Here is a 144,179-nt window from a genome sequence, read left to right on the forward strand (position 1 = left end):
ATGACAGACTTCGGAGATCCCCCATGAAGGGCCTCACCCTCCTTGGAGAGTGGAGTGGGGGTTGGTGGGGAGGTGGGGTGGGAGAGGGAGCTGGGATTGACATGTGAAGCAAGTTTGTTTCTAATTTAAATAAAAAATAATAAAAAGAATGTTAATATGAATTTCATTTTACACCAATCACTCAGCTAGTCCAATATATTTGCAATCTCATCCTAATGATCACATAATCTTTTGAGGCCCAAATAGTAGCTCAGTAAGGCATCTCCTAGCTGCTCATTTAAAATTGTACATCCTATATTTATTATATATCTTTTCCCACCTAACATTTAGCTTATTGTCTTTTTTAAATGCATTTATTTTATGTTACTTTTTATATGCATTGGTGTTTTGCCTGCATGTAGGTCATTGTGAGGATCCCCTGGAACTGGAGTTACAACTGGAGTTGCCGCTTGGGTGCTGGGGACTGAACCCTGGTCGTTTGGCAGAGCAGCTGGTGCTCTTAACCACTGAGCCACCTCTCCAGCCCTATCTCAGTTGTATCTCCAGGTCCCAGAATAATATACAGGGGGTACTAAATGTTCCTTGAAGCAATGTTATATGTGATTATCTTTAATTTAACTGTGATATAATAAACTTCAAAAGTCTGATTTATTCAAGGTGTTTTGGGGAGGGGCAGAGCCAGGATAAGAAGTAAATCTTATCTCTCTGCATACTTACCTACATTTAGCCTTAGATCTTTCAGTTTTAAGATATCTCCTTTAGAAGAAGTTAGAAAATTATCTAGTTGGTATGGCTTCACTTTCTCTTGGGTTGGTCTGTCTATACTGCTCATTCACAGAAAATTGTAGTAAATGCAAAGGAAATAAAATGTGGAGAGTTTTGAGCTGAACTGAGCTCTCTAAAGCTCCTTCAAACATCATTGAAGGACTAGAAATGGTTTAAAACACAACTCAACTGCAACACATTGTCTCCAACACTATGACTGAGATAGCAAAAGGTAATTTAGGAATTATCCAGGTGTGGCAGCGCTTGACTTTAATCCCAGCAAGCCTTTAATCCCTTTGGGAGACAGAGGCAGGCAGATCTCTGAGTTTGAAACCAGTTCAGTTTACGAATGAAATTCCAGTCCAGCCTGCTGAGTGAGTCTGTCTCTGTTTCCCTTGTCTCTCCCAAAATCAAATAATTAGGAATCGATACCAAGTGAAAGTAAAGAACAGTGAGTGTAGGTGCAGCATCATTTGTGGACTGCCTGAAATATTTGACAATGTTGATATGAACTGATAGGCAAGGAACATGTTGCCTATATGAAATGGTATGTCATTTTATGCAAAGATATTTGGATATTAATTCTGAAACCAAAGAAGTTTGCATCGCTCAGGCGTCTCTTGGAGAGGAACCATTTTGGGGCCCATGAGATGGCTTCATAGGTAAAGCTCTTGCCTTACAAATTGATGATCCAAGTTTGATCCCTGGAATCTATATGAAGGTGAAAGGAAACAAATAAAGTTGTCCGCTGAGCTCCATATCTGCCATGGAAATCATATATACACATTATACACAGGTTTAATTATTATTTTAAAAAACAATGAACATTTTCTTAATTGTATAGTGAGGAAAAGTTGGGGGTAAAAAATGCCCTATCTTGCAGCACACATGTAATATTAGAGAAGGAATGCCAGGGATGGGAAGGCTTAAAGTGCAGGGGTGGAGATGTGTGTGGAGGAGAAATAATTAAGGCAAAAAAGTCTAAGTGGAAAAGGGATGGTGATGGAGATATTAGGAAGGGGTAAGGAGACACCTAACCAAAACTAAGATTTATGGGAAGCCTTTTTTATTTATAAGCTAATTTATTTGTAAGCTAATTAAAAATATATTGGTTTTCTACAGTGGAGTTTGAACAGAGGTACTTACATGGGTTCTTCAGCAAATCCCAGTGCTAGGTATGGGATATCTCCCTATGAGTTACTGGTCAAGGAGGGCTCAGAAACCACACAATGCAGCCACTGCGATTGCTCTTGGCTGTCCACCTGAACTAGATGGTAGGCCAGTATCATAGAACACACACACTATCATTACAGGACAGAGAAATCAAACTGGGACTCACCTGGAGGCTGGGTAGCTTTTGTAGTGCTAGAAAGTATGATTTGGGCTGTTGAGAGACAAAAATTATCATTGGTCTTAGTCTACACTGGACCCTGAATTTTGCAATACTGGCCTGACACATAGATGTGCCCACTAGTACAACAATGGCATGAATGTTCCCAACCCATTCCTGGTTGAATATCAGGCATGCTCTACAAAAGGGAATTCATGTCTGGTACTGTAAGTCTGGTCAAAAATCTTATCTGGGAAGGTATAAACACTAGGAACTTCTAATGTTTTGCTGAAATGGACCTGTTTCCACATTGCCTTGTAAATATGTGTATACACCCCCCATTAGTTTTTTTTTTTGCCACAAGCAAAGGTGAATGCAGAAATTCATAGTTAAAGGACTGAGAATAAGGGGCCACCAAGTACTCAGCCTTGAAAAGGACATCAGTATCACTTCCCACCACCACAACTTAGAGAACATCACAGAAGAGGAGGCAGGAAGAATTTAGAAACTGGAGAATGGGGAGAAATTCCTTGAAAAACTGCCTTCTGGGCATGACATGATTGTTGCACTCATGAACTAACTAGCAGCTATGGGAACTGCATATCACTCAAGACAAAGGTTGTCAATATTCCAGCATGAATGGAGGAGCACATGAGGCACAACTCCTGCTAAATAGCTACTTGCAGTTGATGCCTGTTGGGGTAGGAAGTGAATCTTTTTCAATGTCACCGTTAGTAAATCACCCGTGGTTCAGTAAACAACCCCTCATCCATGCATGTGCAGGCAACCCTAATTAAACTCAGTGATTTTGTGTTTTTTAAAGACCTGAAAGCAGGAAGGGATTGCTGAAGAGTTTTCTAGAGGGACTGGGAGGAAGATAAGAGAAGGTAAGAATGTTCCTGATCAAAATGCATTGAATATATGTAGGAATTGTGAAAGAATGAAAAAATGTAAATGGCCTCACTTCTGATTTGCTGTTACCCAATTCTTTCTCCCCTTGATAGGTATTTTCTCAAGGCCCCCTTCATCTTCTCCTATGTCAAATATAGACATCCCCAAGCTTTTCTATAGCCTTGTGTGTCTTCCAGATGTATTTTATCTTCAACTTAACATTTACCCAAATACATAAGTTGCATGTATAGTATATTATATACATATATAATTATACCATATGCATTACAAGTATAATCTGTATCGATGAATCTTATCATCTTATAGGTTAGAAAAAGTGGCCAATTAAAGACTATTTCATTGAAAAACAGTGTGTGTGTGTGTGGAGGGGGCGGATTGGAGAGATACCTGAGTAGTTAAGAGCTCTGGCTCTTGCAGAGGACCCAAGTCAGGTTCTCACAGTCCCCTGTAACTTGAGCTCTGGAGGAATTTGACACCATCTTCTGGATGTTTTGCATACAGACTTCCACATGTTCATACAGGCACACTCTCATACCCAAATAAAAATAAAAGTTAAAGCAAAAACAATAATTGAACATATTTTCCATTTTATCATTTCTAAAAGGAAATACACAAATCCAACAGCTAAGGTGGCACATGCCTCTAATCCCAGCATTGGAAACAGAAGCAGGTAGATTTCCGAGTTTGGGGCAAGTTTGGTCTGGTGCATTCCAGGCTAGCTAGAGCAACACAGTGAGACCTGTAGGAGGAAGTCTGTATGCCGCCATTAAACATGTGACTTACTAGAGGCGCATACAGATGAGGTAATAAAAGGGCGGTTTACCATACCACTAACCACACCCACTTTAGGCAGGACTAAAGACATATACGGCTGGACGTAAAGATGTATACGTGCGTAGGCGGAACTACGTCACTAGCCAGGCCCACTTTTGGGCATGGCTAGGGGGCGTTACGGGGGAAGGCATAAAAGACAGCACACCACAGGAAGTCTCGCTCTCTTTTCCTGGAGTTCAGCTTCCGGTTCGGCAGCTGGGGGGGGAGGGGACTGCTTGTCTCATCTGGGTTACTTGTTTGGTATCTTGTGAGTAATTTCTACAATAAATACTTAGTTTTACTTTCAGTAATTGTGTGTCACTTATTGTTACAGCGCCCCTTGGAGCTTACAGTTTGGTGTCAGAAGTGGGATTGAATTTCCACGCAAAATAACAAAAGATTTAAAGGAATTTTAGAAACAGAAGAGCGGAGAGAAGCACAGAATTTTGATAGCAGCATTTTTCTCAGGTGTTGTGCTAGCGACAAGCTGAGATTCACACGGCTCGTTTACTGGAGTCTTCCTGACTCGGCATAAAAAGAAAAAAGAAAAAACAAAACAAAAAAAAAATTGAAATAATCCTGACAAGTTTTTCAGAAACACAGATTTTTTTATTTAAAAAAAACAACCTTTACTTAGAAACAAATGAAACTTCATATTTCATGTCAACAATAGAACTCCACACTGAGTTCTGTCCCACAATAAAAGCTCACAAATCTGTGAAAAGAGACAGGGTACGGAGAAAGGGGAAAGAATTGGGAGCGAGGTAGGCAATGCTCTGCTTGTTGTGTCCAAGTGTTGCATGAAAAAGATCCTCTGAAAAGCCACTGGTGGCCCAGAGGCAAAACCAACAATCTCCTAAAATACAAGATTGCTGGTTTCACAGTTACCCTCTAGGGGGGTTTGGTTCCACCAATAAATAAAGTTCCTAATTCTATACTAAGCTCATCCTTTGGAACGTCAATCTCATCGCCTGATTCTTCAAGCTTCTTCCACCAAGGTGCTTGTATGTGCTTCAGGGTGGTGAGATGGGCCTGTTTGGCCTTGGCTGCCACAGGCCTAGATCGACTTAGGAAGTGCTCAGGTTCCTTTCCTTCTGCCTCCTTCAGACTTGGTGCCTCTGCAGCAAACAGAAAATAAATGTTAGTAGAAGTGTGCCAGGCAAGCTACAACCTGGAAACAGCAGAGCTAAGGCCCAGCTGCAGGCAGACACAGGACAGGGTTCTAACTCTGAATGTGTAGTCTCTGCTAACTGTGAAGGTAAATGTCTAGTCACAGGTTGCAGTTGTGGGTAACAGCAACAACCCCAACTCCTTGACAACTTCCAGAATTAAAACTGAAGAATAAAAGAATAAGTTTTGCTATCTTAAAGATGAAAACCTTGGTGAAAGTATGTCATTAAAAGTTGTAAATGTTCTATAAATGCATTGCACTGTAACTACTGTCATCATCTACTTCTAAAATATGAAAAATGAAAAGAACGTGTTGGGGACTGCAGAACAGAATGTAGTTAGTAGAGCACAACATCTTTGAAATCAGTAATTTTGTTGGAACTGAAATATTTTCATTAATAATAAGCATAAACAGAAACTACAGAGTCCACATAACTGAAAACTAGGATGATGTAAGATTTTCTGATGGGGGATGTAAGATTTTCTGAGGGCTAGAATAAAGGCTATTTGTGGCATTTTTAATATTTTAGATGCTATATCTCTTGCATGGGGCATTCCTTTCATGAAACAAAGATGGAAGCAGAGCATACTCATCAACTGTTCAATATTGGTGCTGATCTGAGCCATCAAAGCTTCTCTGTGTTGCTGGGCTCTTTCTTCTATGGCCCTTCCCATAAAATAGTGTTGAAGTCGTTCTTGTGTTTGGGCATGGAGCTCTCTGCTGGCCACATCTGACATCTCAGAACCCTGAAAATATATGACAGAAAACTTGTCATAAGAACAAAATATGCTTTATCTAACCACACAGAAGAGCTTCTAGAATTCTTAGCAATCTTTCCTTTTATTTATAGAATTTCCCAGCTCTTATATACCTTGTGCTCTATTGCAAGTATTAAACTGTCTTTAAATTAATAGTTTTAGTTTGGTATAGTCATGCCTGTAATCTCCATGCAGAAGCAGAGGCAAGTTAATCATAAATTCAGGGCCAGCCTGGGCTATATAACGACAGTCTTAAAAAAACCTGAAAAATAAACAAGCAAATAAACCAACTCATAATAGAAACAAAAAACATCAAACCGACCAGTCAGAATTTAAACAATAACAACTTCTCATACTGTAACTTTATATATCAATGTAGGTGGGCAAGTTTCTTTTAATTAACTTATTTTCTCTTAGATTTCATTTTATATGTATGAGTGTTGCATCTGCACTTATGAATGTGCACCGTGTGTGTCTTGTGCCCTCAGAGGCTAGAAGAGGGTATAAGATCCCCTGGAACTGGAGTTACAGATGATTGTGAGCCTCCATGTTGATGCTAAGAACTGAACCTGGAGCTTCTGCAAGAGCAACAAGTGTTCTAAACCACTGAGATAGGTCTTCAAGTTTCTTTTTGGTATGCTTCCACATATCATTTCTTCAAAGACATTGACATTAGGAGACAGTGAAAAGTACAAACAGTTTAGTAAAGTCTAGTAGAGGAACAAAGTCAATTCCTTTTGTTTTAGACCCCATTTGAAATACTACTTTATTTCTTATCCATCTCTACCCCAAATAAATCTATACCACAATGTTATAATAACTGTTTCTGGTTTCACAGAATGAAGGACAGAAACCAGCTAAAATATCCTATTTTTACACTACTCAGATAATTTAAGAGGGAAGTTAGTGACTAATTTGGATAAGAATGAAATAATCTTGGGCTTATAGCTGATAAAATGTCTGATACTACAGCTTTACCAAATATTGATGTAGTCCTATTTCAGTTGGTAACTTAGTTTTCAGCCACATATCTCATCAGAGTGTACCAGAATCTTGCCAAAGTAATACTTAAAATATTACAAACTGGGGGGCTAGAGACATGGCTCAGTGGTTAAGAGCACTGGCTGCTTTTCTGGAGGTCCTGAGTTCAATTCCCAGCAACCACATGGTGGCTCACAACCATCTATATTGAGATCTGGGGTCCTCTTCTAGTATGCAGGCAGAACACTATATATGGAATAAATCTTTATAAACAATAACAAACTGGGGTATTCATCAGAATTATACTCATCCTTCCATATCTATAAGATCTACACTCACTCAACTAAAGAATCAAATTATTAGAAAATACTGCATCTATGCTGAATTTATACACACACAAACTTTTCTTGTCATTATTTCCTAAAAAGTACAGTCAAAGAACAATTTACACAGTCTTTACGTTGTATTAGGGAATGTAAGTAACTAGAGGTGGTTTAAAGTATGCACAAGGATATGCAGAGATTATATGGAAGAACTAACCCTTTGATAAAAGGAACGTGAGCATCTGTGAATTTTGGTATCCTCAGAGGTTCAACAACACTTCCTAGAGGAACTACTAACTGCTTGCAGGTTATTTTTTAAAGGAAAGGTAAAAAAACATAAAAATAAGAGCTCAAACTGTGTAACAAAAGGTAAAATGAAATTCATAAAATAAAGATTTTTAGTGTATCAAAAACACTGTTGAAGGGCATCTCACAGAATAGAAAAAACATTTCCAAATCATTTATCAGATTATCAGATAGGGAAAAGTATACCGAGAACTCAAACAACTCATCAACAAAAAAGCAACCTGATTTAAAAATGGGCAAAAGTCTTGAATGTATGTTTCAGCAAATAGTAAATAAATATATGACAATATACTAAAAATCACTAAAGATAACAGAAATGCAAATCTAAAACATAATGAGACAACAAGTCGTATTTATTAATTGTATTTAAAACAACAACAAAAACCATGCCTGAGGACATAGCTCAGTCAGTAGAGTGCTTGCCTTACATGCAGAATTCCTGCATGTTTAATTTCTAACAACACATAAAACTGTACAGGAGCAGCACATGCCTGTCATTCCAACACTTAGGAGGTGAAGGCAAGAGATCTCCTCAAAGCTACAGAATGAGATCTACACTAGTTTGGGCTTCATGAGACCCTGTCTCATGTGAAAAAGTCAAACCAAGAAACATATTCCCCTCCAATACAAAAACAAAACACAAACACACACACCAAAACAAACAAATAAAAAACCAAGCAGAAAATAAAACCCTTGAATACTGTTATTGAAGTAATAAATATGCACCACACCTACAATGGAATACTACCTGAAAAATTATTTTTGTTTGAGACAGTGTCGCATTATATAGCTCAGCCAGACCTCAACCTCACAGAGATCCACCTGCTTCTTCTACCAGAATATGCCCAGTGGAATTTTATTCAAATTTTAGGAAAAAAATTCAGATAAAATGTACACCCTGAATAAAATTTAAAGACATTTTACTAAGTGAAATAATTGTGTACAAAGGATACTACTGTATGACTTCATATCAAGTACTTCATCAAATTCAGACATATACTAATAGTTTCTAGGAGCTGAGAGGGAAACAAGTATGCTATTTAATTAAAATTGTAAAATAAACTTAGAAAAAAAGTCTAAAGATGAGTGGGGATATAAGTGACACAACAAGATAAATGTATTTCATGCATAACATGTAACTATTGTTAAGATGATAATTTTTAGGTTTTGTAGTTTTATTTTTGCAGTGCTGGTATATGCAGGGCTTTGCATATGCTAGTATTCTATATGTTTTTAAAGTTTTTTATTTATCTGTGTGTGTGTGTATACAAAAGTGTGTGGGTGCCCATGAAGACTAGATAAGGATGTCAGTTCCACTGGAGCTGGAGTTCCTGGTGGTTCTAAGTTGTTCAGTGTGGGTGTTGGGACCCTAACTCAGGTCCACTGTAGGAGCAGTAAATACCTTTAAACTTCTGAACTATCTCTCCAGCCTGATACATATGTTTAAGAAACTATCAAATTATTTTTACATTCTTATGAGAATCCGAGCAATCACAAGTCTTCTATTAGCTTGCCAACAATTAGTGATTTAATTTTTAGATACTAGCTATTCTAATAGGTGTGGATATCCTTACTGTGATTTTAATTTTTATTTCCTCTAAGGAGTGCTGATGCACCTTCTCCTGTTTGTTAACTGTATATTTTCTTCGGAAGAATTGTCTTTTCAAGACTTCAGACCACTTAAATATATATCACATTATCTTACTGTTGAATTTGAAATATATGAACAGCAATGGCATTTTCCAAATCTCTGCTTCTCTTTTCATTAACCTAACAGTTCGTCTCAAGAACTTTTATATTTTAATAAAGTCAATTCATTACTTTGTTAGTAATTTTGTTCATTAATTAATTTTCGTTTATTAATGAATTAGTTTATTCATTAATTTTCTTCTTTTGGCTTCTGGGTATTTGAAAAATCTCAATGTCACAATTTCTTACCATATTTTCTTCTAGAATTTTTTAGTTTTAGGTTATGTATTTAATTAGATTTATGATACATTTTCAGTTAAATTTTGTACATGGTATGGACTTTGGGTTGAAGTCCACTTTTTTTTTTCGAGACAGGGTTTCTCTGTATTGTTTTGGAGCTGTCCTGGAACTTGCTCTGTAGACCAGGCTAGCCTCAAACTCACAGAGATCCACCTGCCTCTACCTCTTGAGTGTTGGGATTAAAGGTATGTGACACCAACGCACAGCTTGATGTCCACTTTTCTATATACAGATATGCAACTGCTTTAGTTTATTATATTAATTACATGAACCTTTGGAAATTATATATATTTAGCTCCTGGAAGTCATGATTCTGTCTTCTGTTTCTATCACTTGACTTCCCTATCCAACTTGGATAAGTAGAACTGCACAGTATTTATCCTTTGTATCTGGCTTATTTCACTTAAAATTTCTTCAAGGCTCATCTACATTGGCTTTGTGTATTTTAAAGGTATGTTATTAAGTACATAAAAATTTAGAAATTTTATGTTCTCTTGCTTAAATGACACTTTGATAATACTTTGTTCCATGTTATTTTTCCAATTAAAATATTTTTTCTAATCAACATATAACCAAGCCTTAGTTAAAATTATGTGTATGTATGTGTATCCTGCTTGACTCCATATGCTCCATGTATGTACAGTGCCCACAGAGGCCAAAAGAGGATGTTAGATTCCCAGTACTAAACTTACAGGTGATTATAAGCTTCTGATGTGGATGCTAGGAACTGAATATGGGTCCTCTACAATAGCAGCAAGTGCTCTTAACGGCTGAGGCATCTCTCCAGCCCAGATTTTAATTTTAAATAGATTCTTAAAACTCTTTGTTTTCCAACTAGAGTCATAGCACTTACATTTATTGTAACATAGTTATATTCCAGTCTCTAAACTTGGTATTTCTTATTTGACCCCTTACTTTATTGTACATTTTTTCTGTCTTCACAATTAGTCAAGTAGAATATTTTTCTTATTCACTTTCATTTCCTTCATAACTTTTTGTTCTTCATTCATTGTTGGAGGATGTATCATTAACTTACCTACTTACATCTGAGGGATACTATATTAATTCTCACATAAGAATATTTAAGTCATAATGTATTTCTTCTCTCCTGGCTTTTATGTTATTGCTGCCATATATTTCAATATGCTACAAAGACTATATCATAAATTATTACTATTGCTCAAAACAAGGACCAGCAAACTAAAATCAAATGCTTATTTTAGAAAATGAAAAGTTTTCAGTGTGAGATGTCTCAGTGAGTAAAGGCCCCTATCTACTGCCAAGCCTGATCACTTGAGTTTGATGCTCAAGACCTACAAGGTAGAAAGAGAGAACTCATTACAAATTGTCTTATGACCCCTCAGATGAATGATCAATGGACAGACAAATATATTTAGTTAAAACACTAACATACCGATTTATTTAGCTATAATTTATAGCTACTTTAGTCCTACAATAGTAGAAATGAATAGTTGCTATGAAGGTTGAACATCCCACAACACCGAGGGTATTAACTATGTAGTGCATATGAGAAGAGTCAGTGATATTTCATAAAGATTTAAACAATGAGGAAAATCTCTTATATAGGTAGGACTAAACCTTGCTATTCAATTTACTTTTTATCATTGTTCTGCTCCAATGGTTATTAGGTTCACATGTGGTCATAGATAAATATGTATTCTGCTTTTCATTTTGTGGAGGTCAGGCTCTGGAGGAATAAAATGTTAAATGGTAGGATTACCTAAAACTATTATATCAAACCTGTAACATAAGTCATCTACAGTTTTCATATTGTAGAAATTTGTGTTTGTATGAGGAGGGGAGAAGAAAGGAGAAAGGAAAGAAAACAGAAAGAGCATGCCCTCAGATGCAAACAGCATTAGCATAGTTCTAATAAAACATGAGCAGTACTTTGATATACTAAGAATGGTTAGTTCAAATGAGGGAAGTAAGAATTCAGACTGAAATGTATAGCTATCACTTTCTCCATAAAATTTGACAAGTGTGGAAACACGGGAGACAAAAAGAAAAAAGTAGAGGTGACTTGTAGACATAAGGTAATTAAAAATGATGATAGGAATGGTGAGTCTCCTAAACAAATAGGAGAAATGACCTTCAAAGTTATGCAGGAGTATAAGGTCAGGAACTCATAGGGAAGATGTAAGTAGCACCTGCTCTGTTATACTATGCTCACATAAATCAGAGATATGGGCTTTTGGGTGAAAGGTGTTAGCAGCATTACAGTAATAAAATCAAAGAGGCAGGCCATCAAATTTGTATCTTACTAGGTCTTGGAGGTTTATTAACAGACTAGTAAATGTAAGTTCTTATACATGTGTTTGAGCATATGGAGGAAAGGATGAATTGGTCGACAATATAAATTCTTATTAGAAGATTCAAAACAGACAAGAATTTATTGTATAATTATAAAAGAAGCAACATACAAATTTTGTCAGGAAATAACCGACTTTTAAGTTGAGTCCCCATTTACTACCAATTATACCTTTGGATCCCAATTTCACTAACTCTATGGAAATGTGAAAATACATATGAAACACTGCTTTGATGGTGAGTATCACGCAATGGATTAATGATATGTGTTTTTCAGCACAGAAACCTACATACCGGGTGTCTTCTGACATAGTCATCCACTTGTTGCTTCAGTTCAACTCTGCGTGCATCACTGAGTTCTTGGAGTCCATGCCAAGAGGTAACTAGATTATTTTTCTTACGGCACTTTGCTAGGAATTTAAGAACCTGGAGTGAGGCATCAAGAAAAAGAAGAGTCTGTGATTCTGGTCCCTTAATAGCTATCTACAACCTAAGTCAATGGTACCACCAGTAGTTAACTCAGTCTGTATGAGGAAAGGAATGAGACTGTGATGAAGTGAAGAAATATAGTGACTTTTTAACCATACAGATCAACCCCCTACTTTTGATAGGGCTATGTTCCAATAAATCCTTGTAAGTTGAAAATACTGATAAGCTGCAACTACACCAAATACCTCTACCATCCATAGTCTGGTTTCTACTAAGTGTACATCACTTTCCTACCATAGTAGGCTATCTATATATTTTTCCACTTTAATTTTTTAAAAGGACATACCCAAATATTATTATTACTGTTGTTTTGGTTTACCAGGCCTCACATAGCTTAGGTAACCCTTGAACTAACAATGTAGCCAAAGATGATTCTTTCTGATCCTCTTGTCTCTATCTGCTGAGCATATAAAAGTAAGCATATATACCATCACTCCTAGCTTATGTGATGCTAGGCATCAAACCTAGGGCTTTATACACTTAGAAAAGCAATCATATTATTTTATTAAAATTGTTTTATATATTTTATTTTCCCCTCCCTGAACTCATACCAGATTCTCTCCACCTTCCTACCAAACTTATGTTTTCATTCTCTCTCTCTCAAACAAGCAAACAAAAAATGAAAATCAAACAAAAAACCAGTAAGACAAAAAATGCCCAAACAAAACAAAGAGCCCCCCCAAAAAACAAAAACATGGAGTTTTATATTAGCCAGCTACTCCTGGGCATGGGATCTGCTCTGCAGAATGGCTGGTATGCATGCATGTATGTATGTTTGCATATACATGTGTGTGTGAATATATGTGTGTGTGTGTATTATAATATATTTGTATATATCAAAACCTAGCGGTTATATATACCAAGTACATTTCAATTTGGACTAGGCACATGGTAAATGTTCTACAGCCACATGTGCTTACCTGGCTGCTGTACTGAACAACCAAGACCTACCTACAGTATATCTTAAAAATATGGTCAAATGTGCCCTTTAATAGCCACCGCTCTGTTCTAATTTTCTCTAGTACTTTACTTTTTCTTCCCTCTTTTTCTTTCTTTTCCTTCTTTGAAAGTAATCCTCTTATTTCTGCTTCCATTTTGCTAGTTTTGGTTCTTTTTTTTCCTTTTTGTTCTGATTTTGACAATTTCTATTCCCTTTTTAGACTGAGTAGGCATGAGGCAAATGTAATTAATCTTTTTCCTTGGGTGTTAGTGGAAAGTATGAAAGCTACAACAACTTTGCCATAGGATCACTGCTTCTCTAGAAAATGCACATGAACAAAGTATCTCAGAGAGCCTTTCAGAAAGTACTAGAGTCATTTAAATCAAGCAAGTTAGTACATCAATTTTGCAAGGGCCCACCTAATTGTCTGGCTTGGAAGACTTTAAAAAGGAGGCAGCTATGAAGTAGAAGTATCACAAAGAAGGCAAATTTCTCTCAAAAGAAGCATTTCCAAACTGGATATAAGTGAGCTATCCTTAGGTTACTGTTTAGTTCACTGTAAATATCAAGAGTATGCATAAAATTCAGAATGGTACAGGACTGTTTGTCACATACATAGCACAAGGGAGGAGAAAGAGATAGATCACTATCACATTTCCCTAGTATTTATTCTATTTGTTGAGAAATATCTTCACAGGAGAGACAGCTCAGCAGTTATGAGTGCAAACTGCTCTTGCAGAAAACCCTAGGTTTAGTTCCCAGCACTCTTGTCTGTAAGCTTACACTAGCGCCAGGCACTGTGATGCTTCTGGCCTCAGTGGGCACCAGCATTCAAATGTATACACCATATAAGTTAAAACATCTTTATAAATGTTAATCCATGAACTGGATATGGCTTAGTCGTTAAAGGTTATACTCACAACCAAAAATATAAATGTTAATCCATATTGAGTGTTCAAAATTTATCATGGTAAGAAATGAGATTAACAGCAAAATCTATAAGAAAGATGATTAAGCTATATACTTTAAGAACTGAAATCTTAATAGAAGCCTAATGATGTATAAGAGAAGTAAGTATTAAGAGGGAGAAGGTTACTAAATTAAAAAGAAGCCTTGTGTTATTTATATAGTAAGATGCTATTTACTATACATAATCCTCAAGAAAATTACCATTTCAGAATACCATTCTACAATTCAAGAGTCATAATATTCTAATTATAGCTCGTATTTCCATGTAACTCGATTATTTAAAAAATTAAATATGATACATTTGTATAGGACTTTGTAATTTACAGACATTAAAATCCTCATGTATGTCATCTGAAGTATACAACAGAAAAAATAAGACAGAATAAATATCCATTTACATCAAGCTTGTTGAGAGCTGGCACCAATATGAAGGCTTATTTCCCTGTTCTTGAGGAATTTGCAGTCCAAATAAGAGAGAAAAATAAATAATAACAAGGTTACAATCTGGCAAATGGTATACAAGATGCTAAGGCAATGCCAAGGACTTAGTGTCTAAATCAGCTTGAGCAGAGTTAAACAGGTTGTTATTACTGTATACTTTTAAAAATTTATGCTGCTAGGATTGAGCCTAGGGTCTTGCACATGGTAAGAAAGTACTCAACCACTGATCTATTCTTGTAGCCCTAGGTTCTTATAAAGAAAGAAACTAAGCTCCCAAAATCTAAGTGGCTTGATCGTGGATTTATATTTGATAAATAGCAAGGTCAATTTTGAGCACGTTTGCCTCTTTTTGTAGAACTGTGTATACTACAACAGACTTACTGCTCTTTGAAGTGTAACAGCTGCTTTATACTCTGTGAGAGATGGCCTCTGTTGGCGGAAATTCTTCCTTTCCCTGTACCCTCTCCAATGCTTCTGGATAATCAATGCTGATTTCTCTTCCATTTCCCTATTGTACTTCTCCACTTGACCTAAAGAGATGACAGACATTATTATAACATATTCAACTACATTTTCTCAAATTCTGAAATTAGGACAACTGTAGTAATAACAACTTTACAGGGTTTTTTGTTTGTTTGTTTTTTGTTTGAGACAGGGTTTCCTTGTGTAACAGCCATGGCTGTCCAGGAACTAACTCTGTAGACCAGCCTGGCCTTAAACTCACAGAGATCCTTCTGCCTCTGCCTCATGAGTGTTGGGATTAAAGGCACATGCCACCACTGCCCAACAATTTTACGATTTTTAATTTTTTTCAATTCTGTTCACTAATTTGCCCAATTCTTATATTTTATTGTAGAAACTAAAGCTTTCCTGCAATAAGCAGTTTATTTCCAAAAAGGACTCATAATATTTTTGCCTCAGAGTAATTAGAAAAGGGATGAAAGGCTAATATGAAGAACAGTCTGACCAAAGAATCATGTGTCCATGAAGGAAAACATTTGGTATGACCAGGGGAGAATGAAAAAAATGTGTTTATGTGCTCTTTAATCTACTCTGTGTGTTTACAGACTTCTCTCTGGTTGGTTACACAACTGATCTTCCTTTGACTTTTAGAGTTGGTTAGCTCACAGCTCAGGGTTCATAGCAGTTAAATGACAGAAAAAAGCTGTAGAACACAGTACCAGTAGTTAATACAAAGAAGTTATCTCAGAGAGTATTAAAAAACTGATAGAATTTAATGGCTGACCTGATGTAGAGGGGTAACAACAAAAAATAAGAATGGCAAACTGAACAGAATTTTGGTGCCATTACCTGAAATGGGGAATCAATGGAGAAGAAATCTGGGAGATCTGACTTTAGTTTTGGAAAAACTTGTGAATAACAAAGAAAACTATCCAACAGGCAGCCTGTCACAGAAGCAGCTAGCAGATACATGTAAATACAGTAAAACTAAACATTCAAGTCAGTCCTCAAGTGAAGTAGCACATTTTAAATATTCAATAGCTATTTGTAGCTAATGCTACTGTATTGATTGGTGCAGACAGAACTTTTCACTGGTAACATAAAACGTTTTATTTGGCAGTGCTGCCTAGGATCTTAGAGAAAGTAGGGTGGAGAGAAAGTCAAGGATGAGAGGGCTTAGCTGACATTGTAGTTATGGATAGGACATACTTGGCAGAGTAACATGAAAATAACTGGAAAAGGACAAATTCTGGAAAATATTTAAAGTAAAAGAGAGAGGACTAGTGAATGTTCTTGGGAATTAATAATAAAAAAGGATGTAAATGAATGATGACAAAACTGTGAGGGGATAGGCATGTAGCTGAGTTGATAAGCATACTTGCCTAGCATGTATGAAGTTCTGGGTTTAATCCTCAGCATGACATAAAACAAGGAGAGGTGGCCCACACTTAAAATCCAAGCACTTAGGAGGCAAGGCAGGAGGAGGACAGATTCAAGATGCTCTTTAGTTACACACTGAAGCCAGCCCAGACTATACGAGATCTGATCAAAAAACAAAACCAAAACCAAAAATTCTAGCAAAATGGCTCAGTTGACAAAATGCTTACTATGCAATCATGAGAATCTAAACTGGGATTCCTAGTACTTATGCAAAAATCTGGCCATGATGGCACATGGTTGTAACTGGGGGAAGACAAGCAAAGACAAGAAGATATTGATAGTCTGCTAGCCAGTTAGCCTAGCTAATTGCTAAGTTACAGGGTTAGTGAGAGACCCTGTCTCAAAAACTAAGGTGGAGGGGGACAGAAGAAGATACTGATCTCCGGCCATGTACACATGTGTGTATCCACTACACATGCACACACACAAACATGCATACACAAATACACCAAACGCACACCACAGCATGCTCTTATTAATCCAGCTTAGTCTATCACAAGTGGTAAGAAGATGTTACAAATTTTTTACCAGGGGATGACTAAAGTTCAGATGACAGATGATACAAATATTTAAAGTTCTTTCAAGAAATTTTTAAGTCATTGGCAACTATCTTTAATTATAAACTTATGTTTAACTCATGTATCTGAAAGTAAAAAAGATTAAAATCGATAGGTTTGTATCAAAAAAGCTGTAACTTTTTTTTAAAGATTTATTTATTTATTATGTATACATTGTTCTGTCTGCATGTATGCTTACATACCAGAAGAGGGCACCAGTTCTCATTATGGATAGTTGTGAGCCACCATGTGGTTGCAGGAATTTAACTCAGGACCTCTAGAAAAGCAGTTCTCTTAACCTCTGAGCCATCTCTCCAGCTCAGAATAGCTGTAACTTTTAAAATTCAAAGCTTTAATATGATTTCTCTAGGGGTAGGGGAAGGAATGGCAAAAAGTTCCAAATAAAAAAAGAAATTATCAGGTTGCCAGAAAACTTGGTTTAAGATATTCTAACACTGCCAGGTGGTGGTGGTGCACGCCTTTAATCCCAGCACTTGGGAGGCAGAGGCAGGCGGATCTCTGTGAGTTCGAGGCCAGGCTGGACCGATAGCCTCCAAAACAATACAGAGAAACCCTGTCTCATAAAACCAAAAAAAAAAAAAAAAGATATTCTAACATTCTTATATTTATGAAGATGACGCTAGAACTCACCTGGATGAACTATTTCAAGCATACTTAAGCGTGACTCTCGGGAAAGCCTCATGGCTCTCTGTCTTTGAAGCTGCAAATTTAATCTGAGGTCTTCTTCTTCCTTCTGCCTGTTTAGCTCCAACAATGTCTTTGTTCGTTTAGATCTGTGGAAGAAAAAGGGTATGTTCTATAAACCATGTCCAGGAAATGCATGAAATTCTTGATTTCATGAGTGATCAAATAAATAGACAAAAATGTTTTGGAGGGTGACTCCTAGTATTGATAGGGTATTATGAAATACATTGTTCCTATGTATAGATATCTCTAGATCTCAAAACTCTGGAGAAATAATTAAATGCTTTATATAAAAGGCTAAAAAATGCAGATCAACCAATTTTACTTCTAATAATGTTCTTACTGACATAATCAAATATGTAAAGATGTATATTCAAGGATGTTGTAACATAGTATTACAGTGCTAACAACTTAAAAGGCATCCCACAATAGTAGGCTGAATAAATAAATATTGAGTCACTTAACTAACAGGATTTCACTAATTTTGAAAACAGAAAATTTACAACAATTATTTAATGACATGTATTCTCAGGTAAAAATAAAATCAAGAGATACAATACAAATTGTGCTAAAATTGTATTTATTTACATAGAAACACACATTATTTAGAAACATTAAATTTTCAATAGTGATTTTCACTGCATGGTATAATTTTGTCTTTTAACTTCCTAAGTTTAATTTTTTTTCTTTCTCTTTTGGTTTTATTTAAGGTTTATGGGGGCTGGAGATATGGCTCCACAGTTAAAAGCACTAGCTGTTTTTCCAGAAGTCCCAGGTTAGATTTCTAGCACCCACATGGTGGCTTACAACTGTAACTTTGGTCCAAGAGATCCAATGTCCTCTTCTGGTCTCTGCAGGCACCAGGAATGCATGTGGTACATAGACATATATGCAGGTGAAACACTCATACATAGAAAAAACTAAAAATATTTATTTTTTATATGTGTCTGTCTGCATGCATGCATGTGCAACACATGCATACCTGATGCATGAAGGTGTCAGATCCCCTGGAACTAGATTTAGGGATGATTATGAGCAGCCACATGGATAAGGAGAATGGAACCCAGGTCTTTTGCAAGAGTAGCAAATGCTCTTAACCCCTGATTCATTGAACTAGACTGCTATTTTTTCCTTTTGCTAAATTTAATTTTTTATTACATTTATTTAATTTCTGTGTGTACATGCATGCATTATATTTGTGGGCATATACCAGCCATGGGGCATGTATGATCAGAAGACAAACTGTAGAAGTCAGTTTTCTCCTTCCACCATGCTGGTCTTGGGAATTGAAAAGACATCATGCTGGATGGAAGACATTCTTACTCTGTTGACCATCTAGTTTACCCCCAGGTTTAGGTATTTTTCAACTGTTGACTAAATATATGCTATTTTATAACTGGCTATAAAATTTCTGTGTTCAAAAATGTTTTATTTATAATTTCCACATTTTCTGCTGTTAATTTTCAAATTGCTTATTTTTTTATTTTTTAAAATTGCTTCTTAATCACTGTAACCCAGTCTTGGTTACTTCTTATATGTCACTATGTAAAGCATCACAAATATTAGTATGCAGTATATATACCCACAATACTTTTAGGCACGCATAGAGGAAAACCAGAAAGATATGGAAAGAGAAACAGGATATACTGCTTGCTTAAATTAATTTGCATATCTTCCTCAAGAGTATGTCTTCTCTCCAAGCAGCAACAAGATAAATACTTCAAAAACCAACAAAAGAGGTTTGAAGCCAGTGGGGTTTATATAATGAGACCCTGTCTCAATAAAACAACACTACCCTCAAGCAAAATAGCCTCCAAAAAAATGAGTAAGTTAATATACTATAGAGATACTTACATACTCATGTTAATTGTCGCATTATTTACAATGGCTAATTATCAATAGATGGAAGAATAAAGAAAATGTGGTACCTATATACAATCATTTTATTCAGCCATAAAGAAAAAATGAATACATGTCATTTGCATAAAATGAAGGGAACTGAAAATCATTAAGTAAGCCAGACTGACAAAATACAGACCCTGTATTTAATTTTGTGAGTATTGTTTATTTTTAATGAAACTAGAAAGAAGATCATGAGAGGGGATGGGTGAAGAGAGGGTCTATTCAGGGTAGGGGAGAGAACCAGTCAGAGGTGGAGCCAAGTGGAGTATGGTGAAGGCAATGAAGGAGAGGGGAGTTAAAACAAAGTGTAACAGCACGTATATGTGAAAATGCTATAAAGAAACTATTTTATGCTAACTTAATATATTTAAATGACAGAATATTAGTTAAATCCCACACATGCACTTCTACATGGACAAACTCGAAATTCTGGGGTACCTTTTTTTTTCAACATAGTTATGTAGATTGTATTCTAACAATGCATTCTAGCACTGAGCTAAAACCCAGTCCTCAGAGATATTTTTAAATAAAGATTTTAATCTTGAAAGAAAAAGTAAACAGGCAACTTTAGCAACTATTATGGAGCCAAACTTAAATATGTGAATCTACTGTCTTGGGGTATCTTTAAAGATAAAAGGACAGATAGCTGAAGATGATGGCAGGTAGGATCCCTAAGAAAAACTATCTGAATTCACTTATAGAAGGCATTATCAAGAACATTCAAACATTTTAGAAAAATAGACATGGTCATCCTCAAAATATTCGGCATTTCTCCAATTCTGGCCACAGAAATGTTCTCTTAAAATATTTGGTTTTATTTTTATTTATTTCCTAAGAAACAACTTGTAGGGGGAAAAAAAGCAATGCTATCTGGATAATGATAGCATTGCTTCTCATGGGTGTTATTATTTAATATACTTCTGTCTAGAATTTAAATTTTAAAAGCAGAAACAAATTGTTTTTTCATCTGTCATTTCAAGTGCCATATACTAGAACCTTTTATAGCACCTCAAATGTATTGTTTCTACCTTGTGAGGTACAGAAACCTTTAGCCATACATTCATTTAGTTGTTGCAGTGCTGGGGATTCAACCTAAGTGCATGCTAGGCAAATGCTCTACCACTGAACTATATCCAGTTCTCCTTCACTCTTTACTTCGAGGCAGGGTCTCTGCTAAGTTGTCTAATAGTAGTAGTAGCCTTGAACTTACTCTGTAGCCCAGGCTAGATTTAAATTCATATTCTTCCTGCCTTAGTTTCCCGAGTAGCTGAGATTACTGGCCTGTGTCAAAATCCACAGCTATTATCTCTATTGTCTAGATTTGAGTTAACTTGTCCAAGATCACTCAGCCAGTAAATTACTGAAGCCAAATACAAACTGAAGTCTGTTACTTTCTCTCTACATGCACGTGCATACACACACACACACACACACACACACACACACACACACACACACACAAAAAGAATTCTGGTATACTTTCATATAAGTACAATTCTGTAATACTTTCTTGTGTGTGTGCATGCATGTGTGTGTTTTATGTATGTGTATATTGTTTCACACATGTACTTTATATTGTTTACATAAATATTTTGGATATACTTATCAAGTGGATACACACACACACACACACTTGATGCAAGTTTGAAAGCCTAATACTTTCTTTGCTAACAATACTCATGCCCAATAGTATTTACAACTTGTCTTTAAATTTCTCTGAAAGAAAATTTTCATGGGCTACCCACTAAGTAATACAGACAGAGTGATCATGTGACAACATAGTGTTTTGAGCATAGAGCTATTTTTAAATGTTTTTGTAACAAAAATGCAGCTGCAGTTATTAAAAGACTGGTTTCAGTTTTTAAAGTTTACTTCTGAAATAATGTCAGTTTCATTTTACTGAGTTAAATTTGGCTTTAAGTAATGATGGATGAAAATAAAATCACCTCTGAGATGGCTTTACTTTTTAATCAATGTTAAATAATTTTTTCCCTTTATTTTTGCTGTAGTTCTTTCTGTAACCTTAAAAAATGTGGCTAGGTTAGTCATATCAGAAAGTGACCCATATCTTCAGTATTTCATTTTTCATAGTACAACTGAAGTAGGGATCAAGAGTTTTGTCATATCTAAAGTATCAGTCTACCAAGCCATATTTACTCAGGAAAAATTGGTTAACATCTTTAATCTTTATAAATTCATATATTATCATAATGACATATGAGCACTTATGAGAACTGTTGGTTTTGAGAACTTCATAATGCAAATATCCCTGGCTCCCTCTTCAGGATTGGCCCACAAACCTGGACAGGAAGTGGACAGGACTGAGTATTGGATTCCATCAGATTTGTCATATTATGCCCTTTGTTCTGAAAGGGTACCTGGTTACTTGAGCGTTGGTACTCAGTAACACTATGGAACAGAATAAAGACAAGAATAAAACAAAACACATTAGGAAAGTAAGAAGAAGAAAAAAACCCAAATTAATAAAACCCAGCTATTTCAATTCAACTGGTAACACCCTCATACCATTGCTTCTTTTCTTTCTTTCTTTTTTTTGGGGGTGGTGGTGGAGATGGGAGAGCGTGGGTAATTACAGATTTATATGCAAAGCTAGGTCATCATTTCAATCAAAATTGTTTGGTTTTTCTACCTGAAATTCCTCTGCAAAGCAATCACAGCAGACGGAAGCTTCTTTAATCTCTTTCTGGTCTGGAAACCTTTCCAATAGGCTTGAATCAAGCAAGCTGCTTTATGTAGTTTCTGAAATTATATACCAGAAATAATTTTGATGCATCACTAGAAAAATCTTTTTTAGAAGTTTATCTCTTAAAATACCAGGCCAGGGTAAATGCTAATTTTCACCTCTAAACAGATGGGTAGCAGGAAACACTGAGTTTATCAGGCTCGAATACCTCACTTTCCAGATATAGTACATTAATTTGGGGTAATTATATCTGAAATAGTCCAGTTAGCTTCAAATTCTCTCTCTGATCTTGCTTCCTTTTCAAAGATTTCAAGTCTTCCCTAGTCTTTCATAATCTATTTTGAGCTAATGTCTTGTTTGGTTGCTTGTGGTTTTTTAAAACTCAATCTTGTTGGATAGTCCACAGTGAACAAAGTTATGATCCTTCTGCCATGGCCTCTGAAGCACTAGGATTAAAAGTGTGTGCCACCATGCCCAGAGATCTAATTTGTTAAAGTTTTTATTTAATATTTTTAAAGTATTTATTTTTATTATTTTTAATTATGTGTATGAGTGTGTTTGTGGGTATGTGCATACGTGCTGAGGCCAGAGGCTTCAGATCTCTCTGAAACTGGAGGTGTAGGCATTTGTGAACATCCTACATGGATGCTGGCAACAGAACTCAGGTCCTTTGCAAGAGCAGTACACACTCTTAACTGTTGACCCATTGCTCCTGTCCTTTTAGTATTAATCTACTTTATTAGACTTAGGCAATAAAAGCTCTGTTGACTATTTGTGAGTAGGTATGCAAATCTGTTTTAATTCTGTAAGTTTTCAGGATGCTGTTTTGAGTCTGTCTGCCACATTTATAGTTTTGAAAGTAGTCAATGGAAATAAAGAATTCTTTCCCTTTATTCTCTTCCTTCCAAATGTTTCCTTCCATCGTCCTACCTAAAATGGACTTCTTTTCAATTACCTTTTGGTTGGAGCCTTTATGTATATAATAATCTCATTTCCTTTTACTTTAAAAATATTTTTATTATTTTAGACTCTATTTTCCATATATATTTTAAGGCCTTACCTGAAGATAAGAAAAAATGTGTGTCTCTTTCTATGGAAGTTACCTGAAGCCTCCATTTTGAGTATATGTTGAGGAAGTCTGATAAAATAAAACGTGTCATACCTCAAACATAATTTTTATTAATATAATTTTATGTAAAGAGGAAAAGTGTATTATTTTGTATCATGAATAAGAAGACTCGCCATAGGCGGCCATATATATATACATTTTGCTATAATGAGAGATATTTTTCAAGCAAATGAAGTATAAATAGCTTACAGATAAAAGAATAAATAGGGTATTTCCTAAGATATTCTGAAAAAAATTACCCTGCTCAAATCTATAAGAAGATATAAAAGGGAGACTGAAATTGTGTTTATAGGTAGACCAAATGAAACAATACAATGAAAATTGCAAAAGATTTTTTATCACCTAGGGATACTATTTTGCTTAAAGTGTTAAGAGAAGGAAAGTGAGGCATATTTAAGGAGAACTGAGGTTCAATACAATTATCAACTATCACACAAATTAATTGGTATATACCTGTTCTTCTACTTCCTGATGGATCTTAGGGGTTAAAAGATCAACGAGCTGTCTAAGTTCGCGACTAAATTCTGTCATAGTTTCCTGCTTATTTAGCAGACTTGTAAGTCCTGAAATATAATAACAAGACATAACAATTACCAATTAAATAAGATTTTGTTATCTAAGTATTAATGAAGTTTAAGTCTGTTCAGAAAATAAATAAACAACATGATTACGTATATGATTTTCTTTTTCTCAAAGACTTCTATGTTGAGGTCTTTACAATCTTTACTGTTCTTAGAATTTTTATGTCCCTGATTTATGAGACCTGAATGTAAAAATATGTCTAAACAATTTCTTTATTAAAAAGGGGGTGCAGTAGGTTCACTGTAGTAAGTCATAGTAGAGAGAATTTGTTTTACTTTCAACACAAACACCTTAAACTGAAACATTTTCAAGAAGACAACTATTGTAAGCACATATTCCACAAGGTATGCTTACCTTGTGGAAGCACTTAAGTATGTTATTATTAGTTACTATTAATTAAAGAAAATTTTTATTAACCAATTTTTATTATACTAACATCTATAATCTGTAGGTAAGCCAAGAGGTTTCTGAGCAAAAGCAGAAACGCTATAACATTAGGACATTGCATTTTAATTCCAAAATAATATAGTAGTTATGAAAGGGAGATTGTAACCTTTGTACCCAAAACATGCTGGAATTAATGTGCGATATAATAAATATAAATAAGCACATAAAATTGTCTTGCAGTGAGCATTAGGGGCTGTCATCATATTAATCTTTGAACAATTGTAAAATATCTTGGTAAACCTGAGTAAATTCTGCTGTTACAATTTTATCAAAGAAATGAAGAGGCATTAAGGTAAAATTCACATTTTCTTGCTTTTTGTTTTTTTGGCAGGGTGCATGGGGATGGTATTGGGGCAGGATCTCACAATGTAGCTCTGGCTGTCCTGGGAATTCACTATGTACACCAGGCTAGTCTTGAACAGATCTGCCTGCTTCTGACTCCCAAGGGCTGGAACTAAAGGCATGTACCCCCACACCTGGCATGAACACTCATATTTCTGGAGAATTCTAGCTACAGTATTGAAAAAAAGGTATGCCTTGAATAACAACAATTAATGGTACTTATTCTACCTCTTTTTTATAATATATGAAATAATTAAAATAGCTATAGTAAAACAGATATAAGGAAAGTTACTAAAGTGCCTTTCAAATCATCAAAAATGATTAAGGTCTATTCTAACTGATTAATACTTAAAAAGACACTACACATTTTAAAAGTCCCAATGCAGCATCCTATATTAAGCATATTTAATGAACTAGAAAACAATATTTTCCTATATTGAATACAAATATATTGGTTAACAAAGAAAAAAACATAAAGCTAATATAACTTTGGCTGGTAATTGGAAAACGACAATCTAAGCAATCTTGAGCAAATTACCTAATTTTTCTATGCCACTTATTCCATACCTATAAGGATAAGAACATCCAATATACCAAAGAAAAGTTATAAAAATTAAAGTATGCATAATAGTGCCTTACAATCAGTTAGTGGTCAATTAAATGAATGCCCTCACACAAGAATGTAGTTAACAATGAATTCATTTACTCTCAAGATTTTTGACTTTTTAATTGTATGTGTTTGAGTTTGGAATGTAAAGTATATTTTGTTGTTGCTCTTTTTGAGTAACAGCAGTGAAAAAGCAAGAGATTAATTATTAATTGACAATAATGCACAGTTTACTTTCCTCTAGAGTAAGTTCTGATAAGGTCACAGACATCTTTGATCATTATTTTACTATACTATTTGGTATATTCAAAATAAACATTTTTGTCAGAGAGTGAGTAAACATTATAACCCCATCAACAAAATAAGCATGCTATCTCTTGATTGTATAGTGACATCTGTTCTAAAATGGCATATATTATAATAGGTTTGTCTGTACAGTTCAGCTACTAACATTTCAAAAGATAAAAATTTTGTCATTCATAAACTGTCAAGACATTTTTGTCTTTGAGAATACCAAGAAAAAAAATACATATGACCTACCTTTATAGCAGGCACTTAGTCTCAGTAAAATCAAAATTTCCTGATGGGATTCAGCTAGCACTAGCAGGAGCTTTGTAGCAATACTTCTTATGACTGGACTAGGAGTTGATAAAAGCTTGAAAAGAATTTCATCTAAAATAGAATGCAGGGTTTTCCCTTCTATTTTGAGTAAATCACCACTAATAGGATAGAATAAAAAGGTGTAATTACTAATTCATACATGGTTATCACAACAAATTTAAAATAAAAGGTTTAGTAACTTAAATGCCTGTGTGTGTCCTGATCCATGAAGACAGCCACTTTTTAAAGCATGTAACTTGTTCTAATAATAGTTCTTAATATGACTATAGCATATTAAGTCAGCTAACATTTCTGATTTCCTACTGTGGGTATAGGACCATATTAGATCCAATGGAGAATACAAAGCAGATGAAGGTCCCTCTTTCTTTCAGAGAAACTTACCAAATTGAATATAAAAAAACTAAGATTAATTAAGTACTTCAAAAGTTTCAAGGTAACAAATCACAACACTGCAGTTAGATTAAAAAATTAAATTATATGCAAAACCATGTGCTTAATTTATAAAGAGTATTTATTTTCTTTGGCATTTATTATTATTTTACATTACTGTTTTGGACTTTTTACTTTGTTTGGGGTTTGTTTGTATATTTTGAAGTTTGTTCTTGGGTTTGTGAAAGAAAAGCAATAAAAAGTTTGGTGGGTAGGAAGAAGTGGGGAGGATCTGAGAAGAACTGGGAGAAGAGGGGAAAAATGCTTAAACTCAGCACTGGGGGCTGGGGGAGCACAGAGGCAAGCAGATCTCAGAGTTCCATGGCAGCCAGGGATACATAGAGAAACCCTGTCTTGGGGGGGGGGGGAGGTCAAAATGTACTATCTGAAAAAAAAATTGAAAAATGTATTGTTAAAAATATAACTTGGTTACTTCATCTAACTTGTTGCATTAATGAGCATAAAGTTGCCCAAATCATTCCTGTGTGATTTTTTTAATGACAGTAAAAAAATGTTACCCTTCTAAACTTTTACATTCTTGTATATCTTTCCTGATCACTCTTGCTGTAAGTTTATTTCATTCATCTCAGATTCAACTTATGGCTCACTCACTTTCTCTATTGTCTTCATTGACTTTATTGACAATGATTACTGATTTCATGTTTATTGTTTTTCCTCTTTTTTTTTTTTTTTTTGGTTTTTTGAGACAGGGTTTCTCTGTGGTTTTGGAGGCTGTCCTGGAACTAGCTTTTGTAGCCCAAGATGGTCTGGAACTCACAGAGATCCACCTGCCTCTGCCTCCTGAGTTTTGGGATTAAAGGTGTGCGCCAACACCACCCGGCTGTTTTTCCTTCTTTGGCTTAGAGTTTATTATTCCTTTATTTTCCTAGTTTACTTAAAGCAGAATTGATATCATGATTTGAGATTTTTCTTTCCTAATATTGATATTAACATACAAATTTTAAGTATAGTTTGAATTACATTATACCTCAGAAATTCTTTCCTTCTGTTTCTTTTATGTTTATTCATTTAAAAATAATTTCTAATTTTACTTTAGATTTCTTCTTTGTTTTGTTGGTTATTTAGGTATGTACTATTTCTTTCATTATTTTGGGGCTTTTCAGAGATCTGCTTGTCACTCATTTCCAACCTGATTCCATTTATAGCACAACCTTTTGTTATTTAAATCCTTTTAAGTTTATTGTGAGTTGTTTACAGGCACAGGATATGACTTTTATAAAATGTTCCCTTTGACTTTGAAAGAGATAGGTAGACTTTTACATATGTGAGCTTATTGGTACTCTACTGAATTTTTGAAGAGAACCCTCTGTAGATCTCTGATAAAGCTTTTTTCTAGTATTCTGCCTTGTGAATTTTAGTCATCTTGCTTTCCCTAGATTGCCTGCTTTATTTCTTTAAATCAAGCTTTCCTGCTACATCACATGAGGAACTATATTAAAGGCTTGCAGCATTGGGAAAGTTGAGAACCACTGGATTAGAGTTTTGTTCTCATTTTCTCTTCATTAGTAACTAGAGTAATAAAACTTATGTAATCAGACCATACCCATCTACTAAAAAAAAAAAACTTCAACGGTCCCCATTTCCTACAGCATATCAATTTTTATAATGTAAGTCTCTTCAAAATTTGCTGGCCATACCTAATACTGAACTTTAAATCCAAGCAAGATGAATCTTCCCTACTTTTTACCCACAGCATAATATTTCTTTCTTATGTTTGACTTTTACCTATGTTGCTACTTTGTTCTTTCTCCTGCTTTCTCCTCATCTTCCCCGTACTACTTTACTACTTTAAAGTTTCATCTCAGGTTTTAATTTCTTTAGGATGCATTTTCACTTAGTTTGGGTAAGAAGTATTTTTAATACTTGTAGATAACTTTAACAGTGCAAATTAATATACAAAATATAACTATGTCTGTCTCAATATTCACTCATTGAAGACAAGATTTATATTTGAATAAGCATTGTAAATATAATTTCTAATCTCTTGCAGTATTTATAACAACTTTTTCCAAAAGTTCATCATAAGAGAACTTAAAATTCATGTACATGTCATGTAAAAGATTGACAAATTATAATAAAACTAGTAATGTTTCTGATTAAAAATTGTGTATATTAAGTTACCTGTTGATCTGCAGTATATTCTGTAGCAGAGTCATGACAGTAGCTCCTATTTGAACATTGTCAGTTTGTAGTAAGTGTAAGAAATGATCACTCTGCAGCACTAAAAGAACAGAGAGAAAAAGGAATGTTAAAGACTGTATAATAACCTAAGTAAGATTGTCTTTTTTAAATCAAATCAAAGCATGATCATTTGCACTAAACTTTTGGCATTATAAGCCCTATAATACAGATTCTTACAGATGCAGGCAGTTTTAAATGACCATTTAAAAGTTAAGAGTCACTCCATTTTTATTAAATTAGTTAGAGTCAATGGGGCATCTATAAATACCAAGCTAAAAATTCATTATTTTAAGTTGAATATAAAATCTCCTAAATCTGAATCTTTTTTTCTAGCAATGAGTTTCATTAACTAAAAAATAAAACACTGAATCATTTTCTCTAGGGTTCTAATTGTTATGCTCTGATTAGCCAGTTACAAAAATTTGGTGCTCAGTACATACACAAGTTGCTTAACCTCTACACTGGCTACAGCTGTCCTGGCTATTTTATGTCAACTTGATACAAGCTAGAGTCAGAGAGGGAGCATTATTGATAAAATGCCTCCATAAGATGTCAGCAAGTGTTAGCAAGACTGTAGTAGGGCATTTTCTTAATTAGTGATTGATATGGGAAGACTTAGCCCATTGTGGGTGGGGCTACCTACACCTGGATGGATGGTTCTGGCTTCTATTGGAAAGCAGATTTAGCAAGTCATATGGAGCAAACCAGTAAGCAGCACTCCTCCATGGTCTCTGCACTCACTCCTGCCTCCAGGTTCCTGCCCTGGGTGAGTTCCTGTCTTGACTTCCTTCAATGAAGAACAGTGATGTGGAATTGGAAGCCTAATAAATCCTTTCCTTTCCAAGTTGCTTTTGCTCATTGTATAAGCACAGCAATAGTAACCCTAACTAAGGCAATCTCCCACAATCTCCATTTCATCATCTGTGAAACTAGAAATACATAGTTCTCACACCATACAAAGGCATAATGTACCTGAAAAGACTATGATCCTAATAAATGTCAGTTTCTGTTGCTTACATCAGCTGAGCACAAGAATAATTAAAAGTGAGATCAGATGTGTTGCAAGCTTGCCCAGATAAGACTACCATGGCTTTAATAAAAATAACTTTATTCTTTCCTTTTCTATATCAGATTTGCTTTTTCACACCAACTCCTATTCTTCACTTATAATTATAGTCCAATTATTCATTATATATAATTTTTAACAATTTAGAAAAATATACTTCTATATTTTACATTGTTATTTTAGTAGTAAAAAATCTATAACTAAAACAATTGTACTTTCTATTTGTGTGTCATATTTCACCAATAACTCTAGAAGTACTAAAATCATACATCATCTAGTTCATAAACTTTCTTTTTCCTCTGTTGAAAAATATAAAGGAGTTACTGCATTTTATTTTTATACTGTTTGCCTTGTAATTCCTTAGTTTCAAAGTAAATGAGTGGGTGGTACAGTAGCTCCTACTCCAAAAACACATTCACAAAAGGGCCTATAACTTATTTAAACATTTTTAAAATAAATGTTTCAAGCATACTTAAAAGCAGACAGGATAATGTAATAAATCCTCACAAGTAAGTCAATTAATTTTAACCATCAATTCTTGGCTAAACTTGTTTTACCTATCATCTACTTCCAATTTAGTTTGAAACAAATCTAGGACACCAGATCATTTTATCCATAAATATTTCAAATACATATACATACATATATATACCCTAAAAATAAGAACCAATGAGCAAAAATGCATAATTATTATATCACTTAATGAAACAATTTCATCAAGAAGCCAGACAAACTTTCCAACCTCTGAGCGTTTTGTGAAATTTTAAATCTCTTTCAGTCAAGTCAAGTAAGATCAGGGAACATGGTTATGTTTCAAATTTAAAAAACACTAATTGTTCTTCCATTTTATTTTCTTTATAACTTATTGGGGGGGCAAGTAAATTGTCCTCTGACAAGTTTGATTCTATTAATTGCATTCCTGGAGTATAATTTGTTGATTTTCTCTCAATTGATAGTTGGCATTAGAGAATTGAAATGATGCAGGTTTTAACTTTTGGCACATATATTTTATCTGTGATGTTATGATAATGCAGCTTTTCTCTTTTTATGATGTTGACAGGCATAGGTAGGTAATTACTAAATTGCTCATTCGTGAGGGGTTGCAAAATAGGTGGCATTCTTTCATGCCTTCATTTATGAGCTGAAATAACTTTCACATAGAGAATATTTTCATTGATGTACATGGTAGAATAAAAACTATATTATGCATTTTACAGTTTAAAAACAATGCATTAGTTCTCTAGCTGACTCCAATGGTAACATCTGGTGTGTTTAAGTTCGCTGCAGTTATTGTTACATAGCTCAACTTTTCCTTATTTGGCTAGTAGAAGCCTCTTACACTAAAGTAAAAATTTCTTTTTATCTATTGAGCCATTTCATCAATCCTAATAGAGGCCTCTTTATGTTGGCTTTTCAGTCCTTTTAATCCTTATAAATTTTGCTTCCTTTACATTTGGCATTTAAGACACTTCAAGTTCATTTATTTACTTTTTATCCCAGGCCTAGAAGTCAGTAATTTCTTCATAGGTGTGAAACATTTTATAGGGGAAATTATTAAAAACTCCATTTCAATGTATATATTTGGTTTTTTTGCACATTAATTTTATAAACATTTAACAAACATTTGATACCTACATAATTGTTTCATATTAACCCTAGACATACTATCATTTTTGTTATAGTTCTTTTCAAAATGGAATATGGTATTTAAAAAATTATTCATGTATTTTCTCTCTCCTTTATATATAGTCCAATGTACTTTATATTTTTTGGTTAAACAGTCTTTAAATTGGGAATTTTAAGATTTATTTATTTATTTATTATGTATAGTGTTCTGCACCAGATCTCACCATAGATGGTTGAGAGCCACCCTGTGGTTGCTGGGTATTGAGCTCAGGACCTCTGGAAGAGCAACAATGGCTCTCAACCTCTGTGCCATTTCTCCAACCCCTTAAATTGGGAATTTTTAACAATTGTAGAGACATTATAGGAAACAGATAATATTTTAAATAAAAAGGGTTTAGGCAGTCACTTAGCCATATGGCTATGACTACAGAAAGCATCATTAAACTAATTGGAAGTAGTTGCCTTTAGAAAATTGGAAATAGTATGGATTACACATCCAAGGAATGTGCTTTTAATACTTAAAGAACAATGTGGATTTTTACATGCATGAATAATTGTGAAAGGAAAATAGTAGAATTAAAGGTTCCAGTGTTACTACCTGGGGAAAAAAAATCGTGGGGTTGCATTTATGTAAAATGAAATTTTTCAAAGAGTAAGAATTGTGCCATGACTATTAAGAAAATATAAAATTAATACATATTTATACTTTTCAATGAAAACAAAAATTCAATAAATTGTTTTGAAGTTTAGTAAAATTTTGTAAGAGCCAAATAGCCAGATCATGAATGTAACTGATTTACTCTGTACATGGGGGTTTCTTGAAAAAGCTAAAGCTAAATTTATAGCACTAACTGTAACTTTAAAAAAACCACTTTCCCAAACTGTCAAAATTTTAACATCTCAGATTTACTAAATAGAAAAGAAAAAAGTTATATTTTAGCAATAGTTCCTTTAATTGGCATTTATATAGCCAATGCTGTATGACTATTGTTTAGTTTTTTTTTTTCTCTTACCATTCTGTATGAGTTGAATATGACCTCCCAATAGCCAGAAGAGAGAATCAGTCACAATTTGGAAAAAATGTAGTAATTTATCTTTCTCTTCACCCTTAATACAAAAGGCAAAAACAATTTATTTTGTATAATCTAACTTACATAATAAAAAGAAAGAACAAGAAAAGACATCTCTCAGGATAGTCAGCGGACTTTATTTCCAGATTCAATAGCTATTTATAAAAACCCCAAACTTGAGTGCTTTGTTTCTTCATTTGCAAGGGCAATAGTTGCAGTGTATGAATGCTCTACTACTCACAGATAAAACAAAAGTACCCGGATAAAACAAAACAAAGTAGGTAACCTTAAAATTACAGATTGATACATATGCATCCGAATGTCTTATGTTTAAATGTATTTATTTTCACAAGTCCAAATATATATATATATATATATATATATATATATATATATATATATATAATCTGAACTTCCAAAGCTAAAGTCTAGACTATTTTCACCAAGTTAGATGAATGATTTCATTATTCAGCCAGGGTTGAAAACCATGGCAATATGAAAATGTAAGCATGTAAGGCATTATTAATAGAACTTTTCAGTTCCAGTTTCTACTCTTAAGACTTTATGAGAGCAGAGAGCATACCACTTACTCCCCATTATAACTCACTGTCTACAATTTTGATGTACAGTAAATACTCCATTAATATATACTAAGTAAATAAACATCTTTTTTCTGAATCTATTTTCGTGAAAAGGTAGTAAGAGTGCTACAAAAGAAGACAAAACAGATTCCATTGACAATGTCATTTACTGGCTTTATTAACTTTAATGTAAAATTGTATAATGGCCACTAAACCCAACCAGGTCCTGAACATTTATACTGCAGCAGAAAACTGATAACAGTTAACAAACCAACCAACCATCTGTTAACTTAATAGAAACAACATCCTCCCTATATTAACTATTAAACATAAAAAAGTCACATTAGATTGATTTCTCTTAGTCTATTAAACTCCCTTTTCCAATTTCATTCAAAGACAATGAGAAAGAGCATCACAGTTTTTGTTGTCAATCTAAAGGTTTCTATATGTCAAAACTTTAAAAGTCTGTTTGACAATGCCAACCATTAATTTACAACTCCTGACACAGATTAACAAAATTTGCCCTTAAATCATTTCAAAGTTCTTGAATAGGTATTTTTCTTTTCTGTTACAGTAGGAGATATTTAAAACTAGTGTGTAGGTTGGGCCAGAACATCTAATATATGTCCTACTATCTTACAAAGTACCCACTTACTATCATATTCTTAAAGTTTTGCTTGGAAGCACCTAAGTAGACTAATGTTTACTCAAGATTCTATGACCAATGAGTTAAATCCTCTACCAACAATATTTCTTATATTTGGGCTAGCATATTGTCCACATTGTTGAATTTCTTATTTAATTCTTTTTGTATATAAGATTTATTTAATATGTATATTGTTGTCTGCATGTATGCATCCAAGTAATGGCTGAGGAAGACAAAGAGGGAGACAAATCTCCTGGATCTGAAGTTATAGATGGTTGTGAACTACCATGAGGGTGCTGGAAATTGAACCCAGGTCCTCTTGGAAGAGCAGTCAGTACTCTTAACCACTAAGTCATCTCTTCAGCCCCTTAATTCCAAATCTTGTAATTTTTTTATTTAATGTTTTGAAATAAAAATCCATTAGTCTTTGATTTTCATAAGAAATAGTTAAGATCTTATTTGCCTGACAAATATTTACAAGGCAGAATCTTCACTTCATAAAAATCAATGCTCTAAAATGGAACTTAATGTAACTGTGGTTATTATGAACTGTGTCTCCAAAAATACATAGGTTGATGTCTTAAACCCCAATGTGGTATGTGTAGAAGCATGAAATCATGAGGATAGTGCCCTCTTGACAAACTTAGTGCCCGTACAAGATTACTCCACCCTGACAAAGGCCACATGAACACATAGCCAGATGGCAGCTATCTCTATCGGCCAGCTACAAATTAGGTTCTACCAGTAACTAAATCTGTCTGTCTTATTTTTGTCCCAGTATGCAGAATTGCAAAGCCAAAAATTTTCACTTTTCTTAAAATAATCGACTTTGTTATGGTAGTCTAAACTATGACACTGATCAGTTCTCTCCATAATTTACAGAAGTTGTGAATGGACTCAAATCTAATACAAAAGTGGGCCCAAAGATATATTCTGCCAAGAACTCTTCTAAGGAAAAAGGGATTTATCCTCATAGACTGAAGGTAGAAGTTAACAAGAATCTTTCTTTTTTTTATTATTAATTTTTTTTATTTTGAAGTTTAAATTTAGATTAGAAACATGGTTGGTTCACAAGTCAGTTCCAGGTCCCTCTCGCTTTCTCTCCCCTCCTCCCGTGCCCTCCCCCCAACTCCCGCATTATCCCCTCATTTCCCCAGGGAGGGTGAGGTCCTCCATGGGGGTGTCCATAGACTGTCATTTCATCCAGGGCAGGGCCTAGACCCTCCCCACAAGAGTTCAGGGTGAGAGTTCATCTCACATTGTTGGATGGGAGTCCAAAGTCTGTTGTATCGTCCAGGGCAGGGCCTAGGCCCTCCCCCATGTGTCCAGACTGAGAAAACATCCTTCCATGTGGAATGGCCTGCCAAAGTCCATTCGGATGCCAAGGATAAATACTGATCTAGTACCCAAGGCCCTAGAGCTTGCCAAGGCCTCCTCACCTACACCCACGTTCAGGGGGTCTGGATCAGTCCCATGCTGGCCTCTCTCAGCCATCAGTCTGGGGTCCATGAGCTGCCCCTTGTTCAGGTCAGCTGTTTCTGTGGGTTTCATGTGCCTGGTCATGACCCCTTTGCTCATCACTCCGCCCTCTGTGCAACTGGTTTCCAGGAATTCAGTTCAGTGTTTAACTATACATATCTAACTCCATCTTGTTTGATTTTTGAGACAAGGTTTCACTCTAATCCTGGCTGGCCTGGGTGGAATTTTGTGTGGATCAGGCTGGCCTCAAACTAGAAATCTGCCTGTTTCTGCATCCTGAGTGCTAGGATCAGAGGCGTGGGCTATTCCCAAGAATCATTTTATTCCTGATTCATGGCCAGGAAATAATTCACTCACAAAAGTCTTCTTTTTAGCAAGGTATAATAATGCATTATATATAATATATAATTATATCATAATAATATAATATAGATATATCTCAACAGTCAGTAGAATGAGGCAGGAGGATTGTGAGTTCAAAGCTGCTTGGGCTACATAGTGAGTCTCTATCCCAAGAAAAAAACAAATTGTGGTGGGTGAAACAAATGGAAGAAAAAGCCACCTTTTTCCGAATGGACTTTGGCAGGCCATTCCACATGGAAGGATGTTTTCTCAGTCTGGACACATGGGGGAGGGCCTAGGCCCTGCCCTGGACGATACAACAGACTTTGGAGATCCCCCATGAAGGGCCTCACCCTACCTGGAGTTGAGTGGGTATTGGATGAGGGGTAAGGGGAGTTTGTGTGTGGGGGGGGAGCTGGGATTGACATGTGAAGCAAGCTTGTTTTTAATTTAAATAAATAAAAAGAAAAAATAAAAAGAAACAAAAAGCAAAAACAACAAATGAAGATGAGAAGTCTTTGGTATTCAAACTGGAATCTAAGTTCTCTGCTCTGCCATTTTGGGCTAGTTTAATCCAACTGGTTGAAAAAGGATTGAGGAAGATGAAAAAATTCTCAAGGTCTGGTCTTATTCCTACCCTCAGGGTTAGGACTGAGGACTGAGCACAAATACACTTAAGGCCTAACTGTGAGCACAGTGGGACAACTTGGAGGACAATTATTTAGGGTCAAGTCAAGCTGTTATGAGTTACCAGATCAGCTCTAACCTGGGGCCCTCGTACTGGAGTCCTGAGAAAAAATGGGAACTGTGGATGAGAGAGGAAGAATGGAAGCAGAAGCTGCCAAGACAATTTAACAGATAAAAAAATATGACACCACCTTTATAGGCAGCAGTGCTAAGTAAATTCCTAATGATTTGTTGTTGGGCAGGCTTCTGTTTCTACACTACACACTACCAACTATATGTTTTTTACTATGAAATATGTATACAGCATAGATCTTGTAGGGTAACAGGCCAATAGAACATCACCCTGCCCTTGGTCTATCCCTGAACCCAGGACTTGGAAGTCTCCACCCCCATGACTCAGGGTTAATGGGCAACCAATACTTTGTGTTTGCCATTTGCTCACTGTGCATGCTCCAAAGACCCTATAAAAGACCTATCCTCTGCCCAGCCCACTACTGTCTCTGTTCCCACTCAGAGGCAGTTACCATTCTGAGTTTCTCCCCAATAAATCTTGTGTGAGGTTTGTTGTATGGTATGACTTTGTGGTATTCCTTGGTTCCCAATTCTCAAGATACCCTTGTGAAAACCCTCTCAGACATAATACGCTTGGATGCTTAAAGAGTGTCAGAACACAGGGTCTTCAAGAATTTGTTTTCTTGTGATAAAAAGATCTTATTGCAAATTTAAAAAATAGCATGGCATTTGCTGTTGTTTTAAGGTGTCATCACAGATTCCATCTTCAAATTCTGATGTGTTGATGTGGCACTTCCTTATAGAAAGCGAACTACAAGCAGAACATTCCTGGATACTAGAATGCTGGTTTCCAGAGACAAGGCCTGGATTTTGCCCAACAGCTCCCCAATTTGTAAAGATCTAAAGTAGGTACTTGATAAGGCAAAGAATCAATTCTGTGGCCTATGTTAACTTAAAAACCTCTTGTACTCCTTGAGATCATTTTTTCCATTCATTCTCTCCCTCTTCCTCTTTCCCTGTCTCCCCTTTCTTTCCCTTCCCCCACCCCAAAACATCATGTATAATAATGTGGTCACTTAAGTTTTCTTGACTGATCTAGATTAGGCCTCTCTATCCCTTTTAAGTTAACAGGTGAACCTGAAGCTCATCTACTCTGATCTCCATCTTCTGATTTTCTGAGTTCATCTTTGGGTTGTGTTCTTTCAGCTGATAGAGTTCAACCTTCCAACAGACCCTCCACTCTTCCACTTTCATTCTAACTTCTAACTGATGCTCTATGGTATCTAACTTATCCTATTTCCTTTGGAGTTCAGCCTGCATGTCTGAGTTCTGCTTCTAAAAGCTTTCAGTTGTAGAGCTCAATCTCTTCTTCTATTCCCTTAGCTATAGCAACAGGATGCCCTCTTCACTTTATGAATGAAATTGGAATGGAATATTTGCTCTGCAGACCACATCATCTTGATCCACATAGCAGAAATGGCAATGTTCATCATACTTGGACATGCAGTAAACTTTAAATTGGACTTTCTGTTGTTTGGCTGATTCTGTGTTTAGGTCACGAGGCAAAGAAACTCACAAGAAGGTATAATTCTACTGGGTAGTCTTCAACTTCACTCTAAAGATATTGATCCAATCCTTGTAATTGGGAATGAAATGCTAGATGAAGGTTTAATAGTATGTGTATCTTCTCCAAGAACACAGAAAATTTCCACACTACTAAAGATGATCAAGAGAAATTATATGATCCAGGAAGACAGCCATTATGGAGTGAAGGTGATCATCTATTGTCTTTTCTATGGTGGGTCCAGGAACAGCAACAGGGCACCCAAAGGCAAACTATGTGCTTTTTTACCAAAAAGAAATGACAAATGTCTGAGGAGATAGATTTGTTTATCCTGATATGGATATTATATACAGTATAAAGGTATCAAAATAGTACACAGTTCCCTTAAAGTATGTACAACTTTATTATGGTCAATTAAAAATGGTTAAAAAACAATAGATTCTAACTAGCTTGAAGTATCAGAAATTAAGTTTGAAACAGCTAGAGCAGTTTAGAAAGAAGTAGGCTATAAAGCAGGAAACTCCAAAACCTTCATATAAATGTCTACTCAATTTTTGACTTAACCTTTCACTTTTAAGAGCAGGTTCTAAGAAGCCAGGGAAAACTACAGCTGGAGGGCTTAAGGAATTAGTATCAGTTTTATTTCCTACCAATTGCTGGGCATACAAAGTTTAGAGTTCAGGTTCTTCCATGTTAGATGGTCTGGATTAACACTTTCAGCTTTCATTTAAACCAAAAAACTACATATAATGAGTAGACTAAGGGCAATCCTATATTCATAAAATTGGAATAAATCTATCCTAAGGAAAAGAATCCTTTGTAGAATCACCTGATCTGCCAGAATGTAACTGATTCTCAACAGTCCTTAAAGGAAGGTAAATGCGCCTACAATGTATCATTTGGAGTCCATGATAAAACGAAAACTACTAGACAAGTGAAGAAAAAAGTTGGCCCTGTAATAAAGAGGGGGAACAGAAAGGTAATAGAAGCAAAGTCTCAAGTGATCCAGGTATTGAGTCTGTAAAGAAAGGCTTAAAGTAATTACAATAAATATAGTAAAGAATCTACAAGAAAAGAAATATATGAAGATTATCATATGAAGGAAAAGATTGTGAAAACTCTAAAGGGAAAGAAATAATAATTAAGAAATGTAATACACAAAAACAAAAATCCATTACATGGGATTACTAATAGATCAGATTGAATAAATAATCAACAAAAATCCATTACATGGGATTACTAATAGATCAGATTGAATAAATAATCAATGTGAAGGTACACTAATACAAAGTATCCAAACTTATATAAAAACCACAGCAGGATGAATAGAAGGGAATGGCAGTAAGAATGAAGGCTGAGGCAAGATGATAAGGAGTTCAAGGCCAGCCTTGTGGCAAATAAAGCCCAGTATGCACGGGACCGTAGCTCAAAAATACAGAAACAAACTAAAACCCAAACCAGAAAGAGACAGACACAGAGACAGAAATACACAGAAGAGAATGAATGAATAAAACATACAGTATTTTTACTTAGCATTTATACATTTTCTAATGTAGAAAAAGATTATATAACATGAATAGATGTTGGTATCTGGTCATAATAAAATTAATTTATAAATTGATAACAATAAAGTATAAATAAAATCTTCAAATATTTGAAGATCATTTAATATACTTTTTATGAAAGCACAATACACCTAAGAAATACTTGAATTATAAAGATCACCAAGAAGAGGTTTGAAAGAATAAAAATCATTGGGCTATAAAGCACCAAATAAACACATGCCTTAGCTGCATTGATGAAACATGTTTGTAATCGTCTCCCCAAGACAAGAAAATTTTCGGCAGCTGATGGAAGTAATTCCTTGTAAAATTCCTCTCCATCTTCTCCTGGCTCTAAGCCCACACAGCAATGACTGAAATAAGAGTACAAGTTTGTGTTAATAAATATCAGTTTAATGTTCAATCTTCCATAGACACTATGCTCTAATGAAAATCTTAAGTGCCATTCTGTTTTTGACAAGCCAATTGAAAACTCAGTGGAAATTTTCAATTTTTTAGAGAACTAAACTGTGATATGGGCCTTGCTTACATTTAGTTCCGGAGTTCACATATCCAAAAACCAAATATAATGGCCCTTTAAGAAATGAAAGGCATGCCTTTAATAGCTCATGCCTTTAATACCAGCACCCTGGAAAGCAGATATAGGCCGATCTCCATGAGTTCAAGGACACCCTGGTTTACATAGTCAGTTCCATGTCAGTCAAGTTTACATAGTGAAACCCTGTCTCTGAAAACAAACAAAAGGAAGGAAGGAAGGAAGGAAGGAAGGAAGGAAGGAAGGAAGGAAGGAAGGACAGACAGACATGAAAGAAATGATTCACAATAAAGAGAAATGAGACAAGTTTTCAGTAAGTTGGCTACAACCACCCTAAAAGGCAAAGAATACTTCGGCTATTTAATTCATGTTAATTTCTGTTAACTGATATATTTTAGAAATCTACTATAAAAAATATCTAGGGTGAGGTTAATCTTCAAGGAGGAACAATAAGAAAACCAGACATTCTAGTTTCATACCCAATTCTTCTTCCCAACAGACTGCTTTCTTAAGATCCACAAATTATCTGCCTGTATATTCTTTATATCAGAGGGGAAAACAGTAAACATATACCCTAACTGTAATAGGAACATTTTATACTACACAGAAAAGAAGAAAAAGCCCTTTAAGGAACTCTATCTTCATGAAACTATACAGTAAAGCTACTCCTAGGATATGACTTGAATATATTAAAAAATCAATATTAAAAGTACTTGTATAGTAGTCTCATATCAAAAAGAGCCTTCAACCCAAAAGTGGATAGTAGTATGATAAGTACTATTGTCTAAGTCTTTTCAACAAAATGTGCACACACTGATAAAGAATGGCAATTACAAAAACATAACTGGCTAATGCTTGCTATCAAGTTTTTACTTTCTCTTTAGTTCTTAAACTTAACTACTCAGGATAGCTGTATGATAGATGGCATTAATAAAAAAATTATATTCAACCAATTATCATTTAGCAAATCTGATCAAAACATATACAGGCACTTATTTACTTATATTCAACCAATATTGAAATAATTAATCTTGAAAATTGAAGTATAAAGGAATATTACATAGATTTATTAACTTTTTTTTATAACTGTGAACTCTGAATTGGGCCTTTATGTAATAACAAAGTAGGAGTAAGCAATTTAGAAAGTTAGAATCTAAAACAGGATAGTATTAATGTGAAAAAAAATCTCTCATTTAAAAAATCTTCATTTAAAGTCAAATAGGATGGGGCTGGAGAGATGGCTCAGTAGTTAAGAGCACTTGTTACTCTTACAAAGTACCAGAGTTCAAATTCCAGAGCCCAATCTAACAGATTACAACCATCTGAAACTTCATTTCTAAGGTATCCAACGTGTTCTTCTGGCCTCTGTGGGCACCTGTACTCATGTGTATATACCCACACACTGACACCCACATATACACATAATCATAAAATAGTAAATTTCTTCAAATGGGAGTGGAAAGATTACCTCAGGCACCAAAACACTTTAACCTGTATCACCTTCTTTTAAAAAATTACAATCTTTCAATTTTTAACATGGCAGAAGAAAAGTAAATAAAGCTTTTAAACTTCATGGCTACCTAATGAGGATACGGTAGCTAAATCACTACAAAGTGAAATGAAGTTTCTATATTTGTTCTCCCATAGTACTTTGCCATATACTTTCATTTTGGCACCTAATTCAAGTATCACTGTTTCACAATCTCTACTGTTAGTTTTTCAAATAAAGAGCTTTAATTTCTTCATTCATTCAAATATTTCTGAGTCAATAGGAATATATTAGCTAGTTGGGACTCAAGTGGTAAACAAAAGAAATCATTATGGAACGAAATCTAAAGACAATAAATTACAACTGGAGTAACAAACAATATTACATAGTGTGAAAAAAAAGTACAACCAAAACATACCACAGGATATTCTAATTCTTATTAGAATGACAAATAAAAAGAAATATTGAAAATAAGAACAAGCTAACCTATTTGCTTCATTTTACCTTAGTATCTGTGTAAGCTGGGAAATTGTAGTCCAACCACCCTGGATTCGAGAACAATCTTGACTGAGGACCAATAGACAATACCGAATGAGGTCATAACAATATATATCTCGTTTGATTTTCTTCAACTCTGCGCTTCCCAAAGGAGTGCTATTTATTATTTCTAAAGCAAGAGAAAAGATATACTTACTTTTGCTCAACACATCTAAGAGATACTTATTTTTTAAATGTGATTAAAAATACGACAACAAGGAAAATGCTATTCCTCAGTGTTAAGATTTCTCTAAACAAATCAGAACACTAACACCATATCATAACAGAACCAGTATTTACTTAATGTCTTTCCTAACTATATAAATATTTTCTTACCTTTTAATTTCAACAATATAACAGGGACATTCTGTTCAGGACTTTTCGCTACTTCCGCAGCTAAAGACAAGATTCTTGGGTCTGTACTTGTTGGCTTCATTTTTTCTCCCTACTACCTGTATTTTAACAGAAAAAAAAGTAAAACAAACAAGACCCAAAGGACAAATGTACTAAGAATTAGAAATTATGCCAGCTTTACATTCACTATCTCTACACAATTCTAGGATAGAATTCATATAAGAGAAACAGATTGTAGGAAGAGTTAATATGTCAGGCTTCATACAGCTATTTTCTTCAAAGGTTAGTTTACAGGGCTGGTCCTTGGCTATTATCTAGAATGTAGATTTCGGAAGGCTTTTTATTTTTCTCTTATAAGCCTAGATCACTGTGCCTAAACTGTTATAAAAATAATGGTCTGTGGTAAACATCTACTTTTCTTTTAGAGCCCAAGAATTCTTATCTCTCTGATTTTCAATACTTAACAAAATACCTGAGATGAAGTATTTTATGAAGAAGTTTATTTAGGTCACAGTTCTGAAGTTCAAGGGCCTTGTGACAGCTCTGGTGAGAGCTGTCTTGGCTTTGCCATATGACAGATAGTATCATAGCATGAGTGGAAGGCATCATATAGCACAAGATACCCAAGAGAGACTGAGAAGGGGCTAGGCTTACTTTTTTATAAGTCTTCTCTTAAGAACTATAAAAACTCTTACAAATCTTTTGAGGTTGGTGATACCAATGATAGGATTATTTCCCACTAGGCCTCACCTCTTCAAGGTTCCACCACCTCTTATCATTGATATCAAGGACCAATCTTTCAACACACAAGCTAGCAAAAATCCTGGTCATAAGCTTCCATAGTAGAAAACACTTTATAGGTGTTGTCACAACAGTTTTGCTTGGGAAATTGTGTGTATCCTATGTAGTTCTACAGGGAATGGATCTTAGAAGACCAGGCCAGGTTTCTTCTGGATGTACCCTATATGGTCTTTAACTTTGGTAACTTTGCTTTGCATATCTTCACTACAAATTATAGCTAACAAGTAAGACAATATGAGTTGAGTCCTGTAAGCCCTTCTACCTAATCACTAAATCTGGAGATGGTTTGGAAAGTCCTAACATACTAGGGCTCAGAGATGTTATATGATTATAAGAAAATTAAAATCATTTATATTGAATCAACTCTAAAATGTAAAAAGAGTCCACATCTGAATTTTCTTACCAAAACTTCTCTGTATGTTCTAAAGTATTTGAAGTTTAATAGTATCATTCAATATAAAACATATTTTTAATTAATAAAGGATAACATAATATTGTGTGCTAGGACCTACCTGGGTTTTAAGGCATTATTTTATCCTCACAATGGGACTATAAAGTAGTGCCCATAATCATCTCCAATGTGCAGTTAAAAAAATAAATAGAACTTATCTGGGCATAGTGGTACATGCCTTTAATCCCAGTACTTGGTAGGCAGAGGTAAGTGGATCCCTGTAAGTTCAAGGCCAGCCTAGTCTGTGTAGTGAGTTCCAGAGCAACCACAGCTACATAGTGAGACCATCTTGAAAGAAAAACCATTAACAAGAAAAAGAAAATTTGAAACTTGTCACAGCTCCATCAATATGTGGTAGCATTAGTTAGATATCAGTCTAACTACAAACTTTGTGATTTTACACTTATTCTTACAAAAAAAAAACAGCTGAGAGGCTATAAGACCTGTGATTTTATTTATTTATTTAATTTATTTTTAATTTTTGAGACAGGGTTTCTCTATATAAGGCTGTCCTTAACCTTGCTTTGTACACCAGTCTGGCCCTGAACTCACTGAGATCCAACTGCTTCTGTCTCCTAAGCTTTGGGATTAAAGGCATGTGCCACTACCACCCAGCAAAATTTGTGATTTTAATTACAATGTTCAGTATTTTTTTTCTTCCAGGTAAAACTGTAAAAATAAAACATATTTTCAAATAATCTTCTAACTCATTTCTTGGCTATTATTCTGACTGACATTATGGTTCCATCTTTGTATTTGTAAGTTGGCTGCAATATAGTCATTCAAAAATCATCTTTCTTCTTGGGCAAAAATGTAAATCATTGATAGACAACTTCACTGAAGCCATTTTAAAGAAAGCCCAACAAAACACCTAGCATTGTAGAAGACACAAAACTTTCCTATAGAATGCATGTTAATTATCTTACTCTTTCCAGTGTCTGCATTATTTTATCTGTTCTTTGTGAGAGGACACTGAAATATATTTAAACATTCCCTTCACTGAATGTCATTTAGGTTGCAAATTATTATATATACAATTCTGCAATAGAAACCCATGCATTCATTGGCCAACAGAACAAATCCCCTTTGATATAAGACAGCCAAAAGTCAATGATCTGGACTTCTCAAAACAAATATTTTCATCTGTAAGCAAATCTGCCATTCCTAGGCCCTACAATTAAAAATTTAGAGTATAGCTGAATCCTAAATAAGCATTCAGAGAGCTATGTGTCCTATAAGTTGTACTTGCTTGCATGTATTAATTCATCTAACACCTCAATAATTCTAAAAGGATGGGCATTATTTTTTGCATAGCTATTATCATCAGTTCCCCAATTCTAATAAGCACATTTGTTTGAATTACTTGCACAAAGTCACAGTGTTACTATGAAGCTGGGGTACAAGCTCAGAGATCCTGGCTCCAAAACCTTCGTGTCTAATTATTACATAAAGAAGTCTTCATGCACCTTTAATGGGTAGAAGGCAAACATAATCACCTGTCTACATGGAAAAATAAATTGACAAATCTGCTTAAGGTAGAAGTGGAAGAATGATATAATTAGCCTGAAAAAAAATCATCTACTGGAGCAACTCACTGCACACTTTTTCTGAATTCTCCTCTAACATTCATAATGAACTCTTTCTCTCACTTTATCATGATGCTGTGAAGTGTCAAGAGGAAAGAAAAAAAAATTAAAAAGACAATTATTGATCAGTTCATACACTTACCCTGTTGCTAGGCCGATCCTTGAGGAATCAAGAGTACCAGGCCTTCACTGCCTCCAGGAATCACTAGGATGGAAACAAACGGCAGAAACCTAATGCAGTTACCCCTAATCCCAAACTTCACCCCCCCCCCGCGGAAACGCCCCCTCCTCAGACCCTAACGGGGGGTGGGGGGAGGCCTGTGGTGTTTAAAGGTTAAAAAACGGCCCTCAAGGGAACTGCATCTCTTCAAGTGGCTTCCAGTCTGGTCAGGGACCGAGGGGACGCGGCTGCGGTTCCAGAACCGGCCCAGAGCTGCTAGGCCTCGGGAAACCTCAGGCCTGGGCCCAGCCGCCGCCCCTCCTCAGGCGTCCGTTTCCAAACCTGCGGGCCCGGCGCGGGGGAGGCCCACGCTGCGGTCGCCAGGCCCCGCCAGCTGCTGTCGCCAGGCCCCGGCAGCCGGTTCCCTAGGTCGAAGAGCCTGGCGCCCTAGCTTCCCCGCCCCACTGGAGCCCTCAGCCATCCCCGCGGCCATCCCAGCTGTTACCTCATCTTCGCCTCGCCTTCGTCCACCTCAGGCCCCGACCCGCACAGCGCACCTCAGCGCGGCTGCGTTCGCAGAGCTGTGTGCGTCGCGACGCGGGAAGGGGGCTGAGGGCGGGAGAGGGGGCTAGGGGCGGGGCGGGGCCGCAGGGCAGGGGCGGGGCAGCTGTCTCCAGACAGCCAATGGGGACTCGGGGCGCTCCAAGGGGCAGGCGCACGCGCGGGAGCTCAGAACCCGCAGGGCCCGGAGCTCTGGCTCGAGGCCAGTGCAGCTGCTTTGGAAGGTTACGACAGCGGGTGGCGAAGGCCAAGTGGGTGGCAGAGGACGAGAATGAATGGACCAGCGGGACTCGCGTACCTCGACCGTCGCGAGCGGGTTCTCAAATTAGGCGAAAGTTTCGAGAAGCAGCCGCGCTGTGCGTTCCACACCGTGCGCTGTGAGTGCGGGCTGCCCGGGGTACCCGGGAGGATCCTCCTGGCATGGTGTGTGTGTGTGGGGGGGGGGGCTGATATGCAGACGGATGCCTCGGAATTCTGAAATTCTGTCCCCGCGGCCCTTTGCTCACCGGGAAACCCGATGGAGCATGACCAACTACCCCGTTCCCAGCCTCGGCGCGGGCACCTGGTGTCCAGCAGGTGTAGGAGAACCCTGGGAGGATTTAAGAGTGGCTGACAGGCAGGAGAGGACGTTTTGAAGAGAACATCTGTAGTGGTGGCTGTGGAGATTAGCATGACAAGTGGATGGTGGAGGGAGGAAAGGTGACAGATGGGACAAAGAACCGAATGCAGGGCAACAGGGATGTTTAGAGGCCACAGGGACGTTTCTTCCCCATTTACACTTGTCCCCTGACTGACGACGATGACGGTTGTTTTTAGTTTGTGGGAAGAGACTGTCAGCTATCTCAATAGTTTGTATCTCTTTTGGATCTCAGATTCAACTAAGTAATTACTGATTATCAAAAATTGAAAGGTGGGGCTTTAATAAGTTATCTTTAATATTGTTGGAAAATCGGTTACAATGAGCCTTTTGTTTTAGTAATTAAATGATAGAGATGCCAGTACGAAAAATATAGCATACTTTTTATGTAAACCTTCTTTTTTGCATAATAGGCCTCAGAGTTCTAAAGCTTAAAGGAAACATCTTTGAGTCCTGACCTCTTGTCTGTGTGTCCGTGTGTGACAAATTGTAGAGTTTTTTTTCACATCTTTTTTTTCCAAGCCCAGGTGTTCTTTACCGTCTCATTGTTTTACCTTCCTCAATCATTCTGTCCTTTTTCTTACAAAATTTATATTCTGGAAAAAAAAACCTATTAAAACTCAGCCCTCAAAGTTTAAGCTGTAAACAATCTAACTATAATAACTCAGAGGAAATGTAGGAAGAGCCAATGGTTTTAACCTTCAAATGATATGTTTACACTTTATTTTAAAAAGGTTTTATTATTCATGTTTTGGTGGAATAAACCGGATTTACCACCAGAGCTCCAATGATGTTCCTTGTTTATTTTGCCCTGGATGACAGTTCAGAAGACTTCCCCACAATGAAACAGGAGCCAGTGCTGTGGGTCCTGTAGTTTCTCTCTCTCTCTCTCTCTCTCTCTCTCTCTCTCTCTCTCTCTCTCTCTCTCTCTCTCTCTCTCTGTCTCTCTCTCTGTGTCTGTTTCTCTGTCTCTCTCTGTCTCTGTCTCTCTGTCTCTGTTTCTGTCTCTCTCTGTCTCTGTTTCTGTCTCTGTCTCTGTATCTCTGTTTCTGTCTCTCTCTGTCTCTGTCTATGTTTCTGTTTCTCTCTCTGTCTCTCTGTCTCTGTCTCTGTTTCTGTCTCTCTCTCTCTCTGTCTCTGTCTCTGTCTCTCTGTCTCTATTTCTGTCTCTCTGTCTCTCTCTCTCCCCTCCCCTCCCCCTCCCCCTCTTCAGTTTCATTTCCAAAAGTAACATACTTCTCTTATCTGATCTCTCAGTGCCCTTTTCCCACATAGCATGCCCTTTCCTCTTCTCAAGTATGCAGTAATATTTTATTTTTCACGCTACAAGGTTTAAGAGTACAAAAAGTTATATAGAGATAGATAAATTATTTTCAATTTTACATGTATATTTGTGGACCTGAGTGTATATACGTACATCATATGTATGTAGGTGCCCTCAGAGACCACAAGAGAGCCTCAAATCCCCTGTAACTGGACTTACCTACCAGTGGTTGTCAGTCACCTGATGTCAGTGCTCAGAATGATTCAAGTTTTCAGCAGGAACAACAAGTACTTTTAACTGTTAAGTCATCCCTCCAGTCCCTCGATGTATATCTATTTTATAACTTAGGTAGCATTCTCTTCTTACAATATAAATCCAAAGTTAAATGAATAAATATAGCTTCTAAAAAGTACCTTGCAGGTGCTTCAAACTTTCATTTATAGATTCTTTGATTGATTGATTGATTATAGTGTTAGAACTCAAACTCAGGGCCTGGCACATACTAGGCAAGTGCTCTACCTGAGCTACATCTCCACCTTTACAAAAGTTCTTAAGATGATGAAATCATATTTTCAAGAGTCAGATATCATGAGAATGACAACAAATAAGAATATGCAAAAAGACAATGATAATAATAACCACAGAGTAAACAAACTTAGATTCCACATTTAGTCTTGCAGAAGGCATTAAGGGTTTTCAGCTTTTCTCTCTCTCTCTCTCTCTCTCTCTCTCTCTCTCTCTCTCTCTCTCTCTCCTTGTTGAATTAAGTATAAAATCACATAGATTCTTTTTATGCTTTTTTAAAATATAACCTGGTATTATACTTAAGAAGATATTCATTTCCAGGGTAACTCCGAGTCTTAATAATTCAGTGACAAGTGGAGACTATACAATAGAGAATTTGGCTTTTATGCAGGGCAGATGGGCCTAATTCATACCACTCAAGCTAGTGTCATTTGAAAGAAAGTATTATTTTGTCTTATCTACACCATACATTTTTCTTGTCTTTTATAGTAAGGCTTTGGATAAGCTTGTCTGTGAACCCTGACCTTCACTAAGAACATATATAATGCGATTTTGAGAACATTCTCGAAGCTTTCAGCCTCAATGTTCATATGTGAAAATGGTAATAGCTACCTTTTGAATTTTTTCTAGAGGGATTATGGTAGCATTAAACTAGCACAGCGTTTAGAACATGGTAAAGAATAGATAATCGTCACCATTGGTTTTTATGAGGTATGTTCATAGGTGCGTGAGGAGTACTAATGCATGTAATTTACTTAAGTGTAATGAAGGCAACATTTAGCAACAAAGATGCACTACATAGAAGAGTTTGAATAACAAACACATTAGAATTAATTTTGGATTTGGGCTAATACTAGCTTTATAATTTACATCTACATAAGGGCTAATAATCAGTACATTTCCTGTTTTCAGTGACACCATTTATTATTGTCACAAAATAAGCTGATAGTGACTACAGAAAGGTTGTCCTCTATTTGAGGACCAAAAGTAGTACAGTTTTAGTGTAAGTAAATATCAGAAATTACACTAATTTAAAATAGGACTTGATAATGTTTATAGTTAAGGTTATTTGGTCAGCATAGATGGATTGTACTCTCTAAAACAGTGACCCATGGGGCTCAACAGTTAAAGGCACTAGCTGATCTTCTAGAGGACCTGGGTCTGGTTCCCAACACCCACTTGGTAATCCACAACTGTCTGTAACTCCAGATCCAAGGAATCCAATGGTCACTCAGGCTCCTGCACACAAGGGGTGCACATACATACGTGCAAGCAAAACATTCAGACACATAAAATAAAAATAGTTAAAGCAAATAAAAACACCAGTGAACCAAATAATCCTCTCATAGTTGCTGCTTCCAGTATCTATCACAGTAATACATCGTTCTATCTTATAAAAATTGTTGTTTGTATCTGTTTTTAGATGACTTCAAACCTGCTTCTATTGATACTTCTTGTGAAGGAAATCTTGAGGTTGGCAAAGGTGAACAGGTGACGATAACTCTACCAAATATAGAAGTAAGTAGTTCTATATATCTGTATTACAGGCTCTCCACTAAATTTCAATGCCATTATTTGTACAATTCATAGAATGATGGTCAGTTAAAGTGATGGATAAAACAGAGAGCAAAACCAACATATTTCAAACTATTTTGGCTGAAATAATTTTAAAATGCTTTAATTCATTTAATATTTTTCAAGGAATATCATAGCAAATGAATTGAAAGTGATTGGGATGATAATAATGTTTCTTGCCTTCTAGTCTAATTTGTCATTGCAGGCAGACATGTAAACAAACTGGCTAACGCTGTAAGTTACAACATTTATAAAATTCTGTGTATTCATTGAAACAGAACAAAATACTCTGCCCAGTGAAATCTTGGAAGGCTTCATAAAACAAGCACTAATTGAGCTGAGCCTTTAAGAAACAAAGTAACAGGTAGACAGGAAGTCAATACTCAAATCAAATGGCTTTATATGAAAGACTAATTCTGAAAAGAACAAGTCTATGAAGTAAATTACTTATGTGTAGTAACTAATAGATTATAAGAAGTAGAAACTGAAATGTAGACTGGGGTCAAATGGTGAAGTATATTTTATGTTGAAATTTGAAATTGATGCTTCATCCCATTGACATTAGAGAAGCATTAGGAAACATTTTAAGCAGAGAAGAGAATAGTGAGACATGGTTTGGTAGAGAAGAGATTTAGGAAATACATACATTGAGCATCTTTATACAAAGCCCTTGGGGGCAATAAGAGTTTCTGTTTTCTAGTGTTTTTTTGGAATATTTGCAAATACATTATGAGATATATTTGGGATAGCACCTTCATCTAAAATATAAAATTTGTTTAACTTTCATATAGACCTTATATACATAACCTAAAACTAATTGTATGCAATATTTATAATAACTTTGTACATGAATCAGTCTGTGATACAGAATTTTCTACTTGTGGTGTCATGTTTGAGATAAAAAGATTAGCATTTTTGTTGGGCATTGGTGGCACACGCCTTTAATACCAGCACTCGGGAGGCAGGGACAAGTGGATCTTTGTGAGTTGGATGCCAGCCTGGTCTACAGAGTTAGCTTCAGGACAGCCTCCAAAACAATACAGAGAAACCCTGTCTTGAAAAAACAAAAAACAAACAAAACAAAACAACAACAACAAAAAAATGATTAGCATTTTGGAGCATTTCAGATTTTAGAATTTTGAATAAAGGAAATTCAGATCTGTAGTTTAGGGATTGAACTGAAGATAGTTTCCCATTTTTAAAATTTTCCAAATGCATTCAAATAACACAACCAATGCTCCTTGCATAAAATACAAACTTGCTCAGTTCAGTCCTTCAGTTAGAAATTTCTTATTATTCAGGTCTTTTTTTCTTTTCTTTAATACCAACTTCATCTGTTATAAAGAAAGTTATAGTGAAAACAACTCCATAATTTTGTGTTACCTATAAAGAAAATCCTGAACTTTTTGAGACACTTTGCCTTTAATTTTATGGAGTAGTTTGGAGTTGGCCAATTCATATTGTCTTACATGAATCGGGGAGGTGGTGAGTCATGGTAGGAGGTACAGCAAGTTTTATTTTCTAGTCTGCTGTCTTTTTCTTACTTTTATGACTCTACCACTTACTCAGACCCTACTACTATGTCAGATGGAATCATTTGTTGCTTCTGATGATTTTCTTAAGGTAGAGCTTTGTGTGGTATGTGAGTTTTTATTGGATATTTCTCATTTGTTTCCTTAGGAGCTGAAGAAAATGAAAAATCAATTCACTATGAGATGTTGTGAATAAGTTAGTTTTTGAAATCCTCTATTATAAGAACTTTCCAGATTCTGGGCTTTCTATACCATTTGACACTTTATTCAGCAGTATAAAGCCTTGTTTGCTTTATGGTGTTTATAAGGAACAACCTGGATGAGTCATTCAATTTTTTTCAGTTTTTATACTTTTTTTAAATAGGAATAGTTTAACTTTCCCACCTCCTTTCCTCCCTCCAGCCCCTCCCAACTACCTTCCTTCAAACACCTCCCAAGTTCTCCCTATTTCCCAGTCACTCAAAGAAAAACAGCCACTTAATTTCAAAAGTGACTGAAAAGCTTTAAGTTCAAATGGGAGCTCCTGTCCTGTTGTTTTAGTCTGTGGTGGTATTAATCAGTGACAATTAGTTTGCACTAGAACTCCAATTGGGCTCATCTTTGCCATGTAGAATATTTGTTTTTCAAATTACAACCTTCCCATTTCATCCCTTACCTTATATTGTTCTTCTATGGCAATTCTTCTATGTATTGATAAACATTATTTTGTTCATTCTTGCCCTGTTTAGTGAAGAGTTCTGATCTACCACGTCTGATTATGGTCTCAGTATAAACCCTCTTAAACCAATGACTGTTGGACTAGGTCTCTATTTTCAAAACTATGACTTATAAATTTCTGAAATGTAAAAGAAAAACAATGGTAAGAATTAACCACCACCTTCCAGTCTCCACACGCATCTATATTCATGTGCACATCTATACTCATGCGCACATACCTACACACACACACACACACACACACACACACACACACACACACACACCTTTGGTAAGGTAGATTTTTAAATCCCATTCTATTTTTTTGTATTAACGAACAGAGTAAACAAATAAAAACAAAGACAGTTAAGTACTGTGCTTATAAGTTTTTACATTTTAAAAATAATGATAACAAACATTTATTGGATGTGGCATAAATGGTCCCACACACTGCTTAGTGATTTTCAAATATTACCCATTTAAGTTTATTTAATCTCTACAACAAGTACTGGGAGTTTAGTCCTATTTTTTTGTTGTTGTTGTTGTTGTGTTGTTTTCGTTTTTGTTTTACGAGACAGGGTTTCTCTGTGGCTTTGGAGGCTGTCCTGGAACTAACTCTTGTAGACCAGGCTGGTCTCAAACTCACAGAGATTTTCCTGCCTCTGCCTTCTGAGTGCTGGGATTAAAGATGTGTGCCACCACTGCCTGCTACTGCTATTTTATAGAGAAGGAAACCAAAGTTTAAAGAGTAAACAATTTGTACAAAAGTATAAAGCTAATAGGTGACAGTCAGGGATCTATATTTCAGTGGTTCTCTATATTTTCCAGTAATGTACACTTCCACATTGTCTCACTTTAATCTTTGTAGTCTGGAATAGTAGGGAATTACCATTTCAGTTTTAACTAGGAGGAAGGGGCCCAGAGAGGGGCACTATCTCTACTAGTAACTGGCAGAACAGGTCCTCTGTCATTACTTTATTCCATCCCAGGATTCAGATCTGCTCATTCACATTTGAGTTATCTAGCAAGCAGTTGTGGTGGGCCTTGGTTTTCTGTAAACCACCCGAAACCTCCTCTAACTGACCTTGCTTGGGTAGCTCTCCTCATCCCCCCCCCTTAGGCTGGTGGGGAGCCTTTGACCCATTGGGGCCTGTTCTTCTCCTGTGGAATGTGCTTCCCTTTGAATATCTGCAATTTCTCTTCTCAGTGAGTCTCCTTCCAGGTGGAAAAGAGGGCCTAGGAGGACACAGAGGAGTCTGAAGTTCTAAGAGGGTCACTGAGCTCTTTCCTGTCCAGCCTTTTTCATACAATTTTGTTTAAGGACAGGGTACTTCATACCGGTATACTTAAACAAACAAATATAGATACTACTAATGTCATACATGGAATAACAGACAAAATGTTACTTCTGGGACTTCTGATATGGTGTAGGAAATGAAGGTGAACTACAAATAAACATTTTTTAAAAGCCAATCAGTGGTGGCGCATGCCTTTAATCCCAGCACTCGGAGGCAGAGGCAGGCGGATCTCTGTGAGTTCGAGACCAGCCTGGCCTACAAGAGCTAGTTCCAGGACACCCTCCAAAGCCACAGAGAAACTCTATCTCGAAAAAAACCAAATAAATAAATAAACAAATAGGATTTAATTAAAAATTTAATTTATGTATATTAGTGTATAGCTGATGTATATGTGTGTACTTAAATGTAGGTGTTAGTGGAGGCCAAAAGAGGGCGTTTGATCACCTGGAGCTGGAATTATAGAAAGTTGTGGGCCACCCAACAAGGGAGCTAGAAACTCCACTCAGGTCTTCTGCAAGAGCAGTATGTGGTATTAACTATGGAGCCATCTTTTCTGCCCCATAAGTAGACAATTTTGAAGGCAAAATTGAGATCCCTTGTAGAGAACATCACAAAGTGTTTCGTAATATGGGAGAACATGTAAAATCAGGAACACCAATTCTTCTCTCTAGCTTTGAAAAGAAAGGGAAGGTCTGAATTTGTCTCTTTCTGGAAGAAGAAGGAGAAGGAGAAGGAGAAGGAGAAGGAGAAGGAGAAGGAGAAGAAGAAGAAGAAGAAGAAGAAGAAGAAGAAGAAGAAGAAGAAGAAGAAGAAGAAGAAGAAGAAGAAGAAGAAGAAGAAGAAGAAAAGGAGAAGAAGAAACTCTTTAAGGTGCCCCACGGCCCTCTGTACTGTGACAAACAGGTGTGAGTGAGCCATTTCTGAGTCAGGAATGAGAGACTTAATCATGGGACGTGACTCAACCTTTGGGAAACGGCAGGGCAGATAACTGAACATGTGAGACTTAGCAGTAATGGCTATGTGTCTGATGTGGCAGAACAGCTGAGGGACCAGACATCGGACACAATAAAGATGATGACCACAGATTACGCCAAAACAGAGTTGTTCACTTAAGTAGGTGAAGGAGCATAGATAGATGAGGAGCGTAATTGAAATGTTATTTCTTCTAATCTGGATTCCTCTTATTCTAAGAAACATTCCCTCAAATGAAAGATACCAAGTTACTAAGTTTGCTCTTAAATCTCCTGTTATCTACAGATTCAATGCAATCGCCATCAAATTCCTAGCACAATTGCTCACAGACCTTGAAAGAATAATACTCAATTTTATATGGCAAAACAAAAAACCCAGGACAGCCAAAACAACCATTATACAATGGAAAAAAGAAAGCATATTCAATAAATGGTGCTGGCGTAACTGGATGTGGACATGTAGAAGATTGCAGATAGATCCATATCTATTGCTACGTACAAAATTAAGTACAAATGAATCAAAAACCTCAACATAAATCCAGCCACACTGAACCTCTTAGAAGAGAAAGTGGGAAGTACCTTTGAAACTGAGACACTTCTTTAAGGCAAAGGACACCCTCAACAAGACAAAACGGCAACCCACAGAATGGAAAAAGACATTCACCAACCCCACATCTGATAGAAGGCTGATTTCCAAAATATACAAAGAACCCAAGAAGCTAGTCACCAAAACAGCAAACAATTCAATTAAAAGTGGGGTACAGAACTAAATAGAGAATTCTCAATAGAGGAATCTAAAATGCTGAAAGACACTTAAGAATTTTTTCAACATCCTTAGCCACTTGTCAAATGGCTAAAATAAAAAACACTAATGACAGTTTATGCTGGAGTGGATGTAGAGAAAGGGGGAAACTCCTCCATTGCTGGTGGGAGTGCAAACTTGTACAGTATTTTTGGAAATCAGTATGATTTGGAACCCGGAAGCAACCTAGATACTCCTCAACTGAAGAATGGATGAAGAAAATGTGGTACATTTACACAATGGAGTACTACTCAGAGGTTTCCTCTCTTTCAACCTTGAGAATAGTCTCTGTCTTTTTCCTTTGACAGCTTTACTGCCTTTTACCTTGGCAATAAGATATTTCATGGTAGACTTGATTGAGTTAAATTTGATTGGTGACTGTTGACTTCCCTGTACCTGGACTTCTGTATCCTTCTCCAGATTTGTTAAGCTTTTTGTTATTAATTTGAATAATCCTTTACCATTTTGGCATTCTCGGTTCCTTTTTAAGCTGTAGTAACCCAAATGTTTGTTGATTTCTAGATTCCTTTAACTTTTTAGATTTAGTCATTTTATTTTATGTATTTGAATGTTTTTGCTTGTAGGTTTATACATACACATGTGTCACTGGTGCCATGGAGGTCAGGGGAAGGTGTTAGATCTCCTACAACTGGAGTTATAGATACTTGTAAGCCACCATATGGATGCTAGGAAGTGAACATAGGTCCTCTGCAAAAGTAACCAGTGCCTTAATCACTGACTAACATAGTGCTGATTTTTATTTTTATTCTGCAACTTTTGTTAGTGTGGGAATTTTAACACTATTAATTTTTTAATCTATGGGTACAGGGTATCTTCACTTTCCGTGTCCTCTTCAATATTTTTGTCAATTGTAACTAGCCAATCAACTATATATTTTTCAAGTAGATGTTTTCAAGCATACTAACTCTTTCTTCTGTTTGATCTATCCTGTTATTGATACCTGTATTGCATTTTAAAAATTTTCCTGAATTTTCAGCTAAAGGATTTTTAGTTTCAAAAATAGTTATAGTGTCTTTTAACGTTTTATGTTAGGCAATTAAGCCATTTCTTTGTGTTTCCATTGAGATTGTGAGGTTGTTAGTTTCTCTAAAATAATAGTTTGATATTCTCCATCTGAGAATCCCCTGTCCTGATCACTTCCTAGTCAGTTTCTGGCACTTTATTTTGAATTGTAAGTATACATAGTTTCCTGAAAGTTGGTAATGTTTGTTAGTGTGTGACATCACCTAGGCATTAAAGAATTGGTTATCTATTTCACTTCCTAATTTGACACCACTCATCCACCTCCAGAAATTCTAAGTCAATTTCCCATTTTCTCTGAGCCTGTGTTCATTCTTGATGTGTCAACACTAGATGGTGCCCAAGTTCAGGTTTTCTCAGATGTTGGCTGTTCATGTATGTCCTATTTTAGTACTAGAGGACAACCTAAGCCCAGATTTATACTAAATGCACTGTTGGAGTTCTGTTCAGAAAGAACTAAGAGAATATCAGGAAACACATACCTGTTCTTACACATTTATTTTTGTATCCAGGATAGACCTGCTGCCCCATATTCAGTGGTCAGACATATGTAGATTCTACCTGGCTCTATATACTCACTGTGGATAGACTGAACCTAGGTTTCTATGTGATACCTGTGGATACCAGTACCACCAAATCATTTCTGAGTCCAAGCTTCACCTACATAATATGTGGTTAGGACTAAGACACAAACTGCTATGGGCTGATTATTGTAAAATGAACTTGTGATCCAGAACTACTATAATCGATCACAGCTGCTATTTGCTGAAAGTGAAGTGTAATATATGGGACTTCATGTTTTCCCTCGGAACTGTAGCTGTCCACAGACAGGCCCAGGGATGGTACCATTAGTATATACCCACTGTCAAGTGTCACCACTACTGAGTTTCTGAGCAAAAACTTATGCTTGCTATTATGTCCTATTCACACTGAGAAAAGTCTTGCCATGTGCTTTGCAGCTTGAAGGGTTGTATTGGGGAAGGCAGCCTGTGGGCCACCAGGCTGATCAAGCTAGATCACAAGAGTCACACAGCTATAAGGACCCGTGCACCCTTAAGGTGGTTGGTGTTCACAGTGAGGCTTATGATTATGCAGATCACACAAGTTTGTCCTACTAGACTGCAAATCTCAACCACGTATGAAGTTCTATAGCCTGTTCTATGAACTTTAGCCTTGTAACATCAATATCTATGCTACCTGAGGATGGAGATAGGTGGTAAAAACAGTCTCTTAGCTATGAAGGCTACAGTTCAGTTGGGTTGCAGCTATAGGATCCTGCACATTAGGAGGAGAATATTGTACCCCAAGTTCACACATTCAAAACTGTCCAATCCCTTCAACATGTGGGTCTGTACCTGATGCTAGAGTTTCAGGGAGCTCAAGGTCTTTAGCTTTTCTGGGTCTCAGTGTGGTAGACCTGACACTGTGCTCCAAGACAAAGCCTTTGTCTTCTTTTGTTTATGTTCACCAATGGGTAGAATTCTGCTTTCTGTCAACTGGCAATGCAAGGGATGTGGATGAAGCATTCAGCTACCTGACCTAACAAAGTTCCACTGGTTCAGTCCCATGTATTAGCCACTTGGAAGGGATCGTGAGCCTTTGCTCAACACTATTGTAACTCACTAGGATGGGCCTGATACTGGTTTTTAAGTCTGAGTCTTGGGCTGAATTCGCTTTCCTTACCCAAACCTGGAGGTCTGTTTCTCCCTGCGGGGTTGCTTACAGTTGGGGTGATTCTGATAATTCTTTTCTTCTTGCTTCAATATGTCCTTTTATTTTGTTATACTGAAAAAGGTAGATTGGTCTCTCACCTTATTTCCTTAGATCTTTGGAAGATAGTTTGGTATATGAATAGCTATCCAATTTGGTGTGTCTACATAGTGAGATCACTAGAAGATCTTATTAGGCATCATCTTTCTCCTCCTTAACTTTTATTGTTTGGCCCTGGGTTGAACCCAGGGCCCTGCAAATGGTAGAGCAGACATTCTACAATTGACTGTAACCCCAGTACACTTTATTTATTCTTTTATATTCTTTATTAGTTTTGCTAAGCATCTGCTCTTTTAAAAATTTATCATTATTTGGAGTTAATTTCCCATTCCTGTTAGTCATAATCAAACCTGTAATTATCTGTTATTTATGAAAACTACACTCCTTCAGCTCTTAGGAAATCACAACAGAGGGTGTTGGGGATATGTTATTGTCCTTAATAAGATCCTTCCCTCCTCCCTCCCGTTGCCCTTCCCTTCCACCTTGGCCAGACACCCAAGTATTGTCAATGTAGCATTTCACTGCAAAATATCTTTAAATAAAGAAGTTTTAGCTTTTACATTATATATTTATATAGCCTATTTATGGCTCAGCCGTTAAAGGCTAGGCTCACAACCAAAAATAAAATTAACTATATAGAAATGAACAAATTCCTTTGCTCAATACTGCTATGGCTTCATTCTCTTATGCTGAGGTTTTGTTCTAATTCATTTGTACATGCTTAAGAGTCTTTGGGTTTTTCTTTCTCAGATAAGCTATGTTCCCACTTATTTCGTATTTTTTCTGGCAGTATGTCTTTTGGTTGTCCATTTCAAGTCAATTATCTGTACTGTGTCTCAAATGCTTGTAATAATCGGCCTATAAAGAGAAAACATTTCTTTCAATTTATGGTTTTGTTTTATTACTTTTACTTATAGAAAAAAGATTATCTTATAGTTAGAGAAGAGAAAAGGGTCCTCAAATCTTCTAGACTATCCTTCAGTGACTGAAAACTTCCCACAAGGCTCCACCTCTTCCAGACTCCTCTTCTCCCAGTAGCACCAAGCTAGGGCCCAAACCTTTGATACATGGTGCTTTCAGGAACATTTCAGATCCAACTGTATCATTCTACCTTGCTTTCCAAGGCTCAAATCTATCTCTTAATGCTAAATACTTTTAATATACCTCAAAGAGTCACCAGAGTGTTAAATGTTCAAAAATCCAAGTACATAGACTCCTCTGAGACACAAGGCCAATTCAGCAGTGAGATCCTGCAAAAAATAAAAAAAGTAAAGTTACTTGTTTCCATTGGAACAAGATAAACAAGCATTCCCCTTCCAAAAGGGAAGAAAAGGAAATATCAAGAGGGGATGAGATAAAAAACAGTAGATATAATTAAATCCTAAGTCTTTATGCTCAGCATCCAGGGCACACCATGGTAGGATGTTGATTCCCAAGGGCTGGGCAACTCCATCTCCTACAGCCTTGATGGCTGCAGCACACGTGGCCACACTTCTGGGTTCAGCTCACTGATTGCAGTTTCACTTAGAAGGTGTTCTTCCCTTCCTGGGTCTCTTCTGTAGCTGCAGCTTTACTCTCCCAGCTCTGTTTCATCCTGTCAAGGACTGCTTGCAGGGACTCAAACCCTACCAGGACACTACCTGTTCCCCGAGACTTTCCTTTGAAATCTCATTGGATCCCTATAAGATCCCATAACATTTGCAGTCTGCATGCAAACAAAACCAAGATCGTACAGATGAGGCCATAGTCTGCCACTGAGGTGCCCATGGCCTCTGGATTCCTTACCAATTTAAGCAGACCTAAGTAAGAAGTGTGCTCTAGGAAATCTCTTGTCAAAGACTATGCTCTGGAAAGTCTTTGAAACTAAGGTTGCATTCTTGACATGTCTGAGTCCTTGATGGCTGTGACCTCATGAATTTCAGGAAAGCCCTCAAGGCAACTTTCTTCTTGTCCAGGTGCAAGGCACTTGACCTCTTTCTTAATAATATTGCTCTTTTTAGCAGCTGCCCTTTCTGTGCACCTTTTCTGGCTAAACTGCAAGTGTCCCAAATCTTTATATTCCATTCTTTTTGTCCTCATTTCTCACTATAAATCTGGCTAAAAGCAGTCAGTAGTACCCGGGCTGCACTTTAAATTTACTTCACTAATAAATTCATCTTTAAGTTCAGCCTCCACTGGTTCAGTCCCAGTGCAGGTTGCTTACAGTTGGGATGATTCTGACAATTCTTTTCTTCTTGCTTCAATATGTCTTTTAGTTTTGTTATATATCACAAGATCCAGCAATTCCATTCTTAGGCATATACCCAAAAGATGCACATTCATACAATAAGGACATCTGTTCAGCTATATTCATAGCAGCATTATTTGTAATATCCAGAAGCTGGAAGCAACCTACATGCCCCGCAACTGAAGAGTAGATAGAGAAAATGTGGTATATTTACACAGTGGAGTATTGGCACACTAGAGAATTAACAGAACACCTAAAAGCTCTAGAACAAAAAGAAGCAAACTCACCCAGGAGGAGTAGACGCCAGGAAATAATCAAATTGAGAGCTGAAATCAATAAAGTAGAAACAAAGAAAACAAAATACAAAAAATAAAAGAAACAAAGAGATGGTTCCTTGAGAAAATCAACAAGATAGACAAACCTCTATCAAACCTAACCAAAAGACAGAGAGAGAGCATGCTAATTAACAAAATCAGAAATGAAAAAGGGACATAACAACAGACACTGGGGAAATCCAAAGAATCATCAGGTCATACTTTGAAAATCTGTACTCCACTAAATTGGAAAATCTGAAGGAAATGGATGATTTTCTGGACAGATATCACTTACCAAAATTAAATCAAGAAGAGATAAACAATTTAAACAGATCTATATCCCCTAAAGAAATAGAAGCAGCCATAAAAAGTCTTCCAACCAAGAAAAGTCCAGGGCCAGATGTTTTCAGTGCAGAATTCTACCAAACATTCAAGGAAGAGCTAATACCAATACTCTTCAAATTGTACCACACAATAGAAGCAGAAGGATCACCGCCAAATTCTTTTTACGAGGCTACAATTACTTTAGTAGCCAAACCACACAAAGACACAACCAAGGTAAGGAATTACAGAGCAATATCACTCATGAACATTGATGCAAAAATACTCAATAAAATACTGGCAAATCGGATTCAAGAACACATCAAAAAACTCATCCACCATGATCAAGTAGGCTTCATTCCAGGGATGCAGGGTTGGTTCAACATATGAAAATCCATCAATGCAATCCACCATATAAACAAGCTGAGGAACAAAAATCACATGATTATCTCACTAGATGCTGAAAAAGCCTTTGACAAAATCCAACACCCTTTCATGATAAAGGTCTTGGAGAGATCTGGGATAACAAGAACATAGCTAAACATGATAAAAGCTATATACAGCAAACCGTCAGCCAACATCAAACTAAATGGACAGAAACTCAAGGCGATTCCACTACAATCAGGAACAAGACAAGGCTGTCCCCTCTCCCCATACCTCTTCAATACTGTACTCAAAGTTCTAGCTAGAGCAATAAGACAACAAAAGGAGATCAAGGGGATACAAATTGGAAAGGAAGAGGTCAAACTTTCACTATTTGCAGATGATATGATAGTTTACATAAGTGACCCAAAGAATTCTACTAGGGAACTCTTACAGCTGATTAATACCTTCAGCAAAGTGGCAGGATACAATATCAACTCAAGAAAATCAGTAGCCCTACTATATACAGAAGATAAGAGGGCTGAGAAAGAAATCAGAGAAACATCACCCTTTACAATTGCCACACACAAGATAAAAATACACTAACCAAACAAGTGAAAGACCTGTATCACAAGAACTTTGAGTCTTTAAAGAAAGAAATTAAAGAAGACACCAGAAAATGGAAAAATCTTCCATGCTCTTGGATAGGTAGGATCAATGTAGTAAAAGTGACAATTCTGCCAAAAGCAATCTACAGACTCAATGCAATCCCCATCAAAATCCCAGCATAATTCATCACAGACCTTGAAAGAACAATTTTCAACTTTATATGGCAAAACAAAAGACCCAGGATAGCCAAGACAACCCTGCTCAACAAAGCAACATCTGGAGGCATCACCATTCCTGACTTCAAGCTCTATTTTAGAACTGTAGTTCTGAAAACAGCTTAGTATTGGCACAAAAATAGATAGGTAGACCAGTGGAATCGAATTGAACACTCTGAGATTAATCCACAAACCTATGAAAAGCTGATTTTTGGCAAAAAAGCTAAAATTATACAATGGAAAAAAGATAGCATCTTCAACAAATGGTGCTGGCATAACTGGATATTGGCATATAGAAGATTGCAGATAGAGCCATGTCTATCACCATGCACAAAAGTTAAGTCCAAATGGATCAAAGACCTCAACATAAATCCAGCCACACTGAACCTGTTAGAAGAGAAAGTGGGAGGTACCCTTGACAGCTTCCTGAACATAATACCAGTAACACAAACACTGAGATGGACAATTAATAAATGGAACCTCCTGAAACTGAGTAGCTTCTGTAAGGCAAAGGACACAGTCAGCAAGACAAAAAGGCAGCCCACAGATTGGGAAAAGATATTCACTAACCCCACATCTGACAGAGGGCTGATCTTCAAAATTTGCAAAGAACTCAAGAAGCTATTCTCCAAAACACCAAAGGACCCAATTAAAAAGTGGGGGACTGAACTAAATAGAGAATTCACAATAGAGGAGACTAAAATGGCTGAGAGACACTTGAGAATGTTCAACATCCTTAGCCATTGGGGAAATGCAAATCAAAACAACCCTGAGATATCATCTTACTTCTGTCAGAATGTCTAAAATAAAAAACACCAATGACACCTTATTCTGGAGAGGATGAGGAGAAAGGGGAACACTCATCCATTGCTGGTGGGAGTGCAAACTTGTATAGCCACTTTGGAAATCAGTATGGAGATTCCTCAGGAAAATGGGAGTCAGTCTACCACACGACCCAGCAATTCCACTCTTAGGCATATACCCAAAGGATGCCCATTCATATAATAAGGATGTCCGTTCCACTATGTTCATAGCAGCATTATTTGTAATAGCTAGATCCTGGAAGCAACCTAGATGCCCCACAACTGAAGAGTAGATAGAGAAAATGTGGTACATTTACACAATGGAGTACTACTCAGCGGGAAAACACAACGGAATCTTGAAATTTGCAGACAAATGGATGGCAGTAGAAGAAACCATCCTGAGTGAGGTAACCCAGTCACAAAAAGACAAACATGGTATGTACTCATTCATATATGGATTTTAGACACGGATCAGGGGAGTGTCAGTTTACAATCCCAGGACCAGTGAGTCTGGGAAACAGGGAGATTCCCAAGAGAAATGCATTATACCCCAGAGAAGTGGAAAGAGGCAAGATCTCCTGAGCAGACTGGGAACAAGGAGTGAGAAGAGAGGGGACCAGGATGAGAGATACCATAATAGTTGTAGTCATTATAGCTTTGAGGAGAGAGCTGACACTAGTGAGATTCCCAGAGATGTACAAGGATAACACCAATTGGAAAACTAAGTAATAGTGGAGAGACTATATTAATAGCCCCTACCTGATGATAAGGTTGGTGACTACCTTATGTGACATCCTAGAACCTTCACCCTGTGACTGATGGAAGCAGAGATAGATACTCACAACTAAACACTTAGCTGATCCCCTGGAACCCAGTAACAGAGTTGGAGGAGTGATGATCAAGGCAGTCAAGACCGTGCTGGTGAAACCCACAAAGACAGCTGACTGGACAAGGGGGAGTTCTTGAACCCCAGACTGATGACTAAGAGGCCAACAGGGGACTGATCCAGACTCCCTGAATGTAGTTTCAGTGAGGAGACCTCAGAAATCTCTGGGGCTTTAGTGTTCACCATGGCATACAAATAAACTTTGGGAGCCCATTCCACATGGAGGGATGCTCTCTCAGCCTGGACACATGGGGAAGGGCCTAGGTCCTGCCCTGGATGAAATGACAGACTCTGGAGATCCCCCCCCAAGGAGAGCCTTACCCTCCCTGGGAAATGATGTGGGGACTGGGTTGGGGGTCAGGGGATGGGTTGGGGCTGGTGGAAGGAGAAGGGGGGAGCCGGGATAGACATTTGAAGCATGCATGTTTCTAATTTAAATAAAAGCATACATAAAAAATAAAAAAGTTAAGAAGCCACAGGGTACCCCCCCCCCAAGAAAAAGAGTTCAGAGCACAACAAGGCATTGCAATTTTAGGCTGTATTCTACTCTATTCTAAGGAATAATAAACATCTCTAAGAAAAATAGATTGTACAATTCTGCTGTCAACTATAGTTTGGCATTTATAGGTTTCTATTTTAAGATAGTTTACTCACTTTTTGTTAAACAAGTCTGAAAATCAACTCTCCAGCTGCGTAGACCTAGTTTTATTTTGTTTGTGTGTGTGTGTCTTTGATTTTGTTTTTATTTTGTCATAACTACACTCCTGGCTCTCCAGCTCAGCAGGTTCCTGGATAAGTGTTCCACATATCACTTTTCTGGATCCAGACCAGCTAGGTTTCCATTTATATGCTCTGTGTTCTTGATTTCTGTAGCTCACTTCAGTCTTAAGTAAAGGCTAATAAAGTTGTTCCTTCCTGTCTTTCTCTTTCATCATTTTCAACTCCCTAACCTGATTCCTGTTTGTAGCATTCTCAATCACCGAATTTATCCCATACTGATTTTAGTGGACATTTAATGGCTCTCTAATAATTATTAATAATAATTATTAATATTTCTCTAATAATATTTAATATGATGGGCCTTAGCTTTCTTTAGTCACCCTTTCCTAACCTAATTTATCTATTGTGCTTACTAAAAATTAGTATTAAAGTGCTTTAAAATGTGAATACACTTTTATAAAATAAAAAACAGGTGAAATATGTTTAGGAATTATATATATGAGACTAAGGGAATGATAACATAACATTTCTTCCTGTTTGGACACGACAGTGACAAAAAATAAAGGAAGTTGCAGAATGATGGTAATGAGTTGGATTTCTTGGATGTGTGTGTGTGTTTGCACACTCATTCACTCACACACAAACCTGGGTTGAGGCCATAGATCATCTTCACATTTCACTTCTTATGAGCCAATTACCTTACCTTTTGAGGCCCACCGATCAGGCTGTGTAGGCTATCTGACCAGCAAAATTCAGAGATCTGCCTGTGTCTTCTCCTGTGCTGAGATCACAAATAGGCACCACCATGCCTACCTTTTTATGTGGATGGTAAGGACTGAACTCAGGTCCTCACACTTGTGTGTCAAGCATTTACCAAGTGAGATATCCTCCCATTCTTTCTAACTGGTTGTAAAACTAGCATGATAGAAAAATTAACTGCTACTGAGCAATTATTCTCTCACCATTCCATTCTGGTATGTTTTAAAGAAAAATCCTAAATGTTAATATATTTCTTGAATCAGTGTTTATTGATTGTTAAGAAAGAACTTTTCTTTTTTCCTTTTCTGTTTTTTTGTTTTGTTTTTCGAGACAGGGTTTCTCTGTGGTTTTGGAGGCTATCCTAGAACTAGCTCTTGTAGACCAGGCTGGTCTCGAACTCACAAAGATTCACCTGCCCCTGCCTCCAGAGTGCTGGGATTAAAGGCATGTGCCACCACAGAAAGGGTGAGGCCTTCCATGGGGGATCATCAAAGTCTGTCACATCATTTGGGGCAGGGTCTAGGCTACTGACATTTTTCTTGATCGTCTAAAAATAAAAATATGATTCAAGATTTCTCTTTCCTTGCCTGTAAATAGGTTTTTAGATTAGATTAGATTGAATCCCAGTTGTCTGATACGAAGAGGACAAATCTTACTGTTTCAGGGTAATTACCTCTTCCCTTTCCTTTCTTCAATGATAGCTGGTTTGAGATCTCAGCCTGTGTGTGTGCGTGCGTGCGTGCATGCATGCATGCGTGCGTGTGTGTGTGTGTGTGTGTGTGTGTGTGTGTGTGTGTGTGTGTACCTAAAGGTTCATATATGCTAGGCAAGTGCTGTACCACTGAACAGCATCCCTAATCCTCCGCAGATTTTATCTTGATATAGGGTCCCTCTAAGTTTCCTAAATTGATTTTGATCTCATTCTGTAATCAAGATAGACTTTGAACTTGGGATCCTCCTTACGCAGCCTCCTGAGCAGCTGGAAATAGAGGCCTACACTACCTTAATCTGCCTTGATCACAGCCTTGTATCTTTGTATTTCTATTTTTAAGCCACACTTGTTGGTTTAAGGGTAGTAAGCTTAAATAGTTTATAAGTGACTTGATACAGAACATGGATTGAGAAACAATACCAGAAAAACTCAACATCCATCTCAACTTAATTGTTATGATGAATTTCAAATAATGATGATTAACTTTTTCAACAGGGTTCAACTCCACCAGTCACAGTTTTCAAAGGTTCCAAGAGACCTTACTTAAAAGAATGCATTTTGATTATTAACCATGATACTGGGGAGTGTCGCCTAGAAAAACTCAGCAGCAACATCACTGTGAAAAAAACAAGGTAGGTGACATATTGAAATATATTATTCTATCAACATACAAATTTCTAGGGAAAAAGAATTAATGGATTAAGTCAAATTATGGTGTAAGGTGTGGGTTTTTTAACCTTTGAATTGAGGCTGCAAAGATGGTTCAGCTATAAAGAGTACTTGCTATGGAAGCATGAGGACTGGAGTTCAAATCCCAATACCTGTGTAAAGAGCCAGACATGTGCACATACATGTCTGTAAGCACTGCAGCAGTTTGAATCAGGAGGATCATGTATTGTTGTTCTCCAGCCTAGCCAAAAAATGCACACTCTAGGTTCAAAGAGAGACCCTCCCTCAAACAATTAGGTGGAGAATGATAAAGCAGCCTACTCAATGGCCACCCAATGGCACTTTATGTGTACACAACCCACACTCACAGACATATACACATACATACCCAGGTACACAAAAGGTTAACCTTTAAACATTTCTTTAAACCTTTTTCTAAAATTAAATTTAGTGATTACCCTTAGTGAAAAGATCTTACCATCATACTGCCTTGGGATGTATGAAATGATTTTAAAGTGTGTAAATCCCTTACACTGTTCACAAAGGATAGGAGAATATATACAGCATGAGTGAAGGAAGGCAGGAATACAGCTGATTTTTTTCAGGTCTGGTGAATAAGACTCATTTTAACAGAGCAGATATTTGTCTCTGCACTCATGTATAAGAATTACAAAGTGAATTATGGTGTTGGTAGGGGATTAGAGTTTAGGTCGTAAAGGTAGATTGAGGTTAATGCCTTGAATATTAACTAAGAAATTAGACCATTTCTTGGTTGGTAGTGGTTACATATTAAGATATTCAAACTAGGGATTGGCATGTTTACAGCTCTGGTCCTAAACATTAGCCCAGCAAAGAAACAATAAAAAGAAATGTGGAAAACTGGAAAATACGTAAACTAAGATTTTTGAGAGTGTAAATAAATGTGAGAAAATGAGGGGCTAAATATTTTGGGAAGGACTGGAATGATTTGATCACAGGAAATGGGAAAGGCAAGCCTCAAATATAATTTTGAAGTGCATTCTTTTAAAATGTTGAAAAAAAGTGTTTCTCTTTTGTTAACATGCCTGTTTTAAAATTATGAATGGGAAATGTGGAAGTGATTCAGTTTTAGTAGAAATGGTAAATTCACACATATTTTCCCTTTATTTTAGTCACTTGTAACTGATTATCTGCTCAGTTTGAGCAGTAGGGCTGTTCTTGTTTTGCTCATTGTTCCATTTATATCACTCGTTGGATTGCTATGTATTTCAAACATATAAAAGGAATTCAAAAATATTTGTTAAATGAATTGACATTTTAATTCTTCTTTTTTCCTCTCTACTATACTAACAAGGAAACATTTTAATCCTTAAATGTCATTTGAGAGATTTCTAAAAAAACAAATGATAAGCTTTAATAACTTAGTAAGTTCAATTTGTTACATTGCTACATATTACTTGTTTTGGTATTTGATGTCCTTAATTCAGGGTTGAAGGAAGTAGTAAAGTTCAGTACAGACTAGAACAACAGCAGCAACAAATGTGGAATCCACCTCGGACTTCCAATCTTGAACACCATTCTCCCTCAGAAGACAAGATGTCTCCAACATCTCTAGTGGATGATATTGAAAGAGGTAAAAATCTAAGTGTGTATAATGTCAGTTTAGAAGAGGTAAGTAATATTAAATAAAAGTTTTAATTTCCATTAACAGTGGAATTAACCATAGGTTTTAGTAAAATAATAATACATTTTATGATTGTGTACTTTTCTGGGATAATGATGTAACATAAATTAGCATATTATAGTCATGTCAGATAATTTCTTTTTATTATCACTTAGGGACAAAAAGTGTTTCACATTCAGTTCTTCATAGCATCTTCCTATGAAATTTATTGCCTGTAGTCTTTGGTAGTTGTCTAAGGCACTACCAAACCAACAGAAGCAGGTGAAAAGTTGTTTTAGTTGTCATGTCCCTTTTAGCAGGAAGGTATTTCTAGGGCAGTATAGAATGTTTAAAGAAGAAACTTAAATCTCCTTCTCCCTCTTCTCACCCCTGCCCATGGCTACAGTTAGGATATTGATGTTACAGTAATTGTAATAGTAGCAAGACCCAAGTCATCAAAGTAAATTATTTGCTTCTTTACTCATAATTTGCCATCAAATTTACATGTAGCTCAATAATGCCCCTTCTCTTTTAGGCCCAGTAAAGTACTTAATCCCTAATGGGTTGGTCTTCTCTATACAAACACTGAGGAAGCTGTCAACTCCTAACTCTGTTATAAGAGATCTTGAATTTTATATTATCATATAATATGACTACTCATAAAATAGAGCTGAGTCATGCTATCATTCTATACATTTATGCAGTTAGAAAATTAAGGGATTAGAGGGAAATTTTAAGTAAATTTACTAGTTATTAAAATTAAAACAAAGTTTAGTTCTGTGTTTGTTAGTCAGCAAAACAAAAATAAAGATTTAAGTTTTGTTTTAAATTTGTATGACAAAGGAACATTATCTACCTGGAGATGCTTGTAAAGATGTTCCGTTGACTATATTCTATCAAATACTTTATTGACCCTACAGTACTACTACTTCTTTTTTTCAAAGATTAACTTGTTAGGTGTATATGTGGGGGAGTTAGGTATTATGTTCACATCTGTGTGGGTACCCACAGATGTCAGAAAGGGGCATTGGATCCCTTGAACCTGGAGTTACAGGTAGGTGGTTGTGAGCCACCTGACAAAGGAACTGGAACCTAAACTTGGGTCCTCACATGATGTGGGTGCTGGAACTTAAACTTGGGTCCTCAGAAAGAACATTCTCTAAATCTTTCCAGACCCATTACTGACCACTCTCTGATGGTTGAGTCATCTTTTCCTATTTATATCCACAAATTGCACTAGAAATTTCAAACATCAGTTTTTGCACTTACATCTTTGAGTTATTTGTAATTTGAGTTTAAGACATTAGATAGTGGCCGGGCGGTGGTGGCGCACGCCTTTTATCCCAGCACTCGGGAGGCAGAGGCAGGCGGATCTCTGTGAGTTCGAGGTCGGGCTGGACCGATAGCCTCTGAAACAATACAGAGAAACCCTGTCTCGTAAAAACAAAAAAAAAAAAAAAAAAAAAAAAGAAATTAGATAGAGCCTAAGAGTCCCTTCTTCCACTCAGAGACACTAGTAAGTTGAGTATAACATTATCAGAAATAATGCTACATGAATGCTTGTAATCTTAAAGTGTTCCTCTGTGCTTGGACTGAGACTGTCCTTCCCCACCAGGAAGTCTATGGGGAGAAGGCATGTGCATGTTGCATCACACTATGTCAAATGCTCATTCCCATTTACCACACAGATACCTTCCCTGCCTTCAGATTTCTATCTCCAGTTGAAAGGCACCTGGAGACAGGGTGACACTGGTAAGGGGCACCTACCATAACAAGCACCTCAGTGGGAACACTTTTCACTTTCCTCCCTATACACACACACACACACACACACACACACACACACACACACACACAACTCAATCCTGGAAGCAGTCTTTATTGTATTAGGCCACATACTTCCTTTCCCCAGGAACTGTGCATCAACACTAGTAAAGCCCCTTTGTCAAATTCAAACTCAAATTGCTGGAGATTACCAAGAAAACCAAAACAGATCAACAAAAGGTCTGGAATTACAATGTCATTTGAAACAAAAGCAGGCAAGTATCTGCATGCTAAACCTGATCCATAACTGCCTGCTAAGCAAAGCTTTAAATATTGTCCCTAGAATGCAAACCAAAATGGAAATGTACTAGGAAGTTAGCTATCATACTGTAAATCAGGAAAATCATGACTCGGATGAGGAAAGTCCATATTAATTCTCAGAGAAAGTAGATGTAAGATGGATGAAAACCTTAAAATCACTTTCACAGAATGATTCAATTACAATTTCTCCTGAAGCAAATGAAAAAGAATTAAAGAAATATAAACTTTAAGCACAATCAAATGGTAATGATATACATAATAGCGCAAACCCACTGGGTAAAGAGGGAACTCACTTACTAGAGAACCAGTAGACTTCACTTGATCTAAAGTAGAAAGTATACTGAAACAAAGTGAACAGATCCTCAAAGATTTGTTGCAGAGTGACAAAAGTTCCAAAATTGTAGCAGCAACAATTTGAGGCCATAGAAAGGGGACTGAAGAATAACTGGAAGAAATAATGCCTGAAAACATCCCAAGGTTGATTAAGACATGAACCATGAAGTCAAGAAATCAAGCAGATCCCAAATAGGATAAACTCAAAGAAATGCATGCCAAGATATATCAAAATTAAACATCTGAAAACTAAAGGCAAAGATAAAAGTCCCGAAAGCAAGAGAGACATGAGCTATCACTGTAGAAGAATACCATGTAGGTAATATCATATCTTTCACTGGAAACTCAGAAGTGTCATAGTACTGTTTAAGTGCTGAGAGAAATGTTGGTCATGAATTCTGGTAATAAAGAGGAATAGGCTTCTCCAGAAAGAAATACTAAAAGTGCTTATTACCATGGGGACTGAGCTGGAATATTTGCTATAGAAAGTGAAGAAATAAGAGAAATGATAAGAACTTGGGAGCATCAGTTAATGATAAAGAACAGCAGAAAGATAAAGGACGTTAGACTACAACTGTCCTCATAACTTTTCCAAATCATGTGACAATTAAAACAAAAGTTAATCTTTAGATTAATACTGATACTTAAGACAATAATATTTAAAACTAGAGAAGAAATGGACCTAAATGGTAGTGAGGTTTTCATATCATACTTGTAATGGTGAATCATGGATAAGACATTTATGCTTATTGAAAAAAAACAAAACCACCATTATATATACAAAATATACCTAAAACACAATAAAGATAGAATTCTACAAAAGGTTCAGGTATCCCACAGAAATGAAAGAAAAGAGAAACAGAGGGATCGAATATAGAGGAAATAAATAGAAAGCAAATAATAAATGACACAGGTAAGCCTTAGTATACCAATAATTAACTTAAATGTAAGTAGTCTAAGTAAATTAATTGAAATTGAGATTGCAAAAATATGTGCTTTTCATAAGAAATTAATGAAATGGACAGCCTTAAAATGAAAGACTGCAAGAGTGCACTATGTAAACATTTTAAAGTGTACATGGCTATACCAGGTACAGCAGACTTACAAGCAAAACAAATTTGTACAAAGAGGTACATTAGTAATAATTAAAGAATTAATTTAGCAGGAAGACAATGTATCTAACAACAGAACTGCAAAGTTATAAGATAAAACTGATACAATGGAAAAAGAAATAAACATCTACAATGCTTAGTGGGTTACTTCTTTACTGTGATCTGGGTGTCAGATGATGACAGTGGTCAAAATAAATAAATTAGATACAGAAAACCCTTTAGTTCATACATAATTAATTGCAGGTGTTCATTGCAATGAGCCATTGGTCTGGTTCAAGGCCTCTGACTTTTGCTACACTGTCAATACTGGATCCTCACTGTGACTCCTCTTGGATATCCTGCTGTTGCCCTGTGTTGTGGAGATCTCCATCTTTGGATCTGCAGATTTGGCCCCTTTTCATGCTCCAGCAGATCATAAATAGGTCAATTTGAGGTGAGCCAACTCACCCTGGTTCTGGGCCTGGGTGATAGTTGGGTTGATCAGCCCACCAGTTTTCTCTCATCCTCACCACCAGGGCGAGCTCTCCAGCACTGCCCAGCTAGCTCACCAGGACTAAAGGATATACTGTGTGGCTCACTGTGTCACACTACAGCTTCCATGACTTTGTTTTTCATTTTTTATTGTATTTTGGAGGGGGGGATTGTAAGTGCAGAAGGTAGATATAAAGGGATGGGGAGATGAATAGGATCAGGATGCATGATGTGAAATCCACAGAGTCAATAAAAAGTTCTAAAACAAGATACAGAAAATCTTAGCAATATAATCAACCAACCAACAAGGTGCCTCTCTCCATCTCTGTCTATGTCTATCTGTATGTCTCTGGGCACCTGTATCTCTGTCTCTGTCTCTCTCACACATTCACACACACTACATCACTAAATATAATAAAAGAATGCACTTTTTTTCAAGTCACCATTGAGTAATTTCAACAACATAAACTGTTTCCTAAGCTATAAGAAAATCTTTAGGCTACATTGGTGCCCACCCTGCATGAATGGCAGTCATGGGGCTGGCCCCAATGCAGCCAGGGCATAGGTGAGACCTGGAAAACCCACACACCTGGCAGTGCTGATGCTGATCCTCATCAAAAGGCATCCCTCTGAAGAACATCAAATGACTGGAGGAGGGAATGGAGGGGAGGATTCTACTCAGTAGTTTCAACAGACCATGATGAAATTGAGAATGTGGCCAAACAGTTCGGTGCCTGGGTTCATCGATGATGTTCTGAAATGTCCAAAGACAGCTCTGCCTTATTAGATGCCACAGTAGAACTCTTTAATTATCACAATAAGGTTTTACATTTAGGGAATATCTAAGGCATATCTCCATGTTTACATCTCACTGAACTTCAGAACACTGCAGAAATGATCTGAGGATATGATGCTGTCTTCTCGTTGTGAAGTGCCATCAGTTTTGATGAAATGAAATTCAGAAAGGAGTTCATGAAGTGACTGAGCCTCTGAACTTGAATACAGCTAAATAGCCTCATTGGCAAGAATGGGATGGAGAATTATAGGATAATGACTAATTTTATTTAATTAAAAAGTATTTGATAGAGATGGGTTCCTTACAGGGTGGAAAAGTGGAATATTATGAAATACGAGATGAGCATAGTATGGGTATAGACATGGGCATCAGTTGGATAATGGAAGAGTGAAGAGTTTTGAGATTTGACTATTTTGAAAAAGAGAAGCTGAAGGAGATAAAACTTTTTGTTTACAATATTCATGGATGTCTCATTAATAGCCACATTTGTGCATCAGGAAAACAAAAAGAAGTATTACCTGATGATGTAAAAGATACTATTGGCATGAGCTTATTAAAGAAAAGTGGTGTTTAGGCAAGGCTCATCTCAGAAAGAGCCTACTCCAAGTGTCACTGGATGAATGGAGAAAAAGATGGGCCTGTGCTGGAAAGAAGTGGCCTGTCTCTGTGGGTCCTTTGCGGGTCTACTTATCTTATCAGAATAACCAGAAGGGAAAGTTCACAAATGATTGTAGGGAAGCGGACATCTCCTATACTTCAGACTAAAGTATCACATTATTGCAGTCTGGGTCAGTGAGAAGGTTCAGTTGGTAATGGCAGTTGCTGCCAAGTCTGGTGACCAGAGTTCAGTCCTCAGGATACACATGATAGAAAGAGAAAGCTGACCTTTGAAAGGTGAACTACCCTTTAACTTCCACACAAGAGCTATGGCACACGTGCTCGCATGCGCGCGCGCGCACACACACACACACACACACACACACACACACACACACACACACACAGAGCATTAAAAAAGAAAAAACCTAATTCACTTATTTAAAACAAAATCTCTGTACTCTGACTATAATACAATCACTCTGTACTCTGACTATAACACAATCACACTAAAAGTCAATGCAGACAACAAACAAATCTCTAAATACTTGGAAATTCACATACTTTTAAATGGTCTATGGGTTAAGGAAAAAGAACAAAAGGAAATTAGAAATGCAGGGTACTATATGCAGAAAGTGAACACAGCATGCCAAAATATATGTGGGATGCATCCAAAGCAGTGTCAAAGGGGGATGCATGCTTTAAATACTCGAATTAGAAAAGGAGAAAGGTGCCATAACTGAAGTTCCAATGCCCAGGAAAAGAAAACAATAAACCTATAGCAAGCAAAAAGAAACTATAAGTAAAATTTAAAACAGTAGAGAACATCAGTGAACAGAAAGCATATTAATGCAAAGATACAATTGATAAACCTCTATTAAGAAACAAAACAGGAAAGATATGGATCACTAACATAGGGAATATAATGAACACTTCTACAATCAGTTGAGTAATGCCTTTGCTATGGATCCAGTAGACATTAAAAATGTTTAGAACATTACTACTATGTCAGGGAACACTAGGGAAGAAAGGAAATAATATAAGAGCCAAATGATAGGGAAGGTGGTAGTGACATACTGTCTATGCACTCATGAACTCCCAACAGCTGTAGTTGCATACCAAGGACTTGCACATGGCAGAGACAGGAAGCGTTAAGTCACATATGAGGAACTAAAACTGCGGGAAAAGAGGAGGTCATTGTTTTCAGTGACGTAGCCACTGATGAGTTGCTCATCCTCAAGTGAGTAGCTTCACACCCCTGACCATGAAAGTGACTCTGGTTAACCTCGTGGGTCACAAAGAAAAAACTAAAAAGACATAAAAGTTTTTCCTAGTATCCTGTACCTTAGAAGGGGTTATTACATTCCTACCCCTCCCTCTTCCTGTCTTCAGCTCCTTGCCCATGTTTACTTCACTGCGGCATGTCCTTGTCATTTCTATCTGGCGGCCCCATCAGATACACTAAAGCAATGTGTCTGCCTGATTGTGAACTGAAGCCTCTAATACTGAGAGTCAAAATAAACCTTATCAATTTGTGAACTGATACCTCAGATATTTGTTCTAGTAATAGAAAGGTGACCAACATAGGAGGGAACACCGACAAGATCATTTTTTGAGAATAATATTACCCTGACACCCCAAATGGATAATATGTATAAGAAAATAAAGCTATAAACCAGTGTCTTTCATAAGCTTAAAATTAAAAAATTCAAAGAAATATTAGCATTATACAAAAAGAACTGTACAATATGACTAAGACTGAATTTCTCTTCTCACATTGTTTTTACTGGCCATGAAGTTGAGGGAAGAGGAAGCAAAAAGTAAAATGACAAACGTATTCAAATGAACTTCAGAAATAAGTGTCCCAAAGAAAATAAAACAAGTAATGAAGGCTGGAAAGAAAGAAATCCTGAGAAAAGGTTGCATTTAAACCAAATATGAGAAGGAGTCAAACTTTCAGAGACTTAGTGGCACACCAGAGAGCACTATAGCCTAGCTACAAAGGTTCAGAGGAAGTATTATTCATAATGCACATATCTAACAAAGGACTCCCAGCTAAAACTAGCTAAAAAGAGTGTTTACAAATCCACAAGGAAAAGATAACCAAAATCAAGGAAAACATTTGAGCAGATTCTTAACAAAAGAAAAATATTCACATGGCCAACAAGCAGTATGAAAACTGCTTTGGACCATAGCGTATTAAAGAAAGCTGTATCTACTGGGACTGGCTCCACAACTCTGCATTTTGACTGATTGTAGTTTTCTCTTGTGATTTCTGTCTTGATGAGTGATGAAGACTATACTTACCTGTGAGTGTAAGGACAAATGTTTATAGATTGTTGTTATTAAGGTTTATACTGGTTTTTAGTAAATTAGTGGTTGCAGATTCTCTTCCAATAATCATGACTTCACTAGCACTGAGCAGTTAACTAGGTTTCCAATACCAGGCAAGGTCTTTCTCTGGTTGAATTAATCTTAATTACAATTATAGAGCTTCTGGTATCACCAAGGTGTATGTACCACTATTGATCTCTTAGGGTTATCTTGTCATGCTAGTCATTGATGTGGTTCTTAGGTGTTGTAACTGGGTGGGACTGTTGGTTGCCTCTCTCCATTGGAAACCTGATGGCACCTTCTGTTACCATGAAAGTTAGTCCTCAGGGAGAGGGCATTCAGGTCAGTTTCGGCTCAGGGGTCTCTGGCCCTCTTCCTGAAGTGCATGGTATCTTCAACCTCCACCTCAGGGGTAACCAAGGGCAGCAATAAAAGCCTGCATGTTTAGAGAGTCTCTGGACAGCATGCTACAAGAAATTTTAAAATAAATGCTTTAGATTCTGAAATATGTATTTTATTTTTAATTATTTCTTATCAACTTCTTCTTAAAAGCTAATGCATGTATATGTTATTGTGTTTCTTTATGTTATTTATTTTACCTATTATTTCTATTTTCAGAACTGAAGGCAGAAGCGAGTTTAATGGACCAGATGAGTAGTTGTGATAGTTCATCAGATTCCAAAAGTACTTCGTCTTCAAGCAGTGAGGATAGTTCTAGTGATTCAGAAGATGATGACCAATCCTCTCCTTCAGGTCCAGGGACATACAGCCCAGGACATTCTAGCATGTCTGCCAGACCACAGTACAGGACTCCAGATATTGAGGCTAACTGCAACAGATTTCATGACAACAGTGCCCTTCTGATGAGTACTTTACGTAAGTATATATAGCCACAGGTAACTAAATAGCATCTGCAATGTAGCCATATTTGTTGGGAACTAAAATTTAGTCAAAGACGAGTCTTATTTTATGTGTTTTATAACAATTAGCCATTTTTCTCCTTTGCAAGTTTAAAATCTACTCTATCATTAGAGTTGGGGTTCCTCAGTCTTTTTATTTTATCCTCTTTCCTTAGATAACCCCCTAATGCTTCTGTTTCAGTAAATACCTTTATGTAGTTAACTGTCAAATATATATCTCCATGCAGACCTCTGAGTCCTGGGCAGATTGGTCTAGCTTCATCTTCTAGTAAAATGCACCTCAAATATACTTTGTCCAAAAACCAACCTGGTATTCTTTGACTCAACTGCATTTTTGCCTAGTGAATGGCAGCATTTGTCTCATTGTGTAAACCAGAAACCTGATTGAATTATAGAATTGATTCCTCTCTTTTCTGTTTGTGTGTAGTTAGTACTTCACTAAATCCTGTTGATTTTTACCTCCTAAATATTTTCCTAATCCATTTACTTCTTTTCACTTCTACTACTATTCAGCTTATTTCCTTTATTTCCACTGCTACCACTACCAGGTCTTCCTCTTAATTTCATGTTCCCCCTTTGTCTTAACTACTGTGTCCACTTGATTTTTCCAGTCTATTTGTGTACATGACTGTAGGCCCATTCGCCGAAGCAAGGGCAACCTTCCAGGGTTGCATCTCTGAAGATAACATCGGAGCTTTCCTTCCCAGCAACCTCCAACCATCAACGGCCAATAGCTCTTCATCTCAGAGTGGGGTTTTGTGAGGCCCTTCCGCATTTATGTTTGATGGGCTTGATCTTATGCCAGTGTTGTGTATTCAGCCAAGGCTGTTTTGATCCACTATGTATATTATTAGCCATATCAATCTTTAAATGATTCAAATATAATTTATCACCTCTTCTGCTTTAAACTTTTCAAAGTTTGCAATTTCTTTCACTATAGAGTAGACCATAACGTAATTGATTATTTAACATATTTAATTATAACGTATATTGCTTTATTGTTTATTTCTTATGTAATTGTTTATGTGTAGTGTGCATTATATATACAAGTATGTATGCATTTGTGTGCACATGCATTTGGAGTTCAGAAGCCAACGTTAGGTGTCTCCCTCTATTACTTTCTGTCATATTTTTTTAGACAGGTTCTATCATTTTGCCTGCAATTCAATGATTTGTCTAGACTAACTGGCCAGTGAACTCCAGGGATCCAGCACTGGGGTTACAGACTACAGACATATCCAGGGGATATGTCCCTTTCTTCTGGTCTCCTAGGGCTTACACTATGTGGTACACTGGCATGTATGCAGACAGACATCCCATGTGCATAAAATACAATTAAATAGTTTTAAAAGCAGAATCAAAAAAATTTTAAAGAAAAGAACTGAAGCACAAACATAAAAATTGGGCTTTGTGAGGGTATTGGTTTTGAGTTTAAAGGGATGTGGTAGGAAGTAGCTTGGATACCTTCAAGAAAGGTTAGCTTAAAAGTGCTTGAAATGGGGGTTGAGTGATAGCTTCATCAGTAAAGTGCTTACCTGGCAAGTGTGAAGACCTGTTTTCAACCTCAGCACCTATGTAAAAAGCTGGGTATGGCCACTGGGGAGGCACATGCCTGCCATCCTACTGCTGGAGAGGTAAAGACAGGCACTCTCAGTCAGCCCAGCTTAATTGCAGATTCTGGTGCCTGAAAAACAAAATCCAAGACTATGTTCTGGCTTCTGCATACATGTACAGACACATGCATATATACACATACAGTGCTTGATATGCGGCTAGAAAGATAACTCAGTTAGGAGGGTGCTTGGAAGACTTAGTTGAATCCATAGAATCAATGTTAAAAAAAATAGCAAAACCTGAGTATGGCCGTGCAGAGACAGGCAGATCTCTGGAGCCAGATAAACACACTTAGTGAGTTCCAGGCTGGTGAGAGATCTTGTCTCAAAAAAAAAAAAAAAAAAAAAGGTAGTTGTCCTCTGGCTTCTGCATGCACAGACATGTGCACATGAACACACACAAAGTTGCAGGGAATTTAAATGTATGGTGGGGGCAAGGCAAGATGGCAAGGATTAGTAGATATGTGGATGATCTTCAGTTAGTGACTGGAAGCTAGGAAAAAAGTACAATTTATATGCTGACTGCGGCTACTATTTCAGAAGCCAGAGTTTGTACAGCCTTGTTATTCAGTGGCTCCTTTAAGGGACCCACCATATCTTCAGGAGATAGCAATCTTTAAATGTGATTGTGAAACCTGTTTCTGGTAAATGGGCTGTAGGCTAGGTTTAGAGAACCACAGAATCCTGTAAGAGTGTTATAAAGGTAGAGAAAAAGAGACACCTTCCTCTCAAAATGGGCAAACAATTTTGAAACAAGAAAAAAAATGTGTTGCTAAGAAAGATAAATGGAAACATAATTTCTTTTTTTCTTTTTTTAACTTGAGACAAGGTCTCATTATGTAGGTCTGACTGGACTGGAACTCACTTTATAGACCAGGTTGGTTTCAAACTCACAAAAATTCACCTGCTTCTACCTTCAGAGTGCTGGGATTAAAGGTGTGAGTAACCACACCTAACCCAAGACATAACTTTAAAAAGACAATAAAGCAAAGGAAAGCAGAAATAAAACAAAATGCAATAAATTATAAAAGTAAGAACCAAGTGGCACTACAGAAGAGTGTTTGCATAGCATATACAAGGCTCAGAGTTTTAATTCCAGCACTTTAAAAATAAGTTAACATCAGTGGGATGGCTCAATGGGTAAGGACACTTGCCACCAAGTCTCCTGACTTGAGTTCAATCCCCCAAACTCACTGGAAGGAGAGAATTGACATCCACAAATAGTCCTCTATCTCCCATGTGCATGCATGAAAACCTACTCTAGTAAATAAATGTCTAAAAAATAAAAATTGGAAGGATAGGTCATAGAAATTTCTTGAAAAGGTCAATAAATGGTCAAAATGAACATGTGTGAAAAATTAATTAATAAGATGGAAGATAATACTAAGGAACTATCTGAGAGCACAATATAAAATAAAAAGTAAGAGAGAACAGTTTAGAGATAAGGAAATAGATAGCAATGACTAAACATTGTATACTAGGAATTCCATGAAAGAACAGAAGAAGGGAGAGCACAAAAACTCAGTCTTTAGAATTGTCCAAGACTGAAGACAGTCATGAATCTACTCTATATACTAAACTGGATAAATGAAAATAAAGGCATACCTAACACTTAAACTACAGAGCATCAAAGATGAAGTGACAGTTCTTCTGGCATGCCGGAAGTCAAAGTTGGCATTTTCTTGGAGAAGCTGAAAAGACTCAACTTCTTTCCCTGCTTCTTTGTTTCTTCTACACCATTACAATGTATTCACTGATGTAGAGTTAGCTTCAACTTAGTTGCCTTCTTAAAATGGTCCCATGCACTCTCATTATGTTTCAGTCTTTACTGTGACTTTTTCTGTATCTTTCTGACATCATTCCCTATCTTTGTCTTCCTCACTTATCCCACTGTAGCCATAGTAGCCTTTTGCAAATAAAAACAAAGCAAAACAAAACAAAAACAAAAAAGCCCCATGTAAGTCCCACCCCTACTCTGGCAGCTAGTGAATGTCACCTGAGGGAAAGTCAGTTTTCTGCAGAAGTGTGGCCAAGCTTCATTAAGTGGCTCTACACTCTGGTAATACAGGCAGAACTAATTGGACTCAGTTGATTATTTTTTAAGAAGAGGATGAAGAAGAAAAATAAGATATGAAGTTTGGAGAATGATGTAGTGTCAGGGAGAGGGAGGTCCAGCAAGAGTTAGTTGGAGGGGTGAGTTGGAGGTGGATATGATGTAAATACACTGTATTCATGTGTGAAATTAGCAAATTAAAAAATCACAACCACTCTACACTTTCCTTGGGCATTTTTATTTGTTATTTTAGGTTAGACACTATGCCTCTATTTTTATGACTTTCTGCTTTAAATTTCTTTTAAATTTTGCCCTCATAAAGCCTTCTCAGCTACAGTATCTATAATAGCTCTTTCTACTGTCTCTCTACAGTTCTTCATAGCATTTGTCCCTACTTGACAGTATACTAGCTAGATATCTATTTCCTGTCCTTCTGCTCCATTGAAATGCTAGCTCCTTGACTAAATTCACAGATAGTCACAAATCCATCAGTGATTAGATATTCTTTAGGGTTCTAGGGATTAAACACCAGGCTCTGTACCTAGTAGGCATACATTCTGCCATCGAATGACATCTAGCCTAGTGATTCCTGACATCTGTTCCATAATGGTTTAGAATGCATCTTAAATTAAAGAAGTTGTAATGCTTTACACTCTTGAAAACAATGGTCTGATTTTTTTTTTTTTTTGGTTTTACGAGACAGGGTTTCTCTGTTTGGGAGGCTGTCGGTCCAGCCTGGCCTCGAACTCACAGAGATCCGCCTGCCTCTGCCTCCCGAGTGCTGGGATTAAAGGCGTGCGCCACCAACACCCGGCTAACAATGGTCTGATTTTTAAAAAGCATTTTTCTCTCATTTCTTGGTGTAATTAGTCACTAGTGTAAAGATGTCATCAGTGTGTGTAAGAAGGCTAAAATAAATGGCAAGTGGTACAAAAAACTGTGTTGAAGTTTGCTGCTGTGGTTTTGACTTTCTAAGCAGTATTGATTGCTTTACCAGATATGTGGCTGGATTACATGATAAGCAATCATATTATCAGTTGCAAAATGCTAAATTAATAAAATCACTTTTGACATGACGTTTGCACATTTATTTTTGATGGACTAAATGAATATGTTAAAATTAACAGTTCAAATTTCTAATTACTACGATTTTGCTGTGTTTTATTTTAGGAAATGATTTGCAACTGAGTGAATCAGAAAGTGACAGTGATGACTGAAACAATATTGAGTTACAAATAAAACATTTGTAAGACTGTGGCAATCCATTTTGTATTAAGATTAAATATTCCTGTGGCTAAGGAAAACATGTAACTTTTGTTATAAAATTAAATTGATCCAGAATTTTCAACTTTTTATTGGTATTCTCATGTGTTATATTTACTTATTCATACAAAACTGTCAGCATGTTTGATAGATGAGAAAAACAGATTCAGAAGTTAGGGAACTTGTCCCAGTATTGAGAATAAACACACTGCAGATCTAATATTCCAGAGTAAAAGTCCAGGGCTCTATTTTACTACTTTTCTGTCCCAAATTGTGAAATGCTAAAACAATTGATTTATAGCAAGAATTTGTATGTTTTATTATGGTTGTAACTTTCTTATCTGATATTTCTTGAATTGTGCCTGAAAATACTTTAATTCTTGCCAAATTTACACTTTAACTTATATAAAACAGAAGTTAAATGATTATTCTAATATGTTTTGTTATGTTATCTCTTTTGTGTTTTTGCTTTCAAGAGAAGAGTTTAAGTATTTGGTGTTTATATTTATAACACCTTTGAATTGAAGGAAATAAAAATATTTCATTATAGCTAAAATCTACCAAACAACATGTTCCTTATTAATTTTTTGTTTTGCTTTTAAGACAGGGTTTCTCTGTGTAGCTTTGGAGCCTATCCTCCACTTGCTCTAAAGATCAGGTTGGCCTCGAACTCACAGAAATCTGCCTGCCTCTGCCTCCCAAGTGCTAGGATTAAAGGCGTGCGCTACCAACACCCGGCTAATTTTTTAAATCAGTTTTAGGTTCACAGAAAATTTTATGAGAAAGTTGTGAGAGTCCTTTTCCTCTGACCCGACTGCCACCCCATGCCAAAGGGGTGTATACTTGCTATAGCTGATGGCCTTCACAACAGGTCATCACTGCCAAAGTACATGACTTACAATAGTATTCTTACTTGATATTGTGCACTCTATAGATTTTTTTCACCAATGTGTACAGTAACAGCATAAGTTCATCATTATAGTAAACATAGAATAGTTAGAAATCTGTGTTCTGCCTTTTTGTTCAGCCCGGCCTTGAACATTCCTCAGTTCTCCTTCCTCATCCCCAATTGCTGAAGTTAGACATGAGTCACTATTACTCCTGGCTTGACAACATATTACACATTACTTTATACAGTTTTTACCTTTTTCTAGTATTCTGTGGTTGAACTTATACAGTATATGACCTTTTCAGACCAACCTTGATAGTTCAATAACCTATTTCTTTTTAAAGCTGAATACTATTAAATGTCTACATAGTTTATCCACTTGCCTATGAATAGCATCTTGGTTTCCTCAAATTTTGGCAATTATGGAAAAAAATTCAACTTCGTCTCTTCTCCCTGGTATTTCTTTAACTGTCATTTATGAACAATCTTAAGTTCTGATTTTACTTTCTCCTGCTTTCTTTCATTTTTCATCTCTCTAGTCTCCCTTCCATTAATTTGTCTTCAATTTCTGTTTTACTCATCAATACTTAGCTGAAAACTGTCACTAGGTCATTTATTATTTAATGAAGGCAGGTTCGTACATTCAATATAGCTAGTAAAACACCCCTCTTATGTTACTAAAATAATTTGGAAGATAAAGTTTTTACTCAAAGTTGTTATACTGGAATTCCTTTTATTACTATTTACTACAAGAAATGAGTACACAGTGGATGAGCTAGTAAGGTTGGCTCCCATACTCTATTTCCTATAATCAAAACAGCTCAGCCTTTTTCCTCTTTTTTCCCCCTTGTAAATGAAATATTCTTAAGATTTTTTGAGGTAGGCATATTTTTGAGACAGAGCCTCAGTATATAGCCCAGGCTGGCCTCTAACTCATGATCCTCCTGCCTCAACCTCCTAAATTCAGAAATTAGGCATGCATTAGCACACCCAGTTTAAATGCCATTTTAATGAATTCATCATTATTCTGTACACCCTTCATGGATGGGGAGTGGAATAAGGTTTTGGATTTGTCCTGTAGTCTTCACTGTCAAAATCAACTAAAAAATCTTGTAATCCCAAAATGTGTGGTGGATTTCTCTCCAACAGGCAAACAGGAATTCTGCAGCAGACACTGGTTTAGTTGTATGTCTTCTAATCCAAATTAGCTATCATACTACCTGCCTGGAGATAACTTCAAGTCACATAGGGTGAGGGTCCAGTCCCCAAGGCTTCTCCCTCTCACATCAGATGTCAGTCATAAGCACTAGATTATTTATTTGTGTTTCAGACAATTGGTTATACATGAAGCTCACTATAATTACTCCTCTTGTTCAGTTAACTTGCTCCAGTGGTTTACAAGCTCATAAACATATTTTTATAAAGGATAATGTGAAGAGGTGATAGGCCAAGGTATGGGGAAGGGGTGTGGAAAGTCTACGCCCTCTCTAGGTACACAAAGTTCAGCAGTCTGGATGCTCTCCAGATCACGTCCTTTTGGAGTCAATAGAAAATTCATTGCATAGGCATGGCTGCAAATAGATTGGATGAAGAAACCTAAAGAGGCCTGTCCAGATTCTTCAGCATCTCTTCCCTGTGGGCCTGTGGCAAGGTCTTCTGAAATTAAAACGGTCTACTGTTAAACAAAGAAGATCAGACTGTCTTTTTATGACCTGCCCTAAAAACAATAGGATAAGATCAGGATATATTTTTAGTCTCTGTGGTCTTCCTTGTTGGACTGAAATTCTAGTTTCTCTGGTCTGCCTTAGGGACCAGAGAAAATGAGCAGGTGGAATGGTAGAAGAAGGAGACATGGGGGGAGGGAGGAAAAGAGGAAGAGGAGAAAATGAGGGAGACAGGAAGAGAGTCTGTTTTCTGAGGTTGCTTTGGAGTTTGAAAATATCCCAACATCATTCTGTGACTTAAAAGACTTAGAAAATAAGAATTACAGGAGCAATGAGCCAAGAGTCTCAAATGAAAATCAAAGTATGTATATCATTGTATCACAGACACTCTGAAGAGCCTAAGAAAAATAAAACCCTAAAAACTTGAAAGCATGTGAACTTCAAATGCATTGCCCTACACTTACAGAGCCATCAAGAAAGGCTCATTAATGTCAAGTCACAACAGTCTGACACTCAGGTAACACCTGCTGCTTTAATTTCTTTTTCTTCTTTGCAAGTGGAGACCAAGAGCCTAACAGAGAAAGTGATTCTGAGAAACATGTTCCGGTTTAAACTAAGTTGACAATGGTCAACACTAAAGCTGGAACCACCCAAATGTCCATCAACATAAGAATGACTAAATAAATAGTGATGTATTTATGTAGTGAATTTGACCAAACAGAAGAAAAAATAATCTTGCTTTGGGAAACAACATAGATGTAGAATTGAGTAACAGGAATCTGACACAGAGAATGCGAGCAGTGATACTCTATTTATATGAAACTCAGTAGAAGCAAATAAAATCCATGATGATGAGAGAATAGTGATAACTCCAGTGGAGGAGAATTTGACTAGGAGTCAAAAGACAAGCAATGGGTATTATTCTGTGAAGGACTTCCAGCAATGAGAAGAGTGTTTTTTTAACTAGAGAATGTGTTTTACTTTGTTTGGTAGCTGTGTGAGTTTCATATGTGTAAAAAGCAATGGAATTGTATGTTTATGATTTGTGCACTTTGCTATGTTATATCTAATTGTAAAGTCTATAAAATCAATAGAAAAGACATTTGCAACACAAAGAATGGCAGGGTTAATATCAGCAATACTCAAATATATCTTACAGATTTACAAAGGTTAACAATTTAGTAGAAAACGGGCAAAGAAAATGATAGATGGAAAAAATTCAAAATCATTTATTTTTGTTCAGCAATCTCCCTTCTATGTGTTATCTTACAGATAAATTTAACTCATAAGCTCATAGTTGAACTGTATTTGCACACATAAAATTGATGACCTGTTCACAGATTTATTGACTATTTGAGACACATCTGTTTGTTCCTTTTGAACATTTGCTTATTCATCTACAATTGATTTTTGGAATTGCTTACATAGCATGGGCATATCACTTTTGATAGATACACATACTATTAACATTTTCTCTCACAGGCATGTATTTTTCATCTTTAATGGTATCTTTTCGTAAACAATGTTTATTAATTTCAATATTAAGAATGTCATCTTTCTTTTCTTTTAAAATTACCCTATTTTATATAGTTTTCAAGAACTTTTGGCTTATTCCACAGTTATAAACATATCTCTTAGATTTGATTCCAAAAATCTCGATTTTTACTTTAATATTTAAACCCTCAATCTATGAAGAATTTATTTATTTATTGGTAGAAAGATAAAACTTTTCTTCATAAGTATATTCAAACAGTATGTTTATTGAAAGCACTGTGATCCCTCTATCCACACACGCACTGTAACATTACCTTTGTTAAAGACAGAGTCTGTGTGGATCTATCTCTGAATTCTGTTCTGTTCCATTGATTGCCTTGTCTATCTTTGTGACAGTCATGTTCTGATTACTACAGCTTCATAATAGTTGTTGGTTGGGTAGTCCAAATCCTCCACAATTATTCTTTAAAATTGACTTTGCTATTCTTGGCTTTTTGCATTTTCATTTGAATTGTAAAAATCAAAGAGTCTCCAGGTGGTGGTGCATGTGTTTAATCCCAGCACTCAGGAGGCAGAGGCAGATAAATCTCTGTGAGTTCAAGGACAGCATGGACTACAGAGAGTTCTAGGACAGCCAAAGCTGTTACACAGAGAAATCCTGTCTCAAATTACCAAAAAAAAAAAAAAAAAAAGAGAGAAAGAAGAATCAAATAGTCATTTGTTTACATTTATAAAACCTACTGGGATCTTCTGCTATAGATACAAGGGACTATTGACATTTTATAATATGAACCTTCCAAATCATGAATATGGCATGTCTCCGTTTATTCAAGTCTTTAATATCCTCTCTCTTTCACTAACATTTGATAGCTTCAGGGTTGAGTTCTCAACATCTTTCATTTCATTTACTTTTTATGTGATTAAGACTGATATTTAAGTTCCCTTATCTATTTATTTGTTGCCGATACTTAAATACAGTTTTTGGGAGGCTGATTTTTATAGTTTAGGCATTATTAAATACACATTTACTTATATATATATACTTAAATTTAATTTAGAAACAAGGTTGCTTCACATGTGAATTCCAGGTCCCTCTCCGTTTCCCTCCCCTCCTCCTGTGCCCTCCCACCAACCTCCCCAATATCCCCTCATTTCCCCAGGGAGGGTGAGGCCCTCCATGGGGGTGTCCATGGTCTGTCATTTCATCCAGGGCAGGGCCTAGAGCTTCCTCCAAGAGTTCAGGGTGAGAGTGCATCTCTCATTGTTGGATGGGAGTCCAATGTCCATTTGTATACGTGGGATGAACACTGATCTATTACCCAAGGCTCAATAGATTACCTAGGCCTCCTCACTGCCACCTACATTCAAGAGGTCTTCATGTTTGCTTCTTTTCTCTGACTACTCATTTTAGAGCTCATTTCTATGAGTAACAAAACTATTCTCTGCTGTCACATCACAAAGGCCACAAATGTCTTTTACTTTTGTCACTGACATTTGATTCTGATATTCAGATTCTTCTATTTCTATTGCCTTTTGTGTCTCTGGGGAGTTTGTATTCATTCTTATGTCAAAGATGTTTTCTCTTAGTTATTTCTTAGACCTTTATCTTTCTATTTGAGACAAGCCTAACCAAAAAAAAAATAGCATACAGAAAGCACCTCCTTATGGTATTGCTCCAAATGATTCTTAATATCAGAGAAGCTGAATTTACCTAAGAAAGGCTCAAACCTAAGATTCCTTAAATCTCTGATATTATTTGGTTCTATGAATATTGTTATTCTATTGCCATAATCAAGAGATGAATGTCAGGCTTTGAGATATGAATCAGTTGGTAGAGTGCTTGCTTAGCATTCACAAAGCCCTGAGTTCAATCTCCAGCACTATATAATCCAGGAGTAGTGACTCATTCCTGGAATCCCAACATTCAATACTCTGGAGGTAGAAGTAGGAGGATCAGACATTCAAGGTCATCCTTGGATAACGAGGGAGGTGGGGACCAGGTAAGACCTAGTCTCACATAAAGACAAATTTCATAGGAATTTGTTTGGGAACCAAAGCTCACACTTTGGAGTTTGGTAATCGGGAGACCTCTGAGTATGAGTGAATTGGTGCGTTGCCTACAGGTTCATCATCTGTGCTTTCAAATTAAATGTCATCTAGAAGTACAAAGCCAGAGCAAGGGAAGTCAGTGACATAATACAGTCTAATGGCACTTGTGCCTCTACTAGTTGACTTGACCAGAAACTTTTGCCTATTTTAGATTTATTATTTAACCAAGGTAGGTCAGGTAAGGCAATATTTCCTAAAAGAATAACTACAGATTAATCATTAATGCTACAGGCAGAAGTAAAGCTGGACTACTCTTTGGGTAAAGGCTGGTGGGAGAGAGAACAGATGAAGAGTATAAGAGACGCTGAGAAAACCTGGTCAAAGTTCAAGTTAAAGTTTAGGGAAATTTTTTTAATGTGCACTGGTGTTTTGCCTGCATACATATCTGTTTGAGATGCTGGATGACATAGTTGTGGGTGCTGAGAATTGAACCCCTGTACTCTGGAAGAGCAGTCCGTGCTCTTAACCATTGAGTCAACTCTCCAGCAAAGTAAGATCTATCCCTGGTCCATGAGCTGACTTCCCTATGGTGGGATGCCTTGCTCAGCCCTGATGCAGGGGGAGAAGCTTGGTTCTGCCTCAACCGGGGTGCTTTGTTGACTCCCCATGGGAGGCCTTATCCTTTCTGAGGTGTGGTAGGGGGAGGTAGGAGTCAGGGGAAAGAGAGGGAAGGGAACTGCGGTTGGTATGTAAAATGAATAGAAAATTTTAAATAAATGAAAATAGAGTTTAGGTAAAAAAAGGTTTCATTTGTGGAAAAAATAATTCAAATGGGTAATGTAAGAATTTTTTCATGAAATAGTACCATAGACTCTTTTCTTTTTTTTAAAAATTCTGAGTGATCATAGAAGATAATGACTTTCTTTATAAAAAATTTTGTATGTGTATTTTACTTTACTCATATTTGCCCCCTCCCTACATGGTCTCCTACTTATCCTGCCACTCTTCGTTTTTGGCAGTCTCAAGTGAAATTACTCATGTTGGTATTGCCTGACTTGGTGGTTTATACATTCAATTCAATGCAGTCACCATGTATGTTCTAGCCTCTCTTCTCTTAAAGATTAAGTATAGTATTCTAGAGTCAGAATAAAATCCATCCACCAAAAGTTAAGAAAATTTAATGTTTGCAATAGTACCTAGAAAGTAACTGGTTCATAATTTTTGCACAAAATTAAATTTTATTTTTTAAAGAATTAATAGGTTAGCTGGGCAGTGGCGGCGCGCGCCTTTAATCCCAGAACTCGGGAGGCAGAGGCAGGCGGATCTCTGTGAGTTTGAGGCCAGGCTGGACCGACAGTCTCCAAAACAATACAGAGAAACCTTGTCTTGTAAAACCAAAAAAAAAAAAAAAAAAAAAGAATGAATAGGTTAATCTGAAAATGCAGTAAGTGGCTTTCGCAAAGGACATCAAGAACATGTTTTCAGGCATTTTCTTTTATTTTTGGTTGTGAGCCTAGCTTGTGACAGCTGGGCCATGTCTCTCCTGTCATTTTCCTTAGCCCTATTATTTTTACAGGATCTTCTGGCTGAATGTTGCAATATTGAAATCCACATTGGTTTCATTCTTATTCTCAAATTCAGTTTGGATATGGCTTCCGTCTTCAAAGCGTTTTGATGTCCTTGCCGTCCTACATTTCCATGCCCATAGCTTCCATACCTGCAGAGCCTGAAGGGCCACTGCTGATACCTATCTCTGCCTTTTCCTATCTTGCTGCATAGTGAAAATTCCAGATCCACCGCTTACTGGCCTTGTGATTTTTAGATAAGTTTGTCAATTTCTTGGAACAATAATTTCTGTATAATGAAGATAGCAATAAAATTCATACAGGTTGTATATGCACACTTAATATACATATAGCTCATATATGTATTAACGTTGCAAATAATAAGTGCCCAATAATGGTAGATATTATTAACCTGAAATCAGCCTTCTGTATTTAGAATGTTGTACTCTTCCCCCACCCCAGATCATTATCGATCAGATCCAGGACCTTATATGTGTAAGGCACAGTGATCTACCACTGAGGTAAATCACTAATCAAAATGTTGCATTCTTGTGTACTATCTGGTACTCATTAATTAAGATATTTCTCTTAAACAGATAACCCTAATAAATTCTCTAGCATTGTTCCTTTTCATCTTGTGACATGGGACATGTTGTTCTTCCCCATGCCATGCCTTTTACACAACATTCTTTTGAAATTGGCATGCCTGACCCTCTCATTTCCTATAGCTTCCCGCTCTGCCTGGAGGCAGGCAGCTACCAAAACTGACATTCAGAGGGTTAAACCTCGTTGCTGTAGCCATCCCTCCTCCTGCCAGTGCCCCTTTTCACTGTAGGCTGGCAGCTGTCCTAACTGCCTACTGAAGCCAAATGCTTGAGCAGAGAGAGAGTAAGGAGCCAGCCATGAATCCCTTCCAGAAAAACGAGTCCAAGGAAACTCTTTTTTCACCTGTCTCTACCGAAGAGGTGCTGCCTAGACCTCAAAGTCCTCCAAAGAAGCCTCCACCGCCGGTGAGTCCCCAAATTCAGTTTGTCTCTTGGCATTAGCAGTGTAGGCACTTTCTGAAGTTCCTCCTTGGCTATTGAAACTTTACACTGAACTGTATCAGAGTAGAAAAACTACTCTCTCGTGGAATTAGAATTCACCTGAAAATGAATTCTAGTTTCTTCTGTTTCTGGAAGGAAGCCATGGGATAGGTTCGCCAGAATTTTTACTTTGGGCCCCAGAGTTTTGCGGTATTTCACTGCATATTTCCTGGGGGAGAAAAAGCACTTTGAATGTCCAGGGAAATTTGGCAAGCGTTCCTGTCTGGAGAACTGTATGTGATTGTTCTTTTACCAATACGAAAACTCAGCCTTTAGCTCCCCTTGTGTGCAGAGCCTTCTTTTTTGGACACGAATAGAGGCTGTAGAATAGATTCACTCTCTGTTACGAAGTGTCCCTACTTTAAAGTGGGAGAGCCGAGAGAGGAACAAAGAATAATATCTTGCATTATGCGCGTTTTAAAGCACTTCCGAATTTATCACCTCAGTCAATTCTCATATTATAGTAAAACCCTCTCAGCAGAGACGCCACAGTAACAATAGCCAATGTTTGCTGAGTTCTTACTATCAAACATGAGCTCAGTAGGATTCTTATTTCTTTAGACTAACAGAATTGAAGCACAGAGACAGGCTATTGCTGTAGCTTAAGTAAGGTTTGAATGTTAATCCAATTAGTACAAAGCTAGTGTTAAATAAATTCTATGTTAGGTAGTTCTCAATCTGGTAGCTGGTAAAACAATATTTCAATTCATTGAATCTTTCAAGCAAGGTATTATCATGTAGTAGCATGTATGTAGAAATATGATTTATTCATATATACATGGGTAAAAGGCAGATTATGTTAATTTATTATATAGTTAATCAAATTATGTCTTGTTAAGGATGATTAAAAAGAGATACATACCTATGAAGTGAGAGATAATGTAATCGCATGCTAATGTTGAATGTCTCAAGAGACAAATTATTTATCATGCAGCTATTGTAATAGAAAGAGATTTGAAATAAAACTTAATACCCTTTATAGTCTGAATTACATAATGCATGCGATAGCATAGTTACTCTAATGTGCAGGCTGCAAATGAAAATCTTGGTGCTGGAGAGATGGCTCAGCAGTTAAAAGTATGTGGTGTTCTTCCAAAGTTTGACTCCTAGGTCCCATGTCAGACCTGAAACTCCAGCTCCAGGAGATCCAACACCTTTTTTCTGGCCTCTGCAGGCACCCACATACACATGGCATACACTCTCACATACACACATAAATACAAATAAAATTAAAAAGGAAATAGTATGGAGGCATACTAGTAGGGAGGGAGGGTGGATATTTAATTTCATAGGATTTGCAAATCCTCTTCCTAGAGTTAAGGTGATCAATCAGCTTACCTTTAGGAATATCTGGCTTCCATTTTGAGCTCTATGCCTGATTCCAGCAGCCTATTAAAAGGAAGCCTTCATAATGTTTGTTTTTTTAATTTTTTAAAATTTAATTTAAATTAGAAACAAGTTTGCTTCACATGTCAAACCCAGCTCCCTCTCCCTCCCCTCCTCCCCTCGCTCCCCTTCAACCCTCCCCCGCTCCCCTTCAACCCTCCCCCAACCCCTCCTCCAATCCCCACTCCACTCTCCAAGGAGGGTGAGGCCCTTCATAGGGGATCTGAAGAGTCTGTCATATGATCTGGGCAGGGCCTAGGCTCTCCCCCCATGTGTCCAGGCAGAGACAGCATCCCTCCACATGGAATGGGCTCCCAAAGTCCATCTGGATGACAGGGTTAAATGCTGATATACTGCCTGAGGCCCCAAAGGATGCTGAAGCCTCCTTACTGACACCCATGTTCAAGGGGTCTGGATCAGTCCCATGCTGGCCTCTTAGCTATCAGTCTGGGGTCTATGAGCTTCCCCTTTTTCAGGTCAGCTGTTTCTGTGGGTTTCATTTGCCAAGTCATAACCCCTTTGCTCATCATTCCTCCCTCTCTGCAGCTGGGTTCAAGGAGTTCAGTTCAGTGTTTAGCTGTGGGTGTCTGCCTCTGCTTCCTTCAGCCACTGGATAAAGGAAGCCTTCGTATTGTTAAGATTTCTCCCAGAATGGTAAACACGCCAAATCGGAGGAGTCAGTCTCTATAGCGGAGCCATGTGGGATAGTGAGATCTGGCTCTGATTGTGTGGGTATCTGGCACGCCAAAGACCATCTTTTCATTTTATTCTTAGCAGTATATTGTATTCTTACCATCCTCTCCCTAGAGAATGGTATACTGTAGGGAAATGATAAAGGAATATCTGACCAATTCCATGTTAAATAACAGACAAAGTAAGATTCCCACATTGACAATATAAGCATAGCTAGTATGATAATGTATGTTTTATGAAGAGACCATTGTTCCATGTTAACTGAAAACAATGATTTAAAAATGAGTTTATTCAGGCATGGTGGGGTTCACCTACAACCTGAGCTTTCTGGGAACCTGTAGCAGGAATATCACAATATGGAGGTCAGCCTGGGCAAAATGATGAGAACCTCTTTCATATACATATATTTAAAGATATGTTTTCAGTTGTAGTGTTACCATGAAGTTTAAGTGTGAAAACAGATCATTCCTCAACCTTTGCCTCTTTGTTGACTAGAAAATCTTTGGCTCCAGCTATCCACTCAGCATTGCCTTCATTGTGGTGAATGAATTCTGCGAACGTTTTTCCTATTATGGCATGAAAGGTAATTCTGTGTTCCAGAGTCTTCTCTGCCTTATGTTTACAGAAGCCTTGTCTCTTTACTTATACTTGTTTCCTTTCTCTATTCTTTCTGCCTTGGTATAAATTGATCCTTCTCTCTGTCCATGATAGTAAATACCTCATAAGATTTCTTTAATAATTCATGGCAGTTAAGGTAAAAAAAAAAAAAGGCCTGCAGAACTAACACACAGCCAATGAAAACACATGTGGAAAAGCTCTCATCATGTAAGTTCCACTGAACTCTGTTATTTCTGGGAAGGAGAGGGGGAAGGGGTATGGGAAGTACCATGTTAACTTCTCGCAATCTAAATGATGCTATGGGTGCACAGAGATTGAAGGCATGAGTATTGTATTTGTGTATCCAGCATGCCTCATTTACTTCATAGTTCCCATGGGCCTTGCTTCTACTGCCCGGCAGTCATCACTCAGTTATTTCACTAGTAGGAGTGCTGAATGCCAGAATCACCTGTAGAGCCCTGAAATCAAATATATTTCCCTGTAAATCATTTTATTGCATCTATCTTATTTTGTCTCCCATTTGTTTTCTTCTGTTTCATCACAGCTGTGCTGACCTTGTATTTCCTGTATTTCCTGCACTGGAATGAAGATACCTCCACATCTGTATACCATGCCTTCAGCAGCCTCTGCTATTTCACCCCCATCTTGGGAGCAGCAATTGCTGACTCGTGGCTGGGAAAATTCAAGTAAGAACAATGGCAGTTTACGGCCTCAGGAGCCTCACAGGTTCATTGCCCAGAAAGTTACCTACAACTCCTAATTTTTTATCTTCTAGCAAAAACAAAAAACAAACAAACAAAAATCCAAATCAAAACAAAACCAACAACAAAGATAAAAAACAAAACAAAACAGAAAAACTCATGGTTATGACAAGTATCTCTCCAAGAGGGAAAAAAAAGCTCAAAATCTGTTCTTTCCATGCTCATCCCCCAATATTTTCACATCCTTTTAGTCAAGAGTTCCTTCTTAAAATCTAATTTTAGTCTTCTACTCTGTAGCTTGTGGCCGAATCTTTTTTATCTCAGTGAGAGTAAAGACTGATACAGACTGTCAAATTCATATTGGTAAAGGCTTACTATGATTGTTCTAATATTTTATGTCTTCCTCAGACTCCTTCACCTTACCTCCTTCAGCATTTTATTGCTCTTTCTTTCTTTTCAAAGGCTTTAAAATGTCTCTGTTTACCTTCATCACCTCTTTCTATAGTTTCCTTCTTTAGACTCTGTAAAGATTTCCACAAGTTAAAGTAATAGTCCAATTAGTTCACCTCTTCTGTTCCTAAAAATAGAAGCGACAGATTTGGTATAATGGTATAGTTGTCCTCTATAACATCTTGGTATTCACTATCTAGTAATATAATATTCTGTAAGTTTACCATTCATGGATTTGTCTGAGTTAGCATTTCTCAAAATACAATCTTTTAAAAACTTGAATTATGTTAGAAAATAAAGCTTCTAAGCACTTGTTTAGAAAAATCCTATGTTGTTTTGGAAACATTAGAACATGTTTCTTTACTGTATAATTTCTTTTAGTCTCCAATAAGTTAATACACACTGTAAAATCTCCTAGTGAAAGTTAAGTATGTGTTGTTTCCTAAAGTAGGTTGACAATGTGGTATTATATTTGTAGACCTAGTGTTTGAAAGAACTTGCCTTTGCTTCACTTCTGTTGCTATGACTAATACCCTAACAAAAAAAAGCAATACAGAGAGTAAGAGGTTTGTTTGACTTACAATTCTAAGTTATTGTCATCATTTTGACAAAGTCAAGGCAGCAATCCAAGTATCTAATCATATCACTCATGCCCCAGTCAGGAGCAGTGAGAGAGTAAATTCAACCCTGCTTATTTTCTTTCAGTTAGCTTTTTCCACTAATATGTTCAGGACCCCCTGCCTAAGGAATGGCACTACCCACAGTGGGTTGTGTCTTTCTACATTAATTAACAATCAAAACAACCTCCCTCCCATAGACAATGTCTAATGCCAAAATAGATCTAGATAATTCCTCATTAAGATTCTCTTCTGGGGAATTCTAGTTTTGTCAAGTTGACGATTAAAACTAACCACATAGAACTTTAACTGTAAACACTGATCTCAGTCTTAATTTGCTATGTTTATGTACACATACACACAGATTCATGAATAAATTTGTGAATAAATAAATGCAGTCACTCAAGAGAGGCATGGTGGGTAAGTGGCTGCATTTGTTACTTATGTAGTAATAGTCATTGAATTCATTCAGCTATGGATTGACATTACACAACACAAAGAATAAAAAAATACAAGCTATGGGTTTTTCATTCGGTTATAGAATAAAGGCTGATACTGCAGTTGCATTTTTAAAATAACTTCCTTTGAGATTGAAGAAGTACAACTTCAGGATTTGTTGAACAATAGCTTCCTGAATATTTTGGAGGAAATTTAATATTCTCTGCTTGTACTCTTAACTCAACATTGATCGAATTCTTTTTTTCTAGTTAAACCTACTTTCTTTTTATAAATTAATTTTTATTTAAATTAAAATGATTTTATTTTACATACCAATCCCAGTTCCCTCTCCTTCCCATCCCCCCATTTCCTCCACCATCTCCCCATCCCACCCCTCCATCCACTCCTCAGGGAGGGGATCATCAAAGTCTGTCACATCATTTGGGGCCCGACCTAGGACACCGCCACACACTGTCCTTTATAGTGGCTTCCTTATGTTCACACATTGAATTCACTGTGTGATTCTTCAGATTCTAATGTACAGTATCACTTACACTCACCTTCTTCAATATTAACTCCAGCTGCTCTCAGTTGTCACCATTTTGTTTTTATTTTCTTTGTCTCTAAACTGGAAAATGGAAGGGGATACCTAAAGTGTTTCATTGCTATGTTTCTATAATTGAGTTTATACACTATTGTCTAAAACATAATTGAGACTGAGAACAGGTATGGATAGTAATAAAGGTGATTTTTATTTACTTTGGGACTTGTCCTTTTTAAACAACACATGTTGAGGAATGCCTTGATTCTCTTTTAGAAATAAGGTGACTTAAAACTTGAATAATTTGTCCTCCTGTAGACATATGTATGTGTGTGTAGACAAACATGTGAGAGCCCTTACCCACAAATAGAATGATGACAATCTGGTGGGTATTGCTCTTCTTTCACTTTTTAAAGCCTGAAGTGGCAGCCTTGCCTCAGTGAAGGAAAAAGGAATATGTTGAAGCTTGTCTCTTTCTTTGTCTATCTCTCTGTTTCTGTTTCGTGCTTCTGTCAACTTTCCTGTCTTCCTCCTTTTCCTCCTGCTCTTCCACCTGTCTTTTCCCCCCACCCTTCTCTCTCTCTCTCTCTCTCTCTCTCTCTCTCTCTCTCTCTCTCTCTCTCTCTCTCTCTCTCTCTCTCTCTCTCTCTCACTCTCTCCAACTCTCCTGTACTTTTTTTCCAATTTGAGGTAGAAGAGTAGAAGACTTATGTCAGGAAGAAATTCAAGGAATGATTTTATGAATTCAGTTAACAACTACCAGAAGCCTTTCTCTGCTTACTAGCCTGGAATCCAAGCTACACAACAGGAAATGAGCACCCAGAATCCCAATCTATTGTATAAGGAAATCTTGAAGATTTAATTAAGGTACTTTTATGGTATGTGTCTATGTGTTGTGTAAGAGAATGGCACATGTGTTTGCTTACAGAGGCAGGGGGTCAGGCATTAGATTCCCTGGAGCTGGAGTTACAGATGGCAATGAACCACTAAATATGATGGAATCCAGTCTCTGGAAGCATTAAGAGCTCTTAACCATGGAGCCATCTCTACATCCCTATTCCATTTGTTTCTCTCTAATGATTTAGCAACCATTCTCTCCTCAAGGTCCATGATAACTAGTATTTTTTTCAGTTTCTTTTTATTCCCTTTCTTTCTAATTGTTCGTTTTTAAATAAAGATCCCCACAATCAAAGAAGATTAGGCATTTAGAATGAGGAGTTCCCAAGCTGAGATTTCTGGTACTTCTAGAGACTTTCTGGTTCCTTCACTCCATTCTTTATATTCAAAACCAGCATAAAGCACTCTCAAAATGATAAAGACAAATATGTAATTCTGAAGGTTTATTATAGAATTAATATTCCACCTATATGGTAATATGCATAATATGCATTTCACTTATGGTAATATATACAAAGAGTACAATAGATATTGTGCCATGCCAATGTGTAGAGCTGTTCATATGTTCTTATTGGAATTCCTTAACCTGCTATTTATTTGCTATTCAAGTTCACTGGAAAAAATAACTCAGCAGGTAGGGTATTTTCCCCCCTAAATTTCTTGGGTTTTATCACCAAACAGCTTAAGTCCTTTGTGCTTCCCTATTTTTGGCAAATTATCCATGTGGAAACTGTCCTGGGGTTTACAATTAGCCAGAGTGTTTAAATCACCCAGATTGGACCTAAAAATCCCTTCACCTTTCTGTACATCTCAGTGCTTGTTTAGAGAAAGTCCTTTGTTTTAGCGTTCCTGTGTACTTCACATTCATGTTTCACTCCTGTTGCCTCCCAGAGCTAAGACATTGCTTTAGAAGAACAGCAGGTAGAGGCATCCTGTTCTCCTGATTTCACTAATTGAAAACATCCCGGTGCTTGCTACAAGCCAATCTAGTTCTTCTTGCATCTGTATAAAAGTAGGGTTGCCCTGAGAGTGCAGGGCAGAATGTAGATCTGGGAAGAGAACTCAAAGACATGTCTGCAACCTCCAAGTAAATACTCCATGGTGAAGAATCACACTCTTTTCCCTCCTCTGTTCACTCCATTCACCATTGTTTCTCCCAGTTCAGTCTTTCCTCCTCCGCTCCCTTCTCCTCGTCCTCTGTTTACTAAGAACAGTGTGATCCCTGACGCTGTACTAGTCATGTCTCTGAACAACCCATCACTGATGTGACTTTCTTCACAGGACAATCATCTATCTCTCCCTGGTGTATGTTCTTGGCCATGTATTCAAGTCTTTGGGTGCCATACCAATACTGGGAGGAAAAATGCTACATACGTGAGTAAAATCATGGGACCGGTGCTTTTCTGACATCAGACAGGTGCATGTCTCAGAGAGTCACTGCAGATGGCTTTTTATTTTATATCAGAGACTCACCTTTTTTCTAGTGTATAATTTTATTGCCAACCTTATTAAAATATAAGATTTTATGAGCAATCAAACTCTTTCCTATATTATCAGGTCTCATTTTTTTTTTTACTAAGTAAGCATTTGAAGACACTTAGAATGCCTAGTTGGTATCCTTCTCATAAAAACTCATTTTCTTGAAAATAAGAAAACCTTTTATACCTTCTGTTTTTCTTAATTTACTTATCTAACTATGTATCTTTACACCATTACAAATTTTAAAAGTATTTACTTATGTTATAATAAAAGTAATATTTAAACTTGAGGCATTTCTATTTATGTGTAGTCCTGTATAGTCCCATTTTACAGTCCCACTTTATTTCAAGTGTTGGTGTTTATAGAGCAGAGGTATTTGATAGATTTTAATATATATAATCAATTTAACATACTCACATATGTACATTCTGAATTGAAATTTTTATTTTATTTGAAAAGCAATACTCATTAAATACCTTCTTATTCCTGCTCCATAAAACTTGTTGATGCCATTCCTGATTATTATGATAAATTTTAATATTTTACTCTGTAGTTAGTAAAGGTATGTAAGGTTAGAGTCCTTAAGATCTTTCAATTGAATTGCTAACATGGTATTAAAAATTAGTGTGCTCACTTCCGTGTGTCCTCTTCCACTTGATGCATACAAAGGATAAGTGGAACTACCAGGCATAGGATGTTTTCAGGCAACACAGTTTCTAGCAGAGGCTCAAATGTGAAGATGATAAGTTCTCATGAGTGGTACTTGGACTGAAGGCAAGTAGAAAATACACACAAGGTAGATGGGCAAAGAAGATATTATCTTTAAATATCTTTTTTTCTCGTATGTATCTTTACAGTCCATTTCTACAGTTGGTTTGGTATCAACATGGTTATAGCATCCTTTCCTCTCGATTTCAGAATCTTATCATTGGTTGGCCTGAGTCTAATAGCTCTGGGGACAGGAGGTATCAAACCCTGTGTGGCAGCTTTTGGTGGAGACCAGTTTGAAGAAAAACATGTAAGAGCCTTCTTATTTTTGTATTTCAATCGTGTATAGCCAGCATCAAAATGGAGAACCTGTCAGGTAGCTATCTGCTAAGACTGAAGTAATTCCACTGATCTAGTCCTGTCTGGGGAGTTGAATGCTGCACTGGACGTTGGCCATCATCAGAGAGAAAACTAAAGCTCGGTTAAAGGAAAGTAAGGGTGGGAGGTGGACATGTATATGATGAAAGACTGAAGAAAATGAGGATGTACAGACTGAATAAGCTGAACAGCAAGGGAGCTTGGATGTGGCTCAGTTGATAGAGTACTTGAGTAGCATCCACAGAACCCTGCGTTCAGTCCCCAGCAAAGTATAGACTGAGTATAGTGGCTCATACCTATAATCCCAGCATTGGGGAGTGAGAGGCAGAATGATCAGAAGTTCAAGGCCATCCTCAGCTACATATCTATTTCAAGGTCAGCCCAGGATGCACAACATCATGACTCAAAACAAAATACAAACAAACAAACAAAACCCAAGGAGAAAATTACAGATAACTGCTCATAAATATTGGGGGATGACCATGTTTAAATCTGGGCCCAAGTAGTGAAAGCTGTAGGAAATCAGGTGCTTGCTTCACTGAAGGAAAAACTTCACATAGGATTTGGAATGCACTGACCTTACTTTCACTTGAGTTATCTAACAATTGATGTGGCCAGTACTTTAGGAATGGAAGGTACAATACAGAGATGATTTTGTAAAGGGAGATTTATCAGTTGGAATGAAACAGAATGCCCATTTATAGATGGACTTTCCTGGCTGATCTTTCCCTTTCTTCTTAGCACTTGGACTAGCCGACATTTCTGGATTCCTCACTTTTGAGAAATGCAGAAAAAATATAGTCTTCTTTGTGAATCTATTTCTTCTCACATAGCTGTTTATCCTGCTTCTGTTTTTTTCTCTTCCTCTTTCCCCCCTAATTTTTATGTGCCTTCCTCCTTTTTTCCTCTATTCTCTCTATGCTACAATGGTTGTTGTCTCTTTCTGTCCCTGTCTTGTCTTTCTGTGTCTCATCTTCCTATGCTTCTCTTGCCATTCAGACCACTTGGGTTATTTAGCACACTTTGTTCTATGGATTCTAATTATTTGCTAACGTGAAAATTACAAACCTTTGCAGATCAGCTTCTGTGTACAATGAACTGTATAAGTTAGAAGAGCAAGTATATGTAAATGGGAATGAGAAGAGGAAACAAGACATGTCACAAACTAAGCATGAGGGATGACTTATTCTTATAGTGTCTCAGGAAGAGCTGAAATGCCATAATTAAGTACACCCTGAAATGGTGGTGAATCAACCATTTAGAAACTTACTTGGAAGTTGCTGCATTTAGCTATCCAACGGTGTATTTAAATTAATAGAGCAAATTTACCCCCCAGGCTTCTGCAAACTGCTTCTAGGCCAGCAGATGCCCCGTTACACTCTCTGGATGCACTACCCTCCTAGATCAACAGCTTACTACACTGTCCTACCATATATTTCACAAAATATATTCATCAACTCAAGGAGTCATTTGCCTAATTAATACAGTTAATAAACATTTATTGGGTGTCTAATATAGGTTAGTGTTTGTTCTAGGTACTAGGCATTACTGAGGGAACTGACAACATACTGAATATAACATATTTAATGCAAATAAATTAATAGTATAATAAACATGTATTGGACACAAGAATGGTATTGAGGACAGGTAGATCACTTTTACCCAGGTCTTCAGGGGCTTGTTTAGAAAGTGAGTAAAAGCTTGTCCAGGGCCTAATGAGATGTTCACATACTATGGAAGCACTGTTTGAACCTGTTGCTTTGTATGTAGCTTCATCTGAATTTGAACATGGAGTGGGGTGGAACTAAGAGACACGTTTCTCTGATGATCTGTCTCATTCCAGGCAGAGGCACGGACTAGATACTTCTCAGTCTTCTACCTCTCCATCAATGCAGGGAGCTTGATTTCTACGTTCATCACACCCATGCTGAGAGGTTAGGATTCCTTCAATGGGGCTGTGTGTGTAGGGCTTTACTCTGGCCAAACAAAAAGCTGTTGACAGCTGCAGGTGGTCCAGTTTCTCCTTTCATATGGGCTCATAAATCTGTGAGATGTTATTTGAGTTTTTATTTGTCTGGCTTAAAATAAGGGCTATGGGTTAGATATTGGGAAGAAAAGAGGATGGCTATGTCTGCACCAAGAATCTGATTTATAATTCATAATTGCTTTTCCCTTCTGTTTCCTTCAGGAGATGTGAAGTGTTTTGGGGAAGACTGCTATGCACTTGCTTTTGGAGTTCCAGGATTGCTCATGGTAGTAGCTCTTGGTGAGTATATTGGGAAAAGGAAACTAACAGTTGTAGATTCCTGCTACATGTAAGGCATCATGTAGGTATTTTACATAAACCATTTCATTGAACTCTTACAATAACCCTATTAGGCAGTGTCATTGTAGTGATTTCATTTTATTTTGAAGATAAATTATGAATGGTATAAGAAATTATTTATTTTTATTATCTGTTTGTGTACCACATATGTGCTTAGCGCCCTTGGAGGCCAGGAGAGGGCATCAGATCCTCTGGAACTGGATTTACAGACAATTGTACTGTAACCATGTTAGTACTAGGAATCTAATCCAGGTCCTCCAAAAAATCAACAAGTACTCTTAACTTCTGAGCCATCTCTGCAGTCCCAGAAATCATTTTTAAGTGCTACAGCCACATAGTTAATAAATTTCAAAGGAGCTTTTTAGAACCCCATCTTTGGTGTTCATAGATCAGGATTTTTAGTACCTAAATTTTTTAAATATCTCAGGTGATTTTTTTTCACCTGCCTCTGCCTCTGGATTGCTGGGATTAAAGGTGTGTGCCACCCAAGCTCTCAGGAGATTCTTGGGTATAGTCAGGATTAAAGACCATTGATTATTGTTGAAATATGCAAGGAAGGAAAGAAGATAATTCAACCTCTATCTTAAACTAGTTTATGTTATCTGACACTTATTTTTTCTGGTAAGTTGATGCCACTTTTGATTACCTGGGCATTTTAAAGTAGCTTTCAGTTTTAGCTATTTTTGCTCTGCTCTGCAAAGGTCCCAAGGAATTTTCCCTTGAACAAAGGGAATTGAAGAGGAGTTGGCTAAGTATTTAGGAAATAATGCAACTTAGATCAAGTGGCATTCTTTTTAGCACTGAGAACTTTGTCCTGGAAAAGACCGGGGATGTGTGGGCCTGTTAGCTTAGGCAAGTTCCCCCAGGGAAGGCTTGTGTGTGATTGTTTCTAGTCACTGACCTGGAAACCTGTTCACACTCTGAACCTCTGAGTGACACCCCTCTGGAACATATCCAGTCAAAACACATAAAGAGCTCAACAGAGGCAAGGGAGCCCAGAGATTCAATGTTTGGTCTGATTCTTTTCTACCAGAAAGGCAGAAAGTAATACAGTTCCCAATTCCAAAGAAATTTATTCTGGGAGAGCCATGGTCAAATACTCTTTCCTTCCTTATCCCTTTAATGTCAAAGATTTTCCCCAAGGACTTTCATACTTTTCTATTTATTAACATCATGGCAGCTTCTCTATATCACTGCCCAGTAATAATATTTAGACATTAAGGCAATTATGGAGCTCAAAAAATTTTGGGATTAGAATGTTTTATCTTAAGTAGGGGGTATCTATCATTGCTATTCAGTAGAATGTTTTACCGTAAGTAAGCAATATCTATCATTGCTAGTCAGCTGCTTCATTATATAGTGCAAATAATATTTACTATGTGACAGATTTTGTGCTAGGTATTGAAACCATATTGGTGATTTAGACAGTTATAAAGTTCATATTCTCAAAGAATTTATGTAGTACAGGAAGAATAAGCCAGAAAAATAAACAGGGGTTTACTGTATGGTACTGCCAATGTCATGACAAGGGAAATATAGACAAAGCTATGGGACTCATAGAAGGGCTCCCTAATGAAGACTCTGGAGGTTTTAAGGGTTTGCCTATAGTGAATACTTCTAAGATATGCCCTTAAGGATGAATAATAGTTAATCAAAGAAGTGACCATACGGAAAGACAGTATGGTTGATGAGTTGTTCAAGGATCTTGGATGGTTCAAGTTATCTAGAGCACAAAAGAGAGAGACAAAGAAGAAACATTGTCAGAAACAAAATAATGAAGGATAATTTAGGCCGTGAAATAATTAAGACTCCACTGTGAAGATAGTGGAGAATAAGCAAAAAAGGTTTGGGACAGAGAAATGATTGTTAGATTTTTAAAAAAAATTTTCATAGTGTGTTATTTTTCAAAGGTCTCTTAACAATTGACCACTCTCTTCTCTTGGCTACGCTGAAGTTAGGGAACAAAGTCAGTTCTCTGTGGTATTTGATGCTGACACACTGAGTATACTAAATGAGAGTCCAAGAACATTGTCTGTGTATCACCTGTAGTTGTGTTTGCAATGGGAAGCAAGATGTACAGGAAACCACCTCCTGAAGGGAACATCGTGGCTCAAGTGATCAAATGCATATGGGTACGTTCATGAATTACCTGCCTGCCTGCCTTGAGGTGTGGTTCTCCACATATGGACATATGTTTTTCTCAACCATCTTCCTTCTATGTGCCTACCTTTTAAAAATCTGAGTTTAATTCATTCTCCTTGTCTCTACTTGACCATCAAGTTTCAGAAGCAGTCACTTTTTTGATAAGCAAAAAATTCTCAGTACAGTTGTATATGATGTTATAAGGAAAGATAAAAAAATAAATATCTCAGATATTGGGATTCAATGTTTGACGAAATTCAAAGCACTTGTTTGAGGGAAGGGATAATGGACTGGAGAACTAAGGGGATGCTTTCTTTTTGTCTATCTCTGATTGTATTCTCCACCCTAGTTTGCTATCTGCAACCGCTACAGGAACCGTTCTGGGGACATTCCAAAGCGACAGCACTGGCTAGACTGGGCAGCAGAAAAATACCCAGTAAGTAGAAACTGTAGGAATACCTCATAATTCTATGAGATCTTTCAAATCTGTTTCTTCTAGCACATTTGACCTCTTCTTTTACTGTTTTGGACCATTTCTACTCTAAGCAAGAAAAACACATTTGGAACCTCTGGCAACTCTCCCTGCTCTTTCTTCCTCCCTGCAGAAGCATCTCATTATGGATGTGAAGGCCCTGACCAGGGTACTGTTCCTTTACATCCCACTGCCCATGTTCTGGGCTCTTTTGGACCAACAGGTAATAATGTTTATTTTGAAAGATATGTCTTTTTCCCTCCTCTTTCTTATCACAGGAAAAGGATGTCTCACAACAAAATCTGTTTTCCCTAGGGCTCACGATGGACACTGCAAGCTAACAAAATGAATGGTGATTTGGTGAGTTGGCAAAACTTCCAAAGAAGTCTGTTAAGCTCTTAGTCATACATAATTTGTAATTAATTTAATTTATACATACACAATTTTATTTCTGCATATTTAATTAATTTAGTCATGATTTTTCTTTTTAAAAACCTGACTCAATGTCATTAGAGATGTATGTACATTAAGCCCAAAAAACACTGAGTACATAAAGATAATCAAAGTTAGACTAGAAATAAGACTTATAATCTTAGAATCTTTAGAAATCAGGAGGGAAAGAGTAGGACATGCCCAGATTACCCCCCATGACATGCTAAAAAGATAACAGAGAAGTCATGCAGGCCTGGTTGATGATTTGCTTACATTTAAGCCTGTCTTACACATACCAAGTGAAAGCTTAAGGGGTGCTTCTACACAACTTGCCCCATTCTTTAGGCAAGATCAAGAAAGGAACCCACAGGACCTGAGGGAAAATTAATAAAATGTCTGACTTGTGGCTATGGATAGAGTAAGAAAATTATAAACATTATTAGCTCTCTTGTTTTTCAATGTCCATTCTTTGGTTCACTCTGTCTTTTGTGGTTCACCCTCTATTCTTAGTCATTCCATCCCTATATTATTATATTGGTAATTTTGAAGAAGATAGGTGGAGTGATATCAGGAGCCTCCAAAATATAATCTTGCCTTTGCTTTCCTCTAGTTGTCCAGGAGTTACAATGGCAATTACTGATTCCCACACCTGTCCTTCTGTTATTACTGCCTCTAACTATGTTGATGAGATTGGGTGAAACATCCCAACTCTTACCACTCTCAGGAAAAGTGTAGTTCATCTTGAACATCCCCAATCCCCAAATCTGTAATCCTGACTTCTCCAAAACACAAAACTACTCTTGAGCATTAGCATGATATCACAAGTAAAATTTCCCACACCATAAAACTATCACGGAAAAAAACTGTTGCCAATTATTGAGTAAATTGCCTTCAGGTTAGTGTATGAGCCATATATAAAACATAAATGAATTTCATGAATAAATGTCAGCCTCACTGCCTCTCTCCCAGTCTCCACTGTGCACATGCACAGTGATTTCAAATCCCAAATCTTTTGGAGAATGAATACTTAATCCATATACACAAAGCAGTTTTCTCCCTAGGGCCCATCTGTCTTTATCAAATAGTCAGAAGCCATCCCAAGTCTCTCCCCAGCCCACATACCTTTGCCATCAAACCAGATATCTTAAACCAAAGATTCAATTAATTTTCTTTTATAGGCTTCTTATCTGCTATCAAGATAAGATGCTACTATCAAGCCTAGGTGGCCATGGCTTTCATTGTCTACTACTACCATCTAATTATAATTTATTATGATGTTTTAGGGATTTTTTGTGCTTCAGCCGGACCAGATGCAGGTAGGAAACTTCTCTATAGGCATGGATGTACGTTTCTTACCTCATCTGTAGCTCTACCTGTTATTTGGGTTAACAGTCATCATCTGATACATTCCTCACTATATCCCAAATGTAGAGATGAAAACAGTTTCTTTGAATCTTACTCTTCTCTTTCACATCCTTTGTTAAGGGTGTAATTCTGCCCAACTCCAGAGACACTTAGTATGATCCCACAGGTAGAGTGTAAGCATTGAATATTCTTTCTATGCCAAGATAACATAATTGAAAATATTGTTAAAGAAAGTGTAAACCTGCCATTTGTGGTGGCACACACTGGTAGGATTTGCTGAAAGAGACTAGGGCTGTAGCTCAGTGGTATAGCACTTGCCTGGCATGCACAATGTCCTAGGTTCAATGCCCAGTACCTACCAAAACAAACAAAAAAAAGAAAGTATAAACTTCTGCTGTATGAGCAACAATGTCAGAATCTCTGCTTACCAATGGTGACTTTCAGGATACTTTTAGCCCCTTATGATTTCCTTTAGGTTATGAAACTAAAGGCAAGGGACAATGGGAGAGAATGGTTTCTAATTTGACCGACAGGAAAACAGGCTCAGTAAAACTAGTCCCTTGGTATATTTGGAGGTTAAGATGCTTTGCAAGGGAACAGAGCCTTGTGTATAAACAGATAAAAATGTGAACTCTTAACCTACTAAGGTGAAAGTAAGATGTGAGAGGATACATGCAAGCAGCTGAGAGCATGAGCTCATACTCATGACAGAGGGATGCTCTTATTAACCCTTGTTACCATGGTGTTTCAGGTACTAAATCCCTTTCTGGTTCTTATCTTCATCCCATTGTTTGACCTCATCATTTATCGGCTGATCTCCAAGTGCAGAATTAACTTCTCGTAAGTGCTCACCAGGCCATGTGTTATTGCATACTGACTCATTATTTATTCATTTTTGGTCATGATTCAAAGCTTGACTGTTTCTATTTAATGATTATTTTGAATTATTACTTATCTGTTACTATTTTCCCATGTTTGACAAAATTCTTTTAATGTGTAAAAGTGGAAATTAGATCTAACGGTTGATTGCCAATGACAATGCTACAGACTTGTGTGTATGGTGTTGATAGGGTAGGTCTAGGCAATTATGTGATACCAAGTTTCTGAAAAACCATGCTACTTTGTTCTTGAAAGTTGCCTCTCCAAGGAAGTACACTTATTTACTTATTTCATGCGTGGTTGGGGGAGGGGTTACTGTATGTGCCACAGCAAGTGTGCAGAGGTCAGAGGAAAACCTGTGGGAATCGGTTCTTTCCCTTTACTATTTGGATTAAACTCAGGCCATCAGCCTTCAGGGAATTGTGCTTTGAGCCATCTCTCTGGACTAAGTCCTAAGGTTTTTATGACAACTAATTCTTTTAAATGCTGATGTTCCTATGAAACTTAAAAAGGACCTTGTAGGACTGGGTACAACATCATTTTTAGTTAGTATGCACTGTAACCTGACCCATGCTGAGTAGAGAGTATCATTTGTAAAGCCTGACAAGGGATAGTTCAAGTCTCTTTCCATTTCTGATGTAACAGTAGTCTAATTGTGACAGTAAAATAATGACTACTTCACCACATACAAATGCCCTTGTCAGATACTTATTGAGTAGGAAGTAGGGAGTCTAGAACAAAGTTCCACACAAATCCATGTAAAGATCATTTAAATCAAGTACACATTTTCAAAAAGGTGTTTACAGGTTAGTAAGGGAACTGCAACTTAGGCAAACATAACCATTATATGGGTAATATGGTAAATACCCTAGGAAGAGAAGATGGAAATGCCTTCTGAAGAAGAAAATGAGTTTAATTACAGAAGTTGATATACATTAAATAACAAAGCCTGGTTATATTGCTATTATCCTTAATGTTATGACATAATGGCTAAAAGTCATAATAATCATAAGCAGAGGTGGGAAAACTGGTATATTAAGGAGAAGAGATGTTAATTGGGACTTGAATAAAAGAGTAAATTGGAATTAATTAAAGTTTTTATAGAAAGGCCAAGGAGTCTGGGCTTTGTAGCTTGGAATATGGGGTAGATATAATGATCTCTCATTTCCCTCCACAGCTCACTTAGGAAAATGACTGTTGGAATGATCCTAGCATGCCTGGCATTTGCAGTTGCAGCACTTGTAGAGATAAAGATAAATGTGAGTTCGATAAATGTTAAGTTCTAAATCACTCTTCTTCCATGTTTAATCTCAATTCCTTGGGACTCACAACAGTATTCATTTCACTGGACAGTCATTTTAAATATTTAAGTGAATAGAGCTGCAATGCAAAAGGAGGCCCATGTTCCAATTGAATAATTCAAGGTTTATCTTCAGGAAATTTCACAACACAAATACCCAACATATCTTGGGAACAAAGGCTTTATCTGATGCCTTTGAAGCTATACAAATAATCCTGGCCATCAAATAACCACTATTAGTTAATGTCTGTAAGGCCACAACTAAAGGGATGTGTTTGTTACCTACCATCAGTGCTTGCTTCATGGAACTGGGGTTTTCCCCAATTTTAAAAAAAGGTGTCATTTCTTATTTCTAAGCCAACTGTTCTTCAGAGGGATAGACTTGTAAATCTTGGCTAGAAGGGCTAATTTGTCAAAGACAGGACTAAGACATGTGTTCTTGTGTCTAAAGATTATTTATTGGTAATTCAAATAAGTATTGTCTGTCTTCCAGGGAATGACCCATCCACAGCCAGCTTCCCAAGAGATTTTCTTACAAGTCTTGAATCTGGCAGATGGTGAAATAAAGGTGACAGTGCTAGGAAGGAGAAATAATTCTCTCTTGGCGGAGTCCGTCAACTCTTTTCAGGTAAGGTGTGGGCCTAAATGAATTAGAAACTGCATATGATATTAATCATATAATCTTGTAATTGTTTTCTTATGCCTTTAAATAATCTCTGATAACATTATTCTAGTGATTGCATAATATTCTATCCCTTAAATATAGTTCATTTAAGCATTTTCTTGTAACTATCCAAGTTGGATTTTGTTGTCATTCCTGTTTTTGGCAATACTGGGGATTGAACCTAGAGCATCAGGCATGCAATGCAAGCACTCTGCCACTTAGCTACAGTTATAGTCCTACAATGTTTTGTTTATTTATTTTTATGTGTGTGGACACTTTGCCTACATGTATGTCTGTGCATCATGTATGTGTCTTGTTCCTGCAGAGATCAGAAGAGGATGTCAGATCTCCTGGTACTGCAGTAACAGATGGTTGTGAGCCATCACATGGGTGCTAAAAATCGAACCCAGGTCCCCTGAAAAAGTAGCCAGTGTTCTTAACCACTGAGCCACCTCTTAAACCCTGCCCCTGCATTTGTTATTATGCATAACGGTCTAATGAACTGCTCTAACCTTCTTTAGGTATCATTCTATGTCCCATTTCAGGGTCCTAGAAATGAAATAACTCATTTAGAGAGGGAAGTAACTAAGTTACACATCTTGAGGCTATGAAATTTGATGTCCACCCTGGGGCAGAAAGTGAATATAACAGGTTCTTCATTCTGCAGAACACAACACATTATTCCAAATTGCACCTGGAAACAAAAATCCAAGATTTACATTTTCATCTGAAGTATAACAACTTGTCTGTCCACAATGAGAACTCTGTAGAGGAGAAGAACTGTTACCACTTGGTTGTTCATGAGGATGGGGAAAGTATCTCCAGTGTGCTGGTAAGTTAGAGAATTGCACAAGTTCTGTTTTGAAGTAAGATGGCTGAGTCATCAGAATCTCACCAAGGAGCTGCCTGGAAATGGAATGTTCTGATTATAGGTTTCCATTTGTCAGCTCCTACTGAGTTTTTCTTTTCTCTGTTGCAGGTAAAGGATACAGGAATCAAACCAGACAACGGGATGACAGCCATTAGGTTTGGGTGTTGGGGACTTTGGATGAAGAAGTCTCTCATTTTACTTGTTCTGAGCAGGGTTGTTTCCCTCTTAGGAAGTCAGGGTCACTGGTGTCTGTGGCATTTCCAATGGCAGTGAAAGGCAACTGAGCATGTGTCTTCCCGTAGGACTGACAGATCACCCTGAAACAGTGGATATCCTTTGTTCTCTACCACAAGTTTTTCTACCTAATAGTGATTTATCTTGCTCTCAGAAAAATAACTCTGTAAATTTCTGTGTTCATGAGATAAACATTCAGAAGTGAGCAAATATTCCTACCATCATTTTTAGTAGTTGGCTATCTATCCTGTAAAATATAGGTTTCTATTATAAACTGACAGAGGTATCAAAAGAGTTGGATTTTAATCCAGATAAGGCTGAAGGTCTTGTCAGATGGCACAAGACAGATAGAGGGGTGCTCACCTGCCCTCTGTGGCTGAATTAGATGTAAAACAGAGAAATGATGGCATCAAGATCAGGTAATTATTGTTAAATATAGAGAGACTGTGAAGAAAAGTCCAAATTCACAGAAAAATAAAATACACATAAGAACTTATTCTTGAAATGCTTCATAAAGGACAAACCACACAAAGTAGGTTAGACAAGAAGGGCAGCAGGGATTGCCTTTTCTGCATAAATGAAGACCTTGGAATCAACTATTAGAATACTGGAAGGAACATCCCTTCTTATCCCTAGAGCAAGGATTAAAATTATTTAAACATAAATGTACCAAAAGCCCATTCTGAGGGGGACTTACATTCAGAACATTATAAAGAAGATTCTGGAAGGGCCCAAGATTCCTAAAGACAGGAATATAGTGATGATACCTTCTCTGGGCTGGGTGCCTAAATTTTGCACGAGTCAAACTAGACTCCATTTATAAGAATATAACTGGTTTCTGTAAAATGCCATATCTTTATGTATACTTATATTTCTATTTTTTATCTCATTTGAAAAATTTCACCATTAAGAGGGAAAATTACTGGAGAGGTAGGTAGGCTGTGCAAGTGTGATGATTCAAGTTCAAGACCCAGACCCCATGTAAAACCCTGAGTGTGGTGGGGTGAACTTGTAATCCCAGCATGGGGGAGGCTTGATGGCCAGCAACCTAGTCTAAAGAGTGGTCCCCAGCTCTCAGTGACAGGTACAACCTCAGAGCACAAAGTGGATGGCTATTCTGAGAAACAACATCTGTGGTTGACTTCAGGCCTCCACTCATCATGTGCACATGCATGTACATCTGTATACACACACAGAGAGAGAGAGAGAGAGAGAGAGAGAGAGAGAGAGAGAGAGAGAGAGAGAGAGAGAGAGAGGGAGAGAGAGAGAGAGGGAGAGAGAGAGAAGAGAGAGAGGAGAGGGAGAGAGAGAGGTAGACATACATACAGTAAAAAAAGAAAGAAATCAGTTATTTCTAAGCTAGATAGGAAAGTTAGATTGCCATGTGTGACTTTGGTAGTGTCCATCTTGCTGGCCACCTGGTGAGTGTCAGTCATAAGTTAAGAATCCAGAAAAGTCAGATTTTTCTAGAGTAAGTTAAGGCTAGTGGTTACTTTTTAAATAAAGTCCCTTTGTTTGTTTGTTCCTGCCCCAGTCACTATTTTATGTACTTAGAATACAGTTATGAGTGACACAGTATCAGGTGTCTTTGGATATTTTTATTTAATGTATAAATAATTTGTCTACCCTCAGGTTTATTAACACCTTGCATAAAGACATCAATATCTCCTTGGATGAAGATGTTCCTCTCAGTGTGGGCAAAGACTACGGAGTGTCTGTATACAGAACTGTGCTAAGAGGAGAGTAAGAGCCTTGCCCTTGTGGACATTTTACTTTTACCAAAGCCATCTTTTTCAAGTAATATTTTTGTAATTAGGTGATGAGCACAGGCATACCTGTGCTAATTTGGAGTATAGGAAGATTTCTCCTTCCCTTTAATTCTTACCCCTTCTCCCAGGCTCATCCTCTTTCCACATAGCTAGGCTGAGATGGTGATAGTTGTGTGGTTAATACAGCCCATTTCTGTGAAGCTCACAAAGTTTACTGTGGATTTTGGCTCCTGCTCTTTGGTACCTGCCATCAGTATCTCATCATTACAGCACTGGTTGTCAACTGATTCTCAACTCTGTGACCCTTTAATACAGTTCCTCATGTTGTGATGAATCCCCCAACCATAATATTATTTTAATTGCTACTTCATAGCTGTAAGTTTGCTACTGTTATGAGTTATAATATAAATATCTGAGATACAGGATGTCTGATATGTGACCCCCAAAGTAGTTGTGAACCACAGGTTGTGAACTACTACTTAGAATTTCCCTCTCACGTTCTCTGCTTTATACTATTCTACTAAGTCATAAGATTTACATGAAGAAAGCTCACAGTCAGACCTAATATGTACAAAAGTTGACCTGTACAGTCTTTCTTTAGGATTAGGATTTTAAAAATGTACTTGTCAGTCAATATAGAGTACAGATCCAAGGCAAAAAGCTGGCCCAAAAGTGTTCTAGAAGTGTTTATCTTCAAAGACATGTGGCTTAGCTATTTTCCTCATTAGAGGTGAGATCAATCTTCCCTGGAGATGGGAATGCTTTCCTAAGCCATACTGTTTATTTTAACACAATCTCATCTTGTTGCAGGTACCCTGCAGTGCACTTTAAGACAGAAGACAGAGACTTTTTCCTCAATTTAGGTCTACTAGACTTTGGTACAACGTACCTGTTTGTGATCACCAATGTAAGTAGCTTACAGCCACCAAAACTTCCTTCTGTCTGCTCGTCTGCCTGCCTGTCTGTCTATGCCTCCTTTCTTTTACACACACACACACACACACGTATTTTCGGGTCTTCTTGGTGAGGACGCAATGCAAATGAGAAAACTTTGTAGCAAGACAGGATTATATAATTCTTTCTGGTCCGGTGTCAGGCTTTCCACCACTGTGACAAACATCTGATAGAAAGAGGTAGAAACAGGTATCTTGGCTCATGATTTCAGACATTTTGGCCTATAGTCGGATGACTCTATTGTTGTTAAGTCTATAGAATAAACATCATGGTGGAAGGACATGGTAGAGAAAAGGTGCCAGAAATGCCATGGTGACCAGGAAGCAGAGAGAGAGATAGGGAAAGGGATCAGGGACAATGTATGCCCTTCAAAGACATGACCTCATTGACTCACTTCCTCAACACCTATGGAGGACCTCACCTTCCAGTTTCCACCAACTCTCAAGTGTCCATTCAGGCTTTAAACCCTTCAGTCAGTCAATTCATTGGTTAGGTCAGAGCTCCCATGATCTAACTGTACCTTTGAAGCACCACGTTTGAATGCTACACTGGGGGTCAAGCCATTCAAACATGAGTCTTTGAGAGGACATTTCATATGGAAATAGCAATCTTCCTGCTGTAGTTTTAGAAATCCCACCATATTTGCAGGGGATAGCAAAAGAGATAACACCAGAAGCGGGTAAAGAGTGTTGGGAATGGAGACACAATGTGTCCCAAGCTATCACTATGTAATCTCATGGTCAGCACCAGTACTATTATGGCCTTAAGAAGCCAAATATTGTTAATGGAAAAATTACTTTGTTTTCGTTTTTTTCTGACTTGATATACAGGTCTCTTGGGTTCTTGGAATTTTGATCTACTACTACAACATCTGAAATGTCAACCTCCACACGAAGTTTGGGGATTATTAACTGTGTTCTATCAAAAGTAATTGGCACCAGGCACCTACACATTTTTAATCCCAGCACTCAAAAGGCAGAGGCAGGCAAATCTCTGTGAATTCAAGACCAGACTGGTTTATGTAGGAAGCTCAAGATTAATCAGGATTAAATAGTGAGACAAACAAACAAACAAATAGTATTTTTCTCAGTAACTAGAACAGAGAACTTTTGAGTCTTAATTTAAATTTTTTGTGTGTGTGTGTATGTGTGTGTGTATTTTGCTTCCATGTATCTATGTTCATCATATGCATGCCTAATGCCTGTGGAGGCCAGAAGAAGGCAGTAGATTTCAATTAATTTTTTGTACATAAGGATATTTTGTTAAAGTCTCATTCTACTCTTTCAGAGACATATATATAATTCATATACATGAATGGTCTCTAGTCATCTCAGTGCAATTTGTTGAAAATACTGTACACTAAATTGTAATAATGCTCTTGTTGAGAATCAATTGGCCATAAAATGATGTCTTATTTGTAGCGTCTCAACTCTCTTCCATTGATTTATGTGTTCACCCCGTGTTAATTTCATATGTTTTTTGTTTCCTGTTGATTTATAATCTATTTTGATTCAGGAGAATGTCAGTTTCCACATATTCTCCTTCTTTTCTTTTCCAAACTTGGTTTGGAGGCTGGGGATGTAGCCCAGTATTACAGCACATGCTTAGCATGTGCAATCCTGTGGCTTCCATCCCTAGACAAAAAGAAAAAGATCAATTATTCTGTGTGACATGAATTCCATACAAAGTTAGGATTAACTAGGATCAGAAGCCAGATAAGATTTTAATGGAAATTGCACTGATTCTGAAGATTATTTGAAGGGCCAATTGCTATCTGAATAATTTTCAGCCTTTTGTTCAGTGAATAAGAAATGCCTATCCATTTATTTAGGTATCTATTCTTCCAACCATGCTTTTGTAGTTTTCAGAGTACATCTTTTGCATTTACTTTATTACACTTATTCTCAAATGTTTTATCATTTTTATTATTTCTTAATTTCATTTTCCTAGTGGTTATTTTAAGTCATAAACCAATTTTGTGTATTAATATGTGTATATTATTATGAACTCTTATTGAGCTAATTTGTCAGACCTAATATAATTTTAGTAGAGCCCTTAAACTTTCTACATATGAGGTCATGTCATCTGCAAATAGAGACAGCTTCACTTTCTTTTCAGTTTAAATACTTATCATTTCTTTTTCCTGCCCAGTTGCTTGGGCATAGTGTTGGACAGAAATGATGAGACAAGACATCTCTTGCAGGAAAGGCATCCAGTCTTAACACTAAGGAAGTTATCCATAGAGTTTTAAGTAGATGCCCTTTATCAGACTGAGGACATCTCTGTTAACTAATTTCTCAAGTTTTGTCTACCATACCTCCTTGATTGTCTATTTTACCTCACTTGTATGAGGTTGGATTTTGTTAAACACTTTTTCTGAATTCATTTAGAAGACAATGTGAATTTTGTCCTTTATCCCATTGATACTTTGTGCAACATTAATTGATTTTCAAATAACAAACCAATAAAGGCCTGTTACTTTTATAGGGCTTCTATGACAAACCAACATAAACCAGGGGGTTACAAAACAGAGGTTTAATGTTTTGTATATATGTAGGTTTCTGAGATCAAAATGTTTGTAAGGCTAGTTCATTCTGAGAGCTGTGAGGAAGACTTTTCTATGCCTCTACTATAGCTTCTCATGGTTTGCTGAGAATTTGGTGTTTCTTGGTGTATAATACAATCAGCCTGTTGTCTACCTGTATCTTCATATAGCATATTTCTTGTATGTTTTCTATCTATATTTCCCCCTTCTGTATAAATATATCTATCATATTCAATTAGCCCATCACAATGACTCCATTTCACCTGACTAATTGCATTCATAAGCACCCTATTCCCAAATCAGTTTACATCCTCAAATACTGAGTATTATAGCTTTAACACTTGAGTTTTAGGGACACAATTCGACTTTGAAAAGTCGTATTCCTTGTATTATCCCAATCTTGTCTTGTCCTGTCTCTCTAAATGCTTCTGAATCTCAGCATTTAATAGAAGTCATAAATTGAAGGTCGTGGATCCCAATTCTTTCCATAGTTCTATCTTGCTTGGCTTACGCAGTGTTGACAAACATAATAAAAGAATCAATGACCGATGTTTAGAATTTCAGATATTTTACTTAAGAATTTGTATTGTTTATATTGTAATGGTGCCAGAAGATCCTATGACAGATATCACCATGTCAAGTGACTGGCTCTTCCCTGTGATGGTTCAGTTCAGCAAAGTCCATATTATTTCCACTCAGCAACTTAATTACTCACCTTAGAACACTTGAATATTTGACTTTTAGAGGCTCTTTTAGTCTGCTCTTATATTGAACACACACACACGCACACACCACACAAACACACATACCATACACACACACACACACACACACACACACACACACACACACACACACAGAGAGAGAGAGAGAGAGAGAGAGAGAGAGAGAGATTAATTATTCCTGGAGAGTATGTACATTCCCAACTAAAGAATAAAACAGGATTCTTTTACTTCCCTATTTCAGAACTAACTCCCTTTTGACTTAGAACCAAAAGCATTTGGATATCAAAAATTTTAATCTCAGAGATTTTTCCTATAACTGATGGAAATCAGGGAAATGAATGTAGTGCAGTCACCAAGAGAATATTCAAAACAATGGAATTGTATAGAAATGTCTAACCTTTTGAAGGTAGCAGAGAAATTAAAAGAAAGGAATGTATATAGATCATAGGATGCTATAGTTAGGTATATTTGCTTAAGATTACTGAGAATAAGATTACTGAGAAGTCCAATTCCTGTTTCTCCCACTAAGATCACCAATAGGGGTCTTCAGACTTGGAAGACAGAAGAAATTCCAGCCAATAAACTATCAATTGCGTGGCAACTACCGCAATATATCCTGGTTACAGCAGCAGAGGTCATGTTCTCCGTCACAGGACTTGAATTTTCTTATTCTCAGGTAATATTTTTACAAGTAGAAGTGGTGACACCGCTTAGAAAATAGTGAATTTTAATTCTCATACTTTTCAGATAGGCATGTCATCCTAAGACCTCTATCTCTTTGGTTCATGAGTTCCTTACATATGACCCTGAATAGTCATATGTTCCTGATTTTCAGGATCATGAGAATGCAGCATTTGACTATATGATTTTGGGCTTGGAGGAAAAAAATAAGCTTGAAGACTGAGGGCTATAGGGTTAGACTACTCATGTTCAAATATTGGCTGCATGACCTATTTTGGAATAGGAACAAGTAAATCATGTCTCTAATCCTGTTTGACTTCCTTTTCTTTATGTTCTTTTAACTTCTCTTATTTTTTTCAGAGTACTATAGTAATGCAGATTAGCTCTTAAGGTTTTGATAATAGTTGCATAATATAATAAATTAAAACACTCAATTAATGGATCCTCTTTCTCCTTACTGCTATATTATTACCATCTCATGAGCCAAGGTGATAGCTGAACTTAGTGGGGAAGATGGGAAATGTGAATTTTTATGGGACCTGTTTCATGGATCGGCTCATGGGGAAGGAAGATGGAATAGGGAATTTCAATGTTTACAGATGTATGTGTCCTTCCTAGGCTCCATCTAGCATGAAATCTGTGCTCCAGGCAGCCTGGTTATTGACAGTTGCAGTAGGGAATATCATCGTTCTTGTTGTGGCGCAGTTCAGTGGCTTGGTACAGGTAAGGGCCTGAGGAGAATAGGAGCTCATATCTACACAAAGTTTCCCCTCCAGCTTCCTCATCTCCCTTTTGCTTAGCCTCCAGATTTCCCCTTCAGTGATATGAGGGTAAGATAACAGACTCTGCCAGGAAATAGACATATGTCTGTGGCAATAATGACCACCACGTACCTATGGGAGAAGAGGCCAGTGAACCTAGTGTTCTGCCAAAAGAAGTGCCTCAAGTGATGATTCCCTTATTTATCTTCCCATCCCTCCACTAATAACCCCCCCACACACTTCTTTGAGGTTTCTTCATATTTCTCTTTCATTTATCTCCATACAGTGGGCCGAATTCATTTTGTTTTCCTGCCTCCTGCTGGTGGTCTGCCTGATCTTCTCCATCATGGGCTACTACTATGTCCCTATAACGTCAGAGGGTGTTCACAAGCCAACGGATAAGCAGGTTCCTCATACCCAGGGGAATATGATCAACCTAGAAACCAAGAATACAAGGCTCTGATGGCTCACTGGATTCCTAACTAATTCCCGGCTCTGGTTTCTGCCATCACTTATCTTCAAACTTATTTCCCCCACTTCCAGGTTAGGAGAAGGAGATAGCATTTTATCTGAGTGGATCATCTCCATTTTCTACCACAATAGAGGCAATTCTAGGACTAGGTTTTCAGGTATATCTTTAAGCAAGAATCTGAGAGACACAGATCAATAAGGCAATGTCTCTCAAGCTGGTCCAGTATCTCCAAATGGCCATGAAAATACAAATGGGTAATAGAGATGAGTCTCTGTGGGTATGCCAAGTTTGGGAGACTCCTTTATCAGATATTTAGAACTGATAACTCCACTTATTGATGTGTTGGTTTTGGAAGGGAAAATGCAGAATAATAGAGGAATGGTGTTTCAAGTTTATCGGTAGTATAACTGTGCTATTCATGAAGATGTCAAGAAAGGTATGCGTGGTATGATCTAATCCACAGGCAACTTGTCAGCCTCTAGCAAGTTTAATATGAACAGCATTTTATCAGCACATGGAAGATACATCTTTCTGATTACCACAGCGTTTCATCTACTTATCCAAACACCCCTTTCTCAGTACTGCCAAACCACAATTAAAGGCAGTAAGGGGACATAGAAACACATAGAAATTATTCTTTGTTCTTTAGTGCACATTTCTATAAAGAACTCCAGTGTTTCTGCCCCGAGCTGTGTGTTTCTGGGGACACCTGTCTAAGAAACTAACTCTAACTCTGCAACCCAGCCTGTTCAGTGTTGCTGGGACACCTTTATCTTATTATTACATCTTAAGTTGCTTATTACAGCGAATCTTCAGTAACAAAATGTTTTTCTAATCCAACTTCCTCTAATTTTTTCTGTTTAACTTCTTGCAATGTATTTTTAGTTTTTCCGTAATTTTTGTTTACATTTCTTCCTTTAGTCTTAGGAATTTCCCGCTTGTTGAAAAGGGATAATTCTTCTGTCTTAGGTTTGAAGCTCTAAATGGTAATATTCAACAAATGGTCAGCGTCCTGCATGAGAAACCTGTCAAAATCTGCAGGGGTGGGCAAAGCATGTATACTTTCTGTTTGTCTGTATGAACAAAAAGTGTCAGGAAGCAGTATCTCACATGCAATGTGTGGATCAAGGGACAAGATTGGGAATATCAGCATCAGGACTGTGTCATATGTCGCTAGGAGAAAAGAATCACAACCCTTGTATGAAAGACCTCTTTTCTACTCCTTTTACTACTTTGTTCCCATCTACAGCCATGCTGGATCACTCACACATTGTTAATAATGCAATACGAATGTAAGAGAATTTGCTCCAATTCCTCAAGCTTTAAATACTGTAGTTTTAATGACTAAGATTTCAGAAGCACAGAAGGGGTGGCAACACCACCCATTTTCCCCAGATATCTTGTTGTTGTGAACCTGACCATACTCCTTTAGAAGATGTTCATTTTTAAGCAGCTTTAACCAAACTATTTATGAGTTTTGTTTTAAGTGACATTAACACTGATCTGTGAATAAAAGTTTTTATGTACAAGTAAATTTGGGAAATGAGTTATATAATGTTCTAAATATTATATTTGTATGCTAAAGAGTCTGGATATCCTCAGAGAAGTCATAATGCCCCTGAATTACCTTGACATGTGGTAGTTTCTTCAGAGCACTGGTTTCAGAAGAACCTTTATGCTGGCTAATGACTTCACCCACAAAGCTTCCTGCTCAGTAGTAGAACACTTGCTAGTGTGCACAAGGTCCCGGGTCTCATCCCCAGCACCACAAGCAAGCAGACAAACCAACAACTGTCTTAGGACACTAGTTCTATGCTTTGTTATAAGCAAGGATAAACACAGCTTTCTCTTTTGGGTCTTTGGGATGGTTGGGAGGGCACACTTGAAGTATGAATTCCACTAATGATCATCAAGCTGAATGTTCTCAGTTCTTGTGACATTCCTCACAAAGCACAGCTCTGTCTTTCACCACGATAGCTCCTTTCCTATAAAAATAACCCTTTGTCTAAAATCTAGCAGTTAAGATATGTGATGCCTAGAAGCAACTACAACATTCCAGAAGTCCTCTGACTGGCAAGGTTAGCACCATCCACTAAACAAAGCATTGTTGTTAAACGATGTAAGGTAATATTTGATGTTTTTTTAATATTCTATCACGTTGTGAAATTGCTTCTAAGTTTTTAAAAGAATGCTATTATTCATATTTTGAGTTCTTCCATTTGCCATTCATTGAATTAGCTGAGGGAGAAACAAGAAATTAACAACCCACTATATCTATTCTCAAATCTTGTCTGATGACTGGTAAGCTCTTGGTGAATAGATCCTTAGGCAAGCAATGATGCAATGAGATAGAGAAATAAACAGCTCCATAAGAGTAGAGTCCAAGAGCTGGAAGACACATTTAGAAGAATCTAGGAACCAAATCCTGTGGGGCCTTGAGACCATGGGAGTTGGGGAAATGGCTCAGTGGGTAATGTATTTGTTGTGCTAGATACTAAGATATCCACCCTGTCCATACCTGTAGCACTGACTTTGCCCGTTTAGGTAGGGTCACAGGTGTGGACATGATGGAGAGCAGGACTAGATCTGGGGTCCCAGACCCAGCACTCTCTCTTGCTTCTGATCTGGTTACAGAGGACAGCCTGGCTGAATCTTTGGAGCTGGAACTTGCGGCAGTCACCCTTATATATATATATATATATATATATATATATATATATGTTTTATTTATATTAGAAACATGCTTGCTTCACGTGTCAATCCCAGCTCCCTCTCCCAGCCCTCCTCCCTTGCCCCTCTACCAGCCCTCCCTAACCCCCACAATCCCCACACCATTCCCCAGGGAGGGTGAGGCCCTCCATGGGGGGGATCTCCAGAGTCTGTCATTTCATCCAGAGCAGGTCCTAGGCCCTTCCCCATGTGTCCAGGCTGAGAGAGCATCCCTCCATAAGAAATGGGCTCCCAGAGTTCATTTGTATGCCATGGTAAACACTGATCTACTACCCAAAGCCCCAGAGATTGCTGAGGCCTCCTCACTGAAACTACATTCAGGGAGTCTGGATCAGTCCCCTGCTGGCCTCTCAGCCATCAGTCTGGGGTTCAAGAGCTTCCTCTTGTCCATGGGTTTCACTAGCACAGTCTTGACCCCTTTGCTCCTCCATCTCTGTCACTGGGTTCCAGGGGTTCAGTTCAGTGTTTAGCTGTGGGTATCTGCCTCTGCTTCCATCAGTCACTGGATGAACGTTCTAGGATGGCATATAAGGTAGTCATCAATTTTATCATCAGGGAGGGGCTATTAAGGTAGTCTCTCCGCTATTACTTAGTTTGCCAGTTGATGTCATCCTTGTAGATCTCTGGAAATCTCACTAGTGTTAGCTCTCTCCTCAAACCTATAAAGACTCCATCTATTAAGGTATCTCTCATCCTGCTCTTCTCTATTCTTACCTGACTCAACCTTCCTGCTCCCCCATGTCTTCCTCTGCCCTCCCCTTCTTCCCCTCTCTTTTTCCCTGGTTCCCTCTCCCTTCTCCCACCCCCACCCCATTCCCAATCTGCTCAGGAGATCTTGCCTCATTCCACTTCTCTGGGTTATCATGAGTATCTCTCTTGGGAACCTCCATGTTTCCCAAACTCGCTGGCAATGGGATTATAGGCTGACACTCCCCTGATCTGTGTCTAATTTTCAAGATTTACAAAGAACTCAAGAAGCAGGCCACCTGCTTATTGTGTAAGTGCATTCACTTCGAATAAACTTCACTTAACTTGCACTGAGTCTAGTGAATCTTGATCCCCACACTATAGTTGGATGTCCTTTTTCAACACTCTATTCCCTTGAGTCAAGGTCTCTCACTAAACCTGGAGCTAGACTGGTGGCCAGTAAGCCCCAAGAATCCTTTCATCTCTGTCCCCATGTCACAGCACTGGGGTTACAGGCATGCACATGAATGTGGCTGGCTTTTTACATGGGTTCTAGGGATTTGAACTCAGATTCTCATGTGTGCACACGAAACATGCTTGACCAATGAGACATCTCCTAAGCCCTCAATTTCCCTTTTGAATAAAGTGTAATAAAACATTAAAACCTCCAAAGCTTTACATTTATAATTCAAAACCAAAAGCAGATCATTACTAGATTAAAAAACATATTTATAAACAAATGAACAACAGCAGCAAAAAGCACACAAGCAGAGAACTTTAAGCCCAGACAGGGAATGACAAATCACTCCATCTCAAATGCTGGCCCCAACTGCTTCCTAATGGCTTCTTGGAGGACTCTGTTGTAGTGATTCTGAGACTTTGTACAAACTCAGCAGGACAACAAATAACAACGGACACACAGAGGACAGGGAAGTAGACTATCCTGGTTATGCTCCACTATTTTTAACTTCTTCCTATATCCTCCAGCTTCTTCTGCTCAACTACAACAACTATTTATCATTTCCCCAAACACTATGCAATTCCTCTCACTATAAATCTCACTACTTTTGTAATTCCTTTCTTTCATTGCCTACACATCTCTTGCCTGAACTTCCGCATCTTCTAACTGATGTATCCTAACCACTCATACCACTTTGGAGTGTGTGCCTACACCCTTTGCTCTATAAATGCCATCTGTGTATACTGCATGTTGTGTGAGTCTTTGCTTCTCAAGTTGGGCAACACATTTGTTGAAAATAGTGAAAAAATATTAAATCACATGCAGTTTTGTAATTTGGACAACAAATGACTCACAGATGGGAGAATTTCTCTTCAATATAAAAAATAAGGTGTGTCCAGGAGAAGCTGGAAAGGTGTGCAGTCTTGGTACCACACCTGTCTTTGTAAGACTACTTGTAAGAACTGACCTGTGCCGAGGATTCACCAAGAGCCCAGTTAACAGGACAGTAACCTGAGCCTGGGAACCCCACCAGCACAGTATATGAATTTCTAGAATAGTCTAGCTACTGTCTAAAAACACCTACTCTCAAACTCAAAGACAGTTCAACCATCCAGCCTTTTCAGACTCCTTAGCTTTGTATCACCTGACATTGTTCGGGAATCACCTGACAGTCTTCTTCGGGGTCACCAGCACTTACTGCATTCCTCTTAGTTCAGCTGTGGCAGAGAACACCACTGATACTGACTCAGGTAAGGGCTATTGTTCTACAGAAGGGTTCTTGTTTCACTTGAAAAATCTACCTTTGTGGCAAAAGTAAGCCACTGGGCAAGGAAGTGCCCTTGCCTCGACTACTGAAAATGTGCTTTCCAAATTCCAGGCAAGCTTTATTAAATCATAAACAATATATTACCACAATTCACATTGAACCAATTACAGAAACTCGTAGAGACTGTGAGTCACTGGCAGTCATCCCAAGCAATCATTTGTTTTCTGAAACCCAAAGGTGGCCACATGTAACTTGACCCTTTGACTTACTACTTTTTTAGTGTATAGCTGACTCCAACTATTAGTAATTGCTGTTTAACACTGTATTTCTTCAAAGTGTATACCAAGATACTATGGAACACTGTGATAGTATCAGGTACATTTTCAATTTTTGAAAACAGCAAAATTAATTGTGCATTTTATAAACCACTATCTCAAAAGAGTTAACAGTTTCAATAATAAGTAAGGTTACAGAACTGGTGTTTTGTTACTTGCTATGATAAAAAGCAAGGACCAAACAAAATAAATTGTTGTCTGGCCTGAATCTAGAATTTGAAAGTTTGTTCTACAATCAACAAATACATACATCCCATAGTAACTAACTGCTATTATTTAAGAATGCACTTAGGAGTGCAAACTTGTTCAGCCACTTTGGAAATCAGCATGGAGGTTTCTCCGGAAAATGGGAATCAATTTACCTCAAGATCCAACATTTCCACTCTTAGGCATATACCCAAAGGATGCACATTCATAAAACAAGGACATCTATTCAACTATACTCATAGCAGCATTATTTGTAATAGCCAGAACCTGGAAGCAACAATGATGACCGTCAACTGAAGAATGGATAAAGACGATGTGGTACATTTACACAATGGAGTAGTACACATCAGAAAAAGAAAAACAATGGATTCTTGAAATTTGCAGGCAAATGGATGTAACTAGAAGAAACCATCCTAAGTGAGGTAACCCAGTCACAGAAAGACAAACATGGTATGTACTTACAAATATACGGATATTAGACATAGAGCAAAGGATTACTAGACTACAACACACACCTCCAGAGAAGCTAGAAAACAAGGAGGACCGAAAGAGAAGCATACATGGTCCCATGGTGAAGGGGAGAGGGACAAAAGCTCCTGAACAAATTGGAAGCATGGGGAAGGGAAGGGAGGTAAGAGAAAGAGGAGGGGGAAAAGGAGGGGGGAGGAAAACGTGAGGGATCAGGAAGATTGAGTTGGGAGATGAATAGAGGAGAGCAAGAAAAGAGACACATTAATAGAGGGAGCCATTATAGTTTTAAAGAGAAACCTGCATGAGGGAATTGTACAGAGATCCACAAGGATGACCCCAACCAAGATTCTAAGTAATAGTGGAGAGGCTACCTTAATTGCCCTTCCCCTATAATGAGGATGATTATTACCTTAAATGCCATCCTAGAGCCTTCATCCAGTAGCTGATGGAAGCAGAAGCAGAGATCCATAGCTAAGTACTAAGCCAAACTTCTAGAATCCAGTTGTAGAGAAGGAGGAGTGATGAACAAAGGTATCAAGACCATTCTGGGAAAACCCACAGAAATAACTGATGTGAGCAAGTGGGAACTCATGGACATCAGTCTGACAGCTGGGGAACCAACATAGGACCAAACCAGGCCCCCTGAATGTGGATGTCATCTAGGAGGATGGGCAATCTATGGGGTCTCTGGTAGTGGGTCAATGTTTATCCTTAGTATAAGAATGGACTTTGGGAACCCATTCCCCATGGAGGGATACTCTCTCAGCCTAGATACACGGGAGAGGGCCTAGGCCCTGCCCCAAATGACTTCACAGATTTTGATGATCCCTCATGGAAGGCCTCACCCTCCCTGGGGAGTGGATAGGGGATGGGATGGGGGGGTCAGTGGGGGATATGGGAGGATGGGAGGGAGAGGAAACTGGGATTGACATATAAAATAAATTATATAATAAAAAAGAATGAAAATACTGTTTTGCCTTTTAGTTTATGTATATTTTTCTCACATAACTATCACGTTCTTAGCACATACTTATTTGATTGTTTGGAATTAGAAAAATAGGATAGTTTATTAATTATTTTGACCTAGAGCATAAAAATAGGCATTGATATATGAGAACATACAAACAAGTTTGTGAAACCTTAGTGTAGTCCCATCAACGATTAAAAGTTTAGAAAGATAAAAAGCTTTGTATTTAATATTGTAGACATTTGCTTTGGGATAATTCAATACTTTAAAGAGAAAGAAAAATGGAGGAGTGGGAAGCAATGTGGATGGGAGGAAGATGGAGCAGGAACAGTCTGTGACTAACTGAGCCCTTGCTGAGCTCTAGGATTTATGCTAAACACTTTATGTCTGATAATCATTCTTAGTCTTGAGGCTTATATCATCATGTTTGGTTTGGCACATTCTGGATTTCTTATGCTCTGATTAGTAAACAGTCATTTCCCAAAGCCCCAAATGTTTTCTCACTACCCTGGCAGTCTAGGGCCTTCTACTGCCCTAGAAATAGCAGTTTAATGAGTAAAGAGGTACTCTAGAACCTTGCTCCAACCCAAGCCTGGTGTTTGCTACAGGTGATTATTACCTAGCCTTCCTAGTGTAAAATGCTTACTACCACACCCTTCTTCAGTCCTCATGGCATCCCCTATGGGAAAATAGGGTCACAATGACCTAAAGTGCCTTGACCTTGCAGCCAGGTCACAGTTCATGATTTGTAGGATAATCCAGATCTTTTCTCTGAAGTTTGATGAGCTGGTATCAGTGTCCCAGTTTCTAATGATACAGTAACATTCCATTCAAATTTTTAAAATCAAATTTATGTATTCTACTGTATGAATTAAAAAGCATTAGTGATTAACTCCAAGTTACCAATGATACACCAATGTTGACTAAGGAAATACATAAAAGTCCTTCCCCTTGGATTTTAAACAAGAGAAGAAAATCCCCCTCCCACCTCAAAAAAAAACAAGAGTAAATCCAGATTTGAATTCTCCACTTCATGCCGAGCTTTCTGTACTCTCTCTGTCTGTTTCATAAGTCTGAATCTGTGTCTGCTTGAAGTTGTCTTGGTAATGTCTGTGTCTGTGTCTGTGTCTGTGTCTGTGTCTGTGTCTGTGTCTGTGTCTGTGTATGTGTATGTGTATGTGTATGTGTATGTCTACCCCTAGGTGCATCCATCGGATAAGCAGTGTGTGAGTGGCGTCGGTCTGTTGCATGTGTCTGTGTGTATGAGTGGTGTCTGTCCCTAACAGAATACTTTGTTCTGTATTATAGAACAGTACAGAAAGCATCACAAGAGGAAGGAATGGGACACTTGACAGAAATCTTTAACAAACGTATACAAGAAATTAAGTCATGGGCTCCAACTGATCCCAGCTGACCCAGACAACAAACATGGCTATTTATCAACCAATACCCATAAATATTTGCTTTCAATCTTTATCATAGATTTTAGGAAACTGCTTTCAACTGTATTCTCTGCTATCAGAAAATGATACACATATATGGGTCAAGGGCATGGAAAAAGAACACAACTTAAGATTGTAGCTATGCATAGCTTAGGATGTAAAAATTGATTGCATGGGCAAGTAAGTAAATCCAAGGCAAGTAAGATTGGTTGTTTCATTGTAGTCATAAGGGTAGGTCAGAAAAAACAGTTTGAGTAGGTTAGCAGTCTTAAGTGACTTCAGGGTATATTATTAACTCTAGCAGTGAGGGCCAGCAAAAGTTCCAGTCTCTTAGAATGTAAGAGATAGTTTCATAATATGTCTATTCTATAAGACACCTATCACAATGATGGTGTCTTATACCTATAACAACCACCAAAAAACTATACAGAGAGCCTGGAGAGATTGCTCAGTGGTAAGAACACTTGCTGTTCCTGCAGAGGATCTGGGTTCAGTTTCCAATACCCATAATACAGCTCAATCATTATAATTCCAGTTTCAGGGGATCTGATCCCCTTTCTGGCCTCCTTAGACACCAGACTTATACACGGTACACATACAACATGGAGGTAAATACCCATACATATAAAATGAAAATAAATCTTTTAAAATCTATTCTGAGAGATTTATTCGAATATAGACAAATAAAAAATGGAAATCTAAAAGAGATGAACATATAACACACAGGAAGGTAGAAATAGAAAAACAGTCTCACCAGCATTTGGTGTCCTTATTGTTTTGGATTAATAGCTGTCTACTGGTATCTCATTTCTTTTAAATTTGCAATTCCTTAGTGATATGATGTTGACCATGAGATGTAATCCCATTTTCCAACTGGATTCTTCTTTGGCAAATTTACTTTCTATATTCCTCTTTTATCCATTTTTAAACTGGGTCATTATCTTCTTCTTGAGTTTAAACTGTTCTTATTACAAGTTGGATATGTATCCTATATCAGAATTTTTCATTTCTTTCCATTACGTAGCTTGCCACTAGATACTGTCCTTTGAAGAAGTTTGTATGAAACTGAATTTGTATCTGCTTTTGTACTCGAGTCCTTCTCTAATGAATCATAACCTAATTTAGCACGTAACTTAACTTTCAGCCTAATTTAGGGTATACCAGTGTGAAAAATTGCCGACTCTTGGTCTCATTTCACAAATCATAGCCAGCCAATTGATCAGACCATGTGCAAATAGACAGATGCCAACTCTCTGTACTCACTTCCCCTTCCTAGCCATAAATGCCACCTGCCTGTACTATTGACCACACCTCTCTGAACTTCTCATTCTGAGAGCTTCTCAGTTTGTGAATTGATCCTTGCTCAATTGAATCCTATTAAGTTCAACTTGTCTACATGGTTTCTTTAATCAATTGTTTGCTTTTCCACAATGGTACAGACATGGAAGACAAGCATGACTCAGGTATGAATACAGATACCAAAATAATGTGTGGATCTCAGAGGTGACTTTGAATTCAAGTCCTAGCTTCTTCCTTGGTCATCAAAGCGAAGCAATTATTTTGAAGAAGTAACAAAAGAATAGGACTTTGCTTTTCTGTAAGCAGCAAACTGTGGGAAGGTAAATAATTATTGAAGGCTAGTTAGGAACACTTGCTAAACAGTCCTCTGGTGCTGATATTCAGGCTAAAGGTAGCCTAAAGTTGGCTCAAGCAATCCCCCTGTGTTATTCCTGGTGGAGAAGTCTTGATCAGAGAGATTTTTGTTAAAAATTCTTTCTGCATTTGTTTATGTGGTGATATATTGCTTACAATCTAATAAAACCATTGGAGATCAGTTTGCAAAGCCAGCCACACTAGTTAATTATAAAAACCAAGACGGTGGTACACACCTTTAATCCCAGGACTCGGGAGAAAGGCAGATGGATCTCTGAGGCCAAGACCACCCTGGGCTACTGGAGAGTGAATCAGAGCTCACACCTTTAATCCCAGAATTTAAGAGGTATAGAAGGTAGAGTAATTCAGTCTGAGAGTTAGTCTCTAGCCATGTTGAGGAGAGAATAGCAGTCTCACTGAATCTGTGGAACAGTGAAGTCAGGAGTAGTTTGAGGTTCGCCCCTTTAGTTTGAGCTGAGGTAGAGGTAAGAGCTAATGGCTTACTGCTTTGCCTTTCAAGCTGATCTTCGGCTTGAAGCTTGAACTCCAATACCAGTCTCCAGGTCTTTTATTTCTCATGCTACATGTTTATTTTGGGTCTTTTTTTGGGGGGGGCAAGTATGCCATGGCACATAGAGGTCAGAGAACAACTAGAAGAGTTAGTTCTCCTCTTCTACCTTGTGGGTTCTGGGGCTCCATTTCAGGTCATCAGGCTTAGTGATAGGTGCCTTTACCTGCTGAGATACATTGTTGACCTAGAGAGTCCTTCTTGTATCTGCTTTTTTCAGAGGTAATTAACTAGAGTAATAATTACCTATGCTGCAAATTCTGATATTCTACAGCCATCTTTAAAATGTTTAATTTTAAAAAGTTTCACATATTACCCATCACACTGGTAGGTTGATCCGTATTTCATTGAACCATTTGTAAAAATAAGGATAATGAGAAAGTGTCTCATCCCAGAAGTGAGTATCACAACCCTTCAAAGGTATATTCCTAGACATACCTTTTAGTACATGGTTATTTACTAAGAGACACTTCTACAGAATCAAGCACTAACAGAAGGCTGGGTGGTGGAGCACACCTTTAATCCCAGCACTTGGGAGGCTGAGGCAGGTTGATTTTTGTGAGTTTGAAGCCAGCCTGGTCTAGATAGAGAGTTCCAGGATAGCCAGAGCTACATAACAGAGAGATCTTGTATAGAAAAACCATACATCCCCAAAATAAAACACTAACACAATCTTCAGCCCATAGGTCATAGTGTCTGGCAGACATTTTAATGAAGTAGGAAATCTGAAGATCTGTTCTGTCTTGTACTGGCAAAGTTTGTCAGTTTCTTTCTTCTGTAAAGCAGGAACCCTGAAGAACCTTCCTGTCCCTTGGCAAGTTCGACATTCCTTTGTAACCTGTTTGTCCTGTTTGGACGGTGTGCTTATTGTCAGCAGTTGAGGCAAAGACAAGTCTTTGCCCAATAGACCAGTTTTGCCACATTGAAGGCAAATTCCATAGTAAGTTTCTTATATTCCCATCTTCCTCTCTGATATACTAGGTATTGTCAGGAGCAGCTGTGTCTCATTGTCATGAAAAACCCCAATAAATTATTTGAAATACCATATTCTGTAGTCTTTGAAAGGTTCTAAAGAATACCTATCCATTTGAAATATCTCTCTGTATATCAGAGAAACTGAGTGCAGACAGGGAGATGTCACTGTAAATTCTAGAGTTTATATATGATTCTCTGGGATCTTTGATGGAGTTGAAGACAGATAGTTATGGTTATGGTCTTCCTTAGTTATGATACAAGATAACTTACAAAGATAGGATAGATGATATGATACTTTCTTTAAATTTTGCCAAATGTTAATGGACTACATACTGTTAACTATAGTTCTTGCTTGATAACTATTTTGTTATATATAATTTTAATATGTTAAAATTAAAACCTTCCTTTTCATTTAGACAGAAAAGAGGAGATAATGGGGATGCCCTTTTGTATGCTGTGAATATATGTTTCTTTTATTGGTTTATGAATAAATGCTGATTGGCCAGTAACCAGGCAGGAAGTATAGGCAGGACTGCCAGACAAGAAGAAGTCTGAGAAGAGGAACACAGGGAGTTGAGTCACCAGGGAGAGACACCATGTAGCCACCGGGAAGGTGGGATGCCTGGTCATTCTCCGGTAAGCCAAGACTACATGGAGATACATAGATTAATAGAAATAGGTTAATAATTGAGAGAGATAGCCAATAAGAAGCTTGAACAATAGGCCAAACAGTTTAATATAAAAAAACAGTAACACAAACAACAGAAACCAGGTAAATAGTTGAAACAAATTATGAACTTGTTTCTGAGCTCAGAAGATAGACAATTGGGATTTTTGAAGTATGTTTGTAAAGTATAATGAGGATGATAGTTTTAACCTAATAGATTTTCTTTGTTTGAATGCCTCACATGATGTCCAAGGGTGTTCCCCTGTGCTTTTTGAGTGACTTCCCCAGTAATGAATATAAAAGTTTATTTATCAACTTCTGTGGTGATTCATCTAAGTTTATTTCATATTATAGTGCCTCAGCTCTCAGGGATTTAGTGTAGGGTCAAAGGTCCCAGCCCACTTCCCAGTTTGAATACTTACCAAAACCCACCAACCCTTGAGCTCAAAATTTCACCAAACTCCACCCTAGAAATCTCCACCCTAGAAAACTTTTTCCCCAAGAAACCCTATATCAACCTGTCTTCTGCCCAGTTCCTTTCTACTTCTCAGCCAAGCAGAGGCAGCCACCCTGTGTGTTTCCCAATAAGTCTCTTGTGTCAGGTTTGTTACGGTGCGACTTTGTGATATTCTTTGGCTCCTGACTGACAGGATACCTTTTCTCTCAGAGCTGCAACTCTTCCACTGGGGAAATCTTTCTACTCAGAGCTGTAACACATTCATTAAGTAGGAAAGTTTTCATTTGTAATAGTTTCAAGTTAGAAGAGGAGGAGGAAATTGGAAATGCTAGTTTGGAGGACTGTGACTTGATATTGATAGAAGACAAAATAATTCAAAATTAATGTGGGCTTTTCTGATACCTTTACCAAGAAATCTCAGATAGGCTTTTATATTTAATTTAATACATATAAGTGTTTTGCCTGCACATAAGTCTGTGTTCCACAGGTGTTCCTGGTACCGTTGAAAGCCAGAGGATCCCCTGGAAATGGGATTACAAACTGTTGTGAGCCACCATGTGAGTGCCAGGAAACAAACTTGGGTCTCCTGGAAGAATAGAATAGCAGCCAGTGCTCTTAACTACAGAGCCATTTCTCCAGCCCCTGGAACAGACCTTTAAAAGCCTCTCTAGATTAAGGGGCCAAAGCCAATGACTCTCCATCAGACTTTACCTCTAGAGATTCTTAGTGTGATCTCCCATGCTCTTCAGTTTTGTGTTATCTCTTTGAAGTTTGACAGCAGACATAAACAGTTCATTAGATCTCAAATATACAACCCTTCTCAAAAGATAACCAAAAAGATCAAACTCAAAGACAAAAATTCTTTAAATTTGTATTTGCCACACAAATTAACTTAGAATTCATATATTTAAATATAATTAATAAAACAATACAAATTTAATGAAAAACAATCACAGAGGAAAATCTTCAGGATATAGCCTTAGGCCAAGAGGTTTTAGAGTTGGCATGCATGAAAGGAAAAGTGGATAAGTTGGACCCTGTCAAAAGTTCTTAGGGAAAATTCATAAGAAGTTTATCATAAGACAAATTACAGACTAACAAAAAAATCTTGCGAGCCAAAATTCCAATAAAGAGCTAGTGTCTATACTATATTAAGAACTCTCAAACCTTGACACTAATAAAGTAAATGAACTAGCGAATAGGAAAAACTGAAGAAACAATTCTAACACAAGATACATATAGCAATTAAAAGACATTTAGCATTATTAGTCACTAGGAAAGTGAAAATTAAAAACCACTATAAGGTATTAGCTACATACTTATTACAACAGCCAAAGTAAGGCAAGTAGCAGAAATGAGGATTATTGTTCATGAGGCCTTGCACACACAAGGCTGTTCTTCTTTTCTTCTCTTGTTGTTTTGATAAAACACTGACCAAAGGAAAGCTGGGGAGGAAAGAGTCTATTACATTTTACAGGTTATGGTCCATCATGGAGAGAAATCAGGGCAGGAATCAGGAGGCAGGAACTAAAACAGAGTCTACCAAGAAACATTGCTTCCTGGCTTGCTTCCAGCTTCTATTCAGCTAGCTTCTTTATACAGCCCAGCTATCATCTGCCCAGAGGTGGCACTGCCCATAGTAGACTGGACCCTCCTTCATCAATTAGCAATCAAGTAAATGCCCCACAGACATGCCAGTCCTCAACTGAGGCTCCCCCTTCCCAGGTGTGTCAAGTTGGTAACCTAAAATAGCCACCAAAGAGGACTTGGGTTCAATACTCACCATTGCCCAAAACATACAAGAAAGCAAATAAATAATAAGATTAAGTAAATAAATAAACTAACAACAACATTAATTCTAAATTATGGTTAAGATGCAGAGAAACTACCATTCTTGTAACTGCTGGTGGCAATGTAAATGATAAAATTATACTTTAAATGTTATAGTAGTACTATTTTGGCAGTTTTTGAAAGCTAAATGTACACAGGGATGTGGCTTGGTGGTAGAATGCTTGTGTAGCAAGCACAAAAACACAGGGTTTGTGTTTGATTCCTAATACACACACACACACACACACACACACACACATGCACAGATCCATAAATATACATGATCTAATAGTTGCTCCTTGCGTATTCAACACAGAACAAGGGAAATGTGTGCAGAATTACTTCACAACAGCTTTACAGCTTTGATTACCATATCCAAACCCTAGACACACCCAGATGTTCTTCAGAGCATAGACAGTTAAATGAATTATATCACATCTATACTTAGCAATAAAAAAGTAATCAACCATCGTTACAACAACCTGAATGCATCTCAAGAGACTTATTCAGTGTGGTAAGTACCAATCTCCAGAGGATACATAACAATTATGGCATTTATACAACATTTTCAAATGCTGAAAACAGAAACAGAGAGCAAACTAGAGGTTGTTAGAGCTTAAGGAGCTGTAAAAAATTGGTGGGCAAGAAGAAAGCAAATGTTGTGTTATGATACTATAAGAAATCCAGTGACGTTAGAAACAGTTTACTTCGCTGTATCAATGTCAACATCCTAATCTTGGTATTGCACTATAGTTTTATATAAAAATATATTAACATATAAGTATGTGTTGAGTATAGATTAACAGGGATTTACATGCAAAAATATATTATTTGGTTTTATATTTTAAATATAATCACATTTAAATCAACACACCTCTCTGTGGCTTGCTTTCTACCCTCTTCAGTGTAAACTGTGCATAAAATTGAAAATGGCCAAATTAGCTAATGGACACTTGATCCCACAGTTAGAGACCACTACACATTTATTAAAACATTTAAAAAACAAAACCAAAAGTTCAGTGTCAGTTGCTGAGAGGACAAAGAGCAACAAGAACGCTGCTTCATTGCCTGCGAAAGTGCAAAGCAGCGTAGGTATTTTTTAAAAAATAACAACAGTATGACAGTTTCTTAAAAAGTTAAGCCTTATAGATAATTAAGCACGTTCATATTCATGTATTAATACAACCCATAGGTTGCCTAGATGTTTTCTCACGGGATGTGAAACACATGCTCAAAGTAAAACCTGCTCATATGTGTTTATAGCAACTTTTGTTATATTTACCCCAAGCAGTAAGAAACCAAGTTGCCGTACATCAGTTGAGAAAAATGATCTGTGCAACAGAACAAATGAAAAGAAACAAGGACTGCTCTTCATAAATATGTACTCATGACAGATAGATGAATGGTAGTTGCATTCCACTGAGCTAAAGAAGCCATATACAAAAGTCACATGCTATTTAGTTTATTCCTATGAGTACTGGAAAAGGTAGACCTCTAAGAACGAAGAACAGATCAGTGGTCACAAGGGCTTTGAGACAGGAGATCTGCTGACTATAACAGAGAAGTACAAAAACATGCTTCAGCCGATGGAGCTGCCATGTGTGATGGGAAAGGGATGCTGACTGCCACAACCAAGTCTCTGTACAATGATTCTGCAATGTCTGAGACATTCTGTTTATCACAACTCGGGGTGCTTTGGGAGTCTACAGGGTACAGGTTTGGGATGGAACAGACGGCCCCTTTCTCCACAGCAAAGAGCTATCTGACCCTAAATGTGCTAGACTGAAACTAGAAACTGAGATCTATGCACAGGCAAACCTCACACCCCAGTTCATAAAGAAAGCAGAATTGGACTCAGTTAATAATAAACAAACAGAACATGAAGTTGGGAGAAGTATGTGCTGGGGGTTCTAAGGGAAGTTAGAGTTGTGGAGGCATAGATATAATCAAGATATACTGTGTACACAAAAGACATTTTCAAAGACTAAATAGAAATATTTTTAAACCTCAGAAAGTCACACAGAGTAAATATTAACATGTGAAGAAAAATTTAAATCAACAAAAATACATCAACTAGATATGATCATAGATTAAAATATAGATCATTTCACAATAAAATCAAGATAATTATGGTGAGTATCTTAACCAGTAAACATGGCATTTTCCACAAGCCCCTTCCACACATTTCCTTATGTCTCTTCCTAGCTTTTTTAAAAATCTGTCTACACTAGGTTTTATTCTGAGATAGCTTTAATAACCGACACTCCCATTGCAGGGTCATCAATTAATACAGACCCATCAGCTTCCAGAATACACTTACAAATATAAGCAGAGTCTTTGACTTCTGACCAAGATGAAAGAGCAGGAATGAAATTTACCATCTTGCCTCAAACAAAACAACTAGACAGAATCCATGAAACTGAGTTTAAAGACACTGAATTCCAGGCAACCAGGAAGTACTCCCTGAGATGGAGAGTAACAGAAATAAGCAGTACAAATTCCCAAATTTACTATCTTAAAAGAGGTAAGGAGGGGGAACCTAATTAGCCCAGTGTATGCAGTGAAATCAGGAGTTCAAAGATACTAGTGTAGCTGGAATTCATAGGCCAGAACACCAGAGTGGAGACAGCATCATTAAGATAGACTCCTAGAGATCTGCATAAAGTCCCAGTTGTGTATTCCAAAGAACACTAGGTGCTAGGTGCGTGCATGTGAGGAGACCACCGAAAACATTAAAAGAATTATTTGAAAACATGTAAGGGAATTCAAATCCAGTCCAGGACTAACAAAAGGCAAAGGACAGTGTCTTTTCTCGCAAGCTAGATAGGAAAAGTGAAAATTCATTGACACTGGGTAGTGTGTTGAGGACATTGTGAACGAGTAGTGGGAATTTACTAGACATAGATGAACTGCTCTAGAGCCACCTGACAGGCCATTGAAGTAAAGTCTGAAAAGATAAAGCTACTTCTTGTAACTTCATTGTGCTCAAAGAAATACAAAGAAACAGGACTATAAGTGGAGGACTCTGCTTGTGTTGGTGGTTCCCAGTTGCAGGCCTAACACCTATTGTGGTACAGAAGGAAACAAAAGGAAAACTCTAGGGAATTTACCATCATGCACCAATCCCAAGATCCTCAAGCAGTCCTTTTTCTTCTTCCCATCCAGAGCTCTTCCCGTACTTGTAGGATTATGGGATTATGGCCAGGGTTTTCGGTTTTGCTTTAGCAACAAGGATCACTGGAAGACTGGGACACATATGATGGCTACTCTTGGTTATCAACTTGACTGCAGCTGGAATGAACTAAAACCCTGTGGCTGGGTACACTTGTGAGGTATTTTCTTCTTCATTAAATCATTTGAAGTGGGAAAACCCATGTTAAACCAGGATCTTGGAGGTGGGGAGAGCCACCTTTAATGTGAGCCACACCTTCAGGCTGTGGAAGGATATGGAAGAAAGAAGCTTGCTTTCTTTGTCTGTTTGCTCTTGCTCTCTTTGGCAAGTCCATTCTGGCACTGGATCTACTTCTTTGGAATTCTGACATAAACTGAAGACCAGCAGGGACATCCAGCCCCATGCACTGAACTGGAGATTCTAGGACCTTTCATTTATAAACAGCCATTTTTGATTTTTGTACTAGCTCAATCACAACCGTAAGCCATTCTAATAACACACACACACACACACACACACACACACACACACACACACAGAGTTTCTTGCTGGTGGAGACAAAGATATCTTCACATTTATTCAGGTCACAAAAGTCTTTCACATAATTTCAATCTGAGACTAGAAGAACCATATCCCCCCATCTTCTGTCTCCAACACATTTTAACACACTTTCTAAAATGTCAACCATATGAGTTTTGTTCTGTCTTGTTGACATTTTTATGTCTTCCACAGACTACATAGTAGAGTGCTCTTTGGGGGTGACAGAAATATTTGGTGCAGCAACAGGGGATAGTTTGTCAGATCCCTGAGAAAATATGAATCCTGTGCAAAGATACATAGATTTAGGTTGAAATGTGCATCCTGAGTAAGGCCAGATAGCCAGTTCCCTAGGCTGAACTAAAAGCAAACAAGCAGTCAGCCCCACCCACCTTTAGCATAGCCAATTTCTTCATTGTTCAGATGCCCTCCTAGGGCAGCAGCTCCTTAATCTGAACTAAAGACATGCTTGTTCTTGCTCCATTCAGATAGGTAGCTTTGTCGCCTTCCTGGCAAGAGCATAGACTTTAAAGTAACAGACTCCACTCTGAATTGCAATTCTACCATCTACTACTATAGTTTTCTGTACAAATATTCTTTTTTAACAGACCATAGCAAATCCTTTATTACAAATAATTAAATCTCTCCATGTCTCAAACAGTATCAAACACCATTTTGTAATTCTAACATAACAGAGTAGGCATTCAATACTGAACTGGGTGAGGAAAGAGTTAGACTCCCAGCTTCTGACCTGGTGTCCTTTCCCACATCACCCCACTGTGTGCACTAACATCATCTCAGAACTCTTCTGTTCCATATTTTAAGTGTCAGAAGTTGAGAGAGATAAAATCCAGTGAAAACACATCAATGTCAGTTCAACTAACTTAAAAAAAACAAAGCAAATTTAAATTAGTTGTTTTCAGGGGAAAAGAGGGAAAGGAAAGCATGGGGTTGAGTCAAAACTATGGCAAGAGCTGTTTGCTGTACACGGTGTTTTGCAACTCTGGAAATGATCTGTCATACGATACTTTAAAATAAAGTGGCTTTTGTCTCTTTTGGTATTGTAAACATGTGATTTAATATTACCCAGATTTAATTTAAAGCATCTTTCCAAACCAAACCAAACATAAAACCTTAAAGGCAACTTCCCTTAAGGAATAAGTCACTTATTATAGAACTGTGACGATACCCAAGCAAGACCCAACTTAAGTTTCATCAGCATGAACTTGAACACTTTTGTCCATTGCTCCTCAGAGTTAAACTGGGTTTTGATGGAATAGGAGCCCACAGTGTCTTCAGTCTTGCCTTTCTCCACATCCATCTTGTATGGAAGAAAAAATCGAGTCTCACCTTCCTCCACTTCTTCTTTGAACAGCTGCACACAGTCCAGAAAAGCTACCATTGCATGGTTGAACTTGTTGTCCCAGAAAATCCCCCAGAACAGTATAACAGCAACTCCTTAGATTTGTCTGTCAGAGACTCCAGATACGAATGATTTCCATAGGGAACAAGTCGGTACCTCTGAAATTTCAGACCCATCTTATTGGCTAGGGCATAGGGCAGCAACACTGTCTGGCCCCAAGCAGCATTGATTTCATTCCATTCCACAGGAACACTGGGAAAGGACCTAATCTGAAGTTATTGAATGTGCCAAATTGTCCACTGTGCCAGATGTGGAAGGTTGCATTAAAGACATTGGTTTTCTTGAGCTTGTCCAGCTGCATCTGGACATACTCATCTGGTTTTCTGCACTCTTCAGCTCATCATCCAGCTCCAGTTGCTGTCTTTTAAACTCACTGTACTCCCGCTGGTACTGAGCTTCCTCCTGATCCAGTCTCTCTGCCTCAGCCTGGACCTTCTCCAGATTTTCTGCCAGGCCTTGCGGTTTTTTTCCGCATCTCTAGCTCCTGGACCAGCCTCTCCACCTCTAAGGCCAGCTCTTTCAGCTCCCTCACTAGCTGTTCACTGTCATCCTCATTCATTTGCTCTAGGATCTCCAAACAGCGTTTGTAGTTCTGACGTTCATTTTCAGTGACATTGAGCTGAGTGTCCAGCTGGTCTAAGAGAGTATCTGTGCATTCCTCACACAGTGGGTGATCGACATCTGTCCGACCTGACAGTGGTTAAGGTCACTTGCTGCTCTTGCAGGAGAACTAAATTTGGTTCCCAGCACCTACACAATCACCTTTAATTCCAGTTCCAAAGGATCCAGCACCCTCTTCTGGCCTCCACAAGCGCTGGGCACATACACAGTGCACATACCTATTTCCCCAGAGAAGACACATTTTCCCCCAATTTGTTATCAGTCCTCATATCTTACTCTTTCTTGACTGTTCTGTTAAATCATTAACTCCTTCACACGAGTTACTCAGCAAATGGCTTTTATTCTACTTCAGACTATCTTTCATTTGGGCAAAATGGGAAGTGAAATACCCTGCTTCAACACACTGGCAGAGATACTGTACTGAAAGTGTTCATCTTCAGCTTTCATGCAAAACTATAAACCAGGCTCATGTTTCTTTCAGTCAACAGGCCATAGAGATCAACCTATGTGATGGTTAATTCTAATTATCAACTGAAACACTCTAGAACCCACTGGAAAGAGAGTCCCAAAGTCTCGATTTTTAGATCAGGTTGACCTGTGGACTTATCTATAGAGAACTATCTTGATTGTTAATTAATGTGAAAAGCCTAGCCAACTATGGGAGGCACCATTCCCTAGTCAGGGAATGTTGGATTGTACACAGGTAGACAGGGTTTTGAGGACATGTAGAGCATGTATGCATTACTTCATTTCTTTCTGCGTCAGACTGTGGATGTGATATGACTACCTATTTGGAGTTCCTTACCTTGACTTACTGCAACGATGGACAGTAATTGGACTTAAAAGCTAAGTAAAGTCCTTATCCTCTAAGTTACTTTTTGTCATAGTATTTTATCAAAGCAGTAGAAATGAAACCGTGGAAACTTATTTGACTTAAGTGTAGATGCCAGTGTAACAGGAGTTACACCAGGAGCAAAAGCCACTAGATCATTCAATTCACTTTCAAGGCCTATCCAAGCCCAGTTCTAAACACTGTTCACCCACAAAGAGGTGCCAATAGTATGCTAGGTTCTTTAGCAGCAGAATGGCTACGGTTAGCTGTGGAGCTGCAATCCCTGATTAAGACAGCAGTTGCTTAAGGGACAGCTATTGAATTTAATAAAAAATGACAGTCTACAAGAACCAAAATCCATGTGAAGCAGTTGGTGTCCTATAGCTCATTAAGTGTCCAGTCTCTATTATAGCCTAATAGCCAGTTGAAAGCTATCTCAAAATAAACCTAGTTAAACTTCATAGCTCACAGACATTTCCCCAGACCTTACTTTTGTTATCAATTAAAAAATACTTTAACAAGTTTAACATAAAGAAAAAGAACAGAAACTTGAAAACTTCTAATTTCATTTCAAGGAATTTTTATTTCTTAAAGGAACATACCCAGGTATGACCCAAAAAAAAGATAAAGGAAAAAGGTGAGCAGTTAAGTTAGAGTCACTGTGTTACAAACTTTGAAATGGACTGCCTATGTTACGAATGCCAGCACTCTTATACCTTATAATATCACTGCTCTTCATTTACCAGCTCATTCCTGTTGCTAAATAACACTGTTTATTTTAGAAAAACCTAAAAGGATTGTGCTGATTCAAGGCTCTTTTCTAACTTCTGCAGAAAGGAAACAGAATTCCAGTGGTCACCTTGAAAATCAAAAGCTATCTGATCTTCTATAATTCTACAGGAAAACCAAACCAAACTCTGCCCTATGTCTGTGGGATTTCACAAAGGACAAAGCTTGGAGAACTCCCTTTAAGCTCAGGCACCTCAAGACATGAATTAAGCATATTTCACAATGCTTGACAAACATATTGGTTTACATGCTGAATAAGTCATTTGGCAGTTTGACAGCATAATGTCTTAATTTCTTCCCACTGAAAGGAAGGAAAGTAAGCAGAGAAATGCCAGGTAAAGTTATAGTCAGGTTTCATATTCTAGGAACATAATCTGCACTTGAATTAGCTAGTAAAACCAGTTTTATTCATACAGCTAGATCATAAATCTACAGTGCTACCTAGATCCTATTATCAGAGCCTGAATGAAAAAATAAATAAATTTTTAGTAGAAGATGGGGAGATGTTTCAGTGATGAAGAATGCTTGCTGATGGTTATGTTTTTAAAAGGTTTATTTATTTCTATTTTGCTTGCATATATATGTACACCACATGCATGCCAGGTATCCACAGAGGCCAAAATAGGGAATTAGAATCCCTGAAACTGGAGTTACAGATGGTTGTGTGCTACCACATGGGTGCTGAAAACTAAGGTGGGGATCCTTGAAGAGCAATGTGTGCTCTTAACCACTCAGCGATCTCTCCAGACCCAGGAGTGCTTTCTGGTTTTAACAGAACCAAGGTTCAGTCTCTATGCAAGCTGGGGGAGGGCTTGAGTTCAAATCCTTGGAACAAATGTAGAAACCCAGGCATGACCATGTGTGCTTGTGAACCTAGTATGCGGTAGGACAGTCGAATCTTGAGAGCTCATGACTACTCACCCTAGCCAAAATGGTGAGTTTCTGAGATGCTCTCTCTCAAAGTAATATTGATAGAGGAAGACAGCAGATATCTTCCTCTGGCCTCCACATGCATGTGTGTACACACAACCATGTTAACACACATTTACCACACACAACACACACTAAAACAAAACAAGAATATATAAAAAGCCATTTATATAAATACATCTTTTTTTTTTTTTTTTGGTTTTTACGAGACAGGGTTTCTCTGTATTGTTTTGGAGGCTATCGGTCCAGCCCGGCCTCGAACTCACAGAGATCCGCCTGCCTCTGCCTCCTGAGTGCTGGGATTAAAGGCGTGCACCACCACCGCCCGGCTCTATAAATACATCTTAAAGATATGTATTGCTCTCATCCTGCATGTACAGAGAAAATACCTCATATGATATTCATCTAATTTTATTGAAATCAGGAGAAAAATACTAACAAATAAAAATAAGCAAGGTTAAGAACATGGCTCAGTGAGTAAGAGTGTTACTGTACAAGCATGAGGATCTGAGTTTGAATCCCCAGCACCCACATTAAAAGCCAGACATAGTTATGCATGCCTATAACCCCAGATCTGTGGGCTAGACACAGGAAGATCCCAGTAGCTCACTGGCCAATTAGTCTAATTGAAATTGTAAACCTCCATATCAGTGAGAGACCCTGTATTAACAGACTAAGATTAAAAAATGATAGAGTTAGATGCCAGATATCCTCCTCTGCCCTCTACACAAACTGTACACCAACACACACACACACACACACACACACACACACACACACACACACACTATAAGGTAACCAAGAAGGTGAAAGACCATAACAATGAAAATTGAAGACACTAAAAACTGGACTTTTCATATTCATGGGTCAGAAAAATTAATATAGTTAAAAATGTCACATCACTGAAAACAGTTGATAGATTGAAGATAATTACCAAAATACTAATGATATTTTCACAGAAATAGAAAAAATATTTTTAAATTCACGTGGAAGCACAAAAGATTCTGAATCACTCAAGCAATCCTGAGCAAAAAGAGCAATATTAGGGTTGTCACAAATGACACTCCCGAGCCATGGTATGAAAAACACCATGGGATTGGCATAAAACCAGTCATTGGCCCAATGGAATAAAATACAACACTACTGATATCAACTCACACAGCTATTGTCAACTTTTCAGCAAAATACATTGTTTTCCCCTTCACATATCAATGTATTTTTATTTGATCATATCTCTCTTTCATTCCTTGCCTCCAAGTTCTCTGGAGTCCCTCCCCTATTTAACTCTCCCATTTCCCTGTCCTGAATACGCCACATGTAAGAGAGTAAAGTTAGTGTCTTTGCTTGCTGTAGAAAATCAATTCAAAATGGATCAAAGACCTTAATGGAAGATGGACCCTGAAACTGCCAGACAAAGGCATAGGCAAGCTATAGACATAGGCAAGGACTTCCTCAAAATGACACTACCAGCCCAGGACATATTAGCAAGAATTGGTATATGGGACCACACAAAATTTAAAACTCCTGCTCATCAAAGGCAATAGTTAACAATGAGAATAGACTGTTGTTTTTCACCCAATTCAGTGGCTGCCCCTTAAGCAACTGCTGTCCTAATCAGCAACTGCAGCACCACCGCTAACACCATCAGTGAGGCCAAAAGGGCTGCAGTTTGCGGGAATTCTGTTCCCTCATGTATTGCTCTCTCAAAGTCATTAACGGAAACTTTGTCTAGACCTCTACTCTTCTACAGAACTCAGGATTCAAAGGTCGAGGTAAAATTCTGCTAGCTCAGAGAGGCAAGGAGCTCACTGCTCCCACTTAAGAATGCTGGCTACTCCTGGTTCCTCCCTACCACTTCCTGTCAGCTATTTGCTGACTCCACCTCTTGACCACAGATTAATTTTATTTAATCAAACAAATGAAACATGTTTTTACGCTGTAATAAAAGCAGTATGAAGAAATGTAATACACCTTAAAGTAATATTCCACAACAATAGATAGCCTGTGGAATGGGAGAAAATGTTTACCAACTATTTTTTGATAGAGGATTAATATGCAGAATACATAAAGAACTCAGAAAGTTAAACATAAAGGAACAAACAGTACAATCAATGACTGGGGAATGAACATGGAGTTCTCAAATGGGATGGTACAAGCAGACAATAAATGCATGAGATTTGGCTTGGTGACCACATGCCTGTCATCTCAGCATTCAGGAGGAGAAAGCAGGAGGATCACATAAAAGGTTAGCCTATATAGCAAGACCCTGTCTCAAATATTAAATCAGTCATCAAGTCATTCATAAAAGAATTTACATCTATGCTCAGAAGAAAGGTTGCAGCCTTATTTTGAGTTTTTCTGGCTCTCTTCTGAACTGCTAACTGAGGTGAAGGGTTTTACCTGCTCTACTGGTCTTGGAAGATACTATAGAAAGCTTCTGTCAACTCCCTCTCAAAGATTTAGCAGAATTCTTCAGTGAGACCATCAGGGCCTGGAGATTTTATTTTGGCAAGTGTTTCAATATAACTTAAGTCTCTTTAATGGTAATAGGGCTATTTGGTTTACACACACACAAACACACACACACATTTCATCTTGGGAGTTGTATTTCTCAAGACATTGGTGCATTTCATCTAAATTGTCAAATTTAGAATTACATGTGATATGCTCTTATTAACCCCCCTCTCTCTTTCTCCCTCCCTCCTCCACCCCCTCTCTTTTTCTCCCTCCCCCTCTCTTTTGCATGCTTGTGTGTATGTGTGTATGGGGGGGGGTCTGCACATGCATATCGGTGCCTGCAGAAGCCTGAGGAAAGTGTTGGATCCCCAAGAGCTGGAGCTATACAGGCTATTAGGAGCCACTTGATGTGGGTGCCAGGAACCAAAATCAGGTCTCTTAGAAGGGAGTAAAAAAATGTCTTAACTGCAATGACACCTCTCCAGCCCCTATAATTTCCTTTTCCAACGAAAAAAAATTCTGAGTGTTTTATACTTTTCCATTTGTTTATAGAGGATTTGTAATTGACTTCTGCATCATTTTGATGGTGATTGTTTTAAAATTCTTTTCAGATAATTCCAACATCTGGCTCACCTCAGGCTGACATCAGGTGGTTTTCTTTTTTGTTCAATTTGTCCCTTTCTTGCCTGTTGGTTTATGTTTTGGATATTTTATCTGAGACTTTGGGTCATCTATTATCAAGCCACCTCTTCTGTTTCATATACAAGTTGTTGC

At 37.4% G+C, this 144,179-nt stretch overlaps 3 protein-coding genes and 2 pseudogenes across 7 annotated transcripts; 3 read left to right on the forward strand and 2 right to left on the reverse strand.

Annotated features, from left to right (window-relative positions):
• Positions 1 to 4,407: 4,407 nt before the first annotated feature.
• Iqcb1 (IQ motif containing B1) lies at positions 4,408 to 45,841 on the reverse strand. Its single transcript, XM_005071517.4, has 15 exons — positions 45,701 to 45,841; positions 45,178 to 45,240; positions 42,180 to 42,295; positions 41,811 to 41,973; positions 39,506 to 39,635; positions 32,353 to 32,446; positions 28,588 to 28,687; positions 25,936 to 26,114; positions 23,871 to 23,980; positions 22,235 to 22,344; positions 17,629 to 17,771; positions 14,900 to 15,048; positions 11,974 to 12,105; positions 5,581 to 5,737; positions 4,408 to 4,938 (listed from the first exon to the last, which is right to left on the reverse strand). Exons 3-15 carry the CDS (start codon positions 42,277 to 42,279, stop codon positions 4,712 to 4,714), a joined length of 1,794 nt encoding a protein of 597 aa, XP_005071574.2. The 5' UTR covers positions 42,280 to 42,295; positions 45,178 to 45,240; positions 45,701 to 45,841; the 3' UTR covers positions 4,408 to 4,711.
• A 74-nt stretch (positions 45,842 to 45,915) lies between these two features.
• On the forward strand, positions 45,916 to 81,774 carry Eaf2 (ELL associated factor 2). Of its 3 annotated transcripts, none has more exons than XR_005878932.1 (7): positions 45,916 to 46,133; positions 49,606 to 49,700; positions 66,292 to 66,428; positions 67,932 to 68,077; positions 76,454 to 76,711; positions 77,367 to 79,245; positions 81,592 to 81,774. XR_005878932.1 is itself a non-coding variant. In XM_040750840.1 (7 exons), the coding sequence occupies exons 2-7, from the start codon at positions 48,765 to 48,767 to the stop codon at positions 81,636 to 81,638; spliced, it is 702 nt and encodes a 233-aa protein (XP_040606774.1). In that variant the 5' UTR covers positions 46,022 to 46,133; positions 48,672 to 48,764; the 3' UTR covers positions 81,639 to 81,774. The 3 variants fall into 3 exon arrangements, 2 of the variants coding, with proteins under 2 accessions (XP_005071576.1, XP_040606774.1); XM_040750840.1 differs by lacking the exon at positions 77,367 to 79,245 and adding an exon at positions 48,672 to 48,783 and having other exon boundaries at positions 46,022 to 46,133; XM_005071519.4 differs by lacking the exon at positions 77,367 to 79,245 and having other exon boundaries at positions 45,917 to 46,133.
• LOC106021235 lies at positions 71,430 to 76,444 on the forward strand (annotated as a pseudogene).
• A 7,440-nt stretch (positions 81,775 to 89,214) lies between the features above and the next one.
• On the forward strand, positions 89,215 to 119,462 carry Slc15a2 (solute carrier family 15 member 2). Of its 3 annotated transcripts, XM_005071520.4 has the most exons (22): positions 89,230 to 90,355; positions 93,005 to 93,092; positions 93,672 to 93,813; positions 98,053 to 98,145; positions 99,169 to 99,268; positions 101,180 to 101,270; positions 101,525 to 101,602; positions 103,712 to 103,794; positions 104,154 to 104,240; positions 104,410 to 104,499; positions 104,592 to 104,636; positions 105,992 to 106,024; positions 106,825 to 106,913; positions 108,130 to 108,211; positions 108,746 to 108,880; positions 109,584 to 109,748; positions 109,896 to 109,942; positions 111,654 to 111,764; positions 112,601 to 112,697; positions 116,544 to 116,690; positions 117,314 to 117,418; positions 117,743 to 119,462. In XM_005071520.4, exons 1-22 carry the CDS (start codon positions 90,215 to 90,217, stop codon positions 117,917 to 117,919), a joined length of 2,226 nt encoding a protein of 741 aa, XP_005071577.1. In that variant the 5' UTR covers positions 89,230 to 90,214; the 3' UTR covers positions 117,920 to 119,462. The 3 variants fall into 3 exon arrangements, 2 of the variants coding, with proteins under 2 accessions (XP_021083665.1, XP_005071577.1); XR_005878933.1 differs by lacking the exons at positions 106,825 to 106,913; positions 108,130 to 108,211; positions 108,746 to 108,880; ... (5 more) ...; positions 117,314 to 117,418; positions 117,743 to 119,462 and having other exon boundaries at positions 89,215 to 90,355; positions 104,351 to 104,499; XM_021228006.2 differs by lacking the exons at positions 106,825 to 106,913; positions 108,130 to 108,211; positions 108,746 to 108,880; ... (5 more) ...; positions 117,314 to 117,418; positions 117,743 to 119,462 and having other exon boundaries at positions 89,216 to 90,355; positions 105,887 to 106,010.
• A 17,492-nt stretch (positions 119,463 to 136,954) lies between these two features.
• Positions 136,955 to 138,467, reverse strand: LOC101825999 (annotated as a pseudogene).
• Positions 138,468 to 144,179: the final 5,712 nt, after the last annotated feature.

Source organism: Mesocricetus auratus, unplaced genomic scaffold (genome assembly GCF_017639785.1).
Source record: "Mesocricetus auratus isolate SY011 unplaced genomic scaffold, BCM_Maur_2.0 Super-Scaffold_100008, whole genome shotgun sequence".
NCBI lineage: Eukaryota > Metazoa > Chordata > Mammalia > Rodentia > Cricetidae > Mesocricetus > Mesocricetus auratus.

Coding starts and splice junctions, on each gene's coding strand:
- Iqcb1 (XM_005071517.4), bottom strand. CDS start 42,279: ATGAAGCCAACAAGTACAGACCCAAGAATCTTGTCTTTAGCTGCGGAA. Junction 15,049..17,628: donor GCTTGAAATAGTTCATCCAG/GTGAGTTCTAGC, acceptor TCATCTCTTTAG/GTCAAGTGGAGAAGTACAAT. Junction 5,738..11,973: donor ACTATGTCAGAAGACACCCG/GTATGTAGGTTT, acceptor ATATATTTTCAG/GGTTCTGAGATGTCAGATGT.
- Eaf2 (XM_005071519.4), top strand. CDS start 46,028: ATGAATGGACCAGCGGGACTCGCGTACCTCGACCGTCGCGAGCGGGTT. Junction 66,429..67,931: donor ATCACTGTGAAAAAAACAAG/GTAGGTGACATA, acceptor TCCTTAATTCAG/GGTTGAAGGAAGTAGTAAAG. Junction 68,078..76,453: donor AGTGGATGATATTGAAAGAG/GTAAAAATCTAA, acceptor TTCTATTTTCAG/AACTGAAGGCAGAAGCGAGT.
- Slc15a2 (XM_005071520.4), top strand. CDS start 90,215: ATGCTTGAGCAGAGAGAGAGTAAGGAGCCAGCCATGAATCCCTTCCAG. Junction 108,881..109,583: donor AGTCCGTCAACTCTTTTCAG/GTAAGGTGTGGG, acceptor TTCATTCTGCAG/AACACAACACATTATTCCAA. Junction 109,749..109,895: donor AAAGTATCTCCAGTGTGCTG/GTAAGTTAGAGA, acceptor TCTCTGTTGCAG/GTAAAGGATACAGGAATCAA.